We start from the raw sequence: 113,613 nt of genomic DNA on the forward strand, positions 1-113,613 counted from the left end.
CTCTAAACACCAGAAAATATTCGCCCAACTAATTCAGCCTTTCCTCACAGAACAACCCACTTATCCGAGAGACCAACATAATGAACTTTCCTTGTACCACTTCCAAGTACAGTAAATCCTTCCTTAAATATAAAGCTAAAAGTTGCACACAGAGAGAAAGAAAATTAGTACAGACCAACTGACGTTCAGCAAAGCCATCCTGTAGCTATAATGCAGACCAGGCAACATTGAGGATTGGATATCCACCCCTCAGTGAGAGAAAAACCTGCCCTTCAGAGTTATCAGCCATTCTGATTGGGCAGCAACACTACCCTAATGCCAGCAATAGGGGTAGTGCAACAAAGGTTCACCAGACTGGTTTGGGATGGTGGGACTATCCTAATGAAGAGAGATTGCACAAACATGGTCTGTATTCTCTAGACTTTCCAAGAATGAGAGAGGATCCCATTGAAACCCTTCAGATACTTAAAGGGATGGATAGATAGATGCAAGAACAAAGGGGTACAATTTCAAAATAAGGGGGATGCCATTTAGGGCTGAAGTGAGGTGATATTTTTTACTCGGTGGGTGGTGAGTCCCTTGGAATCCTCAATCTCAGAAGGATGTGGAAGTGTAGTATTTAAAGTAGAAGTTAATAAATATTTGATTATCAATGGCATAAGGATTATAGGAATAGTAGTTAAAAGGCATTGAAGTGTTCAATCAACCCTGATCATGTAAAATGACAGAACAGGCTTAATGTGCTGTATGGCTATTCCTGTTCCTATGAATTCTTCACAGCTTACCTTTCTATCCAGTTTTAATAGTTTGCTCATTTTAAGCTAAAATATCTGCATGCTAACTTTTTGTAGTTCATGTACAAAGAAGCGCAGATTTGTTTGCACAGCTGGATCCTGCAGTTGCTCTCCATCTAAATAATGTTTTTTTTTATTCTTCCTTCCAAAGTGCATAACCTTGCAGTTTCCCATTTTATGCTGTTATGAAGATGGGGGTGTACTGTATCTTGACGAGAGTTAAAAACTAGCAAAAACTACCTGACAGCACAAAGTGTTCTGAAAAAAGAAACAATGTAACACTGGGATAGCAAGGGTAGCTGGTTGTCTGGAAATGACAAAACAAATTTGAATTAGGCCAATCAGTTTAAATTATATGCCAAAAAATACCAGTTTGAATTAGTATATTGAAAATCTTAAAAGCCAATTACACAATCCGATGCTTTGGGGGTATAATATTGGGGAAGATTGAACAATGGAGAGGAGAATTGCCAAGCTACCAGTGTATAAAGACTGTCTGAAATAGCTCTCTTAAAAATACCTTTATCAATCAGTAACCTGTGAAGCAGAACCCCCAAAAAGAAGAAAAGAAGAAAAAATACAGAGAAAAAATACAGAGAAAAATGAAAGCTGCCTGGTTTTGAGATAAGAAGTTTTGTTTTGTAAATCTTACTTGGGAGTTTTATCAGACTAGTAATGTAGAAGGGAAAGGTAAAAGATAGGTTAGAGGAAGGACTTGTAAATAGGTGTCAGTTAATTATTCTCTATTATATTTTAAGAAAAAAAGTTGTGCTTTTAAATAGTGCTTAAACGCTCGAATTTTCACAGATTACTGTAGGGGATAAATCTTTTCTATGTTGCTAGTTTACAGTAAGCAGGAGAGACCATGATCTCTTATCTTGAACAGTGAATTTTCATGTTGAGTGACTTTTTTGAAAGTCAAATTCTAATTTTTCCCTTTTTTTGACATCCTTTGCTGGTTTCTAAAATCTTTCCAATTTTCTAGACTACCTCTAATCTTTGCAGCAATGGATGTTTTTTTTATTTTGATGCCATCCTTAACTTCCTGCATTAGCTGTGGATGGCGCATCCTTTCAGAATATCATTCTTTCCCAACAGAACGTATATTTGTGGAGACTTATGCAATGTCTCCCTAAATGTGTGCCAAGACGTGTCTCTTTGTTTTTTAACCCATTGTCCTATTTCACTGCAGCCAATTCTTCATACCCTTACAACTGTCTTAAGTTTAAGAAGCCAAATGATTTTACACGTAAGTGTTGGGCTAGAAGTGACCGATTGACACTGACATTTTTTACAAACCCACCGACTCCCACAGCTACCTTCATTACACCTCTTCCCACCCTACCTCTTGCAAAAATGCCATCCCGTATTCCCAATTCCTCCGTATCTCTCCCAGGAGGACCAGTTCCACCACAGAACACACCAGATGGCCTCCTTCTTTAGAGACTGCAATTTCCCTTCCCACGTGGTTAAAGATGCCCTCCAACGCATCTCGTCCACATCCGCCCTCAGACCCCACCCCTACAACCGTAACAAGGACAGAACACCCCTGGTGCTCACCTTCCACCCTACAAACCATCGCATAAACCAAATCATCCGCTGACATTTCCGCCACCTTCAAAAAGACCCCACCACCAGGGATATATTTCCCTCCCCACCCCTTTCCGCCTTCCGCAAAGACCGTTCCCTCCATGACTACCTGGTCAGGTCCACGCCTCCCTACAACCCACCCTCCCATCCTGGCACTTTCCCCTGCCACCGCAGGATCTGTAAAACCTGTGCCCACACCTCCTCCCTCACCTCTATCCAAGGCCCTAAAGGAGCCTTCCACATCCATCAAAGTTTTACCTGCACATCCACTAATATAATTTATTGTATCTGTTGCTTCCAATGCAGTCTCCTCTACATTGGGGAGACTGGGTGCCTCCTAGCAGAGCGCTCTAGGGAATATCTTTGGGACACTCACACCAATCAACCACACCGCCCCGTGGCCCAATATTTCAACTCCCCCTCTCACTCATGGAGCTCCTGGGCCTCCTTGACCGCTGCTCCCTCACCACCAGATGCCTGGAGGAAGAACGCCTCATCTTCCGCCTCGGAACACTTCAACCCCAGGGCATCAATATGGAGTTCAACAGTTTCCTCATTTCCCCTTCCCCCACTTCACCCCAGTTCCAAACTTCCAGCTCAGCACTGTCCCCATGACTTGTCCGGACTTGTCCTACCCGCCTATCTTCTTTTCCACCTATCCACTCCACCCTCTCCTCCCTAACCTATCACCTTCATCTCCTCCCCCACTCACCCACTGTACTCTATGCTACTCTCTCCCCACCCCACCTCCCTCTAGCTTATCTCTCCACGCTTCAGGCTCACTGCCTTTACTCCTGATTAAGGGCTTTTGCCCGAAACGTCGATTTCACTGCACTTTGGATGCTGCCTGAACTGCTGTGCTCTTCCAGCACCACTGATCCAGAATCTAGAAGGTATTATGGCCATTGACACGATACCAGCCAAAGATTCTTATGAATCCCTCTACACCATTTTACTTGTTGCTTCAGTTAAGTTGACAGGATATAAATGATGTGTGACTGTTTGAATGATGATTTCAAAAACAGAGCTTCAGATAAACTGTCAGATAGTCACCAATATATTATGCAAGACCATGACCTTCACAATCCAGGGCCAAGTGGCTTAAAATGGTGATCCAAAAATGAGACCTCAAAAGTAAGGTTGAGGCTAAATGATCCCACCAAACTTGGACCAAGAGGACAAATTACTCTGAGGTGCCAATGCAATGACAAGAATGAAGATTTCATGTTCCAAATCATAGATGGCAAGCGAGCCACTCATCTCTGCCTGAGTCAATCTAAGTCTTGAACTGGAAACCTTCAATATGTCAAAAACAAATTTGCAAAGTGTTACGGCATACCAAATCATTGATCATGGAACAAATCCTAGAGGAGTACGATAATGTTTACAGGTGTCTCCCAGGATGAATCATCTCAACGTAGTTAAGACTGAAGGATCAATTTGCCATCTTTCAAAGAAATTCCCAGCTCCCTGAAGGCCAGCCTGAAAGAAAAGATAGAGGAGCTGTGAAAGAAAAAAATGGGAATAATCAAGAAAGTGACAAATTCCACAAAATGGATGAGCAGAATGACAGCAATGAAACAATTGGGGAAGCTGAAAGTATGCATTGAGCCAAAGGAAATAAACAAAGACATCACCACAACAACGAACAAAGAAAATGACAGCACACAAACAGACCCTTCAGCCCTCCAAGCCTGCATTGATCCAGATCCTCTATCTAAATCTGCTGCCTATTTTCTAAGGATGTGTATCCCTCTGCTCCCTGCCCATTCATGTATCTGTCTAGCTATATCTTAAATGACACTATCGTGCCTACTTCTACCACCTCCGCTGGCAATGCATTCCAGGCACCCACCATCCTCTGTGTAAAGAATTTTCCACATTTATCTCCCTTAAACCTTTCCCCACTCATCTTGAACTTGTGACCCCTAGTAATTGAATCCCCCAACTCTGGGAAAAAGCTTCTTGCTATCCCCCTGTCTAGTAAAAAATGAGGTCTGCAGATGCTGGAGATCACAGCTGCAAATGTGTTGCTGGTCAAAGCACAGCAGGTTAGGCAGCATCTCAGGAACAGAGAATTCAACGTTTCGAGCATAAGCCCTTCATCAGGAATAAGAGAGAGAGAGCCAAGCAGGCTGAGATAAAAGGTAGGGAGGAGGGACTAGGGGGAGGGGCAATGGAGGTGGGATAGGTGGAAGGAGGTCAAGGTGAGGGTGATAGGCCGGAGTGGGGTGGGGGCGGAGAGGTCAGGAAGAGGATTGCAGGTTAGGAGGGCGGTGCTGAGTTGAGGGAACCGACTGAGACAAGGTGGGGGGAGGGGAAATGAGGAAGCTGGAGAAATCTGAATTCATACCTTGTGGTTGGAGGGTTCACAGGCGGAAGATGAGGCGCTCCTCCTCCAGCCGTCGTGTAGTTGTGTTCTGCCGGTGGAGGAGTCCAAGGACCTGCATGTCCTCGGTGGAGTGGGAGGGGGAGTTAAAGTGTTGAGCCACGGGGTGATTGGGTTGGTTGGTTCGGGCGGCCCAGAGGTGTTCTCTGAAGCGTTCCGCAAGTAAGCGGCCTGTGTCACCAATATAGAGGAGGCCACATCGGGTGCAGCGGATGCAATAGATGATGTGTGTGGAGGTACAGGTGAACTTGTGGCGGATATGGAAGGATCCCTTGGGGCCTTGGAGGGAAGTGAGTGTGGAGGTGTGGGCGCAAGTTTTACATTTCCTGCGGTTGCAGGGGAAGGTGCCGGGGGTGGAGGTTGGGTTGGTGGGGGGTGTGGATCTGACAAGGGAGTCACGAAGGGAGTGGTCCTTGCGGAACGCTGATAGGGGAGGGGAGGGAAATATATCCTTGGTGGTGGGGTCCGTTTGGAGGTGGCGGAAATGGCGGCGGATAATACGTTGTATGCGCAGGTTGGTGGGGTGGTAGGTGAGAACCAGTGGGGTTCTGTCTTGGTGGCGGTTGGAGGAGCGGGGCTCAAGGGCGGAGGAGCGGGAAGTGGAGGAGATGCGGTGGAGGGCATCGTCGATCACGTCTGGGGGGAATCTGCGGTCCTTGAAGAAGGAGGCCATCTGGGTTGTGCGGTGTTGGAATTGGTCCTCCTGGGAGCAGATGCGGCGGAGACGAAGGAATTGGGAATATGGGATGGCGTTTTTACAGGGGGCAGGGTGGGAGGAGGTGTAGTCCAGGTAGCTGTGGGAGTCAGTCGGTTTATAATAGATGTCTGTGTTGAGTCGGTCGCCCGAGATAGAAATGGAAAGGTCTAGGAAGGGGAGGGAGGAGTCTGAGACAGTCCAGGTGAATTTCAGGTCGGGATGGAAGGTGTTAGTAAAGTTGATGAACTGTTCAACCTCCTCTGTCTACACCTCTCATGATTTTGTCGACCTCAATCAGGTGCCCCCTTAACATCCGTCTTTCAAATGAAAATAATCCTAATCTACTCAACCTCTCTTCATAGCTAGCACTCTCCATTCCAGGCATTATCTTGGTGAACCTCCTCTGCACCCTCTCCAAAGCATCCACATCCTTTTGGTAACTTGGCGACCACATAAAAGCCATTGAAGGAACCTTGTACAACTTACAAAGGCAAAAATCTTCAATACCTTAATTGCAAAGGATGATTACTAAAAAGTGGAGCAGGATGAAAGCAGTATCCTTTGAACTGCATTGTTGATACTGTTCAGGATTTACAGACGGTTGTGCATGTCATTTGATATTTCCATAGTTACAGAGGGATACCAATGCAGGCAGTATGAGGTAGCCAGTGATCTTCCCAGAAAGGGAAGGGAAAAAGGAAAGTGTATAATCTGCTAAACTTATGGTTGCAAAACCATAACCTCAGAAGCCTTTGCTCATCATGATAAAAATCTAGTGCAACTGCTTGCAACAACTTGTCTGATGAACCTGAAACTGAGCAAGAAAATATAGCAATTAAAAATGTAGAAAGTCATATATCATGGTCATATATGTTAGCAAAAGTTCCTTGTTCGGATCTGTAAAGGGTAAGAACGTTAGCAGCGATGTGGCAACCAGCAGGTATAAAAGCATTACAATGATTTGTCGGTTTGATCAACTATTGAGCAAGCTCTTGCCCAATTTATCATCAGAGTGTGAACCATTACACAATCACTACCAAAGGTGTGCAGTGATATTGGAGTACAGAATAAGAAGCAGCATTTACTAAAATCAAGCAACTAATGACAGAAACAATGAATTACAATGACCTAAGTGATGAGGTCACTCTGAAATGTGACACCATTAAGGTAGGACTTGGAGAAATCCTGAAAGTTGCCACCCAGATTGACAGGGTTGTTAAGAAGGCATACAGTGTTTTGGCCTTTATTAACAGAGGGATTGAGTTCCGGAACCAGGAGGTTATGCTGCAGCTGTACAAAGCTCTGGTATGGCCACACGTGGAGTATTGTGTACAGTTCTGATCACCGCATTATAAGAAGGATGTGGAAGCTTTGGACAGGGTGCAGAGGAGATTTACTAGGATGTTGCCTGGTATGGAAGGAATGTCTTACGAGGAAAGGCTGAGGGCCTTGAGGCTTATCTCGTTAGAGAGAAGAAGGTTGCGAGGTGACTTAATAGAGACATACAAGATAATCAGAGGGTTAGGTAGGGTGGACAGGGAGAGCCTTTTTCCAAGTATTAGGACAGCAAACATGAGGGGACACAACTTTAAAGTGAGGGGAGATATGTATGAGACAGATGTAAGAGGTAGTTTCTTTATTCAGAGAGTAGTAAGGGTATGGAAAACATTGCCTAGATTCGCCAAGTTTAAGTACATTTAAGTCGTCATTGGACAGGCATATGGGCGTACATGGAATAGTGTAGGTGGGATGGGCTTCAGATTAATATGACAGAGCGGCGCAACATCAAGGGCCGAAGGGCTTGTACTGTGCTGTAATGTTCTATGTTCTATGTTCTAATACACCAAGGACAACAGGTTGTATTTGCATTCAGGGTGTTAACACAAATGGAAGATCACTACAGTCATATCAAAGAAGAGTACTTAGCCATTTTCTTTGCTTGTGGAGATTTTCATTAATACCTATTTAGAAGAGACACTTGAGTCTGAAACAAGTCATTTCAAAGAATTTTCCTAAAGCTGCTACATAAAGTGCCCACAAAGAATAATACTCCAGTTACAGAGATATCGAATCAATATAACACACAAATGAGGGAAAGACATGTTGTTTGGAACAGCATTCCCTATGAAGAAAATAAAGGAAGCTACAATGTGAATGTGAAACCATCCGGATCCAATGTGACACAGCAACACAGGTTCTGGGTGTCATTAGCCCAGCAGACACATTGAATCTAACAGCTTTGCTCGAATCATGCAAACTACCCAAAAAGATGTGACTCTGCAAATGTTGCAAAAGATAGTTATGAAAGGATAACTTCAAAACATCAAGGACAGTCCTCTGATCACAAGACTGTATTGGGCATACCAAGATAAATCAACAGGTCAAGATAGAACATTGTTTAAAGGAATTAGTCATTATCTCTGAGAAGTTAAATGAAAGCAACAAAGGAATTTAGCCAAACCTAAAAAAGGAGAAGAGAGCTCAATTGGCCAAATGTAGCACTTAAACCTAGGACCACATCAGCTAATGCAGTACTTGTAATGAATGCTAAGGCAAGCAAGCTGGAGAGCTGCAGATGACACATGGTATCCCAGACAAACTATAGGTAATACTGGCAGCAGACACCTTCACACTTGTTACTGTAGACTACCAATCTGACTAGAGGGAGGTAGACCAGCTGACTTCAATAACAACTGGTGAGATTGTAGTAAGTCTGGAAGAGCACTTTGGTCATTACAGCATTCCAGATATTGGGATGATCGACATGGCCCTCAGTTCATGCAGTGAAGAATACTGCTGCTTCTTAAAGGTTTGGGGAATTTAACACCATATATAATCTCCAGTCCAACTGAAAGGGTGAGATGGCAGTGAAAATTACCAAAGGACAGTAGCAGACAGAGGGGTTGGTGGAGGATTGTTTTTTTGGACTGGAGACCTGTGACCATTGGTGTTCCACAGGGATTGGTACTGGATCCCCTTTTGTTTATCATTTATATAAATGTTGAAAAATGTGGTGCTGGAAAAACACAGCAGGCCAGGCAGCATCCGAGGAGCAGGAGAATCGACATTTTGGGCATAAGCCCTTCTTCAGGAATGAGGCCGGTGTGCCAAGCGGACTGAGATAAAAGGTAGGGGGGAGGGAATTTGGGGTAGGGGCACTGGGAATACGATAGGTGGAAGGAGGTGAGGGTGAAGGTGATAGGCCGGAGAGGGGGTGGGCGTGGAGCGGTCTGGAAGAGGATTGCAGGTCAAGAGGGCAGTGCTGAATCCGAGGGTTGGGACTGGGATAAGGTGGGGGGGAGGGGAAATGAGGAAGCTGGAGAAATCTACATTCATCCCATGTGGTTGGAGGGTTCCTAGGCAGAAGGAATCATTTATATAAATGATTTGGATTAGAATTTAGGAGACATTGTTCATAAGTTTGCAGATGTCACCAAAATTGGTGGTATAGTGGGCCATGAAGAAGGTTATTTAAAATTACAAAGAGATCTTGATCAATTTGGTCAGTTGGCTGAGGAGTGGCAGATGGAGTTTAATTTGGATAAATGTGAAGTACTGCATTTTAATAAAACAATCAAGGATTTCTTTTAACAAATAATGGTTGCGCCCTGGATAGTGCTGTGGAACAGAGAGACCTCAGGGCTCAGGTACATAATTTTTTGAAATTTGCATCATGTTTAGACCGGATGGTTAAGAAGGCATTTTGCCTTCATTATTCTGACCTTTGAGTATAGGAGTTGGGATGTCATGTTGAGGTTGTACAGGATATTGATGAGACATTTTCTGAAGTGTAATATAAAGTTCTGTTCACCGTGCAATAGGAAGAATACTATTAAATTGGAGAGGGTTCAGAATAGACTTACCAGGATGTTGCCAGGAATGGAAAATTTGAGTTATGAGGCTAGGCTAGACAAGGACATTTTCATTGAAGTGGCAGATGTTGAGGGGAGACCTTATAGAGGTTTGCAAAATCATGAGAAGCACAGATAAGGTGAATAGCAAGGGTGTTTTCCATGGGGGGAGGGGTGCTCAAAATTGTATGTATATTTTTAAGGCGAGCTGAAAATGTGTTGCTGGTTAAAGCACAGCAGGTCAGGCAGCATCCAAGGAACAGGAAATTCGACGTTTCGGGCCAGAGCCCTGAGAAAGATTTAAAAATGTCTTCAGGGACAGCTTTTTTACACAGAGAGCGCTTTTTATGTGGAATGAACTGTCAGAGGAAGTGATGGATGTAGGTAGTTTCAATGTTTACTAGGCATTTGGGTTCGTAAATAGGAAAAGCTTGGAGGGATATAGGTCAAATGCAGTCAAGTGGGACTAATTTGGATTGGGAACATGGTCAGCATGGACTAATTGGACCAAAGGGTCTGTTTCCATGCTGTGTTACTTTGTGACTGTATGAATCATAACAAATGACCAAATCCAGAACATATGTATACATGGCAATCCACAAGTGGAGAAACAATTACTGAAGACATATATGAAATCATACCAAATCTATTCTTTCATTAGCAAAAGAAGCGCTTGAAGCCATAAGTAGCAACAGTTGTTTGACAAAGTTAAGGTGAAATCCAAATTTAAATGAACAAAACTGTCAAGCCATTGCCAGAGGTGAATATTGGAGAGCCAGTCAGAATACAAACCTTCAATGCTCTCAACAGGTGTCAGTCCAAGTGACAATCTGGGACTTATATCGAATTGTCAACTAGGTATGGTGGAAGTGAGTTACCAGATATCCTGTTGCAACCACAGGCATATTCACAGAACAGAAGCTGTTCCTTCGCTGCAAATGGCCAAGTAGGAAGATGTGAACTTATCAACTGTACAGATCACAGATCAACAGCACTACTACTACAGATATGAAACAATAACAGGTCACAATAACTTATCAAGGAATGATCCTCCCTGCAGAAGGAATAGAACTCAAATTAAAAGCCAATGAGACTCACAATAAGTACACATACCAGTCAGAGACTGGCATGAGTTAAACACTCATGTACAGTGTATGTGCAGACACTGAAAAATTGCTAATGCATGAAAATAGTTGCCTGCATTGTACATAACATTGGTAACGCATGGTGTAAATCATAATGAGCGCAAATCTTTTTTTAATGAAAAGGACAATGCTTGACATAGGTTGTGAGGAAGTTGCAGGGAAGCTACAAAAAGATAAACCTTGATACATATTTTGTAATAAAAGAAAGTGCATTAGCTAAATGGTGAGATATTGCAGAGTTCTGAGATGTAGGGGGAACTGTGTACCTAAGTAGATGAATCACAAAAGGCTAGTATGCAGATACAGCAAGTAATCAACAAAGCTTGGAATATTACCTTTTTTTGAGAGTAATTGAATAAACAAGTTATGTTTCTGAGAAAGTCGATAGCCTTAAAATTTGTCCTTAAATGCTTAGACTAAATGTAATACTGAGTTATAGAACACAGTTGCTACACACGAGAAAATAAACAGGATAGGCAGGGAGGTGTCAGGCCACAAAAAGTGGGATCCCAGGATATTCTTATGTAGCTGTTCTTGATGTCAAGATGTTCTAGGAAGGAGTGAAGGGCAAGAGATATGGCATCTGATGTGGATCTGTTGGTCCGATAGGCAAATTGGAGTGAGTCGAGAGAGTGTGGGTGTGTGCATGTGAGTTTGTACTTATGTGGCTGTGCATGAGAGAATGTGTTTGCATGGCTGCATGCTTGATAAACTGTCTGTGTGTGTGAGTGAGATGGAATATAAGCCTGTGACAGCGTGTGTGCGTAGGTGTGAGTGTGGAGGGGTATATGTGTGTGCGTATGAGAGAGACTGTGTGTATGAGAGAGGATCTGTGTGCGTGAGTGTGTATATGTGAGAGAGAGGGTGTATAGTGCGGTCACCCATAATGTGACATGAATACAAGTCCCTGGTTGAGGCCAGCCTCATGTGTTCTGAACTTAGCTATCAGCCTCTGCTCGGCCACTCTGCATTGTAGCATATCCCAAAGTCCACCTTGGAGGTTGGTCACCTGAAGATCCGAGGCCAAATGTCCCTGACCGCTGAAATGTTCTCTGACTGGGAGGGAACACCCCTGTCTGGCGATTGTTGCAGTGTCCATTCATCCGTTGTTGTAGCGTCTGCTTGGTCTCACCAATGTACCATGCCTTGGGACATCCTTTCCTGCAATGTATGAGACAGACAACGTTGGCCGAGTAACATGAGTGCCTGCCGCGTACATGGTAGGTGGTCCCTCTGTGTACTGGTGGTATCCATGTCGACACTCTGACACGTCTTGCAGTTGTTGCCATGACAGTGTTGTACAGTATTGACCATGTTGTCGCGAAGGCTAGGCAGTTTGCTGCGAACAATGGTCTGTTTAATGTTTAGTGATTGTTTAAAGGAGAGAAGTGGAGGCATGGGGAAGGTCTTGTCAAGATGCTCATCTTCATTGATAACGCAAGACGTGTCAGATGCTGACATGGATACCACCAGTACACATGTGGACACTACCCACCATGAACGTGGCAGGTACTCATGTTACTCGGCCAATGCTGACTATATCATACTTTGTAGGAAAGGATGCTCTGAGACATGGTACATGGGTGAGACCAAGCAGACGCTATGACAACGGATGAATGGACATCACAACAATCGCCACACAGGGGTGTTCCCTCCCAGTCGGGGAACACTTCAGCAGTCAGGGACATTTGGCCTCAGATCTTCAGGTGACCAACCTCCAAGGCGGGCTTCAGGATACGCAACAATGTAGAGTGGCCGAGCAGAGGCTGATAGCTAAGTTCAGAACACATGAGGCTGGCCTCAACCAGGGACTTGTATTCATGTCACACTATGGGTGACCCCCACTACACTACACTCTCTCTCACACAACACACAAGCATACACACACTATTATATACTCACACACTCATGCAGACCCTCTCTCATACACATGCTCTCTGTCACATACACACACATACACCCCCACACTCACACCCACGCACACACCCTTCACAGGCTTATTCTCTATCTCACTTGCACACACTTTACCAAGCATGCAGACACACAAACATAAACTCTCTCACGCGCACTTACACACTCACTCTCACATGCACACACTCACACACTCTCTCATACACACACACACACACACACGCTTACAAGTCTATGGGGTGTGTTTACATTTGCAGAACTATATTTGCAGATACATTCTATTTTGCTCAAAAAGCATACAATCTGCAGGCAGTCAATCCATGTAACATTTTATAAATTCCTACTTTGGAAACAGAACCAGTCTGATTCAAGATTGGGATACAGACAACTCTAACCTCACACCTTTAATGCATTGTCTGAGCTGAGATAAAACCTTAAGATATCCTGAGGATGTGATTTAAAAGAAGTTTTGGGCTTTACATATTAATAAAACAAATCCTGCAATCTATTCTAAAAGACAAAAAACTTAACAGCAATCTAGGTTTGTTCAATACATCATTTCAGTTGCATGACACTGTAATCTTTTCCTATAAATGCTGTGTCTTATGATCCTGCTCCACAGTTAGCAGATTAAGAAGCAGCACTCCGAAAGCTAGTTCTTCCAAATAAACCTGGTGTTGTGTGATTTTTAACTTTATTCACCTCAGTTCAACACTGGCTCTTCCACATCATCACTTTATTTATGGAAGGAAACAGTTAGAAAATATTTACCAGACTAACACTGGAAATGGGCTGGTGTCCGATGAGAAATGGTTAAACAGGTTAGGCTTATATCTGCTGGAGTTTAAAAACGTAAAAAGGTGACTTGAAGAAATATATAGATCTTGACAAAGTAGATGCGGAGATGTTTCTTTCAGAAGGAAATTTATAACCAGGGGTTACCGTTTTTAAAAAATCACTCAGTTTAAGCTGATGAAAATGTTTTTGGTTCTCACAGAGAGCAGTGAGTCTTTGGACCTTTCTTACAGTCATAAAGCACAGAAACAGATTCTTTGGTCCAACTCATCTGCATTGATCAGTCCAATCTGACCTAGTCAGATTTGCCAGCAATTTGCCCATAACCTTCTAAACCCTTCCTATTCATATATCCATTTAGATGCCTTTTAAACGCTGTACTTGTACCTTTCCACCACTTCCTCTGATGCATTGTTTCATACACACATCACCCTCTGTGTGAAAAAGTTGCCTCTCAGATCTTTTTTGAATCTTTTCCCTCTCACTTTAAATCTATACCCTCTAGTTTTGGACTCCACCATCCTAGGAAAATGACTTTGATTATTTATGCTATGCCCCTCATGATTTTATTAACCGCGATTAAATCATCCCTCAGCCTCCCACACTCCAGGGAAAATAGTCCCACCTATTCAGGCCCTCCCTATAACTGAAATTGTTCAGTCCTAGTAATATCTTTGTAAATGTTTGTTGTGCCCTTTCAAGTTTGATAACATCCTTCCAATAGAAGAGCAACCAGAATTGTTCTTGAAATGGAGGTGGAAGCAGTTTATTTGAATACTTTTAACCCAAAGATTTATAGATTCTTGATAAGCAAAAGGGTAATAGGTTATCAGGGGAAGGTGGATTTAATGTTACAATCATGTCAGCCATGATCTTCTTAAACAGCAGGGCAGGCTAGAGGGGCTGAATGGTCTACTCCTGCTTCTTGTTTGTATGTTCACTGCTGCAGCCTGCCATTTACTTGGCTCTTATGATATCACAACAGCTGCTCATTCCAACCTGTTGCAGCACTCCACAATCACTCAGCATCTCAGCCCTTTTCCTTAATAATCCCATTGGCTTTGGGTATTACCTCACCAATTGATCGCTATACAGATTAGAATGATCCCATCTCATTACTGTTGGTCTCTAAAGAGTGTGTTTACAGCAGAGAACTCAATGGCACAATCAGTTTTACATTAAACTTTAGAATGACTTGGTTACTTAACAAAATTCAGCTGGATATGTTCTGGGAGGTATCATCACACGATCACCTACGATCAATGGGCAGCACAGTGGCTCAGCAGTTAGCACCACTGCCTCACGGTGCCAAGGACCGGGCTTCAATTCCAGCCTCAGACAACTGTCAGTATGGAGTTTGCACATGGTCCTGTGTCTGTGTGGGTTTCCCCTGGGTGCTCCGGATTCCTTCCAACGATATGCAGGTTAGGTGAATTAGGTGTGTTAAACTGCCCATAGTGTTCAGGGTTCTGTAGGTTAGGTGCATTAGTCAGGGATGAATGTAGAATAATGGGAAATGGGTTTGGGTGGGATAACTCTTCAGGGGGGTCGGTGTGGACTTGGGCCTGTTTCCACACTGTAGTGATTCTAATCTATGATTCTACTATCAATGGCCCATCCACCATGTTTCTGCCATTGCTCACCTAACATTTCAAACCATTTGGACGTTTGAAAATATTCTTGTCTTAGCTGCAGCATTAGAAAGCAGTTTAGCACCATTTTCAAGAGCAGTTAGAGATGGACAGGAACTACTGATATTGCCAGTTGCTCTTACTTTCCATGAAAGAATTTTAAAAATCTGTCCCAGTGCCTTCCATGGTCATTTAAACAAAGGACGTTCAGCAGCTTACTAACTGTACTTAACTCAATGAATAAGTTAACGCTAAGCATGATTTCAGTGGAAAACAACTGTTAAACCAGCTGCGAGTACGAGGGGCCTTGAGGCCCAGAAGGAAACACCAGGGAAACACATCAATGATGCTTACTGATTCAACTTGTCTTTTATACCTCAGAACAGTGCCACAGTATGATCAGTACATTCATTTCCAAGGATTATTGGTTCCTTTTACAGGTTGTCCCTCAACACCAAAAGTGTCACTTTCTTTTGTTCACTCATAGAACATGGGCAACGCGGACTGGCCAGCATTTTATTGCCTTTTCCTAGTTGGCCTTGAGGTGGTGGTGGTGAGTTGCCTTCCTGCGCTGCTGCAGTCCATGTGCTTTGGTTGACCCACAATGCGCTTCAGAAGGGAATTACAGAATTTCGATGCAGCAACAGTGAAAGAATAGTGATATATTTCCAAGTCAGGATGGTGAGTGGCTTGGAGAGAAACTTGCAGATGGTGGTGTTCCCATATATGTGATGCCCTTGTCTCTCTAGATGCAAGTGGTCGTGGGGTACAAAGGAACTGCATTCCTGATGAAGGGTGTTTGCCCGAAACGTCGATTTCCTGCTCCTTGGATGCTGGCTGACCTGCTGTGCTTTTCCAGGACCACACTCTCAGCTATGAAGGAACTGTCTAAGGCTCTTTTTGTGAATTTCTGCAGTACATCTTGTAGACAATATACACTGCTGTTACTGGGCATCTGTGGCAGAGGAAATGGATACTTGTCAACCAGCCAATCAAGTTGGCTGCTTTGTTCAGGTTGGTGTCAAGCTGGCAAGTGGGGAATATTGTCCAGATCTTCTCGCATTTGAACAGTATCTGAAGAGTCACGAATGGTGCTGAACACTGTGCGATCATTGGTGAACATCCCAACCTCTGACTTTATGGTGTAGGACGTTAATGAGGCAGCTGAAGATGGTTGCACCTAGGACACCACCCTGAGGAATCATATTAAAAATCACACAACACCACGTGATAGTCCAACAGGTTTAATTAGAAGCACTAGCTTTTGGAGAGCTGCTCATTCATCAGGTGGTTGTGGAGTATAAGATTGTAAGACACATAATTTATAGCAAATGTTTGCAGTGTGACGTGTATAAAATCATATACACATTCTCAAGTGAGAATGTAACTTTTAAAAGAGTTTTGCGATTTATATATGAAAGAACTGAAACCAACATGGTCATTCTAACAGATGAGAGACTAACAAATAACCTAGGTCTTTGCCAATATATAATTTCAGTTACATCACACTGTAACCTTTTGCTATAATTGCTGCGACTTACAATCTTATACTCCACAACCACTTGATGAAGGTGCGGTGCTTCGAAAGCTAGTGCTTCCAATTAACCTGTTGGACTATAACCTGGTGTTGTGTGATTTTTAACTTTGTACACCCCAGTCCAACACCAGCATCTCCAAATCACGAGGAACCATGTACAACAGAAGAAGCCACTCATTGTGTCCATTAAATAAGCACCTTATATATTTCTCCACCAGAGAAAATAATTTCTCCCTATTTGCTTTGTGGAATTGCTTCGACATTTTGAACATCTCAACTATATGACCAGCTCCAGTGAAAAGCTGCCATTCCCCTCCTCCTCCCTGGAACAGGGCAGCAACCGCTTGGCCACACTCGGGCGCCCCACGAAATGCCTGTAATTAATTCTTGACAGTCCTGATTTTTCAATGCATTGCCTAATTTATATATTTTAAAAAGTTGATTATGTAAACTTGTAACGTTATTTCTGAATGCGGAACTGGTGCCTATTTAGTCCGGCGTGGGGGCAGCCAGCTGTAACGAGGAGGGTCTGGGGTCTTCTCTTGTTGTCCATGTGCGGAGGGACGTGTTGGTGATGGGTGGCACGGAGAAAAAGAAGGTGCGGGGCCTGGGGAGAGGGGAGAATGCGGGGAGGGAGAAGACGGTATTAGGCTGGGAACCGCTGTGTAAAATCTCTTTCAGCCCCGCTGTTCGATTTTCCTTCAGCGATGTAGCTGCGGCAAGGACGCGACTTTTTTTCCCCGTGGCAGCCTCGGGCCTGGACCTGGCAGCTGGTCTAGTAACTAGTAACCCCCCTCCCTCGCTGATTGGTAACTAATATCCCTCCCCCGCTGCCTGGTTACTACTAACCTCTCACCATATACTGCCTAGTTATTAGTAACCCTCCCTCTCCCACTGCCTAGTTATTAGTAACTCTCCTCCCTGACTGCCTGGTTACTAGTAAGTCCCACTACCTGGTAACCAGTTAACTCATCCTCCCCTTCTCTCCCCCCCCCCCCCCCAACCCCTATTGCCTGGTAACCAGTAAAAAGCACCCCTCTGCAGCCGAATGAGCAGTAATCCCTCTGCCTGGTAACCAGTAACCTCCCTGCCCCTGCACTGTCTGGAAACTGTAAGTGGTCACTAATGCCACCACTGTCTGGTAACTAGTAAAGCACCCTCAAATGTCTAGTAATCAATAATGACACCATTCACTATCGAGTACTCAGTAAGCAACCCTCTTCCCCCTTCACCCAGCTGTCTAGTACTGAGTAAATCTCCTCACTGTGCCCATGGCCCTGGCAAACAGTTACTGTGCCCCCGCCCCCGCCCCCCCCCCCGTCTTGCAATCAGTAACCTTCACCCCAGCTATCTTGTACCATCCCCTGCCCCACCAATCTAATGACTGATAATACACCCCCCTCCCCCCCCAGCCTTCAGCTCCCAAATCTCTCCATGTGGCTGTATAATCACATTCTCTCCTTCCCTCCCTCCCACTGCCACAAATAGTTTAGTAACAAACTCTCTCTCTCTCTCTCTGTCTTCTCCCCACCCCCCACCCCCAATCTGTAATATCTTTCTCCCACTCCACAAAACATCCATTAGCCAGTAGAGAGTAACTGCTTTTCCATTTCACTTTTTACACTAAATCCTCTTCCCCAATCGGGTGGTATTATCACTCTCCCTTCAGTGGTGTTGCCGTACTGTTTTTTGCCATTCTTACAGCTCCTGCCATTCTCCAGTTATACTATCTGTGCTGTTGCAACTGAAGCTCAAAGCTGAGATTTTTCTTCTGCTGAAAACTAAAATGCTTTCTTTTTTCATCAGTATGAGCGAGGAGCTGCCACAAACTACATTACTAGAAATAAAGCCAGGAAGAAGCTGCAACTTAGTCTTGCAGATTTCAGGTAAAATCATAAAAACTGAAAGAACTGCAGATGTTGTAAATCAGAAACAAAAACAGAAATTGTTGGAAAAATTCAGCAGGTCTGGCAGCATCTGCGAAGAGAAATCAAAGTTAACATTTTGGGTCCGGTTCTGAGGAAAGGACCCCTAGACTGATCCTTTCCAGCAATTTCTGTTTTTGTTTTAGGTAAAATCATGTTTATTAAATGTGTCGAGCAACTTGTGTGTTTGGAGGGTGAATGTTATTAAGAAGATTGCAATAAATATTTCCTGTTGAGTTCAATTTTAGGATGTTTAAACAAGATGGCTACTGGAGTAGTAGTAGATCATTGGCGTTCATTTTTCAAAATTTGCTAGATTCAGGAAAGGTTCTGTCAAAACTGGAAAGTTGGAAGCATAACCCCACTTCAAAAAGGAAGGGAGGCAGATGGGAATTATCAGCATGATTTTGTGAAGGGGCAATTGGGTTTAACTTATTTACTGTTCTTTTGAAGAAATACGCATAGATAAAGGGGAACCTTTAGAGATACTGCACTTTGATTTCCAGAAGGCATCTGACAAGGTGCGACATGCAAGGTTGTTGCACAAAGTATGAGCTCATGTAGGGAAGACCATTAGCAGGAATAGAAGGTTGATTGGTTGGCAAGCAGAAAATCGATTATACATCAGTGTGTGAAGGAGGGATCTGTGCTTGGATCTCAGCTTTTTACAATTTACATCAATGATTTTACAGTCAAAAAGTGTGGTACTGGAAAAGCACAGCAGGTCAGGCAGCATCTGACGAGCTGGAAAGTCGACATTTTGGGCATAAGTCCTTCATCAGGAATGTGGGGGTGGGGGGAAAGTAGCTGCAGGTGGGGATGATAGGTCGGAGGGCAGGGTGGAGTGGATAGATGGAAACGAAGGTGGACAGGTATGACAAATCAAGAGGGTGGTGCCGTGTTGCAGGGTTGGATCTGGGATGGGGTGGTGGGTGGGGGTGGGGGCAAGGAAAATGGTGAAGTCGACATTGATGTTGTGTCCTTGGAGGTTCCAAGGCAGAAGACGAAACATTCTTCATCCAGGCATCAGGTGCCTTGGATTTGGTGGTGGAGGTGGCCCAGGAGGTGTGTGTTCTTGGCGGAGTTGTGAAGGTTGGGTGGCCAGGGGCTTTGAAGTGCTTGGCCACAGGGCGGTGGTGTTAATTGGTCCATGTATCCCAGAGATGTTCCCAGGGAGGCATCCTGTCTCCCCAATGTAGAGGATACACATCAAGAGCAACGGCCACAATAGATGAGGTGTTTGGATGTACAGGAAAGTCTCTGCTGGATGTGAAAGGGTCCTTTGGGAGCCTTGGATGGAGTTGAGGGGAGAGGTGTGGATGCAGGTTTTACACCTCTTGCGGCAGCAAGGGAAGGTGCTGAGAGTGGAGGGCGTGTTGTTGGGGTTGTAGACCTAACAAGTTAGTCAATGACTTTAGATGCAGGGAATGAAAGCACAGTTAAATTTGTGAGCTTCACAAGGATAGGTAGTAAAGTGTTATGAAGAGGTCTTGAGGCTACACACAGACATTTGATAGTAAGACTTTTTTTAAAAAGCTGAGTATTACATAAACAACGAAGAATTCCAATGTGCAGTGAGATCTAGGTATTCTAGTGAACGTGAAACAAAAAGTTAGTGTGCAAGTACTGCAAGTAAATAAAGAAAATTGAATGCTATATTTTATGAAAGTGTGAAATTTTATAAAACATAAAAATAAAGATAAAAACAGAAAGAACTGCAAATGCAATAATTCAGAAACAAAAACAGAAATTGCTGGCAAAGCTCAGCAGGTCTGGCAGCATCTGTGGAGAGAAATCAGAGTTAACATTTCTACTCCATTGACCCTTCCTCGCTCAACCTGAAACATGAACTCTGTTCTCTCTCCACAGATGCTGCCAGACCTACTGAGCTTTTCCAGCAATTTCTCTTTTTGTTTATGAAAATAAGGATGTTATGTCTCAATCATGCAGATCATTAGTGAGACCACATCTTGAATAACGTGCAGTTTTTAGATTAGATTAGATTCCCCACAGTGTGGAAACAGGCCCTTCGGCCCAACAAGTCCACACCGACACCCCGAAGAGTAAACTCCACCCCCCCCCCGGCCAATGCACCCAACACTATGGATAATTTAGCACGGCCAATTCACCTGACCTGCTCATCTTTGGACTATGGGAGGAAACCGGAGCACCTGGAGGAAACCCATGCATACACTGGGGGAATGTGCAAACTCCACACAGACAGTCACCCAAGGCTGGAATTGGCCTCCTCATTTTAAGGAAGAATGTAAATGCATTGGGTGCTGTTCAGACAGGGATATTAGAGTCATAGAGATGTACAGCATGGATACCGAGAATGTATTATTTATCCTTTTGAGGGAAGGTTGGACAGATTGGACTCTGTTTTGAAGAGAGTGACATAATTTGTTTGTGTAAGATTCTGCATATTTATGACAAGGTGAATGTGGAAAGGATATTTCTAGTTGGAGAGTCGAGGACTAGTAGGCACTGTTTAAAAAAATTTAGGGGTCATTCTTTTAAAGTGGCTAGCAAACTTGAGGCCTGTGAATTTTAAATTCTTTGCTTCTGAAGCAGGGTCACTGGATTTTGTAATGATGAGTAGGCAGATTCTTGTTTTGTAAGGGAATCAAGGATTATTGGAGGTAGATAAAACATGGAATTCAAAACATTTGAAAGACCAGCCATACTTTTTTTTTGATTGAATGGCAGAAAGACGCAAGCAGCTAAATGGCCTCCCTCTGCTCCTGATTCATGTGTGTGTTTGTATGTAATTATTAGATGGTTCAGCTAATGTTTTACCTTTCATTAATCAGGATAAGTGACATTACAAAATAGCATTGAAACTGCTTCTGGAATACTAGTCAACATGCTGTTGGTAGGGCGTAACACTTTGAAAAATACCCTCACAGGAAGTAACACAGCTCCTGGAGGAGAAGCAATTGGATAGAGGTACAAAGTTTTTTGCATTGTCCTTCTTTTGACTTTTAGAGGAGCTGTATGGCACAGTGGCTCTGTAGTTAGCACCAATACCTTGTAGCGCCAGAGACCTGGGTTCAATTCCAGACTTGAGTGATTGTCTGTGTGAAGTTTGCACATTCTCCCTGTATTGACATGGGTTTCCACCAGGTGCAATGGTTTCCTACCACTGACCACAGATGTGCAGGTTAGGTAGATTGGACATGCTAAATTGCCCCATAGTGTCCAAGGATGTATAAGCTAGGTGGCTTAGCCAGGGTCATTGTGGGGTTATGGGGATAGAGTGGGATCTGGTCCTGGGTGGGATGTTGTTTGGAGGCTTGGTGCAGACTGGATGGGCTGAATGGCATTTTTCCACTTTTTTATATACTATTTGTGTTTCTGAAGGTTATGTGGAGATCTGACTACAGTTCAGAATTCATCAGAATGTGTTGTTTCAATTGGGTTTCTTAATTTTAACATTGGAGAGTAAAAGGAGGTCACAGCAATAGGGAACAACAGTGGAGGAATTTGAAAAAGAGGATGGGAATTTTAAAGCAGGCATGTTCCTGGAGCAGGAGTCAGTGAAAGTCATCTGGTATGATGGATGGAAAGTTGTGAATTCGGATATTGGTTTGAGCTTAAGATTTTTAAAATTAGAATCCCACAGTGTGGAAACAGGCCCTTCGGCTCAACAAGTCCACATCGACCCTCTGGAGAGTAAACCACCCAGACCCATTTCCCTACCATATGTTTACTCCTGATTAACGCATCTAATGTACACGTTGCTGGACACTATGGGCAATTTAGCATAGCCAATTCACCAAACCTGCACATCTTTGGACTGGGAGGAAACCGAAGCACCTGGAGAAAACCCATGCAGACACTGAGAGAATGTGCAAATTCCACACAGACAGTTGCCTGAGGCAGGAATCGAACCTGGGTGCTTGGCGCTATGAGGCAGCAGTGCTAACCTCTGAGCCGCCGTGCTGTGCAGGGCAAAAATGCGAGGATGGCAAGGCAAATCCTACATTACTGTAGACAGACATGATCTAGTGTTTCAACAGCAACTATTGATGAAAGACCATCGATGAAAAGTTGGGTGATTTGAGCCAAGTAGTTTCCTGCTTATTCATTATATTTCTGCAGAATAGTTTCAATATGTTTGCTTCATTTCTTTCAATAGGCGACTATGCATTCTGAAGGGTATTTATCCTCATGAACCGAAACACAAGAAGAAAGTTAACAAAGGTTCAACAGCTCCACGCACTTTCTACCTCTTCAAAGATATCAAATTCTTACTGCATGAGCCTATAGTGAATAAATTTCGTGATTATAAAGTAAGTTTACATTCTCTCTTCAGTTCATTTCTTATCGAATAACAAGTGGAATATGCTTATTTTATAAACATTTGGCATAAGATTGGTAGTTTGTTAAGCTGAATGAATCTTAATTCTGTGGCAAGTCTCCAAAGGTTTATTTGTGACCATACTTTTTTTATGGCTGCTGTATTGGTTTCTCACTGAATCACTTTGTTTTTTTCCTCAGCATTTGGCTGAAAATTGTAATTGAAGAGAAATGAAGCTCAAAATCATAAGACTTGTTCTTAAGCTTTCTTTTCAAATTTGTAAATTGGGAAATGGTTTCTGTGCATCCCTAAGACATATTTGTTTTGGCGGCGGGGGGGTGTTGCTTGGTATGAAAACTGTAGTTGAACATGTTCAAAGCACAACTGTAATTTGTGTTTTTATTGGACTTTTTTTTCTTGTAGTTCAGATGTATCTTTAAGACATCTGTAGTTTTTAATTATAAATGCAAGTTAAAATATTTTGCTCTCCAAAAAACTTGAGATATTTATTTTTCTTAAGTCTTCATTTTTAAGACTTTTATTTGAAATGTTATTTTTCCCAAAAAAAACTGTTATTTTGCATCATCATCTCCCAAAACTGCTCATATTCCAGTAAATTCCTGGAAATCAGGGGTAACTGGTAGCATAATTTCTCAAGCAACTGTCTACTTAAACCCTTCTTCTTCACCCCCTTTTTGCAATAGTAAGATCATCGATACCTCTCATTAAAATTGAGGATATAATTGAAATACAGTTCCCTCTAACTCACCAAAACAAACCTGCCCCAGCTCTGAACTCGTTTTCTATTTCTCTACAATGTCCCCATGTAGTCTCTTCCTGTCCAGGAAATCCTGTTCCCATTCCTTTCACCCCACTTGCAGTAAACTGCTGATGAGCCTGATTACTCTAGAGGCATTCCTGGATTGAGGTGTGAATGATCCCCTTTTCAAAGATACATTGTCACCCCTTTCAAAGTAGCCATCATTAACTTGTTAAAATATACCTTTTTGACAACGCTAATCTTGCAAATATTGCTCACTTTCAAACATTTATTCTTCTGAAATTTATAGAGGGCACTCTATTTCAGTGATCATTGTGCATTTACCCCTTCTCTGCTTCTGCAATCTCACAAGTAGTTAACTACATCACCCCTTTCCAATCTCCTTTTTTTTCCCTCATCAAACTCTGAGATTCCACTCATTTAATTACACTTGTCTAGTGTTATGATCTTGCCAAGGATTTTTAGGGAAGAAATCTGAACACCAAGTCAAGCAGCAGAATTGCCACTGTGTAATTCCACATTTTTAAGCAAAAATAAACTTCATTGTGTGTAAACCTAAACTTAAAAGCAAATAGTACTAACTTAACACGGCAGGCTATTAAGAACCTATAAAGTGGGTCCACTTTTTTTAAACACCCCCCCCCCCCCCCCCCCCAAAATAACTTCCCTAAATCTTCCAAAACCTCTTTTGAAGGTTCATTCATTCATTTTTTGCTGGGACCAACCAAAAAGGTATGTTACAGCAATTCGCAATTTCCTTTAATTCTTCTTTGTATTCCAATAATGTTTTATCTGGATTTTTTTTAGCTTTTGGCTTTGCTACCATCCATCTTTTCTTTTACTGACCTTTCAGCTGTAGATACCTTAGTGGTATTGGGAGATTAGGTAATAGTAATAACATTGTGAAGGGAACATGGTCATTACCTGGCACCTGTGTTGTGCACATTATTTCCCACTTAGCAGCCCAAGCCTGAATGTTATCTGGATTTTTTTGCTGCATATGGGCTTGGATTGTTTAAAGAAGAGTCACGAATGGTGCTAAACATTGTGCATCATCAACAAACATCTCCAGTTCTGACCGTGTGACAGAAGGAAGGTCATTGATCAAATAGCTGAAGATAGTTGAACATAAGACATTGGGCTTTTGTGGTGCAGTGCTCCTACCTGTGAGCAAGGAGATCTGGTTCAAATCCCAACTGTTCCCAAGGTGTATAATGACAAATCTGAACAAATTAATTCATAAAATCTACCCTGGAACTGGGGTGTGTGCCTTCTTCCAGGACGTCTGCATTAAAAGTCCTAATTACCCCACAGCCATATCATAACATGTCTGAACCGGTTGCTTTAAAAATAACAACCCTGAAGACCTCCTGCAGTGAGGTCCTGGCACAGAAGTAATTGACCTCCCACAATGTACTTTTGTCTAATATCCAGTGTTTGGGGTGCAAAACCTTCTAATTAAACATTAAGAAGATTGAAGGTACTATCTGCGATTTCCCACGGCAAGCTATTGCCACTGATTGCATGTTTTCCGTCTGCATAACCCCAGATTGCACTGGAGTTTTCACAGCACCATTCTTTTTGACCCAAATTGAACTTCTGATCTTGTAATCTTCTTACTGAAGACACTGTCTATTCGATGCATCTGCTGAAACATTCAGCAGTGACTTTGGACTAGTTGAGCCTTGAAGTAACAATGTTTTCCTAGTCAACTTTCTGCACATCACTTTGTGTAAACTTCAGAGTTTGTAACACACTGTCCTATATTTAATCCTACATCTCTATCATTCCTGGAATTGTAGAATCCCTACAAGTGCTGAAAGAGGTCATTCGGCCCATTGAGTCTGCACCGACCCTCTGGAGAACGTCCCACAAGACCAATCCACACTCTGCAAACTCCCATGGGGTTTTACCTTTGTTTCCAACCTAACTTGCACTTCCCTGGACACTACAGGGCAATTTTTTAGCATGGTCAATCCACCTAACATGCACATCTTTGAACTGTGGGAGGATACCCATGCAGACACAAGGAGAATATGCAAACTCCACATAGTCACCCAAGGCTGGATACTAACCTGAATCTCTGGCATTCTGAGGTAGCAGTGCTAACCACTGTGCCACCCTAATTAGTTATCCCTCATTAGCTCCTGGTCTCTGTCTGTTTCCAGTTTAAGATTCTCAGATTTTTTTTATACAATCGTCTCTGGCAACTCCGCTCCCTATCATCATCATCCCTTTATACACAACCTTCCGAAAAGTCCTTCCACCTCTCCATTTTTTCCAGTATTAAGTGCCATGGCATTTTTTCATTCACCGTATGATATTCATTCATTAGAAAAGTACAGCACAGAATAGGCTCTTCGGCCTATGATGTTGGGCTGAAGTTTATTCTTAATCTAAAATAAAATAACCTAACCTGCGATCCCCTCAATTCACCGCTGTCCATGTGCATGTCCAGCAGTCGCTTAAATGTCCCTAATGACTGTGCTTCCACCATCACTGCTGGCAACACATTCCATGCATTTGTGTAAAGAACCTACCTCTGACATCTCCTCTATACCTTCCTCCTAATCTTAAAACTATGATCCCTCGTGCCAGCCAAACCTGCCCTGGGGAAAAGTCTCTGGCTATTGACTCTATCCATGCATCTCAATATCTTGCTATACCTCAATCAGGTCACCTCTCTTCCTCCTTTTCTCCAGAAAGAAAAGTCCAAGCTTAGTCAACCTCTCCTCGTAAGACAAGTCCTCCAGTCCAGGCAGCATCCTGGTAAACCTTCTTTGCACCCTCTCCAAAGCCTTCATATCTTTCCTATAATAAAGCGACTAGAACTGGACATAATATTCCAAGTGTGGTCTCATCAGGGCTTGTAGAGCTGCAGCAAAATCTCGTGGCTCTTAAACTCGATCCACCTGTTAATGAAAGCCAAAACACCACGTGCTTTCTTAACAACCTGAGTTATATCTACTATTGTATCTACCATTTTGGAGTTTAACTAGACATCGAGAATTTTTTCCAGTAGTTTGTCTAAGATGAGTTATTAATTCTGTTGCAGCCCTAGAAAGACCTTTTTTACAATATCGTTACAATTACTTTAATAGCAAAGTACTGAATCCTCTCTGTAGGCAAACTTCAATATAAATAAAGGAAGATCTGATCCAAGAATTTTTTTTTGACATTTACTTCAATTTCTGTTTCATTTATAAAACTCTATGGTGGTTAAAGCACATTCTGTGGCTGTTTCATAGGAAACATTTTGTTTTGTAATTTGGTCTATTAAACTGATATGAGAATGTAAAGCTGTTATATATCCGGTGGCCCAGTCGTTAGTACTGCGTCTCACAGCGTCAGGAACCTGGGATCGTTTCCAGCTTCTGGTGACTGTCTATCTGGAGTTTGCACATTCTCCCCGTGTCTGCGTGGGCTTCCTCCCACAGTCCAAAGATGTGCAAGTGCTAAATTGTCCCATAGTGTTCAGGGATGTGTAGGTTAGGTGAATTAGTGAGGGGTAAATGTAGGGTGGGTGGGTGGGTTACTGCTCGGAGGGTCAGTTGGGCCAAAGAGCCTGTTTCCACACTGTCGGGGTTCTGTGATATGGTTATGTTTCTTTCAGGTATTTGTCCGGAAATTACGGAAGGCCTATGGAAAGGCTGAATGGGAAACCGCTCAAAAGCTTCAGGAGAATAAACCTGTGTACAAGCTAGATCATATTGTCAAAGAAAGGTAATTTCTAGATCGACTCATGTTCATAAAAGTGAACTCTGTCATTTTCATTATTCCTATTTACATATTATGCATTTCAAATGATGAAAGGTGTGCTGTTTTTAGGTTTTGGATGCATTAACTGTGGTAAAATTCAAAATGTTGATTGACAGCTTCTCAACAGTTCAGTGGATGTTATATTCCATTTTTATTCTGCTTCCGTAGGCTAAAAGATTAGTATGATGGTAATTAGGAACTTCACAAATTTTCAAAAACATATTTTCAGATTGTTAGACTCTAATCTGTGCACATATATTAGATTGCCCTTAGAAGATCTCAGATTAAATTTAGGAATCACTATCTACATTTTCCTCCAGATATCATAAACCTGCATTAATTTATATTTTGCTGAAAAATAGAGAAAATGCTCTCATCGGTTTAGAATTGCAAGAGTGCCAAATCTCAAAGGGAACAACAATTTATTCTGCATGAGACACCAAGTACTGATTGGCTGGTTTGTCCTGGATTTCTCCAAATGTAAGGATATATGAAAGAACCAAAAATAAAGTGAAAGATTGGATTTTGCTATTATTTTTTGTATTCAGTCTGAGTACAAGAGATGTGCTCTATGTGCCTCATACCTGAGATCAATTTGGAAGGCTAGCTTGAAGGAATTAGGCAAGAACTTTCAAAAGCTGATTGGTGGCAGATATTCACAAGTAAAGGGATGGCTGGAAAAGAGAAGCCTTCAGAAATGAGATAACAAGAATCCAGAGAAATTATATACCTGTTAGAGTGAAAGGAAAGGCTGGTAGGAGTAGGGAATGCTGGATGACTAGAGAAATGGAGGGTATGGTTAAGAAAAAGAAGGAAGCATCTGTCAGGTACAGACAGGATTGAATGAGTGAATCCTTAGAGTATAAAGGCAGTAGGAGTAGACTTAAGAGGGAAATCAGGAGGGTAAAAAGGGGACATGAGATAGCTTTGGCAAATAGAGTTACGGAGAATCCAAAGGGATTCTACAAATAAACTAAGGTCAAAGAAGAGCCAAGGGAGAGAATGAGCCCTTTAAAGATCAGCAAGGCAGCTTTTGTCTGGAGCCGCAGGAGGCGGGGAGATACTAAACAAGTGTTTTGCATCAGTATTTACTATTGAAAAGGACATGGAAGATATAGAATGTATGGAAATAGATGGTGACATCTTGAAAAATGCTCATATTACAGAGGAGGAAGCGCGTGATGTCTTGAAACACATGAAGGTGGATAAACCCCTGATCAGATATACCCTAGAGCTCCGTGGGAAGCTAGGGAAGTGATTGCTGGGCCCCTTGCTGAGATATTTGTATCATCGATAGTTACAGGTGAGGTGACAGAAAACAAGAGGTTGGATAACGTGGTACCAGTGTTTAAGAAGGTTGGTATGGACAAATCAAGGAACAATGGACCAGTGAGCCTGATGTCGGTGGAAAGACTAGGATTGATTAGGGATAGTCAACATGGCTTTGTGCGTGGGAAATCATGTCTCACAAACTTGATTGAGTTTTTTGAAAAAGTAACAAAGAGAATTGATGAGGGCAGAACAATGGACGTGATGTATATGGACTTCAGTAAGGCGTTCGACAAAGTACCCCAGCAAGGTTCGGTCTTATGAAATACAGGGAGAACTCTCTATTTGGATACAGAACTGGCACAAAGGTAGAAGATGGAGAGTTGTTTTTCAGACTGGAGGCCTGTGACCAGTAGAGTGTGATAAGGATCAGTGCTGGGTCGACTACTTTTCGTCACTTATATAAATGATTTGGATGTGAGCTTAAGAGGTGTGGTTAGTAAGTTTGCAGATGACACCAAAATTGGAGATGTAGTGGACAGCAAAGAAGGTTACCTCGGATTACAACAGGATCTTGATCACATGGACCAGTAGGCTGAGGGGTGGAGTTTAATTCCGATAAATGCAAGGTGCTGCATTTTGGGAAAGCAAATCTTACAGGACTAAAACACTTAATGGTGAGGTCCTAGGGAGTGTTGCTGAGCAAAGAGACCTTGGAGTGCAGGTTCATAGCTCCTTGAAAGTGGAGTTGCAGGTAGATAGGATAGTGAAGGCAGCATTTGGTATGCTTTCCTTTATTGGGCAAAGTATTGAGTACAGGAGTTGGGAGGTCATGTTACGGCTGTACAGGATATTGGTTAGAGCTGAAAATGTGTTGCTGGTTAAAGCACAGCAGGTCAGGCAGCATCCAAGGAACAGGAAATTTGATGTTTCGGGCCAGAGCCCTTCATCAGGAATTTTTCCTGATGAAGGGCTCTGGTCCGAAACGTCGAATTTCCTGTTCCTTGGATGCTGCCTGACCTGCTGAGCTTTAACCAACAACACATTTTCAGCTCTGATCTCCAGCATCTGCAGACCTCACTTTTTACTCCAGGATATTGGTTAGGCCACTTTTGGAATATTGTGTGCAATTCTGGTTTCCTTTCTATCAAAAGGATGTTGTGAAACTTAAAAGGGTTCAGAAAAGATTTACAAGGATGTTGCCAGGGTAGGAGGATTTAAGCTATAGGGAGACGTTGAATGGGCTGGGCTGTTTTCCCTGGAGCGTCGGAGATAGATGCGTGACCTTATAGAGGTTTATAAAATCACAAGGGGTATGGCTAGAATAAATCAACAGAGTCTCTTCCTTGGGGTGGGGAGTCCAGAACTAGAGGGCATAGGTTTAGGGTGAGAGGGGAAAGAGATAAAAGGGACCCGAGGGGCAACTTTTTCACTCCGAGGGTGGTACATCTATGGAATGAGCTGCCAGAGGATGTGGTGGAGGCTGGTACAGTTGCACCATTTAAAAGGCATCTGAATGGATACATGAATAAGAAGGGTTTGGAGGGAAATGGGCCAGGTGTTGGCAGGTGGGACTAGATTGGGTTGAGATATTAGTCGGCATGGCTGAGACTGAAGGATCTGTTTCTGTGCTGTACATCTCTGACTGTAATAGCACATTTAATCATAGTACACAGTTGCAATACAGCATATCTGCTATCCAATTTAAACTGAGTGCATGACAAGGACAGCAGTCCAATCAAATCTCTTAAATGGTCTGTTTCTTCCCTGGATGCGAAATCATCTTTCTGTCAAGACCAGATCCATTTCATTGAGATGCAGCAACACTTTCCACAAAAAAATTGTTAATTCAAAGTCACTCCTAAATTGTTCTGCTTACTGTCTAACTATATACACTTAAAGACCCCAAAAGCCTGACTACCAATCTTAAACTGCTTTTTAGTTTCATCTATCTCACATTATTCTAATTTTGAAGAATGTCCATCTCTAGCATTGACCTGTATCATGGAGAAACTGGCAGGCATCTTTGTGATATCAATAAAGTATTGTGGGTATGCTTTAAGCTGAAAGCAACCTATATTCAGCAAGATGCAACTAACTGAGAAATGCCATACCCTAGCTATATCAGCCAGTCCCTAAACATTTGTTCAAATTCCCATAGCTTCCCTTTCTCCATTAAAGTTTCCACTAATGTTGTTTTTCACATCTTATTGTAGACCAAGTAAATCTAGTTGCCATGGCTATTAAGTGCAAGGTGGAATGTTTTTACTTCATTGTAGTTTGTTGCTACAATTTTGTCCAAGCTCCCTTCAGGCTGAGGTGGCCTCATTTTTCACATACATTTTATAGCCAATCTCTTCTATAAGTTTAGCATACTCAAACTTCTGTAGGTTTTAGGATTTTTTGTGTGAGTAGCTGTATGTGCAAATTGCCAATGTAGTTTTAAGAGAATTCACTTAAACTCTTATCACTGATTGCTAATCTCATCTACTAAATATATTCATTGGCGATGTTAGGTCTTGTGAAATGACTACAATAACGTCGTATCATGTTCTGAGGAAGTCCTATCTGACTCAAAATGTTAACTATTTCTCTCTCCATAGATGCTGCTAAGATGTTAGAGCTGCTAAGTTTCTCCAGCACTTTGGTTTTTTTTTGTTCCAATAATGTTCAGGTTATACAAACTACATCCACTGGCTTCCCAGAAACAACTGGCTCGCTCTGTTCCATTTCCAGTTTTAATTTGAGTTCTTTTCATAGATGGTCTGCTCAACAGTAAGGGGATTTCACTTTACATCTGTGTTGATTAAGACCATTTATCCATATTTTCAGGGAATTGTAACACCTTTTATCGACTTCAGCATGTTGACAATCCCAAATCTGTAACAAGTAGCATTCTCAAATTTCTTAATCTTACTTCTGCTGCTATTGAGGTACAGAAGATAAGGGAACAACTGAAAAAGGGAGGGAGGCCAATCAATGCAGGACTGAGGGCGTTGTACTTAAATGCATGCAATAGATTAAACCAGGTAAGTGAACTTGTAGTACAGATTGAAATTCGATGATATTGTGGGTATTACAGAGATGTGACTGCAAGGGGATTAGAGCTGGGAACTGAATATCCAAGGATATGTTCCATGGAAAAGATAGACAGAGGGGGCACGGTTGTCTTGTTAGTAAGGAATGAAATTAAAACAATAACAAGAAATGATATAGGGTCAGAAGGTATTGAATCTATTGGGTAGAGTTGAGGAACAACAAAGAAAAAAGACCCTGATGGGAGTTGTGTACAGGCCTTCTGACAGTAGCAGGAGGTGAGGAAGAAAATAAATCCAGAGATAGAAAAGGCATGTAAGAAATGCACTATTACATTAATCATGGTGACTTCAATATGCAGGTACACTGGGAAAACCAGGTTGGTAGCGGGTCTCATGAAAAGGAATTTGTGGAATGTCTACGAGATTTTTTTTGGAACAACTTGTGGTAGAGCCTACTAAGGAACAGGCACTTCTGGATTTAGTAATGTATAATGAGACAGACTTGATTCGAGAGCTGAAGGTGAAGGAAACCTTAGGGGGTAATGACTATAATATGATAGAATGCACCCTGCAGATTGAATCGGATATAATGATGTTACAGTTGAGTAAAGTTAACTACAGTGGTATGGGTGAGGAGATGGCCAGAGTTATTGGAAGGACAGCCTAGTAGAGAAGACAATGGAACAGCAATGACAGGAGTTTCTGGGGCTAATTCAAGATTCATTGCAGAAATTCATCCCAAGGAAGAAGTTGTCTATTATGGGAAGAATGAGGCATCAGTGGCTGACGAGGGAAGTTAGGGATTGCAGAAAAGCAAAAGAAAAAGCATACAACACAGTGAAGATTAGTGGGAAGTCAGAGGATTGGGAAACCTTTAAAAACCAGCAGAGGAAAACTAAAAACCTAATAAAGGTGTGGGGAGAAGATGAAATGAGATTAAGCTAGCTAGTAATATAAGTTGAAAGAGTTTTATTTTATGATATCTGAAAATTGAGAGGCAAGAATGAACATTGAACCAGTGGAAATTGAGGCTGGAGAAGTAGTGATGGGTAACAAAGAAATGCCAAAGGAACTGAATAGGTACTTTTGCGTCAGTTTTCACAGTGGAAGAAACCAGCAACAGAACTTCGAGAGTCAGGAGGCAGAAGTGAGTGCAGTAGCCGTTGCTAAGGAGGAGGTACTTGGAAAGCTGAAAAGTCTAAAGGCAGATAATTTCACACGGACTGAATAGACTACACCCTAGAATTCTGGAGGAGATACCGAGGAGATTGTAGAGACATTGGTGGTGACCTTTCAGGAATCACTGGAATCGGAGAGTCTCCGAGTCATAGAGATGTAAAGCATGGAAACAGACCCTTCGGTCCAATCCGTCCATGCCGACCAGATATCCCAACGTGATCTAGTCCCATCTGCCAGCACCTAGCCCATAATCCTCCAAACCCTTCCTGTTCATATACCCATCCAAATGCCTCTTAAATGTTGCAATTGTACCAGCCTCCACCACTTCCGCTGGCAGCTCATTCCATACTCATTCTGTGTGAAAAAGTTGCCCCTTAGGTTTCTTTTATATCTTTCCCCTCTCACCCTAAACCTATGCCCTCTAGTTCTGGACTCTCACACCCCAGGGCAAAGACTTTGTCCATTTACCTTATCCATGCCCCTCATAATTTATAAACCTCTATAAGGTCACCCGTCAGCCTCCGATGCTCCAGTGAAAGCAGCCCCAGCCTGTTCAGCCTCTCCATATAGCTCAAATCCTCCAACCCTGGCAACATCCTTGTAAATCTTTTCTGAACCCTGTCAAGTTTCACAACATCACCATGTTTAAGAAGAGAGGGAGGCAGAAGGCAGGAAATTATAGGCCTTTGGCCTGACTTCAGTCATTGATAAGATTTTAAAGTTGGATTATTTAAGATGAGATTGTGGGATACTTTGAAATGAGAACTACAGAAACTCCACGGTGCAGTTAGGCTCCATTCAGCCCATCAAGTCTGCACCAATCCTCTGAAGGGATCCCATCTTCCACACTATCCCCATAACCCCACATTTACCTTGGCTAGTCCACCTAGCCTGTACCTCTTTGGACTGTGGAAGGAAACCATAGCACCCAATGGAGACCCATGCAGATTTGGGAGAATGTGCAGACGCCACAGACAGTCACTGAGGCTGAAATCAAACCTTTTCTTGGTGCTGAGAGGAAGTAGTGCTGACCACTGTGCTGTCTCTGTGGTAAAAAAGGGCTGAATTGGCAGGGCTTCATTAAGAGTAGGTCATGCCTGACAAGTATATTAGAACTCTTTGAGGAGGGAACAAGCAAGTTGGACAAAAAAGAGCCAGTGAATGTAATCTATTTGGATTTCCAGAAGGTCTTTGACAAGGTGCCACATAGGTGGATGCTAAATAAGAGCCCATGGTATTAGGGGCAATGTACCAGTATGGATAGAGTCTTGGGTGACTGGCAGAAGGCAGAGATTAGGGATAAACATGTTTTTTTTCAGGATGGTGGCCAGTGAGTAGTGGAATTCTGCAGGTAGCAGTATTGGGACCTCAACTATCCACATTATACATTTAATGGTCTGGAATTTAGAAGGATGAGAGGTTATCTGATTGAAACTTGCAGAATACTGAATGACATGGATAGAGTGGATGTGGGGAAGATGTTTCCAGTAGTAGGAGAGACTAGCACCCAAGAGCACAGCATCAGGGTGATGGGACGACCCTATGGAAATGAGATGAGGAGGAATTTCTTCAGATGCAAGGTGGTTAATCTGTGGAACTCATTGTCGCAGAAGGCTGTGGAAGCCAAGTCATTAAGTATATTTAAGATAAAGATTCTTGATTAGTGAGGGAATCAAGTGTTATGGGGAGAAGGGTTGAGAAACATATCAGCCCTGAATTGGCTGAATGGCCTAATTCTTCTCCCATATCTTATGGTTTATTATTTAATGATTTTTCGGGGATATTTTATCAAATCCATTCCATACATTGTCCGTTTTGGACAATGGATGCACGTCCTCCATTGCAACTGAAACATTCATTACTGAGTTGAAGCTTCTTGTACAGTTTCCCTCTGCCTGACCTGTATCAGCCTCCCCTTCTGAAACTTCCACAGTTTTGAAATCAGTGTTATTCCATTTAGGACAATCCTTTACACAATACTATTTTCAGTTACATCCAAAGCGTCTGTGAACATACAGAAAGCCAATCCTGGTTTTCATTCATCTGTTTCATTTTCCTCTTCCTCTAATCTTGCCCAAGGTACCTCTACACTCACATCTCCTTTACCTATTATTCACTTACCATTCTGACACTTTTGGGCTGTGTCTGGACAGCCTTGCATTTCTGTTGCTGTTAAATCCTCCATCCCATGTGTTGCTGCCGAATGTCCCAGTTGAGCTACTCGGCCCACTGGGAATGAATGTTTTCTTTGCAGTTTTTTTTAAGGTTTCTGACATCTGTTCCAAAGGAATGTTTCTTTTGCAAAATTAAACACTCCAAGTTTATCCTCCTTGTGAGGCCCTAGATCAGTCTTATAGTTTAATGGTAAATGCTGAATTGGGAATATTTTCAAGTAAAATTTTTCCAAACTCTAATGTAGTCTGTTTAAATTCAATTATATATTCACTGAATAATTATCAAGTTGATCATATCTGATATGTGTTAACAGATTTGTTGTTTTTATAAATTTTGTCCTTAAATGTTCGTAGATTATCCAAACTTCCTCAGTATCGAATTCTGAGCCTCTCCTTTCTGAGAATACTTTACAACTGATCCTTCTTCAAATAGGAAGTGACAAAGTATGGCTTTGGCACATTTTTCTTATGTTTTGGGTAAGGTTCATCTTCTCAAATCATTGGTGGGATATCATATCCTGATGCTTTACAGTTTGGGTTTAGCCATTCTTCTCAAACGTAACTCAAATTTATAACTATAGTCTGAAAATAACACTTAGTTTCCAGTCTTCAGCTTTACGCAAGTCTCTGCTACAAATATAAAATCAGAGCCAAGCCAGTCAGTGAGACAGAAATCAAGATACCTCTGTTTGTGGATAAAGTTTATTAACAACTCCGTCTTTCAACTCCTTCAACATATCAGTCTCACCAGTTCTCCTTTGTGCCTAATCTGCCAATTAATCCATCAATTAACCACAATTATCTGCTGAACTACTTGTTGCATTTGAAGTCAGAATCTGATGAGATATCAAAGCGTGAGTAAGTGATTCACCAAAGCTTTCAATAGCAAAGCTCTGGAGATAATGAAATCCTTGTATCAGGGCGGGATGAATTTGATAATATGGTTTGTATAAATTTAATGCTTTTTAAAAAATGTTTTTAAACTTTTTTTTGTTAGTGATTTATTTTATTGTGGTAGTACTTCAATTTGAGCATGGAGTGGCACTGTTCCAGGTGGAATAACATCATTTCTGCTACCTTGACCATATGTACCCCTGATTCTTAAATTGACAGAGCATACAGTTTAAAGCATTTATAATTACCCCACATGATCTCCAGAACACAAGCTGCTACTGTTTAGCAGACAGAACCACGGAAGACCAGCTTTCATCAATTGTCAGCTTCCTCTTTGCACCGAAAAATAATCCCGCTGTCCATTTTTTTTTTCCCCTGGCTTCACATATTTGCTTCAAATAATTGCTAAGACTTTTGAAAGATGTATTTATGGGTAAGTTTGCTTCCACTGCCACCACAATTTTATAAATGCTATAACTCTATAAAGGATTTAATAAAGAAAATAATTCAAATTAATTTTTTTTAAATAAAAAGTGTTGAGGGAATTTGGTTTGTTTTGTTTATAGACCATAGAAAAGTACAGCACAGAACCGGCCTTTCGGCAAATGTGCATGTCCAGCAGTCGCTTAAATATCCCTAATGATTCTGCTTCTACGACCATTGCTGGCAACACATTCCATGCATTCACAACCCTCTGCGTAAACAACCTACCTCTGACATCTCCTGTATACCTTCCTCTTCATATCTTAAAACTATGACCCTTCGCGCCAGTGAATCCTGCCCTAGGGAAAAGTCTCTGGCTATTGACTCTATCCATGCCATTTATTATCTTTTATACCTCGATCAGGTCACCTCTCTTCCTCCTCCTCTCCAGAGAGAAAAGTCCAAGCTTAGTCAACCTGTCTTCGTAAGACAAGCCCTCCAGTCTAGGCAGCATCCTGGTAAACCTTCTTTGCACCCTCCCCAAACCTCTGTACCTTTCCTATAGTAGGGTGACCAGAACTGGACACCATATTCCAAGTGTGGTCTCAGCAAAGTCTTGGAGAGCTGCAGCAAAACCTCGTGGCTCTTAAACTCAATCCCCCTGTTAATAAAAACCAAAACATCATATGCTTTCTTAACCACCCTCTCCACTTAGGTAGCAACTTTGAGGGATCTATGCACTTGAACACAAGATCCCTCTGTTCCTCCACACTGCCAAGAATACTGTCTTTAATCCTATATTCAGCATTCAAGTTCGACCTTCCAAAATGCATCACTTCGCATTTATCCAGGTTGAACTCCTGCCATTTCTCGGCCCAGCGCTGCATCCTGTCTGTGTCGTACTGCAGCCTGCAATAGCCCTTGACACTATCAATGGCACTTCCAAACTTTGTGTCATCGGCAAATGTACTAACCCATGTCTCAAACTCTTCATCAAAGTCATTTATTAAAAACTACAAAGATCAGAGGCCCAAGAACAGAGCCCTTTGGGACACCACCGACCTCCAGGCAGAATACTTTCCATCTATAACCACTCTGTGCCTTCAGTCAGCCAACCAATCCTGAATCTAGACAGCCAAATCTCCCTGTATCCCATACCTCCTGACTTTATGAATCAGCCTACCAAGGGGAACCTTATCAAATGCCTTGCTGAAGTCCAGATACACCCCATCCACTGCTTGACTTTTGTCAACCTGTCTCGTCACCTCCTCAAAGAACTTAATAAGATTTGTGAGTTATGTTGTGCCCCTCACAAAGCCATGTTGACTGCTTTTAATCATGCTATGCTTTTCCAAATAGTCATAAATCCTATCCCTCAGATTTCTTTCCAAAACTTTGCTGACCACAGACGTAAGACTGACTGACTGGTTTGTAATTGCCAGGGATTTCTCATTCCCCTACTTGAAAAGAGGAACAACATTCGCCTCCCTCCAATCCTCCGGTACAACCCCTGTGGAGAGTGAGGAAGTAAAGGTCTTCGCCAGTGGCTTAGCAATCTCCTTTCTCGTTTCCAGGAGCAACCTAGGATAGATCTGGTCTGGCTTATTGATCCTGGGGACTTATCGATCTTAATGTTTGCCAGAATTTCCAGCAGATCAACTTCATCAATCTTGATCTGTTCAAGCCTTTTTCCCAGCTCCTCAACGTTCGCATTCACAACAAGGTCCCTTTCCTTTGTGAAAACTGAAGCAAAAATCTCATTTAGGGCTTCCCCTATCTGCTCAGACTCCATGCACAAGTTACCTACACTATCCCTGATTGACCCTAACTTCTCCCTGATCATTCCCTTATTCCTCACGTATGAGTAAAATGCCTTTGGGTTCTCCCTAATCCTTCCTGCCAAGCCTTTTTCGTGCCCCCTCCTGGCTGTCCTCAATCCATTTCTGAGCTCCTTTCTAGTAAGCCCGGAATCCTCTAAAGCTGTGCTAGGTCCTTGCTACCTCTACCTTATTGAATCTGCCTTCTTCCTTTTGATGAGAAGCTCCTCTGTTCTAGTTATCCAAGGCTCCATAATCTTACCCCTTCTTGCCTGTCTCAGAGGAACAAATTTGAGCATCACTTGCAACAACTGCTCCTTAAGTAGTTTTCACATGTCTGTTGTGCCCTTTCTGTGGATCAATTACTCCCAATTTGTGCTTTCCCAACTCTTGTCTGATAGCATCATTATTTCCTTTTCCCCAATTAAATATCTTCCCTTAGTAACTACTCCATTCCCTCTCCAAGGCTATGGTAAATATGAGGCAGTTGTGGTCACTGTCACCAAAGTGTTCTCCCATCGCGAGATCTGACACCTGCTCTGGCTCATTGCCGAGCACCAAATCCAAAATGGTGTCTCCCCTCATCGACCTGTCTACATACTGAGTAAGGAAACCTACTGAACATAGCTGACAAAAATGGCTCCACCAAAATCATCTGCACTGAGAAGTTTCCAGTCACTATTGGGTAAGTTAAGTCCCCCATAATAATAACCCTGCTACATCTGCATTTTTCCAAGATCTGCCGGCCTATGAGTTCTTCAATCTCTGTACTGCTTTCGGGGGTCTGTAGAAAACCACCGATGAGGTGGGCTCCCTTGCTGTTCCTAACTTGCACCCGTACTGACTCAGTAGACAAACCTTCCTCGATCCTTCATTTCTGTAGTTGTGATGCATTGTCTGATTAGAAATGCTACACCCCCTCCTTTTTCCACCTCCCCTGTTCTTTTTAAACATTCTAAACCCTGGAACATCTAGCAGTCATTTCTGCCTTTGTGAAACCCACGTCTCCCTTATAACCACAACGTCATCGTCCCAAGTACTGATTGATCCATGTTGTAAGTTCATCACTTATTTCTGACCCTCCTTGTGTTAAAGCAGACTTTAACCATTCCCTTTGTTGTATCACATGAAAAACCTTCCCAATAGATTCACTACGTCCTGTCACTGCCCCTTCTACAACTAACCCCCTTCTCAGATATGTAGCTCTGGTTCCCAGTCCTTTGCCAAACTAGTTTAAACCCTCCTGAACATAGTTGGTAGCTTTAGCTGGGTTTGACTGGGGAGGAGAAAAGGATGGTTTGGTTACTATGTTCAGCTTTTCCTACTTAGCTGCGGCTTTGTGATCGGCTGTGATCGATTTTCCTATCTATGCGTAATTGAACAAATATACTGTTTGTGTTTGACAAGTCAGTGAGTATAACATTCATTTCCTCATGCAATGCAGGCGTAGGCAAGAGTTTTAATAATTTAAATACTTCAGGAACATTTAAATAATCATGGTTTACTTGGTACATCTTTTAAAGCAAAGCTTCATCGTAGAAGAAGAGTTAGCAAATTGTCTTACTGTGTTCCTTTTGATGATCAGTATCCCCATATGTCACTCTGCCAATCCATCATCTGAAAGCACAGTGGTTTAGTATCAACACAATGAAAGTGGATTCAAGTTAGATTTAAAATCACATTGTCTGCTTCATATTATGTCTGCCTGATCGCTTGATGTATCTACTCGTTTAATTGGGAATATTAAAAAAATAATGTCCTTATTGACCCTCAAAGCTCTTTTGGAATGTTTTTTATTCACACCACTACCCCTACCCCTGCTCTGACCCCCAAACTACCGCCTCTCCATTTTATTTAACAGTGCCATGTGACATACCACTATCTAGTAGACAAACTAGCTGTGAGAAGCATAGTACTTAAGAGAGGAAACACAGTGACTTGAACCTTTGGCTCTCATTGGTAATGAAAACAGGAAATTGTAAACATCAATCAGTCAATGCTTAAGCAACAATTTAGGATAATCCTTTGATTTTATTTTAAATTCCAGATTTCAATCATTTTTGGTTTTCTGTTTGAGTCCTGTGCTCTTGAGTTCTGTTTTAGTTCAGTTGTGAAACATTGTGCATGTAACAAATTAATAATGTTCTGACCTTTTAAAAAAACAACAGTGAAGGTGGTTAGGGACATTACAAAGCTATAAGCATCTCGGAAGGGGTTTGGATAACTGTAAAAGAGCATAGCTCGAATTACGTCGATCAGGTGTCCTCAAAGATGTTTGAGTTTTGGAAAATCTAATTATCTCCTTTGTGATTTTCCCTTTCTCAGTCTGATCCAACTACCCTTGTTCAACATGATACTTCCCCAACTATTTACACTACTTGGTGCGTTTTCAGTGGTAACTACCAATGATGCATTTTAATTCTGCTGTTGGACTGCTACAGGTTGCACCATACTGCCTGTTCCAGTCTCTCTCTGCCTCCTTACCTATATGCATTTTGCTCTTTTACCCCAGCCCACCTCTGTGTACTCCTACCCCACAAACAGCAAACTTTCTCTTTTTAAATTTTACTGGAAGTTTGTATCTTCTGTTATTTTCCCATGTGGTATTAAATTACTTGATGCAGAAGGTGTTTTTGTTTTTCTAAAAAGTGATTTTGATGCTAGAACAAGCTTCTCATGGTGTTTGCTGATGTGGAATCATTGTATTCTTAAAAACAACTTTTTATGAACACTTAATTCCTCACATATATTTTGTTTTTAAAGGACCTGTTCAAAATTGCTCCTTTGCTTTTAGGGGAGTAATGTTTTAATTCAAGGTGCTCTTCTAACTGTTAATGATTGACGAGCAATCTGTTAATACATCCTCCATTTGCACTGTTAACTTTAGGTTTCTGTTTACATTTAAAACAATAGGATTTGTAAGTATTCAAAACCTTTTAGAAACACTGACATCTCCTGTTTCCCGGTTAAATTAATGCAAAATACCCACCTGTAATTTCATCCATGACCTTGTCCTACCCTTTTTTATTCACTCTTCTCAAATTGCACATTCCCTCTTATCCTGACCTTTTGTATCGTTTTCCCCACTCTTAGCAACTAATTTTGCTGCTAAAACCTTCAGCCAGACAAGTCTTTTTAGAAGCATTCTAAAACTATTTGGCTTAACTTTAACTCCTTCAATTCCACATTGCTGCCTTTCAAATTTGGCACCAAATCTGTCTGTCTGTGAAGCATTTTGAGATGTCAACAATTGTACGGATACTGCCAAGAGTTATGTCTAGCTTTATCGTTACATCCACAAATCTTACTGGCTTTGAAACTACTTGTCTCATCTTGTCACTAAAATATTGAGTTCTCCTTCTTTCTCATCTATCTGCTATATGGCATTCACCTGTCCTGTACTTCCCTCTGTTCTCGGATTCAATTTTAATATAAATTAAGTCATCTAAATCTTTTGCCCTATGAAATTGAAAAACTTACAAAAGAGACAAACTGGTTACATTTCTTCCAGTATTGACAGCAGCTTTAACACCTCATCTTAGCAGCATATCAACCCCCCCCCTCCCTAGTCTGCATTTGCCCAATCTTGTGGGTGTGCAGGTAGGCTGGATTTGGCTCCCTGTTGTCTGTGCAAAAATTACATGTGCTATCCATTCTGCTGTCTTCTGCACCATATCTTGGATTCCTGCTTTCCCTGTAGTAGTCTGACCTCTTCCCTCCCCACTGTAACTTCAGACTAAGGCTCACGTTCTCTCCAGAACAAAAAAAAATCGTGCCTAATCTATGGTCCTGATGCCTGTGCCCTAAACTCAACTTGTCTCCCTCAACCTCAGATTTTCCATAGATCTTGCTAGATGAAGACATCACTGATAAAGCCAGCGTTTTGTGATGTGGTGAACATGTTCTTCTGCCATTTAGTCTTAAGCTTTTCAAAATACTTCATGTATTACTCTGCTGAGTTAGGATATCCGACTTAAAGAAATCTGTGGTATTCAGTTATATTAGTAATTCGTGCCTACTGGCTTCAGTTGGCAGTTTAAACCTGCTCTGAAAGGCAATCCTACACAGTTACCTGACAGTTGTTGGATCAGAGACTGCAGTTTTCCAAAACACACACTCAGGACAATTCCTCACTCTACTCTGAGACTTCAGTTGTTCTCCACTATGTTGATTTATATTTTAACGTAATGGTGACTGTTATCGCCCCTCATCCCCAAATAAGACTGTTCAAGACTTTAACCTCATTCTTCATCCTCATCCTAATCCTCTCTTACTCTCCTCCTTCAATGCATTGTTTGTGTGAGCTTAGAAATATACCAGAATATTCTTGTGTACTTCAGGACGTTAGATATGCTATGTTTTTGAGAAGAGAATTGCCATTCTCTGATCCAGGTTATAATGAAACGATTTATAAATTTTACAGATATCTCCTTTGGTGATCTCTATATTTGTTCACAGAATCTTAGAATTGTTACAGTCCAGGAGGACATCGTTCACCCCCATCCAGTCTGCACTGGCTCTCTTGAGCATTTTGACTTATTGTCAGTCTGCTGTCTTTTCCTGGTAACCTTACACATTTAGGTGATCATTTTAATTAAATGCCTTGATTGAACCTCCACCACAGTAGATAAGCTGTGCTTTCCACAACGTAACCATTTGACTTTGAAATAGCCCTTTCTAATCTTGCCTTTGTTCATTTTGCATAACACCGGTAAAACTGCCCTATAGTTCTTGATCAACTTTGATTGAGAACCATTTCTTCCTGTATACTCTGACCAGATTTCTCATGATTTTGAAAACTTTCAAATTCATCTCGGTCTTCTCTTCAAAGAGAAGGTCTCAACTCCACTAATCTGAAGTTTCTTCTCCCTGGAGCCATTCCGTTACTTTGTTTTCAACACCTCAGCCATCGACATTGCTACTGTTCGTTTTAATCCATGACCCATAGCTTTCCTCATAAGTCTGTTGTGTGGTAATGCATCACATGCCTTTTTGAAATCTATATGTATGCCTCATCAACTCTCTGTTATGTTTTCAAAAAAAACTCCCAAGTTAATTGGATGAAATTTTCCCTTCAGCGAATCCATTTGACTATTCTGAATTAGCCCATGTTTTTCCATGTGACTATTAAACCTATCCAAAATAATTGTTTCTAGAAGTTTTTGCACGGCTGAAGTTAAACCATCTGATAGGTAATTGTTGTGGCTATGTTTGCAGCCTTTTTGAACAAGAGCATATTGTTTGCAAATCTCCAATCCTCTGAAAACACTCCTGAATCCAGGGAAGATAGACTATCAATATTCTTTCAGTCTGCTTTCCATGAGCATTGTAATGTTCTCATTAAACAAAAATATCGCCCTTGTTTTTTCTTTCCTTCCCTGTCTTTCTGAACATCTAGTCCTTCCCTCATTTCAACAAGATTTGGTGTCATAAAAGAATCACAATCTCACATGGTAGTCTGTGATAGTAACTCCCCAATCTTTGTTAAATTTATACTCTATGATTTCACATGCATACATTGTAACCCTGATTTACTTATTTACTTTCTCCCATGCCCTAACTTATTCCATAAACTTTTAAACTCATTTTGAATGTTATGGCTCCTGTTTTTCCTGTTGGCAAAACTTTGAAAAGATTTTATCATTTTGAATTTTTTTCACCTTTTTAAGGTATCCTACCTTCATAGATGCACTCCGTGATCTTGATGATGCCTTGTCTATGTGCTTCCTATTTGCCACATTCCCTCGCACGGGTAAATGTCACGTACATACAATTCAGTTATGTCGGCGCCTGTCTGTGGAGTTTATGAATTTTGTTATTGCCTCCAGGTCACTTCGAAAGGTAAGTCTCAGCTAATCTGGTATTATGAAATAATTTCCAGAAATGTAGGCATGGAGAAAGAGGGGTTGTTATGTTTAGCATGATGGTGGGGTTATTGATTTTTATTTTTGGAACTTTTGCTGCCAGTATAAACTACAAGAACTGGCAGTGTGCATGTTTCCCAGATCTACAACATTTAAAATGCAGTGAGAGTTTGCAACCATGCGAGTTGTATGTAATATGGGTGGTTTGGTTCTAGAGAAGTATTTGGGTCACGATTATTAGCAATCATACCAACAAATGGAAGTATTCCTGCGGAGAGCTAGAGTGTTGATAGAAAGCCACCCAAAATACTCCTGGAAAGTTTTTGCTAAATCAGTCTTGGCTACTATGATTCTGAATGTCAGTTTCAAACAATATTGCTGGAAAAGCTGAAAGCCTTTATTTGTTCATATTTTATCATATTTACATTAAGGTTATTTTGGTAAACTACAAATTTATCAGCTAACAATTCAGTCATTGATTATTGAATTGAATTGAATTGAATTGCATTGATGATTAGAGTACTATTCATATGGTTATGAATAGCAACACGATCCTCAGAAAAATCTGAGATGCTTGTTGGACTTGCTAGCAATACAAAAATTAACAAAGGAAGTGTCGCCAGTTTTCGATCTATTTTGGGCAGATAAATGGCAAAAAGAAATTTCTTATTGTGTAAAGACAGAAGCGTTAAGTCCTGAATTAGGTCAGATTCCATTGTCCATTGTGGTGAAGAAACCTTAAGTACTACCACCAGAATTTTAGGCCAAATAGAAAAAGGAATATTGCATTTTTATCTGTTGCTTTTCATGCAATCTCAGGATGACCCAAAAAAGGGCATTGATTAATGAATGCCAGTTAAAACCATAGACTATAAGAATACAGGAGTTAGGTAGCTCAGTACTTAGTCTTTAGATTGTTGTGTTATTATTCTCTTTGCCTTGCGCAAAAACAAACCTTGCACTAGAAAAGGGCAATAGGACTGATACCAAGAATATGAGAGTAAGGGTTTGATTAAAGACCTGAAAAGGTTTGAAGCAGAGGAAAGGCGTGGACAGTATACTCTTTGAATGTGTCTTTTCCCCTCCTGTCTGTGTAAACGAATTAAAACACCTGATATTTCTTTGCAATTTTTCTCAGAACAGGTATCACTGGGCGGCATGGTGGTTCAGTGGTTAACACTGCTGCCTGATTCCAGTTTCGGGTGTCTGTCTGTGTGGGGTTTTCACATTCTCTCTGGGTGCTGAGGTTTCCACCAACGGTCCAAAGATGTGCAGGTTAAATGAATTGGCAAGCTAAGTTGCCCTGTAGTGTCCAAGGAGTAGAGACTAGGTGGATTAGCAGGGTTAAAGGAATAGAGTCAGGCATCTAGGTCTGGGTGGAATGCCTTCAGAGGGTCGGTGGCAATTCAATGGGCCGAATGGGGATTGTAGGGATTCTGTGACCTGTACTAGGATTAGATTAGATTCCTTAGAGTATGGAAACGGGCCCTTTGGCCCAACAAGTCCACACCAACCCTCCGAAGAGTACCCACCTAGACCTATGCCCCCACCTTCTATTTACCCCTGACTAATGCACCTAACACTATGGGCAATTTAGCATGGCCATTTCACCTGACCTGAACATCTTTGGACTGTGGGAGGAAACCGGAGCGCCCGGAGGAAACCCATGCATTGTATGCATCCAGATATCATAGAATAGTTTCTGCCTTCTTCATAATAGTCCCCATGGCACTGTTATGAGAAACTGAGAACCTCCATTAGAAATGCTGTGGAAATTTGGTCATTAGACTAGCCTGAGGATCACTTTCAAAAAAGATTTACAAGGATGTTGCCAGGGTTAGAGGATTTGAGCTACAGGGAGAGGTTGAATAAGCTAGGGCTGTTTTCCCTGGAGCATCGGAGGCTGACAGGTGACCTTATAGAGATTTATAAAATCATGAGGGGCATGGATAAGATAAGTAGACAAAGTCTTTGCCCGGGGTGGGAGAATCCAGAACCAGAGGGCATAGGTTTAGGGTGAGAGGGGAAAGATATAAAAGGGACCTTGGGGCAACATTTTCACGTGTGTATGGAATGAGCAGCCAGAGGAAGTGGTGGAGGCTGGTACAATTGCACCATTTAAAAGGCTTCTGATTGGGTATATGAATAGGAACGCTTTGGATGGATATGGGACAGGTGCTGGCAAATGGGACTGGATTGGGATGGGATATCTCGTCAACATGGACGAGTTGGAACGAAGGGTCTGTTTCCGTGCTGTACATCTCTATGACTCTTGCAGAAGTAATTTAGCTAACATTGTGTGAATGTGTTCATCATTCAGACCCACTTGGTATAGGTGAATAGCAGGTGCTCACTGTCTAGATTCTAATTTACCTGGGTCTTTGTTCATAAGGCTGTTGCATTTGGAACTGTAACTGTATCTGAATTCAAGTATAGCATGGTGAAATAAGCCACTGTGCTCTCTTGTTTATAACAGCTATGAAACCATAAGCAGCAAATCGTCAATGCCTTCAGAAGATAAGGACATAAAATTGGCGGGAGAATTTAAATAAAGTGGGGTTGTGGGCACTCCCATTGCTTCAAATTAGGAAGCTCTTAATCTATAACAACAAAATTTAGCACCAATAGACTGGCAGCCAATTAGTTAGCTAGCAGTCTCCTGAAATTGGAAGATTAAAGAAACGTAATAGAATCTGAGGATTGTTATATGCAAGTTATAGAAAATAAAGTTTTATAGGCTAGGTCTATTTTTACTGGAGCATAGGAAGTTGAAGGGGTGACCTTGTAGAAGTTTATAAAATCATGAGGGACGTAGATAAGGGTCATTTCCTTAAGGTGAGGGAATTCAAAACTAGGGGTATGTTTTTAAGGTATTTTTAAAAGTACATGAGGGGCAACTTTTTTAAGAGTGTGGTTTGTCTGTAGAATGACCTGCCAGAGGAAGTGGTGGATGCTGGTACGGTTACAATGTTTCGAAGACATTTGATAACTCCATGAATAGAAAGTGTTTAGAGGGATATGGCCCAAACTAGGTGGGACTAGTTTAGTTTGGGAATACAGTTAGCGTGGACTAGTTGGGCCAAAAGGTCTGTTTCTATGCTGTTTGACTCTATAAGCACTGAAATGTTATGTGCACTGAAACACCATGGAAATGATTTACTAATAGAAGTTGTGCTGTGTTTTTCCGAGTCCAATGAATCGATACTTCATATGTTTTTTGCAAATTAAAATTATATGTTGGTGGTATAGTTTATTATACTTTTAAGAAATAATTGTCCAAATTTAATTGCATAACAAACATTTATTGCATAATACATTTTAAAAAGCTGTTATAAATCATTTACACTGCTCTTTTTTTGTTTACTAAGACAACCTTTTTTTATCCTTTTGGTTTAAATTAATGGATTATAATTTTTTTACTAGGTATTCTTATCTATCAAAGGAATTTATTATCAGGCTGAAATTCTTGGTCAACTGATAACTTGGATTGTGCCCTATACGTTTGCACATGATGTAAGTATTTAGACTGCGGTCTGGCAGATTGCGTTTTTGCTGTTCAGTAGTGTGTAATGACCCTTTAAAACAATAGTGAGTGAATATGCTAAAATATAGTGTGTATTGTTTCAGGTAGCTTGTGTTATTGTTGGCTGGCTGTCTTGAGAATGATTATTTGCAAATATTTGTCAGCATTTCACTATTAGCCATTGAATTGACCTTTTGTAAATTTCATAATATTGCAATAACTTTCCAATAGCCCCAGAAAACTGTTTTGAGGGAAAAGAATTGGGGTAGTTACATAGTGGCAAAGAGCTGGAGAAATATCTTTGTTAGCATTCGTACCACCTCGAAATGTGACGTTTCATCCCAGCTCAATTTTTTTTTAAGGGAGCATGTTTGCCTGCACCAACAGTGCATCTCATGATTAAGTCCTGTTTATTTTAAACAAGAATTAAGCCAGTGCTCTTGTTTTGTAGAAAATTAAGCTTTGCATGTTTAGATGTGGAATTTGGAAGGAAGTGCTCCTTCAGGTCAGTTTTGTCATCATGGCAGGTTCAGGTTTCAAAACATAATTGTGGATTACTTCACATGCTATACTAAAGCACAAGTCAGTCCAACTTCAGAAACACAGGCTGACTAGATAACAATTGTTTGGCATTCTAATGCTAAAGTTACAAGATTGCCAGGAATAAAAGCTTGCTCACAATTAATGTTGAAGTGAAGTTCAGATTTGGTTGCAATCATAGAATTTTACTGGAGACTGGTTTGCTTATCAATCATCCACGAGCTATCTGAAATGTCTAATCAGTCTCCTTCCCTTTCCTCCAAATATGTGTGACTGACAATGCTGGGCATTGTGGCCATTCGCTGCACCTCTTCCAACCAAAGCTATTTTCTTTTGAATTTTAATACAAAAAAACCCAGCTACTTAGTGATTTGACGCCTCAGATATAGTTTTAAATTAGTGAATGTCCTGACTGACTGTTTGAGATTGAGAAACACTATAGCAGCTCCTCATATTTAAGTGATTGCTCCTGATCAACAGTAATCTCCAAGTTTGCTTTGAAAATGAGGACAAACAGACCGATCCATGTAAAGTTGAATGAATGGAAAAGGTCTGGTTATTTTATTTAACGCCAACTTATTACAAGCATAAATGTTTTGACGTTTTTGTTCTCCAAATGTGCAGAAACATTGAGTGTATCTTTGCTTGTATGTGAAGGCTGAAGCATTCAAACTGCAATGTATTAATATTGCTGCTGCTGCTGCTAGGCTATTCTTATGGCAGCCAACAAGGGCAGGAAAGGTGCTGACTAATGGATTTCTTTTGATTCGAGGAAAACTGGTCTCCCCACAAATTTGCAGATATGCTGACAGTGGGCCGAGTTGGAGTACATCCAAGCCTTCGTCATCTAGATACAAATGCTACACAATATCTTGAACATTTTCTTTGTATTAAGACTGACATTTGTATGTAGTAGAAATATCCTTCAGTTGTTTTGTCAGGAGTTTGGGATACCAGGTTGCCCTTCGAAGTATGAGCACTTTTGTGAAGTTGACTAAAGGTGGTCTTGACCAAGAAATATTGTAATAATAAAATTGTTCAGAATGTTTTCTTTCCTTCGTAAAATGGATTATATTAGTTTTTATATATTTGAAATCTGTTTGTTGTAATATAGGATTTTTGTAGTTTAACAGCATGGACATCAATGGGTTTTAATTTAAATGAAATATTTCTCTAAAACCATTGTCAAATGTAATTCTTGTGTTGCATTCCTCGGTGTGTTGGACAGCTACTAGGCTCAGGCCACCTCTTGTCTGTCATTTGTTCAGCCAACTGCAATGCTGTAGGCGTTTTTTAATATTTTAAAAGCTTTCATTTACTGAAAAGAGTCCCTTGTAACATTGGTATGGGCACTGCAGCTGGCTTCTAGCAATAAAGCCTCTATTATGCCTGGTGGTAGATGAACAAAGAACTTAGCAATTCCTTTTATTCATTGTTTGAATGGTCCCATATGAAAATCATGTGATATTTCTTAACTTTGGCACTGCTGTGTGAATCTGGCAGCTTAGCTTGCAGTGATGGGGTCTTGAGTTCAGTTTGGTAGATGGGAACTACAGTAGAAATAGTAGTACATGTTGGAAGAAATACATAAAGCATAGTATCCTTTTTTAGGAGATTGGACTGCACTGCTCTTTTAAAACTATTACAACTAACTGAATCGGTAGTTCATGAGAATGTAATACTTCCTTGTTAAATGCTTAACCACAATTCCCACGTTTTGATAGAGGTTTGTCTGCCATCAGGCTGACTCTATCTCCAGGTCACAGAATGATGGACTGAACTACTCATGATCTCATTCTTTCAGTGGACCAAAGAAATGTTCCTTATACGTGCCAACAGTTTTGAATTATGAGGGAGCACTATTGATAATGTGCTGTCTACACCACAGCTCTATACTGATTTTACTGTGATTGAAGAAAAAGACACACAGAAAATTGAAAAGTGTGCCATCATAAATTGCAGCAACTGTTTGCAGCAGCCAAGTTTGAAAATGAACAGTTCTGAAATCGTTAAAACCGTGCCAGATAGGTTGGTGTCATTTGGCAAGATTGAAAAATAATGTTAGTTAGGAATAAAGATGTTCCAAGTTATTAATGCCCTGTAGAACTAAATGCTTACTATAATTACAAATCTGTAAAATAGTAACCAACCAATTTTCTGCTTTTTTTTAATAACAGTACCTGCTCATCTTGTGTTGTTCACTGGTAGACTGGAATCTGGAGTACTGTTGTGATATTTAGCTATTAATCTACCACAGTTCATTGCTGACCAAGCAAATTATTCAGGTAGATCCTGACGCTCCTGCTTTGGATGTCTTGCTGATTTCATGTATTGTACAAACTACATACAGCTTAACTTCATAATGAAACCCCCTTTTGATTTAGATTTTGTAGTTCCCAAGTGGAGCAAAGCATGATTTTCTTTAAACAGATACTTTCATTTAAAAGGCTTCTGTGTGTCCAGATTTAAGTCATACAATTCAATTAAATCTTCTTTAATCATAATTTTAAAATTGTGTTTTTCCAGCATCCCACAGATGTGGACTATAGAGTGATGGCAACATTCACAGAGTTTTTCACAACCCTTCTTGGATTTGTCAACTTTAGACTGTACCAGAGCGTCAATCTTCTTTATCCCCCAAAGGTAGATTAAATTTGTTTGGCAAAAGTCTAATCTTTGAAAGTGACCCAGAGGTGATTTGCACCTTCATATTTGTAATATATATCTGAACGATCTGATTTCAATTCTATATGTTCATATTTTCCCTCTTCAATTTTTGTGCAACTGTATCTTTTCTGTTCTGTTTGGTTTGTAGGCCAAGTCTGATGGGAAGGCATATTTAGGACAGTGAAAGTATTAATGACTAAACAGCCTGTTTTGTTAAATCATTGTGCATCATCAAAAGTACAGAGTAATTTTATTGTTTCAATAACTTGAATTCCACAATGGTAATGTTTCTGCTGAATTAATGTTTCAACAGGTGTTAAGTAATCAAACAGAAGTTGTTTACTTAGAAATGATAAGAATTTTTCTAAATCAACAAAGGCCAAAGTTCTACCTTTTTGCACATGCAGTGATTATCCACTTACAGTCTTGTTCATAATGACAGTACTGTGGTATTCAATGCTGGAATAGTTCCTTAAGAGTGACAAGAGAATGCAGTGTGATTGTTTTTCTAACATTGTACATTTTTTTCAAGCATAAACACTTTTTTGGAATGTTCATTATGGTTAAAATGTTTGCTAGGTACATTCCACACCCTGAGAAAGCTGGTGGGCAATCATCTAGCAAAACTTTTCCAGCACTGCCCTTCAGTTGGTTACTGGTAGACAAATGAGTAGTGTTGCCTGAAAAGTAAGGGACACTCCCTGTGGAAAATGCTTGTTTTTTTGTCACAAACCTATGCACTGATTTGATAACCAACTACATGAGCATGAAACAAAGTTGGTGCTTTGTAAAACCAGCTCTTGAAGCACACTGCTTGACCTGGTATGGCAAAAGTGCTTTGCTTTGTTTTTGCATTGAGCAGTTGGATAGCACATACAAACACTGTTGAAACATGTTGCATTTCTTTCAGCCCCCTTGGTGGATATATGCACATATCATCCCTTGTGTGGAATATTCTTCTTTCACTTCCATTTGTGACTTTTTGAATTATGAGCCGTTTAAATGCATAAATTCATAAAATGCCATTGTTGATATTTGATTAGGTCATGAGTGAGAACTGTGAGTCTTTAACAATTGAGATTTGTTTCTTTTAAAAATACATTTTTGGGGGAAGAATGCTGTCTAATTTGTGCACCATTCAAAATACTGGACAGGATTTAATACGTAGCTTCCATATTTGCAAAATCATTCATCTATAATTTATGGACTACATATTTTCACTGTGTAAAAATGTGAATTCAGAAATAAATTTATCAAAATGTGTTTAGTTATTGCTAAGCTCCAGACAAGTTAAATAAGTTAAAGATGGGAAGTAAAATAAATCTGATCTGGCTCATCAGAATGTCAAGTTGCTATTACAGTTGGGGAAACTAGCCCTTTTTGGACTTAACAGTGATTAAAAACATTAATTTTGTTCTAAAGTTTAAATTTAACAAATGTCCAAAACATTGTAAGGTGTGTAATATAATGAAATATTTGTATGATTAGCAAACCTTTTCTCTTTGCTATAAAATGGATATGTTCTACATACATGCTTATTGGGTACTTATTTTTTATTCATTGTCCTGTAAGTGTAGCCATTTTAATGTGCGATTGTATTCACTCTGTTTTAGAGTCATCCCATAAAGTAGGAAGTTCATTTTGTGGTTATTGGTTGTTTTGCTGTACCTGTATTTCTTGCGTACTGCAGCCCATATTGTAGCTACTGTTGTGATTCACAACAGATTTATGGATTGAGAGGTTTGGAGGATTTTTTTCCATTTTATTTCACAAAACTAACTAAACTGAAAATTTATTTTCAGCTTGAAAACAATGCTGAAGAAAGTGACCTGAAGCAAGACAATGAAGAGAAATATGCAATGGATTCTGAAAGTTATATGGAGGTAAGTAGTGCACCTGGTTGAAGTCTGACCTTCAGAAAAAAATTGCTTTTTTATTTAAAGCATTGATGTTGATTTTGTGATTTATTTAGAAATTGGCTGCGCTGGGTGCAAGTTTAGCTCGTGTGATATCCTCAAGTGAAGACGATGACGTGGTACCTGATGAGTTCCCTGCAGAAGATGTAAGTATAAACCAGTATAGTTCGCCATTATTGAACAATGTGTTTTTCAGTGAGAAAGAAAATTCCTTTGCTCAGTTAAATTTTAAATATTTTGGTGTTTGATTTGCTCTCTGCCTCATTTAAATTATCATGATAGAAGATTGGGCAGCTGAGTACAAGCAGAACTGTTTCCTGGACAACCATAAGAACTATCTATCAGTTCTACAGTTGTAGCACAGATTCCTTTTGTTTTATACCATTGCAGTCAGACAATTATTTACATCCATGGAGCTAATTATCACTATTATCAAGAGGACATTGAAAATAGTAAATATAGGGTCTTGGTTGTTGAAGTTGGAGGCCTTCACCCAGTAATGATTCTCTAAATTGCCAAAATGCATCAATTACATGCTGAAAGTAAAAACCTGATACTAGCTATAAAATATGAATGCACCATAGAGCAATGAACACAGAATTTAATCAGCTTAGAGTTACTCTATTTGAATTTTTCCCCTTCTAGCTTTTCAACGATATGTTACACAGGACCTAAATTTACTTGGAGTGGACTGCTGATTGTGATACTATTGGATCAAGACAGAACTAACTTAAACTTGTCTTCCTTGAAAGTTTACAAGTGTAAATTAAAAGAAAACTTTTAGTACTTCAGACTTTCAAAGTCTATGGGCTTGTATCTACAAAAGTTCATTCTTGAGACTTGCATACAAGTCATTACCACTTGGGTAAGGAATCATCAAAAAGTCAAACCTTTTCTAGAAGTGGGGGTCCATTTTAGTAAAAATAAATTCTTTAATTTCCCCAGGCACAGAAGCATAACTGAATATTGCACAAACAAACATTGTTACTCCCAAAATAGCACTTGAAAAAATAATTTTTTATTGTGCCATATCCTTTGCGACCTTGTGACATTTTTGAATGATTTACAAAACCACCGAGATTGGCCTCTCTTTGAAGACTTATGAGCGTTCAGGTTTTAGTTTGTTTTTGTGCACTCAACCAGATTGTCTATTTAAAAATTTGCTTTCAGCATGTGTTTAATCTTCCCTTAGTATTCTGTTAGCTCGTGTTGAGGCATTTATATGTTGTTACTAAAGAAAGGAATGTTAAGCCAATGTCAAATTAAGTTGGCAGGTTGATTTGTTAGTAACACAGTAAAATATAGATTTTGAACTTAGTTTGGAAGTTAGTGTTTATGGAACAAATATGTTAACAGTGAAATACAAAGCAGTACTTTCTACCTACAGAAACTTAATAGATTTGTGTACCTCTTTTGGTTTTTATAAGTGCATGTGTCTGATTAAAACTGAATGTTTGCCAGGTTATTGAGGCAGTTTGTCATTTGTCAGTATGAGGTTATTCTCAGTGGCAAAATAATATGGTACACTGGAGTAACTCCTATAATTTATTCAGGAAAACGCTGTACTGCTTGAAGAGAGGCAAAAAGAACAACAAATGCTAGAAAAACAGAAGAAGTTGTTTGAGGGGTTAAAGTTTTTCTTAAACCGAGAAGTTCCACGTGAATCACTGGCATTTGTCATAAGGTATGTTACTAGTTCTACAGTATGTGAACAATTTTTAATCCTTCAACCCATTTAGTTATTTCTGATGGTGTCAACTTGTTGCTTCTGGGATACAGTTTGTACCTCATGACCATTATTCATTTGTCAATTCCATTGGTTATCTGACTAATTGACTGAGGTTGACTGACCATGAGGCCAAACCAATTCTGTTCTCACTGATGTATGCACATTTTCACCTCCTCTTTATCCCCTAAATGTAGCTACTTGGTGCTTCAACTGATACATTGAACCTCGTATCTTCAAGTCTAAGAGGTTGTGCTAATTGTCTGATAAAGTTGATCAACATAATAATTGATGACTGATGAAATAGTAAAAAAAAAGCAATCAAATGCTTTTCTATCCTTTTTCACAATCTGACCAATTTCACTTGATTCCAGAGACACTGTGAATGTCAATAAACTATTTGATTATATACAGGAGAACATATGGAGCCCACCTTGGTTCTTGCTCAGTATTCACATGCATAATTTGCAGGGGAATTACTCAATAGCAACAGGTTGGAGTGGGTACTGTGACTGACATTTCATTCTAAACGTATTTATTCATGACTTAGAAGAACTCAGTTTTGGGAAGAAAATAACTTTTGAACCACTTTAAAACTTTTTTTTAGGTGTTTTGGAGGCAAGGTATCATGGGATAAATCACTTTGTATAGGTGCGACCTATCCTGTAACAGATGATACCATTACTCATCAGATTGTGGACAGGCCAAATCTGGATAAGCAGTTTATTAACAGGTATGACTTCATGTAAACTGAAATACTAGGTCCCTAAGTATGAGTTAGCTTTTCTTATCGGTGTTGACTTCTATTTTCATTATATCTGGAAACAAACAATTAATTCAGTGTCCTCCATGTGGTCTGGGGTAATTTTTTTTCTATTTCTTGCTTTAAGAACCCTAGCACAAAATACTGTAGCTGTTAGAAATCTAAAATAAAATAGTTCATGATCATGGCACAGACTTGCATTCTTGAACAGCAAGACCATGTTAATCTATTCCATTTCTGCTTTCCACTTGTCAGTCACATATTTTAGACATTGGCTGCATGCCCAAGACACACATTCCAGTTAAGAGCAAGTTACTCCTTTTCCCACCTAACCTTGCTCTGGATGAAATGCAATAAATGATCTTGGTTTAGGTTCTTTTTTCACGTTGAAGTCAGGGTAAAAGGGAAGGCTGGTAGGTATAGGGAATGCTGGATGTCTGAAGAAATTCATGGTTTGGTTAAGAAAAAGAAGGAAGCTTATGTCAGGTATAGACAGGATAGATAGAGTGATTCCTTAGAAGAGTATAAAGGCAGGAGGAGTATACTTAAGAGAGAAATCAGGAGGGCAAAACGGGGACATGTGATAGCTTTTGCAAATACAATTAAGGAGAATCCAAAGGGTTTTTACAAATATGTTAAGGACAAAAGGGTAACTAGGGAGAGAATAGGGCCCCTCAAAGATCAGCAAAGTGGCCTTTATGTGGAGCCACAGAAAATGGAGGAGATACTAAATGAATATTTTGCATCAGTATTTACTGTGGAAAAGGATATGGATGATATAGACGGTAGGGAAGCAGATGGTGACATCTTGAAAAATGTCCAGATTACAGAGGAGGAACTGCTGGATGTCTTGAAACAGTTAAAGGTGGATAAATCCCCAGGACCTGATCAGGTGTCCCCGAGAATTCTCTGGGAAGCTAGAGAAGTGATTGCTGGACTTCTTGCTGAGATATTTGTATCATTGATAGTCACAGGTGAGGTGCCAGAAGACTGGAGATTGGCAAACGTTGTGCCACTGTTTAAGAAGGGTGGTAAAGACAAGCCAGGGAACTATAGACCGGTGAGCCTGACCTCGGTGATGGGCAAGTTGTTGGAGGGAATCCTGAGGGATAGGATCTACATGTATTTGGAAAGGCAAGGACTGATCAGGGATAGTCAACATGGCTTTGTGTGTGGGAAATCATGTCTCACAAGCTTGATTGAGTTTTTTAAAGAAGTAACAAAGAAGATTGATGAGGGCAGAGCAGTAGATGTGATTTATATGGACTTCACTAAGGCATTCAACAAGGTTCCCCATGGGAGACTGATTAGCAAGGTTAGATCTCATGAAATACAGGGAGAACTAGCCATTTGGAGGTAGAACTGGCTCAAAGGTAGAAGACAGAGGGTGGTGATGGAGGGTTGTTTTTCAGACTAGAGGCCTGTGACCAGTGGAGTGCCACAAGGATCGGTGCTGGGCCCGCTACTTCTTGTCATTTACACAAATGATTTGGATGGGAGCTTAAGAGGTACAGTTAGTAAGTTTGCAGATGACACCAAAATTGGAGATGTAGTGGACAGCGAAGAGGGTTACCTCAGATTACAATAGGATCTGGACCAGATGGGCCAATGGGCTGAGAAGTGGAAGATGGAGTGTAATTCTGATAAATGCGGGTTGCTGCATTTTGGGAAATCAAATCTTAGCAGGACTTATACACTTTATGGTGAGGTGCTAGGGAGTGTTCCTGAACAAAGAGACCTTGGAGTGCAGGTTCATAGCTCCTTGAAAGTGGAGTCGCAGGTAGATAGGGTAGTGAAGAAGACATTTGGTATGCTTTCTTTTTTGGTCAGAGTATTGAGTATAGGGGTTGGGGGTCATGTTGCGGCAGTACAGGACATTGGTCAGGCCACTGTTGGAATATTGTGTGCAATTCTGGTCTCCTTCCTATCGGAAAGATGTTGTGAAACATGAAAAGATTTACAAGGATGTTGCCAGGGTTGGAGGATCTGAGCTACAGGGAGCGGCTGAACAGACTGGGGCTGTTTTCCCTGGAATGTCGGTGGCTGAGGGGTGACCTTATAGGGGTTTACAAAATTGAGGGGCATGGATAAGATAAATCGGCAAAGTCTTTTCCCTGGGGTCGGGAAGTCCAGAACTACAGGGCATAGATTTAGGGTGAGAGGGGAAAGATATAGAAGAGACCTCAGGGGCAACCTTTTCACGCAGAGGGTGGTACATGTATGGAATGAGCTGCCAGAGGATGTGGTGAAGGCTGGTACAATTGCAACATTCAAGTGGGATTTGGATGGGTGTATGAATAGGAAGGGTTTGGAGGGATATGGCTGGGTGCTGGCAATGCGACTGGATTGGGTTGGGATATCTGTTCGGCATGGACGGGTTGGACTGAAGGGTCTGTTTCCATGCTGTACATCTCTATGACTCTGACTGATGGAGAGTTTGTTTCAAAAATAGTTATTGCATGTCTTTGAATTCTGTCTATTTTTTAAACTGATATTTAAATCTTCTGGATATATTTAAATTAAAAGCATTTATTTTGCTTTTCTGAGCATTCTGCATGTTATTTTCCTTGGGCTTCCAGGTCAATTAAATCTATAATCCAATGAATGCCAATTTTTTTTTACATTTTGTAAAAAGCCTAAATTCTTCCTTATGATATGAGAGAGTGATCCCCTTGCCTAACAAAGCCATGGGAGAGGTAATAGCCTCTGGTATTATCACTGGACTGTTAATCCACTAATTCAAGTAACATTCTAGGAATTTGGGTTCCAATCCCACCACAACAGATGGTGGAATTTTAATTCAGTAAAAATCTGGAACTAAGTCTAATGATAATTGTGAATCCACTGTTGATTATTGGAAAAACCCATCTATATCATTAATGTCCTTTAGGGAAGGAAACTGCCATCCTTACCCGGTCTGGCCTACAAGGCAGAGATTTGGGATAAAAGGTTCTTTTTCGGAATGGCAGCTGGTGACAGTTGGTGTCCTGCAAGGTTCAGTGTTGGGACCGCAGTAGTTCACTTTATATATTAATAATAAAGGGACTGGGGACATTCTGGCAAAGTTTGCCGATGATACGAAGTTAGGCGGACAGGCAGGTAGTGCTGAGGAGGTGGGGAGGCTGCAGAAAGATTTAGACATTTTAGGAGAGTGGTCCAAGAAATGGCTGATGAAATTCAATGTGAGCAAACGCGAGGTTTTGCACGTCGGAAAAAAAATCCAGAAACGGACTATTTTCTAAGCGGTGAGAAAATTCCTAAAGCCAAAGTACAAAGGGATCTGGGAGTGCTAGTCCAGGATTCTCTAAAGGTTGATTTGCAGGTTGAGTCCGTGGTTAAGAAAACAAATGTAATGTTGTCACTTATCTGAAGACAGTTGGAATGTAAAAGCAGCAACGTGCTTCTGAGAGTTAGGCCCCATTTAGAATACTGTATCCAGTTTTGGGCCCCACACCTCAAGAAGGACAAACTGGCACTGGAGCCTGTCCAGTAGAGATTCACACAGATGATCCCTGGAATGGTAGGCCTAACATTCAGTGAACGGCAGAGGATCCTGGGATTGTATTCATTAGAGTTTAGAAGAAGATCTAATAGAAACTTACAAGATAATGAGTTGCTTAGAAAGGGTGGACGCTAGGAATTTGTTTCCGTCAGGCAGGGATACTTGGACCCATGGGCACAGCCTTAGAATTAGAGGGGATCAATTTAAAAAGGAACTGAGAAGGCATTTCTTCAGCCAGAGAGTGGTGAGCCTGTGGAATTCATTGCTGCAGAGTGCAGTGGAGGCCAGGACGTTAAATGTCTTTCAGGCAGAGATTGATAAATTCTTAATCTCACAAAGAATTAAGGGATACTGGGAGAGTGCGGGTAGGTGGCATTGAAATGCTCATCAGCCATGATTCAATGGCAGAGTGGGATCGAATAGCCTTATTTCCACTCCTTTGTCTTATGGTCTTACATGTGACTCCAGGCCAACAGCAATGTGGTTGACTCTTAACTGTTCTCTGGGATGAGCAATAAAGGCTGGGCTAACCAACAACATTCTCCTCCATGAAGGAGTAGAAGGCAAAAAAGCATATTGTGAAAGGTTAATCACCAACTTTTTAAGATGAGTCACGCAATTTATTAAATCTCCATATCTGCTCTGCATCTCCTTCCTTGAAATGGATAGTCATGGTATAGCAGCCAGCAGTGGAGCTAGAACAATGGAATGCTATGGTTTTGTAAGAAATCTACTTTTTTTTTTCTCCTTCCTTTTTTTCCACTGGCTTGGAATTTGAATCTGATGTTGTACCATTGAAAGGGATGAGATACTCTTCTTTTTTTCTCCATTCAAAGTGAATTCTCTGTTTAATGTACCTACTTTCATTTTTACTATAACTGGCTAAATTGCTCCAATTATTTTCTTCTCTGTTTTTAACTTGCAGGTATTATATCCAGCCTCAGTGGGTCTATGATAGTGTTAATGCTAAAACACTTCTTCCTGTAGAAGCTTATTTTCTGGGAGTAATCTTACCACCTCACCTGTCCCCATTTGTGGAGGAGAAAGAAGGAGACTATATTCCACCAGAGAAACTCAAACTCTTGGCCATTCAGAGAGGCGAGAGCACATGTAAGCTGGCTGATTTGTTAATTTGTATTTAGTTTATTTCCAAATGCGCACATTCTCCCTGAGCACTACTCTAATGTATCCTGATTTGCATGCTTCAGGGGATCAGGAGTTGAGGTACAAAATTTTTAGACATCAATTTCTGTTTAATAGATTTATGATTTACAAAAATATAAAACTTCATAAGTTGGGAAAAAATGGTCTAAATTGATTGACTTGCAAAACTGAAAGTAGTCTTGTCAATAATGCTTGCTCATTTTAAATGACTTTATGCAACTCTTTCATAATGGGCATGAATTGATGTAAATACCTTCAAAAAGTTTTACCAGTTGTTTTGCATACTTGACCTGTACCTCAGTCTTCGTGATATATTGGTTCATGCTTCTCAATACAGTGCCATTCTCTCTCTTTCGAAAGTACTATTAACATCATTCCAACACTACCTCAACAAAAAAAAAGTTGGTTCTTCTGTCCTTGCAAAGATTCCTGACCTATTCACATCCATTGGTTTGTCATTTGCTTTTATTAATTCTGGGAATATGGCCATCATAGGCTGGGCTGGTCCCACCATAATTCCCTAAAGTGGGGAGCTGACTGTTTGAACCGCTGCAGTGTTTGAGGTATGGGGCTGAGCACAGTACTGTTAGGAAGGCAGTTCTAGGATTTTAACCCAACAACAGTGAACAAACAGCAATATAGTTCTAAATCAGGATGGTGATTGGTTTAGAGAGGAACATGCAGGTAATGATGGTCCCATGCATCTGCTGTGTGTTGGTGTTGGAAGTTGTGTGTTTGGAAGGTGCTATTGGAGGAGCCTGATCTATTGCTGCGTTGCATCCATTAGATGATATGCTATCTGCCATTGTGCATTGGTGGGTGAAGGAAGTGAATGATGAAGGCATTGGAGTGTCAGTCATATTACAATCCACGATAAAGAAAACCATATGTTTTGAGTGTTGTAACAAGCAGTATAAATAAAGGGGACGCAGTAGATGTAATATACTTTAATTTTCAAAGAATTTGATAAGGTACTGCATATAGGGCTACTTAAGCTATTGTTGACTGTGGTGCATTACCATGGGTAGAGGATTGGCCAACTAATAGATTTGGAATAAGACAAACATTTTCACAATGGCAACCAGTTAATCAGTGCTGGGGCCACAGTTATTTACAATTGATTAATGTCTTGGTTGAGCAAAGTGAATGTATTACCGCCAAGTTTGCAAATTACACAAAAATAGGTGAAAGGACAAGTGATTAGGATGACAGTATGCATTATGAAAAAAGAAGTTCATGCAGTAGGGAGGGCAAATGACATTTGCCTTGATTTCAAAGGAAACACAGTACCTGTGTCCTGCTAAAACTATGCTTGTTGAGACAACATCTAGAATACTGTGAAGTCCTAACTAAGGAAAGATATGCTGGCATTGATTAGATTAATTGCCTACAGTATGGAAACATGCCCTTCAGCCCAACAAGTCCTCACCGACCCTCCAAAGAGTAACCCACCTAGACCCATTCCCCAACCTTTATATTTACCAATATACCTAAACACTATTGACAAGTTAGCATGGCCAATTCACCTGACCTGCATATCTTTGGATTTGGTGGGAGGAAAACAGAGCAACCAGAGAAAACCCAAGCAGACATTGAAGAATGTGCAAACTCCACACAGTCTCACCCGAGGCGGGAATCAAACCAGGTCGCTAGCACTATGAGGCTGCAGTGCTAACCACTGAGCCACCGTGCCACCAAATTGGAGGTAGTCCAGAGAACATTCACCAGATTGATCCTGTGCATGACGGAGGTGTGGAATTTCTTGTGAGGAGAAGTTGAATAGGTTGGGCCTGTATTAGAATTTAGGAAAATGAGATGTGACCTTATTGAAACACATTTGATTCTTACAGGCTAGACAGGGTAGTTGTAGAGAGGTTGTTTCCCCTTGCGGCAGAATTTAGGACCAGAGAGTATAATTGTAGTATAAGAGGGTGCACCCATTTAAGTCATATCTAACAAATTATTTGAGTTGTCAGTCTGTGGAATTTTTTACTATAGGCTGTAGGGGCTAGGACATGATTACTTTCACTGCTTTGATTAGATTTTTTAAAAATTAGGCAATCAAGGAGAAAAGGCAGAAAAATATACTTGAGGATTATCAGATCAGCCATGATCTCACTGAATTTAGAGCACATTCAGTGGGCCAAATAGCCAACTTCTGGTGTTTTGTCTTATGGACAAAACATTCAATCACACTGCTGACTTGTGTTTGTGGATGGTAGATAGGTACTAGTTAACTGTGTAACTCCAAGCCTCTCACCTGCATTAGCTGTAGTATTGTATATCTGGCCTAGTTAAGTTCTGATCGTGATGTTTATAGTTGGGAAACCTAATTCCTTTCATCCCCATAATGCCCCAGGGTATCTGTATTCTTTTTATTCTGGGCACTTCAGTATTTCAGACTTCACTTGCTGCACCATTGCTCGTCACTCTTTCAAAGGCTTCAAGCTATGGAATTCCCTACGTCCCTGCTCCCCTCTGCCTCTCTATCTCACTTTCTTCCTGTAAAATGCTCCATAAAACTAAGCTTTTGCCCATCTGATCTAATATCTCCTTATGTTGTTTGGTGTCATATTTTCTTTTAGAACAGTCCTATAGAGCACTTTGCGATATTCTATTACATACAAATGCAAGTTGTTAATGCCTACCTTGCACTTTCTGACCTCAATGTTAAATTCCACCTGATTAAAAACATCTGACCATAAGAACAGGAATGGGCCTTCAGTTCTTCAATGTTCCACCATTCAATGAGATAATGGTTGATGTGGGCCTAACTCCATATATCTGCCTTTGGTCCATGTTCCCTTGATACATTTTGCTTTACAAAAAAATTATCCATCTTGGATTGAAAATTAACAGCATCTGTCAATATCATGCTTTGTCTAATTAAGAATGGAGTAATTGAAGTTAATGAAAGTAAAATATAAAGGGTGGTAATTCAGTAATTGAAATTTTGAGGGAAAATTTGCAGCTGGAGGAGAAAAGTGAGACATTATTTAAAAATACAATTAAAATTACTCCAAGTGCAAATAACAACATTTGAAATCAAAAAGGCACAGAACTATTTTTAACAATGTTTAACTTTACCCAAGATGATTATGAAACTTGTTAGTGCTACTGATACCTATGACCCCCTTAAAAGACAAATGTCAGCCATGTTTTTTGAAAAGCTGACTTAAGCTTCCTCCCCTTTGTGAGCATTGATAGGGGAATCCGGTTTCACCAAGTCACTTTTTATGCAATTTGTTTTGAGTGGTCACTGTTATCATACAACTTGTACGTATCATGGTTTTTATCATAGATGAAAGCCAAAATGAATCCGAAGAGGATGAACAGGATGATGAGTCTGAGGATGAAGAAGATGAGGATATGGATGAAACTGAAAAGCAAGATGAAGAAATGCTGAAGAAAATGGAGGCTGAGAAGGTGAAAAACAAAGTGAGTTCCAATAGGAGGAGCTTTTTGCTTTAAATACGTGTAAGATTCAGTCTTTTGTTATGGCATAATACTTACATTTTGATAATTAAACTCCAGCCTGTGGAACTCATGATTTCAACCATGGCAAATTAGGGACATCGATTTGCCATGTAATACATGGTGGGGGGGGGGGAGCCTGTTTAGTTCACATAGTCCTATCTTCAGGTGTCAACTGTTACAGTGCATAAGTATTCCAAGGTTCATATCACCCTACAGTCCATGCACACATTGACCAATGGTGCTCCTGCAAAATCAGGAAAGGCGTACCACTCCCAAGTGGTGCTAGATGAGTTAAGCTTTCTTCCTCCAAACCTACATCCGCTTATGAGCGGTTTCAGTTACTTGATTGTCACAAATGTTTTTGCCATATCTGTCTGGACCAGATGAGAGGTATACACATTACTTGAACCTTCAGTGAATATTCTTTAGAGTCATAGAGATATACAGCATGGAAACAGACCCTTTGATCCAACCCGTCCATACTGACCAGAAATCCCAACCCAATCTAGTCCAACCTGCCAGCACTCAGCCCATATCCCTCCAAACCCTTCCTATTCATATACCCATCCAAATGCCTCTTAACTGTTGCAATTGTACCAGCCTGCACCACTTCCTCTGGCAGCTCATTCCATACATGTACCACCCTCTGTGTGGAAATGTTGCCCCATAGGTCTCTTTTATATCTTTCCCCTCTCAACCTAAATCTATGCCCTCTCGTTCTGCACTCCCTGACCCCAGGGAAAAGACTTTGCCTATTTACCCTATCCATGCTCCTCATAAATTTGTAAACCTCTATAAGGTCACCCGTCAGCCTCTGACGCTCCAGTGAAAACAGCCCCAGCCTGTTCAGCCTGTTCCCCATAGCTCAAATCCTCCAACCCTGACAACATCCTTATAGATCTTTTCTGAACCCTTTCAAGTTTCACAACATTTTTCCGATAGTAAGGAGACCAAAATTGCACACAATATTCCAACAGTGGCCTAACCAATGTCCTGTACAGCTGCAACATGACCTCCTGTACTCAATACTCTGACCAATAAAGGAAAGCATGCCAAGCACCTTCTTCACTATCCTATCTACCTGTGACTCCACTTTCAAGGAGCTATGAACCTGCACTCCAAGGTCTCTTTGTTCAGCAACACTCCCTAGGACCTTACCATTAAGTGTATAAGTCCTGCTAAGATTTGCTTTCCCAAAATGCAGCACCTCACATGTATCTGAATTAATCTGCCATTGGCCTATCTGGTCCAGATCCTGTTCTAATCTGAGGTAACCCTTTTCACTGTCCTCTACACCTCCAATTTTGGTGTCATCTGCAAACTTACTAACTGGACCTCTTAGGCTCTCATCCAAATCATTTATGTAAATGACAAAAAGTAGAGGACCCAGCACTGATCCTTGTGGCACTTCACTGGTCACAGGCCTCCAGTCTGAGAAACAATCCTCCACCACCACCCTCTGTCTTCTACCTTTGAGCCAGTTCTACATCCAAATGGCTAGTTCTCCCTGTATTCCATGAGATCTAACCTTGCTAACCAGTCTCCTGTGGGGAACCTTGTCGAACGCCTTACTGAAGTCCATATAGATCACATCCACTGCTCTGCCCTCATCAATCTTCTTTGTTACTTCCTCAAAAAACTCCATCAAGTTTGTGTGAGATATGATTTCCCATGCACAAAGTCATGTTGACTATCCCTAATCAGTCCTTGCCTTTCCAAATACATGTACATCCTGAACCTCAGTATTCCCTCCAACAACTTGCCCACCACGACCTCAGGCTCACTAATCTATAGTTCCCTGTCTTGTCCTTACTACCCTTCTTAAACAGTGGCTTAACTGGACCACAACATAGAATATAGAACAGCAGTCATACAGCAGAACCTAAATAATGTTAGGAAGGAATTTCTTACTGTTTTGAAACAGTCGTGTTCTTTAAGATTTTGCAGAGAATTTTCAACTATATAATTAGACATTTTGGTATCTCCTGCAAGTTGAGTTTTTTTTCCCAAAAGTATAAAATGCCTAGGAGTAGCAAGTTGAGCATTGACTTCTAACATGCATCTTTGTCATAAACAGGCAGTCAAATACACCCAAGTGCTTTGAGAAAATATACTGCTACAACTCAAGTGGAAGATTGTTTTGCTGTAGCTGCACAATTGGTGTACTTGCATGTTTCAGCATCTTCATAAGAATACTCAGGAAGTGATTAGCTGTTCGTTGACTACTTGTGAACCCACAAGTTAATCCATTTGGTTGTATTTCTTGAGTCACTGATTTTACGGATGTTTTCCACAGCAACTGAATGTGAAAGTCACTGCAGGAGCAGTCAAGCTGGAAAACAAAACAGAAGCATCTCAACGAGAACAAGCTGAAGAGAAGCGCCTAGCTATCATGATGATGAAGAAAAAAGAGAAGTATTTGTACAACAAAATTATGTTTGGCAAGAAGAGAAAAGTTCGTGAGGTTTGTATTTTCATCAGTTCTTATTTCTACAATGTGAAATGTTGTATGGTCTTAAGTACTTGAGTACTAACTAAGATATGGCAATATACAAGTCTTTAAGATTTTCTTAAAGGGTCTAATTAAGACTGGAAACACCATTCCCATTTCTTCACAGATCTTGCGGAGAGCAAAATTGTTACCCAAAAATTAGTAATTGAATTTATTGAAAGTGTTGAGGGCTAACGAGGGGTGGCCTTAAATGATAAGATCTTTTTTTGTTGGCTCAGTCCTTAAGTATATCTATTGTCTAGTTGTTATTACCCAGTGAAAGGGGCACCAGGAATAAGGTGAGGCAAAGAAAAACCTCAGTACTATGGAAGGGAGGTTCATAAAGCTGTACAACATTTTGTAAGTAAGGAGCTGAATCTTTGAAAGTGTAAGATGAAGATGTTACAATAGAGCGAGTGAGTGCAAGCCAAAATTAAAGGATCGGTTTAACTGACTGGCTCCGTACCAAGACTGAACTAAAATGGGAATGCACTGCAAGTCTCTTTTTCTTTCGAGGCTGAATAGCTTGTTTTCCTCATTTGCATTGCTTGCAGGCTTGAATGTCTTCCTTGTTTACATTGACTGGAGCACACTATGGTTTTAGCATACAAAATAATTGGGACCAAAAATCTGACCTTATTGAGTAAGCCAATCAAAACCACAAATCTTCTCAACAATGACGATGAGTTGCAACTTTTAACTCATTTCCTATTTTAAGTTCAGTTGAGTATTTAATCCTGCATGTGTACTAGATGCTGTTTGGACCTCATGTAACCATTTGTGACACACTACCTGAAGTTTACTTTTGCTTAAAAGAAAGGCTTTATGTCTTTTTATGAGGGAAAAAAGCATATGCCCACATTTTTATTGGAAATAATTGAAATTCTTATAATTCTTAAACTATAAGGGGACCAACTAGTGGGAATAAAACAGTCTTTCATGTTCACGATGTTCAGTTCGCATTCCTTTTCTTCCCTGTCCCTCCGCTTCAAAACGTGACTTTTATAAGGTTGACTGATAGCTGGGGAGAAACAGACTGACATTTGCTTTCTGTAGGATAATACCCAGTCTCCTACCGGCATAAATGTGGGAATATTTGGTAGGTACAACACAGAAAGAAGCCATTCAGCACCAGGCAATGCAACAATGTTTATTCTGTACTCAGTCCCTCCAATCTTGTCTCTCATCCTCTAAATTTAGCATTTTAAGCATTTATTCCACTTTCGTTGTATGTTTGTCAAGCTTTCCCTTAAACATTTATATACTGGTCATTTCAACCACTTCCTGTGATAACAATTTCCATATTCTTCTACTCTTAATGTCCTGTTGGATTTCTTGGTGACTGTCTTATGAAATAAGAAAAGCCTGGAAAAACTGAGCAGGTCAGGCAGCATCTGTATAGAACAAGCTCAATGTTTTTGTATTTAAAAAAGCAATTTGTAGTGTTCTGGTCAGGAAGTTTAATGGCAACCCAGGAAATCAGCTTAATTTCTAGATTGTGAAGTGAAATTCCTGTTTTCTTTTTGCTAGCTACCATTGTTTAAAATTTGAAGACTTGTATTTTAACACAATTGCTACTCTATCCAACCTTTTTTTTTAACCTCCCTCTACAGAGAAACAAGTTGGCAGCTAAGAGGAAGGCTCATGACGATGTACTTAAAGCTGAGAGAAAGAAGCACAAAAAAGTTAAATTACAGTAAAATACAGAGGAGCATTGCATATTTGAGATTTTAAACTAAATTCGGATAAGTTTGTCGATACAGATTCTGTGAATAGTCATCGGCTATGAGATACCCTTCTTTCACTGAGGCAGTTTCATTGTCTCCTGGATTTTGAAGGTTGCTATTTAGAAAGAACTCTGTAAAAAATAATTTAAGACTTTTCTACAAGAGTACTTGTAAAGTGTAAGATTAAAATGTTGTCCTCACAGGACATGTCTTATGTTTGTCAATTTCTCATCCTATTAAATCAACTTCTATTTTTAAAATCCAGGAATGCCCCTTTGGCATTATAAAGTGTTGTAAGCAGAAAATGTTGATCTGAAATATCTAATGCCTCTGTGCAGTTTAAACTTGAATTGATGAATGGGGAAAGCCAAAATTGGAATCCGATGTAGTTTGACAACTGCAGATGGAATCTTGTGGAAATGGTGGGTCTTCCCATCCACAATGTTATGTTCCATACACCACCTTGTGGGGCGCAGAAGCAGGTCTTTTTCCAGGGTGAAGACCCCTGGGAATGGAAGTCCTGACTGTTCTTGTGTAATCAGCAGTGTCACTGAGGTGCCATTGACTGCTGCTGGTATGACACCCGCGATGATCTTTAATAGAATAGAGATCTGGATGATCAATTGCATGTGGAGGAGACACATGAATTTGGTATTGGCTTTCACCTCCCCTTCCCAACAACCAATATATCCCTCAGACATTGAATTCTTTGAACTAGGCATTTCCCTTCCCCTTCCCCCCCCCCCCCCCCAGCCTCCCGAGTTTCCTTGTTGTCTCCCTGGATGGCAAATGCCCCGTGCATTCCTCAACCCGCCCCAACCTTTACAAGATAAGCAGCTGTTATCCCAATTGGTACTGAATTAATATCTGCTTTGGCAGGATGAGGCTCTAACTGGGAATTAATTGCCTGTTCAGCCTAAATTGGCAGCGTGGCAGGAAGACTGTCCAGCATAGAATTAATCCGGCTGTAGGTGGCCCGACGCCCACCCATCAATCCCTCCACCTGATTAAATTCTATCCACTGCCACAGGTCAGATTACAAAATTCCTCCCAGTGTGTGGTCTGACAGTTGGTGTACACTTTTTATATTGTAAATTTGTTTTTTCTATCATCATCACTTTAAGATTTCTGGTTGTCTCATTTTAATTTGAACACTTTGTCATTTAGTGACACTTAATTGAGAACTAGCTAGCCAAATGAATGAACTTGTCACCATTTAAGATTAAACAAAGTATATAAAGCAACCTGCCTACTTTGTTTTATTTCACTGTGTAACTAAGGTTGGCTGGTCAGTTTTAAGGAGTCCTTTCCAGAATGTTGACCAGTATGCAGTATTTTTTTCAAACATGAGGTTTTTTTTTGTTCTCATTGAAATAGGTAATAGCACCAGAGAATGGAACGTATATTATATTTTAAGTACTTCGTGTCAGCAGTAACACTTTCAATTGTATCATCATCACTCTACCCTTAATGTTTTTTTCTGAATGTTTTTCATTCCTTCCACTATTTTTCCAGTTGATCGAAGATTAGCATTTTGGATTGGTTTGTGTTGTGACTATCTCTGGTTATTTCTCATCGTGGCCTTGTGTCCAACTGGAAGTTAAGCCTTTACCCATTCTAGACATAACTGAATGATTCCAAGAGAATACTTATACCTAATGTAGAGCATGAGCTTTCAGAATTAAACATTGACTTGAGATTTGTATTTGAATTGCACTGTCAATTGATATGTGGTTGTGTTTCTCATTAGTCTAATTGTACAAGTAGCCATCTGATGCCAGAGGTTTTAAACTGGCTTCGGATATAAATATTTTAATTTTATGATATTTGGTTTCTCTACTGCTTAAAGGAGCACCCTTTCATGCCATTGTCAGAAAACCCTGGTTTTCACTGAAGTTTAGAGGATTGGAAAATACTCTTATATAAAAAATATCAAATTCTGACCAGGCTAAACACTCTGAATGCAGTGGTGATGAATACCTTGACTGGAGACTGCTACAGTTAAAAGACATCTGGATTAGGAAAGGTTTAGAGAGAGATGGGTCAAGTGCTGGCAAATGGGACTAGATTAGGTTTGGGTTTCTGGTTGGTATGGACAAGTCAGACCAAAGGGTATGTTTCTGTGCTGTACATCTATGACACAATGGTGTGGCCAAAGCAAGGAACTGTGATCTCGGGATATGGAGTAAGCCATTTCAGACTGAGAAGAAATTTACTGCAAGTGGTGAACTCGCACCTGGAGTGGCCTATTCCTGTTCGGAGTTTTAATATTTCTAGCTGCTTAGATTACATTTATTTACACATTGAGATCATGGCTTTGATTTGTTTCTTCTTTCCCCCCCCCCATTTAGAAATGGAAAATCCCAGTTGATGCCTCCTAATACTACTTAAGTCTTGCAAATTACAATGAGTAAGATCTGTCTACATTTTTAGACATTGTTGAAGAGGGGAAAGAATTCTGATTACACGAAGACTGGTTTCTTCCAAATACACCCATCTAGTTAATTTTTGCAGTCACCACTTCCTCCTCACTTTCTGTTCTGTCAACCAAAAGAGGCTGCTCATGAACAATTTAGCGTCAAGGTCCTCTTTCTGTTCAACCCTTACTGTATGTATTTGGCTGTGTGTGTGAAGGAAGTAATGCTTTAGTGTACTGTCACCTTCTGTAGTGTGCAAAATAGAGAGGAAAGCATTTGATGAACAATCTGTTCCATTAAGCAATTGCTTTGAAATATCTTCCAAGACAGCTTGCTTGTATTCAGCCAAAATTAATGACTGTTGCCCCAATAGTCTTTTGACCTTAGAGTCATAATCATCTTGCCAATACTGACTAAGAATGCAGTGTAATCTCTGTAACTGATGAAGCAGTTGTCATTGCTTCTGTATGTACAGATTGGTGCCATTTAATTTCTGTATAAATAACAAAAAAGCAAGAGTCATTTTTCCAAGCACACACACTTGTTATAAATATCTATAAGGATGGAGGTTTTAAGAGTTATTTTTAGTGTTGCTATTTCATGCTGTTAGGTAGGATTTAAATCAATCAACAATAAGTGGCATTAACTGATGTTCTGAATTATTTAGTGACGTTTCAAATATACTAACCTTGAATAATTAAAATATTTCAATTGAGTGTTTTTGTTTACTTTTAGCTCAATAACTTAACAGAATATACAAATACTTACTACAGTTTTCAATTCCCAGATAATTTGGACTCTTTTACAACATTAAATGCAGAGCATCTTTTGAATTTATGCTTGGTCAGGTATTTTCAGGTTGTTTTATTTTTTATGACTTGTTTATGCACTAAACTACTGTAGTACCATGGGAACCAAAACATGTTACCAAGAATACCATTTCCAAGCCTGAAATGGATGTCTCAGGTGGAGGAATCTATTCTAGATGAGTAAGAGCTGCAAAGTCATTGTTGTTGATGCAAAAATAAGTAGTCCAGTCTGATATAGTCAAATGGCTTCTACAAGTTTAGATGGTCATACATCTAACCTTGTCCTAAACCTTGACCTATCCCATTACGTTAGCTTCTGTCTATTGTTTGGCATCTGGTTTTCTGCAATGTTGCATCTCTCATGAATTTTGATTTCTGTATGATGAATATGTGTTAAGAACCTTAAAAGGCTTTCAAGTCTTAAACAACCTGAAGGGATTTTTTTTAAAGTTCCTTTCACCCTTTTTTATGCTTTAGTTTTAGAAGAATAAGTAATGAGCAAAAACCAACATCAGGCACACAATGATCAAAGACACACACAAATTGTCATTTTGCTACTTAACATTAGTGAAGATTAACCACTTTCTCATGTTAGTATTAAACATGTATACACTTGTGTAGCTTAGTATTGAGATCACATGCCCAATGATGGCCTATTATTTCATTTTATTTGCTAATTAAAAAGCCAATTAGCCACATTTGGCTTCTCAATCAGCCAGATGAGGCTAGTGGTTAATTAATTGTATTTACTGATTGAAACAGTGGTCTTTTCTATTAAATACATTAATTAATTGGATTTACTGATTTAAGCAGTGGTCTTTTCTATTAAATACATCCTTGTTAAGTAACATTTGACGTGTCAATCTAATTATTGAAAGAAACCTAATAATCACAATGAAAATGTCTGTTTGAAATTAACAATCTGTTGCTATTCTGTAATTTTGGTATTTTACTTAATAAAATGAAGGGATTATTGTCAGATTTCAGCAAGAAATTTGTTTCTTTGATATCTTTAATTTGCATAAATTTAGTTTTGTTCATTAGCTTTAAGACACTCCTGGCAATTTAGTAATACATGTAAGAAATACAACTGCATTCTGTTTATGTACGTTAAATTTGTGGTGATGCAATAACTAATGATTTTGTAAATAAGTTGCTTTTTTTTCTTTATGAAAGAATGAATATATAATGTTGCATCTGTGGAACTCTTAATCACTTATTTTATCCAATATAGTTGTGCAGCAGCCTTAATCTATTTATACCCAATCCTCATTACAACTAAAATGCTATATCCCCAAGATAATTATAGCACCCATCATCCAGACTAATGCAATTCCCAGTTGTGTATAAGTAAGGAGAAGCCTGCCTGCCAATGTTTTTAATTATGGTTGCTAAAACTTAACATATCCCAGACTCCATAATTGCATCACAAATAGCCTTGAAATGTGATACCTGCTGATATAAGACTATTACTTGTGTTTGTTTAGCATCTTTAATGAATTAACATAGCCCATGCCGATTCAGAGGATGGTACTTGGGTTTAAAAAAGATTACAGGCTGCAAATTTTGTCATTTGAAAAGTAATGTAAATTAATTTTGACAATGTTTTCTTTAAATATGGTTATGACTACTTGTGTTTGTTTTATTGTTTAGCAATTTGCATTAAAAAAAACACTTCGCTCTCAACAGTCCATTTATCTCTGGAAAGCACAGAAAATGTTAACAAGTTTTTTTTCATATTTTGTGTTTACAAATTTACACACATCACACTTGGGGCATGTTGAATAACTTGTTGCTGTTCACCCCACTGAAAAATCTTCAATTCAGTCCTCTTGACACTTCCACAGCTGAGAGAAAATCAAGTATTATGAGTGTGTGCATATTCCATTAGTGGTTTTACACGGCGAAAACAAGAACCATATGATGCCTCTTTATTGCAGCTTCACCTGAAACTCTAAACAATTTGGCTATCTATACCTGTTAAGAACTGGAGGAAAATTGTGCCTGTACATATGCCAAAACTGCATAAGTGATTGTAAATTTAGCTAGATTGAATTGAGTACAAATGTAGATTTTGCATTCTTAATCATTTAGAATGGTTACAACACAGAAGGCCTTTCAGCCCATTGAGTCTATACTGGACCTTTGCTAGAGCAATCCTACTATGTTTCCCTTTGCCCAGAACTGTGAATATTTTTATCTTGAGGTTCTTAATCCAATTTCTTTTTGAAAACCACAATTGAATCTGCTTCATGCAATATGTTTCAGACTCATACTGTCCTTCAAAAAACACGGGCAACAGAGTTGTTGTCTTTGTTTCGGTGCCCGTGCCACATGCTAGCGAGGTGAGGAGTAGGGAGAGAGAGGAGTTGAAGATGTAGTTACAGGGATGGTACAGGAGGGAGGGCTTTGGATTCCTGGATAATTGGGGATCTTTCTGGGATAAGTGGGCTGGACAAACAGGATTGTCTTCACCTGAACCAGAAATTACCAACATGTTGGGGGTGGGAGGGACTTGCTAATGCTGATTGGGTGGGGGTGGGGGTTAAACTAATTCAGCATGTGGATGGAACTGAAATTGTAGTTTGAGTTTACAGGAGGTTGAAAGTAATGAAGTTAGGACTAAGATTTCATGATAACAAAAAGGCACCAGCAAGCAACAAGTTGGTTTAAAGTGTGTCTACTTCAAAGCCAGGAGCAACTGGAATAAGGTTGGATGAATTCGCAGCATGGGTTGATACTTGAGATTTTGATGTTGTGGCCATTTCAGAGACCTGGGTAGAAAAGGGACAGGAATGGTTATTGCAGGTTCTGAGATTTAGATGTTTCGGAAAGAAGAGAGAAAATGGCAAGAGGGGGTCTGTTAGTCAAGGACAGTATTACAGTTGCAGAAAGGATGTTTGAGGACTCGTCTACTGAGATCGTATGGAGGAGAGGTTACCCTGTTAGAAGTTTTCTATAAGCCTCCAAATTCCTCCAGAGATGTAGAGGATAGGTTAGTAAAGATGATCTTTGATCAAAGCAAGAGTGACAGGGTAGTTGTTATGGGGGACTTTAACTTTCTAAATCTAGATTGAGAATGCTTTAGTTCAAGTACTTTAGATGGGTCAGTTTTTGACCAATGTGTGCAGTTTGTAGACAGGTCAACAAGGAGTAATGGCACTAGGTAATGAATCTGATGAGGTGTTACATTTGGAGGTAGGTGAGTACTTTCATGTTAGTGACTACAATTTGGTTATGTTTACTTTTAGTGATGGATATACCGCAGGGCAAAGTTATAGCTGGGATTATGATGCGATTAGGCAAGATCTCCGATGCATAGGATGGGGATCGAAACTGCAGGGGATGGACACAGTTGAAATATGTGGCTTATTAAAGGACCAGCTGCTGTGGTCCTTGAAAGGTATGTGCCGGTCAGGCAAGGCAGAAGTTGTCAGGTGCAGGAACCATGGTTTACTTAGCAAGTTGAATCTCTTGTCAAGAGGAAGAAGAAGGCTTTGTTAGGATGAGGTGTGATGGCTCCATTAGGGTGCTTGAGAGTTGCAAGTTAGACCAGGAAAGACCTAAAGAGAGAGTTAAAAGGAGCCAGGAGGGGGACATGAGAAGTCATTGGTGGATAGGATCAAGGAAAACCCTAAGGCTTTCTATAGCTATATCATGAATAAAAGCATGATGAGAGTAAGCCTAGGACCAATCAAGCGTAGTAGTGGGAAGTTGTGCATTGGATCTGAGGAGATTGGGGAAGTACTAAATCAATACTTTTTGTCAGCATTCACACTTGACAAAGACAATGTGATCGAGGAGAATACTGAGATACAGGCCATTAGATGGGATTGAGGTGCACAAGGAAGTGGTGTTAGCAATTCTGGACCGTGTAAACATAGAAAAGTCCCCAGGGCCAAATGGGGTTTATGTTAGGATTCTCTGGGAAGCCAGGCAGATTGCCAAGCCTTTGGCTTTGATCTTTGTCATCACTGTCTAAAGGAATAGTATCAGAAGACTGGAGGATAGCAAATGTTCCCTTACTCAAAGGGAATAGAGACAACCCTGGAAACTATAGAGCAGTGAGCCTTACTTCAGTTGTGGGTAAAGTGTTGCAAAGAGTTATGAGAGATAGGATTCATAATCATCTGGAAAGGAATAAGTTGATTAGGGATAGTCAACACTGTTTTGGGAAGAATAGGTTGTAACCAAACAAGTGGATGAGGGTAAAGCAGTTGATGTGGTGGATATAAGATTACTTAGTGTGGAAACGGGCCCTTCGGCCCAACAAGTCCACACTGACCCATTCCCCTACATTTACCTCTTCATCTAACACTACAGGCAATTTAGCATAGCCAATTCACCTAACTTGCACATTTTTGGACTGTGGGAGGAAACTGGAGCACCCGGAGGAAACCCACGCAGACATGGAGAGAATATGCAAACTCCACACACACACAGTTGCCTGAGGCGGGAATTGAACCCGGGTCTCTGGCACTGTGAGGCAGCAGTGCTAACCACTATGCCACTGTGCTGCCCTAATTTGGATTTCAGTAAGATGTTTGATAAGGTTCTCCATGGTAGGCTATTGCACAAAATAGTGAGGCACAGGTTTGAGGGTGATTTAGCAGTTTGGATCGGAAATTGGCTAGCTGAAAGAAGACTGAGTGGTGGTTGATGGGAAATATTCATCCTGGAGTCCAGTTGCTAGTGGGGTACCACAAGGATCTGTTTTGGGTCCACTGTTGTTTGTCATTTTTATAAATGACCTGGATGAGGGCATAGAAGGATGGATTAGTAAATTTGCTGATGACACTAAGGGCGGTAGAGTTGTGGATAGTGACGAAGGATGTTATAGGTTACAGAGAGACATAGATAAGCTGCAGAGCTGGGCTGACAGGTGGCAAATTGAGTTTAATGCAGATAAGTGTGAGGTGATTCACTTTGAAAGGAGTAACAGGAATGCAGAGTACTGGGCTAATGGTAAGATTCTTGGCAGAATAGATGAGCAAAGAGATCTGTGTCCAGGTACATAGATCCTTGAAAGTTGTCACCCAGGTTGATAGGGTTGTTAAAAAGGTATACAGTGTGTTAGTTTTTATTGGTACAGGGATTGAATTTCAAAACCATGACATCATGCTGCAGCTGTATAAAACTGTAGTGCGGCCACATTTGGAGTATTGTGTACAGTTCTGGTCACTGCATTATGGGAAGGAATTGGAAACTTTGGAAAAGACTCAGGAGATTTACTATGATGTTACCTGGTACAATGGGAAAGTCTTAGGAGGAAAGGCTGAGGGGCTTAAGGTTGTTTTGGTTAAAGAGAAGAAAGTTGAGAGGTGACTTAATTGATCATAAAAGATAATCAGAAGGTTAGGTTGGGCAGTGAGAGCCTTTTTCCTCAGATGGCGATGGCTAGCACAAGGGGGCATAGCTTTAAATTGACAGGTGATAGATATAGGCGTATCGAATACACTGAGATGTAACAATTCCACTATTATTTCTGAGCTCTACGCTAATTAATTCTCTTGATTGATTCAAGATGTTTTTTTCCCCTGTTCTACACTGCAATATTCTCCTTAATTAGTTTTCCCTAGTCCCTCACTTTTTGTGTCCAGGATTTTTTTGATTCTCTGTTCCTGCTCCTTTTTGAGTCAGGTCTTCATTATTGACACAACAACATATTCTGATGTGACTATTTGCACCTGCAGTTCACCAAATACCCAATTTGTATATGTGCATTGCAAATCTAATTCAATATTATATTTCCTCATTGTCTGACTAAATCTTTTGCTATTTCTTGCTCTCGTGCTAACTGTCTTTCCATTCTGCACTTGGCCAATTCTTTGTCATGGTTACCATTTCCCTGCCAAGTTAGGTTAAACTCTCCACAAGCAAACTACCTGTCATTAGTATGACTTTCATTGAGGTGGAATCCATTCAGTTCTTCCTTCCATTCAAGAGTAATGTGGTACGTCCACTCATATTGAATGTGACCCTTCGGTTGCAGGAATGCTTAATTCTGGCCATTGTATATTGCGTGTGCTTCTTGGCATATTGGTGGTCCTGTGTTTATAGCTTTGCCAGGTTGACATCTCATTTTTAAGTGTGTCTGGCACTACTTTGTGCATACCCTCCTGCGTAAGAGCATGTGAATCTGAAGTAAGCCGTTCGACCCCTCAAGCCTGCTTCATAGCAATGTGTCTGGCCAACTTGTAACCTCAAATCCACAATCTCACACTCCCTGATAACTTTTCAACCTATTGTTTAATGAGAATTGTTACATTTCTCAGTGTAGAGGATTAAGACAGTGCTACTTTCTGGGTCTGTAGATTGCAAGAAGCAAAAAATGGCCTTTAGAGTGATATGCTCTTCTTGTCAGATGTGAGACTTCAGTGAAGTCTGTGTTACTGAGAATTATATCTGCAACAAATGCCATTGGTTGCGAATCCTATCGGATTAAATGGATCAGTTGGAGCAATAGAGGCAGTGAGGAATTTACAAGAGCAAAGGGGTATGAAGGAAGGGGGAAAGGTTGCAGATACAGTCACATCGATAGGTTAACTCCAGGAAAGGTAAAAGAGGTAGGCAGGTAGTGCAGGAGTCTTCTGTGATTATCCCCATTTCAAACAAGTATGCTGTTTTGGAAAATGTAGGGGGTGATGGAATGTAGCACAAAACGTTCTGGTATCGAGAATGGCTCTAATGTAATGAGGGGTACGTCAAGTTCCAAGCGATAGATTGTGTTTAGAGTTTCACAGACCGACGTTTCTGTGGCCAGCAGCAAAACATCAGAATGGAATGTTGCCTCCCTGGTGCCAGGATCAAGGATATCTCAGAGGGTGCAGAATGTTCTCAAAGGGGAGAGAGACCAGCAGGAGATCATTGTACATATTTGAACCCAACAACATAGGAAGGGGAAAGGATGAGATTCTGAAGGGAGAATATAGAAAGTTAGGCAGGAATTTAGAAAGGAGGTCCTTGAGGGTAGTAATAACTAGATTACTCCCAGTGCTACAAGCTAGTGAGGTTAGGAATAGGAGGATAGAGCAGATGAATGTGTGGCTGTAGAGTTGATGTATGGGAGAAGAATTCACATTTTTGGATCATTGGAATTGCTTCTGGGTAGAAATGACCTGTACACAGAGGTCAGATTGCATAAGAATTGCAAGGGGAATAATATACTGGTAGGGAGATTTGCTAGAGCTGGGGGGAGAGGTGTGGAACCCAGGGGAGTAGAGAGGAAAAAGATCAATCTGAGACTGGTACAGTTGAAAAAAAGAAGCGAGTCAAACAGTCAGGGCAGTCAGGTACAAAGCAGACATAAATGTAGGACTGATAAATTAAATTGCATTTACTTCAATGCAAGGGGCCTAACAGGGAAGGCAGATGAAGTCAGGGCATGATTAGGAACATGGGACTGGGATATCATAACAATTACAGAAATATTGACTGAGGAATGGACAGGACTAACAGCTTAATGTTCCAGGATACAAATGGAAGGACAGAAAGGGAGGCAAGATAGATGGGGGTGTGGCGTTTTTGATACAGGATTGTGTTACAGTTGTACTGAAGGAGGATATTCCCAGAAATGCATCCAGGGAAGTTATTTGGGTGGAACTGAGAAATAAGAAAGGGATGATCACCTTATTGGGATTGTATTATAGACCCCCTAATAGTCAGCGGGAGATTTCAGTTATCTGTAAGAATAATAGTGTAGTTATGGTAGAGGATTTTAACTTTCCAAACATCAACTGGGAGTGCCATCATGTTAAGGGTTTAGATGGAGAGGGATTCAAGTGTGTTCAAGGAAATTTTATGATTCAGTATGTGGACGTACCTACTAAAGAAACTTGACCTACTCTTGGGAAATAAGGCAGGGCCTGTGACTGAGGTGTCAGTGAGGGAGCACTTTGGGGCCAGCGACCATAATTCTATTTGTTTTAAAATAGTGATGGAAAGGATAGACCAGATCTAAAAGTTGAAGTTCTAAATTTGAGGAAGGCTAATTTTGATATATTAGGCAAGAACATTCAAAAGCTGATTGGGGACAGATGTTTGCAGGTTTTGGGAAGCCTTCAGAAATGAGATAACGAGAGTCCAGAGACAGTATATTCCTGTCAGGGTAAAAAGAAAGGCTGGTAGGTATAGAAATGCTGGATGACTAGAGAAATTGAGGGTTTGGTTAAGAAAAAGAAAGAACCATGTATCAGGTATAGACAGGATAGATCAAGTAAATCCTTAGAGTATGAAGGCATTAGAAGTATACCTAAGAGGGGAATCAAGAGGGTAAAAAGGGGATGGGAGATAGCTTTGGCAAATAGGGTTAAGGAGAATCCAAAGGGATTTTACAAATACATTAAGGACAAAAGAGTAACGAGGGAGAGAATAGGACCCCTCAAAGATCAGCAAGGCGACCTTTGTGTGCAGCTGCAGGAGATGGGGCAGATAATAAACGAATATTTTGCATCAGTATTTACCGTGGAGCAGGACATGGAAGATATAGAATCTAGGGGAATAGATGGTGACATCTTGAAAAATGTCCATGTTACAGAGGAGGAAGTGCTGGATGTCTTGAAATGCATAAAGGAACATAGAACCCCAGGACCTGATCAGGTGTATCCTAGAACTGTGGGAAGCTAGGGAAGTGATTGCTGGGCCCCTTGCTGAGATTTTGTATCATTGATTACTCACAGGTGCTAGAAGATCAGAAGTTGGCTAATGTGGTGCCACTGTTTAAGGATAAGCCAGGGAACTATAGACCAGTGAGCCTGACATCAGTGGTGGGCAAGTTGTTGGAGGGAATTCTGAAGGTCATGATTTACAAGTATTTGGAAAAGCAAGGACTGATTAGGGTTAGTCAGCATGGCTTTATGCATGGGAAATCATGTCTCACAAATTTGATTGAGTTTTTTGAAGAAGTAACAAAGAGAATTGATGAGGGCAGAGTGGTGAACATGATCTATCTGGACTTCACTAAGACATTCTACAAGGTTCCCCATGGAAGATTGGTTAGCGAGGTTAGATCTCACAGAATACAAGGAGAATACATTTGGATACAGAACTGCCTCAAAGGTAGAAGACAGAGGGTGGTGATGGAGACCTTGTTTTTCAAATTGGAGACCTGTGACCAGTGGAGTACCACAAGGATCCGTGCTGGGTCCACTACTTTTTGTCATTTATATAAATGATTTGGATGTGACATAGGAGGTATACAAAGTAAGTTTGCAGATAACACCAAAATTGGAGGTGTAGTGGACAGCGAAGAAGGTTACCTCAGATTAAACAGGATCTTGACCAGCTGGGCCAATGGGTTAAGGAGTGGCAGATGGAGTTTAATTTAGATAAATGTGAGGTGTTGCATTTTGGGAAAGCAAATCTTAGCAGGACTTAGACACATAATGATAAGGTCCTACGGAGTGTTGCTGAATAAAGAGACCTTGGAATGCAGGTTCATAGTTTCTTGAAAGTAGAGTCACAGGTAGGTAGAATATTGGAAAAGGCATTTGGTATGCTTTCCTTCATTGCTCGCAGTACTGAGTATCGGAGTTGGGAGGTCATGTTGCGGCTCTACAGGACATTGGTTAGGTCACTTTTGGAATATTGCATGCAATTCTGGTCTCCTTCCTATCGGAAAGATGTTGTGAAACTTGAAAGGATGTTGCCAAGGTTGGAGGATTTGAGCTGTAGGGAGAGGCTGAATAGGCTGGGGTTGTTTTCCCTGGGGCATAGGAGGCTGAGAGGTGACCTATTAGAGGTTTACAAAATTACAAAGGGTATGGATAGGATAAATAGACAAAGTCTTTTCCCTGGGTTGGGGAGTTCAGAACTAGAGGGCATAGGTTTAGGGTGAGAGGGGAAAGATAGGAAAGAGACCTAAGGGGCAACTCTTTCACACAGAGGGTACGGAATGAGCTGTCAGAGGAAGTGGTGGAGGCTATTATAACTGCAACATTTAAAAGGCATTTGGATGGGTATATGAATAAGAAAGATTTGGAGGGATATGGGCTGGGTGCTAGCAGGTGGGACTAGATTGAGTTGGGATATCTGGTCGGCATGGACGGATTGGAGCGAAGGGGCTGCTTACGTGCTTTACATCTCTATAACTCTGAGTCTAAAATAATTCTTACTCTTAACTTCAGTGAATACAGGCCTAGCCTGGCCAACATTTTCTCATAAAACAACAGATCCATTCTAGGTGTTAGTTAAATAAACCTTCTCTGTATTTCTGATGAATATACAGCCTTCTTTAAATAAGGTTACCCATACTCTATGTAATAATCCAGATGCAGTGTCGCCTGTGCCTTGTGATAATTGAAGGATAACATCTCTACTTTTGTATTCACCCACATCTTGAAATTGCATGTTACCTTCTCTCATCTATTTGTGCCAGAGGTGAAGCTAAAGGTTGACAGATTTTAGTGCTTTATGACAGATATTAGTGCTTTAGTTAGAGAAAGTAACATGCATTTTCAGTAAACCAGGATCTCTCTCCTTGGAACACATTAGATTTTTTTTAGTTCGAAAATCTGGAAGGCTGTGTAGTTAAATGAGATCAAATGAAAGTTTATTAACATCAGAGAAAGTAAGTTTAATCATTAGGTTTGTTTATCACGTGCTGTTGATAATGATGTGTACCATGTTCGCAAACTCATTTATGTATAACAGGTTGACAAAAATAGCAATGAATGGTTCATGGGTCATTAGCTCTGACTGGAAGAAAGTTGTTTACACGTGCTATCTCTGAGTGCTGATTTTGCCAGCTTTGTCTTTACATAATATGACATGAAGAGTACAAATGTCACATTTATCATAAGCAAGATTTTTTTTCTAAATGAGATCCATTTGGATAATGATCCTTCCTGCAAATATTTTCTGTATTGGATGTTCTTTCTACATGGACTACTTAGAAGGTTAGGCAGCATCAAAGAGAAAGTCAATCAGCTCTTTCAAATCCAAGCCCCTTTCCCAGGACTGGGCAATGTTACGGAGATCCAACATTTATTGGGAGAAGAACATAAGTGAAATAGCAATTAAGAAAATGACTAGGGGAAATGATTTTATTTGTTTTTCAACTATCTGTCAGATTCAACACAAATATTTAAAGATATTCATGGACAGAATTAATAAGCAAATGAGAGAAAGGAAAGACATTGGGTCTCCTTTGTGCATGTAAAGTTAAAGAGCTGAAAGAGGAGAATTAATACTGTAGGCGCAGGATAGTTCTCTTCAACAGGGAGTCTGGTGTGAGCTATCAAAAACAGATCAAATTTAGTTCAACATAGTAAAATATTCCCAGTTCAGAAGCAGATAATTAAATCCACTGAAGCAGACAAGGTGTTGGATTAAAGACCATTCAAAAGAGGATACAATCTCAGAAGAAAAGGTGACAACAATAAATGTTGGAAGTAAATCCTACAGCTGCTAGTGAAATGAATGCATCATCACCTCCCAATTTTTTGCAATTCGGAGTCCCAAAACTACCAATTTGAAGCTCTCAAACAAAACTTCAAATAACTCCATGCTTCAAACCTAATCAAATTAAGATCACAAGTGTTATTCGATGTTACTCAGGTGCGTCATCTCTTCTGGACCCCTCTACATTCTGGATTACACTTGATCCAATTCTCTGTCTAATAGCATTCCTCTATTGTTTAGCTCTGTGGGACCATGCTTGTTTGTTTCAGCTTTGACTTTATCATACAACATCTTAAGCAATGGCTGCTCTCCAGTCCTATGGAGAATATCTGAAAGATCCCTTGTTGGGCCCCTCACAACTTCATCTCCACGCTCCCTTTGGTGACATCACCTATATAGGTGGAATCAATTTCTACGCAAAATGTAGCTTCGCATTTCTACCACCTTTCTTGTGCCTGCATTGTCTTATGCATGTCTAACATCAAATTTTGCTTCAATTTCAGCCAACCTTCAATCAAACATTAGGGAGCTCATAACAATTGTCATCAGCCCTCACTACAAACTATTCCTGGGCTTGACTTTGTCTTCATTTAGTGCTGCTCAAGGATTGTTGAGGTCTATAAATTTAATAGGCAGCAAGGTGGAGGGTACTATCTTGAAGGATACTCCCTGGCTGCTGCTTAACTCTTCTTTCAACATGAAATGGCTGTAAAATGGGAAGGAAAGAAATATCAATTAGCAGTTCCAAATCTGCGAGCTATGAAAAGCTCAGTTGGTGCTGGTAAAAATAGCCACATTATTCAGAATCCCACAGATAATTATGGGCAAGTGTAGTACTGCTTGGGATGAGGGAGCAAAAGAAGAAAGGAAGCATCTTTGAAGTTATTTCCCAGGTCCAGGAATTGCATAGTGAGCTTCCTGCATTCTTTAAACTCAGAAGATCCTACCTTCCACCAGCTACAACTGATGCTGAGCAAACAGTGAGGGGAGCAAGGGCATAGACCAGTAATCTGAAGACCCAGGCAATGTTCCGGGGACCTGCGTTTGAATCCTGCCATGGTAGATAGTGAAGTTGGAATTAAATAAAAATCTGGAATGAAAAGTCTAATGGTGACCTTGAAACCATTTTTAATTGTCAGGAAAAAATACCCATCTGCTTCATTAATGTCCTTTAGGGAAGAAAACTGCCATCCTTACCTGGTCTGGTCTACAAGTGACTCCAGACCCACAGCAATGTGGTTGACTTTCAACTGCTCTCTGGGAAGTTAGGAGTGGGCAATGAACGTTGGCCTAGCCATAGACTCTCACATTCTTGTGAATAAATTAAAAGAAAGAGCACGCTTGATATGTCCTAGTCTAAACGACTGATGGAATTGGATGGCACAATGAAGCAAAAGGACACAGAGCTCTGGGAGGGTTGGATAACTGAAGGTGATTAGAGATTGATGGAGTCTGGCTGTGAAAGGATTTGTACATGGAAATGGCAGTTTTCAAACCAAAGCATCACTGGACTAAGTGCAAAATCGTAAGCACTGGAGTCGTTAATAAATGGAACTTGATGCAAGTTAAGAAATGGGGAGCAGAGATTTGGATGAGCTCCTACAAATAAGAAAATTATAATTATCAGATAATCTGTTTTTGCAGGGTCATTTGAGGGATAAGCATTGACCAGTTCACAAGGAATAATTCCTCAGCTCTTCTTCAAAACTAGTTTAAAGAGAGAAACACTAATGTTTCAGATCGAATGTTTCTCCAACTTGACAATTTATCCACAGACATTGCCTGCCCTACCATGTGCTCCCAGAATCCCTGGTTTCAGATCACTGATTAGAGGTTTGGGGAAAAACCAACAATTACACATTCTATGAATGACCACTGGGAAGTGTAGGACAACAACCTGAGTGATTTGGTTTACTAATTTTTCCTTAGAGCTATCTTGCTGAGACACTTGTTTAATGGGAAATGGCTCTTTCAATTGGTGTTTCATCCTGCATCGGGATATTGCTTTTCTGATGTTAATTGTAATTGCAATGAGGTGAACACAAGAGGTGTGCTGGAATGCAAATTCAATAATTACATTAGAAATTTGACAGCATGACCTTGTACTTAGTGCCACCAATGAAAGTGTGACATAGTTCTATGTTTTTTTGTTGGCCTTTGTTGTGAGTTAAAATTTGTTTAAAGTGCAGACTTGCACAAATGGAGAGGACTGAATTTGATTTTATGCAAACTGCTTCAATGGCAGCAGCTCTTACTGGCTCATTTTAAATATTAAAGTAAATAGCTGAAGGACAGAAAATATCCTCCCTCCAAGTTCCTGATACTGAAGACATATTAATGCACAAATGTTAATTTTGTTTGAAAAAGAAATTTGGAGTTTTTTAAATTAAAAGTCGCGTTTTATGCCTATCACTGGTAGAAAATAGAAGTTCTTCGTTGGCAGTTTGTGGGGTGAATTTGAATGAACGATGCAGTCCTGACATCCCACGTCTGAGGTTGAAAGGAAATTTTTAATGCCTACATAAACCTGTGTTAATGATTGAACCATTCATGCTTATACTGACAAACAACTGTGCACTGCTCACAAAATATGCTTCAAACTGCAGGAGATTTCTCAATGTTTTCAGTAGTCTTGAGTCACCTTTTCAAAGCGATCACAGAATAGAAACATAGAAAATAGGATTAGTGTAGGCCTTCAAGAGTGCTCCAGCATTCTATCGGATAATGACGGATTATCTAACTTGGTATCCCATTCCCACGTTTGCACCATAACCTTTGATCACTTAAACCCAAAGAACTACATCTAACTCCTTCTTGAAAATAGTCAATGTTTTGCCCTCGACCATTTTCTGCAGCAGAGAATTCCATAGAGTCAGCACTCTGTGTGTTGTAATTGCTGCTCATATCAGTTCGAAATGATTTACCCTGTGTCCTGAGACAACAAGCCCTGGTTTTGGACTCCCTAGTCATTTGGAACATTCTTCTTACATTTACTCTGTCTAGTCCTGTTACAGTTGTTACTAACAGATGTGAAAGTCATCCCGTTTTGTTTTTGAAGATTTTTTGTTTCCTAAGAAACTTAGGCATTTCATAAAGAAGCAGTGCAAAGTATTAGAACAAATTCTGACTTGTGCACATGCTATTCAAATGTTGCCCATGCCTCCTATTTATGTGTTAGGAAAGAGTCCAACTGAATGGTCAACTTAATAGTTTATCCAAAAACAGTTTCAAAGGCACTCTTCCCCTTCCCTTTCTCATTCACAAATGTTCTCAACTCTTCCAGAAACTAAAATTCTCACTGTCTTATTAGTTTTCAGAAACACTCTTCCTCTCTCTTTCTCATCTTCCTACCACTACCACATCATGTTCTTCATAAGAGAGTTTGCTGTGACATTGTTAAAGCTTTGTGTTAAAATGATGTCTAGACAATTTCCTAATAGTGCCGGAAATGCAGACCAAACAGATGCACATTTGTCACTGAGGTCATGCAACATAGAGTCATAGAGATGTACAACATGGAACAGACCCTTCGGTCCAACTTGTCCATACAAACCAGATAAGTGGAACTGAATTACCAAGCCACACACCAGAGTCATCCCTAATCTAAGTATCTAGATTGGCTCAACCGTTAAAAAATTGGATTTACTTCTAGATATTTTCTCAAATTCAATGGTGTAATTCACTCCCTGAGGTATTAATTGTGCTGAAATTTGATTCAGGCTGATCTTTATCTATTTGTTGCTAGTGAAACCCAAGACTATGGCAGTGAAATGTGTCCTAAACTATATTTCCTATCCCTTCAAACCTTTAAAAAACAGTCCATATTAATATTGAATTGACACTGGCTGCCTCTGCTTGTCCCAGACCCCTCACCATCTCTGCAACTTTTTCTAGCTCCATAGATGCTGCCAGACGTGCTAAGTTTCTCCAACATTCTCTGTATTTATCTCTGTAACATTTTCCAGCTCAATAGCCCTCCAGGAATTTGATCTTTCTCAAATTCTGGCCTCATGTGCATTCTCCATTCCCTTCACTCTACCATTGGCCATCAGGCCTTCAGCTTTCTGGGCTCTAGACTCTGGAATTCTCTCTCTCACTCACTCACTCATTTAAAACCTTCCTGAAATTCTGCTTTTCTGACCAGCCTCATGATGAATTGTCCAAGTATATGCTCTTTGGCTGGGAGTCAATTTCTAATAATTCTGCTGTGAATGCCACACAAAAGGTGCTACTTAAACATAACCTACTATAGATCTTTTTGTTACATTGCAAGGATCTAGTGCCTGTGTGGGCACTGCACAATATTGCTGCGCTTTCACAAATGGTGGGAAGTGCACAAGCATGCTTTTTACCTGTTTGGTTGAGTCTTAGCCTGGACCACAATTATTTGAACTGCAGAATTTCTGGACAGTGAACTTTTGATCGAGACTTGACTTACTATAAAAGAGGGTACGGCACCATTCAAAGAACACTAATGCATTTGACTGGTGCCTAGCTAACATCTCAAGCTACCCACTCAATCAATACACCAAATTATCCATTCATTTTGTTCTTTATGATAGCTTGCTGTTGTCAAATCAACTGCTGCATTTTCTCTATAAGAACAACACACTCAATAGCAATAAGCGTATTGCCCCTTTGTTGAGCTGAAAGCTCTGGGTTCAAGTCCTCCTCAGTGTTCATGATATAACCGAACAGGTTGTTAGGTTAAACAGGCAGCACATACGAACCAGAGAGATTCCTGGTCAGCTAACCATGCTTGATGTGGAGCGGAGCACCTCAAATTATAACAACTCGTCTCTCTTTTAAACAGACAGAGCTGTTGTCAGTCCTATGACAACTATGGCTAATTATAAGCAGATCAAAGGGCAAATAATCTACCAAAAAAAGGGAGAAAGCATGGTCCAAAAATACATTTTGCCTTGTGATACTACATTGCCAATATTTCCAGCAGTTAGCGTGTCCAAAAAGAGCATGGAATGATGCAGCACATGATGTCTCCATTTATAATGCTTCTTCATTGTTTGCTTTACTAGTCTGATTTTGAACTTTTTAAAGAGAATTCATCACAAGCTGTTAGCCAACTGCTGTTTTATGATTTAAAGGTGTGTCTGTTGTCAAAGTTTAACAAATGTACCTATTAAAATATAATCTTCCTTAAAAATAACCTTGAAGAAAAGGTGGGGATTATTCCATGTTCAGTCCTAAAAGTGAACAGCTGAGCAAGCTGTGTGATTCCGTACAGCTTGCAGGGGAATAAAAGAAACACAGGTGGCGAGGTAAACCTCCAGACAGTCAGTTAGAGAGCAGCCTGGGAGCAGTAGCTGATCAGTCAGAAGCGATGTGTAATTAACCGACAAGGGAGGCAGTTGTGGCTGGAACTCGTCATGTGAAAGACCTCCGTCATGGTGCCGCCTCACTTGTTAGAACACAGTTGAGTGAGTAGTTACTGCACTTCCAATATTCTGAAATTTGATCTTTCAGTGTTAAAATTTCCAAAAATAAGGGTACAAGTAATCATTGAGTGTTTTTTCACTCCACATAACAAAGAAAGGTGCTGTATTTTATCTTTTATCTCAATTAATATATTCAGGGCAGTATGGTGGTGCAGTGGTTAGCACTGCTGCCTCACAGCACCAGGGACCTGGGTTCGATGCTAACCTCAGGCGACTGTCTGTGTGGAGTTTGCACATTCTCCCCGTGTATGCATGGGTTTCCTCTGCGTGCACTGGTTTCCTCCCACAGTCCAAAGATGTGCAGGTTAGGTGAATTGGCCATGCTAAATTGCTCAGGGATGTGTAGGTTAGGTGCATTAGTTCGGGGTAAAAAATATGGGGAACAGTTCTAGGTGGGTTACTGTTTGGAGGGTTGGTGTGGACTTGTTGGGCCGAAGTGCCTGGCTCCACACTATAGGGATTCTAATTCTAAAGTGAAAACAAACAACTTAGTATAATGTTCCCAATTATAAAGGAATTTGATCCTGTACCTATACACTTGTACATTAATTTGTAGTAATCACCCTGATTTGAATAAAATACAATCCTCCATAGATTGTCAAAAGGCACGAAGAGGTTTTATATGTCTGGGCAACACTTTAATGACTTTAGATTTTTGGTTCCTGGCATTTACACCAAGCACCAGTCTATATGCTCATATGCTGCTCTTTTCCAACAACACATTTCCAGCATATGCTCATCCACACCAACTTCTCCCATTGTCATTTCCGTGTTCTTAATTACTTTACAATGCTCAAAACAGAGCTACTGGACAGTGTTTTTTTTCAATTTCAGTAATTTCTTGCGAGGTATGAAATGATTGCTACGATTGTGCTGTTTATTTTCAGATTCAGAGTAACAGGATCGTAGATGTGAAATTTTTATATTGAAAATAATAACTACTAATGCTTACTTTCATGGAAGTGAACATCTGGTCTCCTTTCTATTGGAGAGATGTTGTGAAACATGAAAAAGTTCAGAAAAGATTTACAAGGATGTTGCCAGGGTCAGAAGATTTGAGCTATAGGAAGAGGCTGAACAGGCTGGGGCTGTTTTCCCAGGAGCGTCGGAGGCTGAGGGGTGACCTTATAGAGGTTTACAAAATTGAGGGGTATGGTTAGGATAAATAGACAGTCTTTTTCCTGGGTGGGGGAGTCCAGAAGTAGAGGGTATAGGTTTAGGGTGAGAGGGGAAAGATATAAAAGAAACCTAAGGGGCAACGTTTTCACGCAGTGGGTGGTACGTGTATGGAATGAGCTGCCAGAGGATGTGGTGGAGACTGGTACAATTGCAACATTTAAAAGGCATTTGGATGAGTATATGAATAGGAAGGGTTTGGAGGGATATGGGCCAGGTACTGGCAGGTGGGACTAGATTGGGTTGGGATATTTGGTTGGCATGGACAAGTTGGATGGAAGAGTCTCTTTCCATGCTGTACATCTCTATGACTCTATGACTCTAATTGACTGATAAAGGAAGATTGAGGGGCCATATGGGGTCTACTCCTGTTCCTTTTTCCTAACTATCTCAATTTACAAACTGTGATTATATAGCAAAATTTTCATTTATTTAGCACCCATCAGAACTGAAACTATCCAAAACCACTTTACAGTTAATTAATTGCTTCAGAATTGTACTCATTGTTGTTTCATAATGATTCTGAAATAGTTCATTTTAAACTTACATTAACTCCGCCCAACATGATGACATCATTGAGTCTTGGAATGGAGAGATTTGCGCGAGGTCCTATTGGGGACAAATGTGAATTTGTTGGCTCACTGATAATTGTATTTATGCTGAACTAGTTAATGCTAATTGTGCCTATATTGCTACAATCAATGAATGATACCTTTGTTACGTAAGACAAGTTGTGAGTTCATGGAATGCCCTGCCAGTAGCAATGGTGGGCTCTCCCTCTTTATGGGCATTTAAACGGGCATTGGATAGGCATATGGAGGATAGTGGGCTAGTGTAGGTTAGGTGGGCTTGGGCCGGCACAACATCGAGGACCAAAGGGCCTGTACTGCGCTGTATTTTTCTATGTTCTATGTTCTAAGTGTCTGTTCTTGCTAAGGTCTATCCATTACCTCTGATAGAGGAATACCCTTCGACTCGTGCATTATGGATGGGAGTGAATTACCTTCTCCGCAAGTAGTGTTAACAAAAACATGCGACAAGCTGGCAGCATCAGTATCTGATAATACAAGGGTGACTGTTGTAATGCAGGAAACACAGACCAAATTGAGCACAGCAAGGTTCCACAAACAACAATGAGTACAATTAACAGATTAAATGTTTTAGTTATGTTAGTCTGCGATGTTTGGTAAAATTTATTTTGTTCAAGAGGCCAAGTAACAATGAGATGTTGTTGGTTAAGAAATAAGTATTATCCAGAAGACTTTGCAGGTGCTGGCCTTGTTTTATTCATCTTGTACCCATTTCATTTAGCATCATTACTCTAGTGAGAAAATTACCTGGGGCTAATTTTGACTTTGGACAACAGTGTAAAATGGTGTTATTGGTTCCAGCACCTATTACAAACTTACAATTTTATTTTATCTAGTTGTAATGAATATTGGGAGAGCTAGTTTACATCATCCTCCAAAGCCAATTGTCAAACAAATAAAACAAAGAACTGCACTTAGAGTCATAGAGATGTACAACATAGAAACAGACCCTTCGGTCCAACTCATCCATGCCAACAACATATCCGAACCCAATATAGTCCCACCTACCAGCACCCGGCCCATATCCCTCCAAACCCTTCCTATTCATATACTCATCCAGATGCCTTTTAAATGTTGTAATTGTACCAGCGTCCACAACTTCCTCTGGCAGCTCATTCCATACAGATGGCATGCTCTGAGTGAAAATGTTGCCCCTTAGGTCTGTTTTATATCTTTCCCCTCTCACCCTAAACTATGCCCTCTAGTTCTGGACTCCCCCCCCCGCCAAACCCCAGGGAAAAGATATATTTTCTTAAATAAGAGGTCCAAACTTGCCTCCAGTCATCCAAATATGGTCTCAGCATCTCCTTATGCAGTTACAGTAAGACTTCCCTATTCTTAGACTCCAATCCCTTTGAAATAAGAACCAACATTCCACTTTCTTTCCTGATTACCTGCTGCACCTTTTACATCTACCTCAGAAAACATGCTAGCCTTGGGTTAATGTCTTAACCAGAAGATAGCACCATGGATGTAAAAGACACAATATATCATGACATGTATTCTTTCCTATTAGCAATTAGCTGAAAGGTACATCGTAATGCTATTGCACAAATTCTGTGTACCAACATGATAGGGTATCTTCTATATCAAAGCACAACAGAACAAAAAGCACTGAAGAACAAATAGCAGACTCATCCAAGAGAGAAGATAAAAATTAACTGTTAACATTTAATCACACCTGTGAATTGAACACTGTAAACCCTGCAAGAAAACAAAATTGCAGCAGGGGGTTTTAAAAACGTAAGAAACTTTAGAGCTGCCGAGTTTCCAGGGATAGATGGCTAACTAATGTATGAGCTGGGAAAAAGGACAGAAAGAACAGGGCCTGAAGTGTTAAACTCAAGAAGAAAAGTATTCCATTTGGCACTTTCCGTGACTCAGTGTGTAGGGAGGGATACAGCTGGTGAGAAATGCTGACAGTCACACAAACATGGGAACAATGGTAATGAGGAAAATAGAGTTTCCACCTAGAAGGTGTTCTGAGGGCAACTCCATGGAAAGTTCTCAGCTGGCAAATTTCCCTGAACAGAATGTGGAGCTTTATGATTCTGTGCTGTATTAGGAAAGATTGCCTCATTGCACAAACTAGTGAGATAATCGTTTACTGCTACCAAATGTGCTGCTTTAAGAAGTCTGCTACAAGTATAGTTTTCAATTTTAATATGTGTAAATTTTTGTGATTGTACCTATTTCAATAGGCTTGAGCCCAAATTATTCAAAAAGAACAAATTGAAGCAAAAACAGAAATTGCTGGAGAAACATAATATCTGTGGAGAGAAAGCAGAGTGAACATTTTGAATCTAGTGATCCTTCTTCAGTGATCTGAGTTCTAATCTTTCAGTCCTGAAGAAGGGACTGGAAATGTTAATTCCAGAGATGTTGTCAGATCTGTTGAGTATCTTCAGTAACTTCTGTTTTTGTTTCAGATTTCTAGCATCCATCTATAATCCTCTGGCTTGTCCTTACCTCCCTTCTTAAACAGTGGCACCAGGTTAGCCAACCTCCAGTCTTCCAGCAGCTCACCTGGTGACTATCGATGATACAAATTCCTCAGCAAGGGGCCCAGCAATCACTTCTCTAGCTTCCCACAGCCTTCTAGGGTACACCTGATCAGGTCCTGAGAAATTATCCACTGTTATGCGTTTCAAGACATCCAGCAGTTCCTCCTCTGTAATATAGACATTTTTCAAGATGTCACCATCTATATCCCTACATTCTATATCTTCTATGTCCTTTTCCACAATAAACACTGATGCAAAATACTGGTTTAGTATCTTCCCCCATCTCCCACCCTATTATAACTAAGAATAATAACTAAACTCCCCTTACAAATATGCTTCTCAACCTCCTGCTGACTATTAGGGGGTCTATAATACAATCCCAATAAGTTGATCATTCTTTTCTTATTTCTCAATTCAACCCAAATAACTTCCCTGGATGTATTTCTGAGAATATCGTCCCTCAGTACAGCTGTGATGCTATCCCTTATCAAAACCGCCATACCCCCATCTCTCTTGCCTCCCTTTCTGTCCTTCCTGTAGCATGTGTATCCTGGAATATTAGCTGCCAGTCCTGTCCATCCCTGAGCCACATTTCTGTAATTGCTATGATATCCTAGTCCTATGTTCCCAACCATGCCCTGAGTTCATCTGCCTTCCTTGTTAGGCCTCTTGCATTGAAATAAATGCAGTTTAATTTATTAGTCATACCTTGTTCTCTGCTTTGTCCCTGTCTGCCCTGACTGTTTGACTCACTTCTTTTTTCAATTGTACTAGTCTCAGATTGATCTCTTTCCCCACAATTTCCCTGGGTCTCAACCCCCCCCCCACCCTTCCTAGTTTAAATCCTCCTGAGCAGCTCAAGCAAATCATCCTGCCAGTATATTAGTCCCCTTCCAATTCAGGTGCAATCTGTCCTTCTTGTACAGGTCACTTCTCCTCCATAACAGATTCAAATGATCTAAAAATGTGAGTCCTTCTCCCATACACCAGCTCCTCAGCCAGGCATTCACTCTATTCGCCTACTCCTACCTTCACTAGCTCGCATCACTGAAGAGTAATCCAGATATTACTACTGTCAAGGATCTCCTTTTTCAATTCCTGCCTAACTCTCCATCGTCTCCCTTCAGAATCTCATCCTTTTCCCTTCCTATGTCATTGCTTCCAATCTGTACAATGACCTCCTGCTGGTTCCTCCCCTTGAAAGACCAGTCAGCCTGATGTTAGTGATGGGCAAGTTATTGGAGAGAATCCCGAGGGATAGGATTTACATGTATTTGGAAAGGAAATGACTGAATAGGAATAGCCAACATGGTTTTGTGCATGGGAAGTCATTTCTCACAAACTTGATTGAGTTTTTGGAAGAAATAACAAAGAAGGTTGATGAGGGCAGGGCGGTGGACCTGATCGATATGGACTTCAGTAAGGCACTCAACAAGGTTCCCCGTGGGAGACTGGTTAGCAAGGTCAGATCTCATGGAATACAGGGAGCACTAGCTATTTGGATACAGAACTGGCTCAAAGGTAGAAGACAGAGGGTGGTGCTGGAGGGTTGTTTTTCAGACTGGAGGCCTGTGATCAGTGGAGTGCCACAAGGACTGTTGCTGTGTCCACAACTTTTCGTCATTTATATAAATGATTTGGATGTGAGCGTAAGAGGTATAGTTAGTAAGTTTACAGATGACACCAAAATTGGAGGTGTAGTGGACAGCAAAGAAGGTTACCTCAGATTATAATGGAATCTTGATTAGATGAGACAATGGGCTGATGGAGTTTAATTCGGATAAATGCTAGGTGCTGTATTTTGGGAAAACAAATCATAGCAAGACTTATACACTTAATGGTGAGGTCGTAGGGAGTGTTGCTGAACAAAGAGGCCTTGGAGTGCAGGTTCATAGCTCCTTGAAAGTGGAATCACAGGTAGATAGGACTTTCCTTTATTGGTCAGAGCATTGAGTACAGGAGTTGGGAGGTCGTGTTGCAGCTGTACAGGACATTGGTTATGCCACTTTTGGAATATTGTGTGCAATTCTGGTCTCCTTCCTATCAGAAGTATATTGTAAAACTTGAAAAGTTTTACAAGGATGTTGACAGGGTTGGAGGACTTGAGCTATAGGGTGAGGTGGAATAGGCTAGGACTGTTTTCCCTGGAAGGTTGGAGGCTGAGGGGTGACCATATAGAAGTTTATAAGATCATGAGGAGCATGATAGGATAAATAGACAAAGTCTTTTCCCTGGGGTGGGGGAGTCCAGAACTAGAGGGCATAGTTTAGGGTGAGAGGGGAAAGATATAAAACAGACCTAAGGGGCAACATTTTCACTCAGAGCATGCCATCTATATGGAATGAGCTGCCAGAGGAAGTTGTGGACGCTGGTACAATTACAACATTTAAAAGGCATCTGGATGAGTATATGAATAGGAAGGGTTTGGAGGGATATGGGCCGGGTGCTGGTAGGTGGGGCTAGATTGTGTTCGGATATGTTGTTGGCATGGATGAGTTGGACCGAAGGGTCTGTTTCCATGTTGTACATCTCTATGACTCTAAGTGCAGTTCTTTGTTTTATTTGTTTGACAATTGGCTTTGGAGGATGATGTAAACTAGCTCTCCCAATGTTCATTACAACTAGATAAAATAAAATTGTAAATTTGTAATGGGTGCTGGAACCAAGAACACCATTTTACACTGTTGTCCAAAGTCAAAATTAGCCCCAGGTCATTTTTTCAGAAGAGTAATGATGCTAAATGAAATGGGTACAAGGTGAATAAAACAAGGTCAGCACTTGCTTATCTGAAGGCACTGAACAAAATTGCAGTATCATATGATTCCTAATGAACATTTTTAATAGCTCACTGAGAATTTGTAAATATCAGGTGATCAGAGAAAATCACACAGCCTCATTTAAAGAATGATTTAATTCAAATCCTGAAAGCTACAATCTGATAAATCTAACCTCTACGGTAGGAGGGGTAATGGAAAATAGAATTAGCAATGATCTGATCGTCATGTAGGAGTTTAAAGAGGATACTACATGTGACTTCAGAAAACTATGATCAGGTTTGATCAATCTACTCTATGTTTTGAACATTAAATCAAGGTGACACATTGAATAACTCCTACTTGGTTTTCAAAAAGGGGTTTTAATAGACTGTCTCATGAGGCATTATATATGATCGTTAGTGTTGGCAATATAAGGAGACAAATAGCAAATTCAATCACAAAATAGGTTAAAGCACTGTAAGAAGAGGATAGATTTAAATAATCAGTGAAGTAGCAAATACCTGGATGGGACTAGTTTTTCTTTGCTCACTTGTGGGACATGGGGCATTGCTGGCTGGGCCAGCAGTTATTGTCCATCCCTAGTACCCTCGAGAAGGTAATAGTAGGTTCCCTTCTTGAAGTGCTGCAGTCTATTTGTTCTACCTAGATCCATAATGTCGTGAGGTAGCGAGTTCTAGGATATTTACCCAACAACAGTGAAGGAGCAGCGATATATTTCTAGGTCAGGATCATAGAATCGCCTACAGCGTGGAAGCAGGCCATTCAGTACATCAGGTCTGGACCGAACCTCCGAAGAGGAGACTTCCCAGAATCCACCCTATCCCTGTAACCCTGCTAATCTACATAACCTGCACATCCATGGACAATTTAGCATGGCCAATCCAGCCAACCCTCACATCCATGGACTGTGGGAGGAAACCCACACAGTTATCAAGAGAACGTGCAATCTCCACATAGACAGTCACACAAAACTGGAATCAAACCTGGCACCCTGGCGCTGTGAGGCAACAGTGCTAACCACTGAGCCATTATGTCTCGGAGGGGAGCTTGCAGGTGGTGGTGTTTCCATGTATCTATTTTCCTTGCCCTTCTAGGTAGCAATGGTCTTGTTTGGAAGGTGCTGTTTAAGGATCCTTGATCAATTTCTGAAGCGTAACTTGTTCCATATATACACATAATTTTTCCATTGATTGCCAGCTTCAACTTCATCGAGCATTGGTGGGAAATTGGATCCACACAGTTCATGCTACATTTCAACCATTCTTCTCTCTGTCCAAAAGAAATCTTAGTTTCTAATTTCCATCTTCTGTGACCATGTTCCAGAATTCTTACTAGGTGTTCAAATAGAAACTAAGATAGACAAAGACTTTCTCTGTGCAGAGCTAGGAGTGCAGGTTCATAGTTCCTTGAAAGTGGAGTCACATCTTGATAGGATAGTGAAGGAGACATTTGATATGCGTGCCTTTATTGGTCATTGCATTGCATATAGGAGTTGGGATATCACGTGCGACTGCACAGGACATTGGTGAAATCACTTTTGGAGTATTGTGCGCAATTTTGGTCTCCCTCCTATAAGAAGGATTTTGTGAAACGTGAAAAGGTTCAGAAAAGATTTGAGGATGATGCCACGGTTGGATGGTTTGAGCTATAGAGAAAGGCTGAATAGGCTGGGGTTATTTTCCCTGGAGCATCCAAGGCTGAGAGGTGACCTTAGAAAGGTTTTTAAAATCATTAGGGGAAAGGTCTTTTCCCCAAGGTGGGGCAACATAAAACTAGAGGGCATAAGTTTAAGATGAGAGGGGAGAGATTTAAAAGGGACCTAAGGGATAACTTTTTTACGCAGAGAGTGGTACATGTATGGAGTGAGCTGTCAGAGGACGTGGTGGAGGCTGTTACAATTCCAACATTTAAAAAGCATCTAGATGGGTATACAAATAGGAAGGGTTTAGAGGGATATGGGCCAAATGCTGGCAAATGGGACTAGATTTATTTAGGATATCTGATCAACATGGATGCATTTGACCAGAGGGTCTGTTTCTGTGCTGGACATCTCAGTTAACAGGCATCATCTGTTTCTCTTCTAAATTCAAAATCTCATTATGTTAAGCATTAAACACCTTTGAAGACAAAGACCAAATCCACATGATCTATCCAAGATCCAAGACACATATAACTAGTGTTAAAATATATCTAAATCACACATCAATCTACGTCACACCTTCCTACAGAGAAGGACGGAAATGTATTTTTAAGAGGCATTTTCATTGCTCAACAAAATTATCCAAACACTGCTTTAATGTTACATTAACAACAGTAACATGGTAATATTAAACATACAACCAGTTACGCAGCAACCACATTTTAATTAGGATCCATTACATAACTCAGTATCCTACATATATCATCTTGATAAAGCATGGATTAGAACTTCCTTTCCGGGGTCATGAATGATATTCAATTTATATGTTTGGGGATTAATAATCAAGCACAATAATTATTAGTACTTGTCCTGGAATTTTTCTGAGAAAATCAAAGGATTGTGGTTTGCACAAATAATAGTGTCTTTCACATTGTAGGGGATTTAAATCTCAAAATAATGTATCCCCATCACAAGACTTAATACCTTGTTTGCTACTGTAGAATATTATTACTGCAATTAGTTTTTCGCAAAGAAACTGACCAACAGGTCATTCCACCCCCATCTCACAATTTCCAGTAAAATATCCATCAAAAGCCAGTTTGAATGGCTTCTCATAATTAGGCACAGTTAGGCACAATGACTCAGGGGTTGGCATAGCTGCCTCACAGCACTAGGGAACTGGGCTTGATTCCATCCTTGGGTGATTGTGTGGTGTTTGCACATTCTCCCAGTGTCTGTATGGGCTTCCTCCCACAGTCAAAAGATGTGGAGATTGGGTGGATCGGCCATGGGAAATGCAGGCTCTGAGTGGCATGCTGTTTGGATAGTTGGTATGGGCTGAATGGCCTGTTTCCACACTGTAGGGATTCTATGATCTTCCATAATCTACAACCAATGTGTTGTCAGTCCAGTTTTCAAAAGCACTCTGGAATCCATTCAAATGTTAAATCTTAAATTTTTGTCCTAGACATAGAAGCATCCAACATTGCCCTTAATTTCACTTTTCAAGTTATTTGGCTAAGAACAAATAAATGATCAAAGTAGGCAACACGTTATATAGTCTTCAATGATTTTATTGGTTAATCTTTGAAATGGTGCTGAGACATCTTCCACTCCATTGGCATTACTTTACATTGATAAGGTTCATTCAGTATTACAAAATCTTTGGTCCTATGAATCAATAGAACTTGCCAGTATCCTTCCAGCATGGTGATTTTTATGACAAAAAATGTGTATCCAATTCATCTGATGCAGTCCTCCATTAACATCATGAACAGCCAAAACATGTTTTTCTTCCTGGCCTCTTTTCACATATCAATTCATCATTCTGTAATAATTTTTGTTGGTCATTTTATTGCTTCCTGGAAGATAAAACATGACATTTTCTCACTTTTTAAGTGCCTCCATTTTTTTTTCCAACCTGATTCTTGGCGTGTCATTGCTTTACATTTGAAGAAGGCAGCAGTGTCTGGGCTCGGAGCCTGGAGATTGTCCACTCTGTCCATCTTTCTTTTTTTAATCTTTTTTTCCTTCTTTTCTCATTATTTTTCCTTGTTTATGTTTTTTTAACTTACCTTCTGGAGAGAGCTCAGTCATAGAGGTGATGGCTAGGGTCCAAGTGGGACTTTGGCACTCAGCGACAAGGTGTCTGGTGAGCCAGGTGGAACTCTTAGTGTCGACAGCATTGCTGCATCATTGAGGCCAAGGGCGAGGAGGGTGGTGAGCCTGAGTGGGATGTTGGTGGTTGGCAGTGAGATGACAGCACAGAAGTCAAGCCCAGTGTGGAGGAGAGATCAAGCCTAGCATAGAGCATCTGCAGGCCCGCAGCTAAAGAAGGACTGTTACATTGAACTCTTAATTTATTTCTTTATTTTTCTACTTTGTACCTAAGATTTTGTACCTAGGAACCTTTAAAACTTCGTACCTCAGATGGCACTGGGAATGGTGACTCCTGTATACTTGAGTATACTTGACAATATAACCTAATTCTAATTCTAATTTTTGATCCAATTTGTAATTTTTCTGATATTTCTTTCTCAGTCCCTACTTATTTCACTACCATAAGTACACTTTTCCCTTGACTATCATCCCTGTCATAACATTTTTTCAATATGTTAACCTGACACCCTCAGTGATTCTTTCTCCTGTGTGGAGTATTAACTTTGTAATGTATATCATTGGGTTTCTTTATGGTTTGTATGTTCCAGTGAACTCTGTTTTTAATGATTTGGAGACAACCACCTGAGGAAGGAGGAGCGCTCCGAAAGCTAGTGCTTCCAATTAAACCTGTTGGACCATAACTTGGTGTTGTGTGATTTTTAACTCTGCTTTTAGTGGTTCTCAAGAGACAGGTAATAACACTAACAGCCTTGCCTCTCGCATCAAAATTTGGAATGTTGGCCTTTTACCCACTCACTCATTTTCATTGTTTGTTGAGAGCCTTTCAAATGTTTTTGAGCAAACTCTCAAGTTTTGGTCAGTTTCTCTCTGAAATTCTAAAACATGGGCTGGAAGCATAAGCTCTGAGTTTTGATTAATCAATTTCTGTTTAATCAATTTAAGTTTTCATCTCATCACATGTCTGTTGTTGTGAAGTTGGGTAGAACAATCATAGATTGGGAAGCAGGAATTTGGTGTTTGTAAAATTGTGAAATGGGAAGAGCATTGTGTGGTCCCTTGAAAAGATGGTGCGGTTTTTGTGCTTAGAGATAAAATGGATGTCTGTGAGTAGCAGCTTGAATTTGCAAGTACACAGAGAGCCCACACTGAAACTATTGTATCGAAAGGCCGTACAGTTAGCAAATCAAGCAACGGTTTTTATCAAGACACCAGGTTTTTGAATTTAGCCAATCAATTTGATTGCATTACTTAAATTCCAAAAATCTATTAAATTTAAAACTGATGATTTTGACAACATTGGACCAATCCTATTGTAAGAAATACTGATATGCCATCAAGGGTATGAAAGAAGGGGACAGTTGGACAAAGACCCTAGAGCTAGCTGCCATCCACCAGTGCTAATGGCCCTCAGCTCTCAAGAAACAATTGCTGGCTCTCACAGCTTCATCTATGTCTTAGAGAAAATACCATCTAAATACCAGCAGTGCCAGTGCTGCAGAAGGCATTCCTGGCAGAAGAATCGACGGAGAAGACACAGAACTTTCTAGAAGACACGTAACTTGGCTGTAATTTTGAGAGAATAAATTCTATTTTTGTTATATGAGTGGGACTTGGATTTATTAGAATAGCATACCATTAGAATCTTGTTTTGTTCAGGATTAGTTAATAGTTAGGCGGGTTTTTTAAATTTGTTAATAGTTTAGTTAATTTGTTCCCTGTTAGAATGAGATAAGTATATTGTTACTTGTTGATTTTAAAGTAAGTTTCAGGGATTTATTTTACTTAACCCACTTGAAGTTGCTGAAAAACAGGTTACACCATTTTTGACAGGCCTTTTATAGATTATAGGTGAGGTGCTCCTCTTTTGGTATTCTGGTTTTTAGTTCTCAGAGGAGGTCAACTTCCATTTTATAACACCATATAATAGTGCCCCTAGTTGCAAAAGGTAACAATGAAATTCCTTTATCGCAATGATTAGTCTATTCAATGCAATAAGGTCTTCCAGTTTTCTTTGCTGTAAATTGGTTTATGTTTATTTCATGACCTCTAATTACCCTATCTTTCTGGAGTTCAAGTTCTTTTAATTTCATCTTCTTCTATTTGTCTTTTTCCTCACTTTCCCTCTTCCTCTGTTTGTCCTCCCGATCCATTTCATGCATTCAAGTTTTCTTAACCCTGTTAGAGTCATAGAGATGTACAGCACGAAAACAGACCCTTCAGTCCAACCCATCCATGACAGCAAGATATCCCAACCCAATCTAGTTCCACCGGCCAGCACCTGGCCCATATCCCTCTAAACCCTTCCTATTCGTATATCCATCCAGATGCCTTTGAAATGTTGCAATTGTACCAGCCTCTACCACTTCCTCTGGCAGCTAATTTCATACATGTACCACCCTCTGCATGAAAACGTTGCCCCTTAGGTTTCTTTTATATCTTTTCCCCTCTCACCTTAAATCTATGCCCTCTAGGTTTGGACTCCCCTAATTTGCCTATTTATCCTATCCATACCCCTCATGATTTTATCAACCTCTTTAAGGTCACTCCTCAGTCTTTGATGCTCCACAGAAAACAGCCCCAGCCTGTTCAGCCTCTCCATAAAGCTCAAATCCTCCAACCCTGGCAACATCCTTGTAAAACTTTTCTGAACCCTTTCAAATTTCACAACATCCCTCCAATAGGAAGGAGACCTGAACTGCATGCAATATTCCAGAAGTAGCCTAACCAACGTCATGTACATCTGCAACATGACCTCCCAACTCCTATACTCAATACTCTGACCAATAAAGAAAGCTAACCAAACACCTTCTTCACTATCCTATCTACCTGCGACTCTATTTTCAAGGACCTATGAACCTGCACTCCAAGGTCTCGTGGTTCAGCAATACTCCCTAGGACCTTGCCATTAAATGTATAAGTTTGGCTAAGATTTGCTTTCCCAAAATGCAGCACGTCACATTTATCTAAATTAAACTCCATCTGCCACTTCTTGGCCCATTGGCCCATCTGATCAAGATCCTGTTGTAATCTGAGGTAACCCTCTTCGCTGTCCACTATACCTCCAATTTTGGTGTTATCTGCAAACTTACTAACTACACCTCCTATGTTCATATCCAAATCATTTATATAAATGAAGAAAAGTAAAGGACCCAGCACTGATCCTTGTGGCACTCCACTAGTCACAGGCCTCCATTCTGAAAAACAACCCTCCACCACCACCCTCTGTCTTCTACCTTTGAGCCAGTTCTGTATCCAAATGGCTAGTTCTCCCTATATTCCATGAGATCTAAACTTGCTAACCAGTGTCCCGTGGGAAACCTTGTCGAATGCCTTACTGAAGTCCGTATGGATCATGTCCACCAACTGCCCTCATCAAAAATCTTTGTTACTTCCTCAAAACACGCAGTCAAGTTCGTGAGACATGAGTTTTCACGCACAGTCATATTGATGATCCCTAATCAGTCCTTGCCTTTCCAAATACATGTACATCCTGTCCTTCAGGATTCCCTCCAACAACTTGTTAATCACCAATGCCAGGCTCACCAGTTTACAGTTCCCTGGCTTGTACTTACCACCTTAAATAATGGTACCATATTATCCAACCTCCAGTCTTCCGGCACCTCACCTGTGATTATCAACGATACAAATATCTCATCAAGGGGCCCAGCAATCACTTCCCTAGCTTCCCACAGAGTTCCAGGGTATATCTAGGGGATTTATCCACCTGCAAGCATTTCAAGACACCCAGCACTTCCTCCTCTGTAATATAGACATTTTTCAAGATATCACCATCTATTCCCCTACAATCTATATCTTCTATATCTTCTCCACAGTAAACACTGATGTAAAATACTCATTTAATATCTCCCCATCTCCTGCAGCTCCACACAAAGGCTGCCTTGCTGATCTTTGAGGGACCCTATTGTCTCCCTAGTTACACTTTTGTCCTTAATGTATCTATAAAATCCCTTTGGATTCTCCTTACATCCTATTTGCCAAAGCTATCTCATGTCCTCTTTTTGCCCCCCGATTTCCCTCTTAAGTATACTCCTACTGCCTTTATACTCTTCTAAGGATTCACTCGATCTATCCTGTCTATACCTGACATATGCTTCCTTCTTTTTCTTAACCAAACCCTCAATTTCTTTAGTCATCCAGCATTCCCTACACCTACCAGCCTTTCCTTTCACCCTAACAGGAATATATTTTCTTTGGACTCTCGTTATCTTGTTTCTGAAGGCCTCCCATTTTCCAGCTGTCCCTTTACCTGCAAACATCTGCCCCAAATGAGCTTTTGAAAGTTCTTGCCTAATACCGTCAAAACTGGCCTTTCTCCAATTTAGGACTTCAACTTTTAGATCTGGTCTATCCTTTTCCATCACTATATTAAATCTAATAGAATTATGACCGCTGGCCCCAAAGTGTTCCCCTACTGACATCTCAGTCACCTGCCCAGCCTTATTTCCCAAGAGTAGGTCAAGTTTTGCAACTTATAGATACATCCACATACTGACTCAGAAAGTTTTGTTGTACAATCTTAACATATTCCTCTCCATCTAGACCCTTAACATTATGACAATCCCAGTCTATGTTTGGAAAGTTAAAATCCCCTACCATAACAACTAATTGAGGTCTCCTTACAAATTTGTTTCTCAATTTCCCGCTGACTATTAGGTGGTCTATAATACAATCCCTATAAGGTGATCGTCCCTTTTTTATTTCTCAGTTACACTCAAATAACTTCTTTGGATGTATTTCTGGGAATATCCTCCCTCAGTACAGCTGTAATGCTATCACTTATCAAAAACACCACTCCCCCTCCTTTCTTGCCTCCCTTTCTATCCTTCTTCTTGCATTTGTATCTTGAAACATTAAGCTGCCAGTCCTGTCCATCCCTGAGCCATGTTTCCATAATTGCTATGATATCCCAGTCCCATGTTCCTAACCATGCCCTGAGTTCATCTGCCTTCCCTGTTAGGCCTGTTGCACTGAAATAAATCCAGTTTTATTTATCAGTCCTATCTTGTTCTCTGTTTTGTTCATGCCTGCCCTGACTGTTTGACTTGTTTCTTTTCTCTGACAGCCCAATTTCAGGTTTCCTCTTTTCCAATTCTAAATATTAAATGATCACTTGAAGAATCTCATCCTAATGAGATCTGACTTATTATTCTGCCTTCAGTTGTCTGTTAACTCTCAGTTTCGCTTTCATCAAAGATTGTAAACTGTCCATTGTTATGGAGAAACTCGTAGCATCATCAAAGCTATCCTCAAATTTTGTCCAATAGACATCAGCACAATGCAGCTGCTCTGTGTCTACAATTATCATAGAATAGAATCACTACAATGTAGAAAGAGGCCATTCAGCCCATCAAATCCACACCAACCCTCTGAAGAGCATCCTGCACAGATCCCCATCCTATCTCTGTAACCCCAATTTTACCATGGCCAACCTGCCTAGCCTGCTCATCCCTCAACATTACAAACAATTTACCATGGCCATTCCATTTAACATGCGCATCCTTTGGACTGCAGGAGGAGACTGGAGCACCTAGAGGAAACCCAAATACAGGGAGAACATGCAAACTCCACGTAGACAGTCACCCAAATTTGGAATCAAACCTGAATCCCTGGCACTGTGAGGTAGTAATGTTAACTACAGAGCCATTGTGCCATGCCATGTCATGTATCTATGAATTCAAGATGCCTCCAAGAGAATCCAGCTGTTATGATCCCAGCTAGTATTACTACTAGATAGATCAGATTTTACTTTTTTTCTGGTTTTAATGAAAGATGGCTTCTCACTGAATCATGAGCATTGAATGCTGCAGGTTTGTTTTAGCAGAACTGAGGTGTGTAACACAAAAGAATGAAGATAAAATAGAATACACCAAATTATTTACATCTGGTACACATTTAAAGATTTTGAAACATACAGTAAACTACAATCCCATTATTCCCAATAGCACCCTTTAACAGGACTCAAGATTTAGAGAGATTTCCCTTCGCTATGTACAGAGGGTTTGACTCAGTTGTAGCTTCAACTTCCAGTTTGGAGAATCTGATTCCTTCTTCCTTGAGCATATGCTTTCTCAGCTTCAAATAAGCCCTTTAGAGTCTTAACCAAACTCTTCTGAAAATTTAAAAGGTAACTTCCAACACCGAGGTGACCTGTTTCTCAACTATTTCAGTTCTTTAGGAGCAAATGGTTTCTACATCCAGATGCAGTTAAGTCTGCCAAAACTGCAAACTGAGATGCCAAGTCTTTTTTCCCAACTTATGGAGTCTTCCCCTAATTAAAATAAAAATAATAAATCCCTGGCCATTGAAAATTGAAAGCCTAATACACAATTGTTTACTTTCTTCACTTGTAAACATTTTCCCAATGAAAACAAAACCCCATTACCCACTAAGAACTGTCTCTCTCTTACTGTTTTTTAAAAAATCACCACGGCTATAGGAAAACTTACAAGGTAATTACATCCTTCACAGAACAAACCCTCATGCCACTCATTCAAGATGCAAACTCTAAAATAAATTTTATTAAAATATATAAATCACACACCTTGTATCACACAATATTGATTGTAGCTTTGAAGTATGTTCTCTCACTGTTTTCTATTCAGCTAGGTTCACAGCTATACAATAGGAATGAAGGAGTTAAAGTCACATCAAATAGATCATTCCTTGAATGCTTTAAAACTAAGTCAAGTAATATTCAAGATACTTCCTTTATCAGATAGATCAATAAAGGCAGTATACTAAGGTGTTGTGGCAGAGGAATTGCATTTACTTCATTCTATGTCAAACATTGATAGAATAGGATTTTTACAAACTAGCTAAGGAACTATTAAACATTGTTGCTCGGAGAGATTTTAGTGTCCTTGTTTCAGAAACATTGAAATTTAATACAAATGTAGAGCAAACAATTGGGAAGGCAAATGACAAAAATTATGAAGTCTTGCAACAACTGTAGAGGGCTTTAGTGAGATCGAATCCAGAGTACTGTGTACAGTTTTGATCTCTGTACCTAAGGAAAGATATACTTAGAAGGAGTGCAACTGAGATTGATTCTTGTGATAAGAGGATTTTCCTATGAGGAAAAGTTGCCTGGAGTTTAGAAGAATGAGAGATGGTGTCATTGAAATTGAAAAGATTCTGCCAGGGCTTGGCTGGGTGAATGGTGTGAGGCTGTTCTGTCTTGGAGAGTCTAGATCTATAATTTATAGTCTGAGAATAGGGGGCTGACCATTTTGCATTGAATGGGGAGAAATTCATAGTGTTGTAGTCTCACTCTTGTTCTTAATTGTAATATTTTTATATTAAATAATTGGCACAAAGAACTTAAAAATTATTAAAAGAAGACGTGATGTGGACATTTGTTTTTGGCATTGCACTTACCATAACTGTAAGGCATGAAAGCCATCCTTTGAAGGGAAACAATCATTGATACAGCCTACAAAGAGGTTTCTTATTGCTTGGATTATGATTGGCTTGGAGATGCAGTACTGTTTATAGACTTGGTTTACTGATTAATTCAAAACTAGACAAGTCAACTATGATTGGTCAGAGTATTGTCATGAGGATGCAGCAGGATTAGTTGTCTCCAGAGCTCTTTCTCATTGAAAAAGTCATAAACTATGATTGTCATATTCCTGTTGTTTACAAAGAACAGGGCTTGTGCATGAATAATGTAGCTTTAGCAACCACAAATTCTTCACACAGTGAGCCGGACCAATACTTTTAAATTGGTTTCCAAACTAACTATTAGCATGGTTAGGATTACAGTATTTAGTAAATGTTGTCCATTAGCAGCATCACGTCATTGTTGGGCATAATGTCTATGTTCTGAGGTTTATGAGCATGTTTTGAGCAGAGTTGCTGCCTGTTGTAAACAGTACAAGGAACATGTTCGATATATGTACATATGGCTTACACACCTGACATCACGCTGGCACTGAAACTCAGATAGCATATTAGAAACTCAGATCGCTTGCCTGGTAGGTAGCATGTATTTTTGACTTGCCCGTAACATTCTGTTAATGGATAAAAACACGTATGTTTACTGCAAAATAGCATATGTGACTGGCTTCACCTGTTGCTCATATTCTTTGAGACACCTTCCCCTTCCAGTGTAAAATGGGGTCGACTAGCCACCTTTCAGGGCTAAATGAGAGTTTCAAGTTGCTCTCCACCCAGTTCCCACAGCTGAACAGTCTCGCTGCAGGGCTAATTACAGAATTGTGTGCTGGACATATTTAGTGACCATCAAGTGACTAGTTTGGAGTTATTGATCGAGTTTGCCCTCATGGTTGTCTGTAATCATACATGGATTGCCCTAGGCACAAAGAAATGGCATCCCTTTATATCTATCATCCCTTTATATCTATCATGTATGATTGATTAAATCTTGATGTCTAGATTCATTGATTAAATACAGATTCCTTTTGAAATGTGACTGTTCCGTGGCCAGGTGGTGACAAGCTGAATCGATGCGTTAAGACAATAGGAAACATTCACACAGGGCAGACAATGCCCGCATCAGCTGGGCCTTGGGGATTTGTGATTTAAATTTGCTTCACTGTATTTCTAAAACTACCCTGGATAGATGCCGGATGTGGAAAAAAAACGTTTAGCATGTTCCAGGAATGGCAAACAAGCGCCAAATGTTAACGCGCGGCAGAACTGCATTTTAACCTGGGGAATTCTCTGCTGGTGGTCTGTGTGATTGGAGTTTTAGGAATTCATGAGAGTGAATGGCGCCTTCCCACTGGTGAAGGAAGAAAGCTCCATTGATTGACGTTAGTTGTGCCTGTCAGTGAGGAGGGAGGGAAGGGGGGGGGGCTCCGGGGGGAGGTCTCAGCTCAAGGGCCAACAAACAGATCTGGTGACACGTTGTACCAGTTTACATTGATCTCCGGATCGAATTCTTCAAGGGCATTGTATCGGATTTGCCCGAGTTGGAGGAGCGATTGAAAGTCACAATGTGCAGGAGGAGGGCAGCTCGCTGCTAAAGGGACAGGTGGGGTCAGGAGAGAATTCCGCCTGGGATAGCAGGCAGGACTGGGAGAGCACAGAGGCACTGCCAGCCTTACCAGGGGGCACACTGCGGCAGCCCCACTGATAAAACAAGGTAAACCTTAAGTTTGTTTTAACATCAGGCAGTCGCTGTGTGCGGGTCGCCTTCACCGCTGTCTCAGCACACAGCACCTTCATCATTTATTTCGGGCATTTCAGTACAAATGTCTACGCTGAAGTTACGCCTCGATGCCCTTGCAATCTCGGCGTATTTCTTATGTCACTCTATAACATGTGTTCACCGCTCGATACAAAGCACGGGGCTTTGTCACTTCAAATGGTCACATTGAAAGGAACTCAAAATGGAATGTATTTCCAGCGTAGAAGGTCTCGATATCGTTTCGGAGCAGCTTTCCAAATGTAATGTTGGAACATTATAACCTGGACACTGCTCTATTTCCGAGACCCAGCCCTGACCAGAGTCAGTCAGCTGCTCAGTTCTGGTCACTGCGCCTTAATGGGAGGTCAAAGCGCTGACAAGGAACAGGGTTCACCCTCCACACAAACACGGAGAGAGCTGTCTCGAACCCGCAGTTAAACTGTAACGGGCATCTTTTGAAGAGAATACCAATGAGATGGGTCTTCATAGAGCCACAAGGATAATAAGTTGAATAATCTGAACCCAATATTGCCAGCCATTGGGACAACTAAAAGGAGAACAGGGGAATCATATTTAAATTGGCCCAATTACCTTTTGTGACGGAGATGACTAAAGAACCTTCAGCCCGAGTCAGCAGGTAGGGGCTGTCAGGGAAGAGCACGGTGAGGTCCTTAATTTGCAAATTGAGGCACACACAGTGAGAGGGGGAAGAGAGAGGGAGGTAGGAAGAAACGCTTCCCTTTCCTTGAGGTGTCGGTTATGGGAGAGGGGGTGGACATAAGGCAGAGGGTTTCTGGGATTTAATAAAAAAACGGTTGTTGTTGTTTTCTCCCCGAGAGGGTGGTGGGTATCTCACTGTCTGAAAGCGCCTCCCCCCCCCCCCCCCCCCCCCACTCCCCACTCTTCCCCCCACTGCTTTGGAGCATTTAGACGAAAGCGTCATAGCGAACAAGGCTCCAGAGCTGGGAAATGGGACTGGAGCAGATAGACACTTAATGAGGGGCCGAATGGACTCTGACAGAACTGATGGGGAGGATCAGCTGAAGAGAAAAAGGGGGGAATGTTTGAATCGCGGTTGGGATTCCGCCCAGCTTTGGGGGGCTGATTGTTTTGCCCTGAGGGTTTTTCTCTGTGAAAAGGCCGTGTGTGACATTGGAAAGTTCCGAACCATGTCTCCCGCCTGTCACTGGGATGGACCCTCACTCTGAATACTGACACACTGCTGCCGGCTGTTCTGGTGCTGTCTCCGGCCTAACCGCTCCAACTCTGCAGAAAGTGGAGAGACTTGTGCTCGCTCTCTCTCTCATTATCTTTCTGTCTCTGTCTCTCTATTTGTTTCTCGCTCTCTCTGTCTCTCTCTCCCTCTCTCTGTCCCAATCTCTCTCTCTCTGTCCCCATCTCTCTCTCTCTGTGTGTCCCTATCTCTCTCTCTATCTATCTATCTCTCTCTCTCTCTGACCCCATCTCTCTCTGTCTGTCTCTCTCTCTCTGTGTCCCTATCTCTCTATATCTATCTATCTCTCTCTGTCCCCATCTCTCTCTGTCTGTCTCTCTCTCTCTCTGTGTCCCTATCTCTCTATCTATCTCTCTCTCTCTCTCTGTCCCCATCTCTCTGTCTGTCTCTCCCTCTCTCTGTGTATGTGCCGGAGCTTTATTCTCGCTGGCGAGGGGGGGGGGGGCTGGTTTGGGAAGGGGTGCTAATGGTGAGGGTGGGGCCGCCTCATTTTAGTCGGACCACTCATTACTGACATTGAAGGCAGCCCGCAGCCCTCCTCAGTCCCAGACAAACACAGGGACAGAGAGATGTTCAGTCCCTGGGATCCGCTGCTTTAGATACAGTATGGCCGTATAGTGTGAATCGGTGTGATCACAAGTTGCCAGTGAATACTGCAAGTTGGAATCGGGCTGAACAGGCCAGTCAGCCGGTGAGGAGGGAACGGGGAAACGGTCTTCCGGCCCATTGTATCCGTGCTGCCCATCCAGCACCCGTGTATTCTAACCCCAGCGTCCAGCCTTAATGTGCTATGTCCTTTCAAGTGCTCATCTCAATAAAGGTCATGAAGTTCCTGTCTCTTACCATCATTTTTTCCCCCTCAGTCCCCCAAATCTCCAGTTCCAAATTATATTTCCTGGTAACTGACCCCTCTACTCTCCACATCTACAGCACTCACCCCCCCCCTCCCCGCCCCCATGCCTTTGATGGTGTACATCTCATTCCGGTCTCCCCTCCTCCCTCTGTGCTCCAAGAAAGACAGCCCCAACCTCTCCCGTCTCTCTTCAACATCCTGGTCAATCTCTGCATCCTTTAGGGAGTCCACCCTCAGTCCATCCCCATCTCAAGACCCAGGGTGAGATCCCAGCACTCTGCTCATTTTATTTATTCGAGTAAAAAATGAGGTCTGCAGATGCTGGAGATCACAGCTGCAAATGTGTTGCTGGTCAAAGCACAGCAGGCCAGGCAGCATCTCAGGAATAGAGAATTCGACGTTTCGAGCTTATGCTCGAAACGTCGAATTCTCTATTCCTGAGATGCTGCCTGGCCTGCTGTGCTTTGACCAGCAACACATTTGCAGCTCATTTTATTTATTGTCAACACACATCCGGCTGTCTCCCCGGTTCTCGGAGTTTGGGGTAAGGCTCCTTCCCTGTCTCCTTCAGAAGATTTGGTTTGGGAAGTGATATTCACACAGGGTGTGTGTGGGGTGTGTGTGTGAGGGATGTGTGTGTGTGTGGGGGGGGGGTATATGGAGGGGGTGGGTGAAGGTCCTTTGGTGAGTTTTCAGCCAGACTGCGGGACTCCCTCTGCTCACGGTCCACACCCTCAATCTCAGCCGGTATAGATCAGAGCGTGTCCTTACCGGAGAACCGGGGGCAGGAATAACACCAACTGGGCAGCAACCGGTACTGCTCCCACCAAGATTCAGGAACTGGCCTGTCTAGTCCCACTTCAACACCAAGCACCCATTCTCCCTCCGCTCTGACTTTCAAAAGACAATTCCTACTAGAGCCAGGAAAGATAGAATGAGGAATTAATGATCTGGCATATATGGTTTGGTTTCCTAACATTGAACATGGACCTTCTGTAATGTGGGTGCGCTACTCCAGTTCGTGTGGTTTGTCCAGCAGCACCTGTCTGTGTCAGGGACAATGGGAGGAGGGTGGGTCAGGGGTTTTGGAGAGGGGTGTGCAGTCACTCAGTTCAGGCTCTGGGCCTTTCTGACGTGCTGCTGCCTTGTTTACGTCTCCTGGTGACTCCAGTCTGGGTGTCCCACTCTACTGCGGGCGCCCCGGAATGGGGAACTTGTCGATAGCACGGCCCTTCACTTCACCCCCGTGTTCTTCTCTCTGTTCTCCATGGCCAGGGCACGTTTGGACAGCACAGGCCGGGCGCCGGCGGAAGGACATGCCTCCCAGTCCTCGCTTCTTCAAGCTGTGATCGCCCCATTCATGGTAAGACAGAGTCTTCAGGCACCTCACACCCTCTCCCCACCCCCATCCCCCCCACCCTCCCCCGCTTCAGATGGCCACCTTTCAGTAATTGTTTACCCCACCTCAACTTCCATTCGGAAAAAAAAACACCGGTCCTTTAAAAAAAATCACACAAAATATTCTGGGAAACGAATATAACGAGTGGGGTTGATTTCAATACGAAATGGTAAGGGGGTGAGGCGGGGGAAGTCTGAAACCCCCACACAGCAACAATTTGTCACCGATTAAGGGAAATAGGGAATGCTTAAAACATGCCTCTCAGTGAACGGATTGAATTTCATTTAAGTGAACTATTTTGGAGATGCTTGACATCAAGCATAGAGCAGTGGACCCGCGGACAGTAGACAGGGTAACTGCTGGTTGAACACATGCCGTGGTTTAACCAGGATGGTCTATATCACTGTGTCCTCCTCCTGATCTACAGCTTTAGAATCCCAACAATGTGGGAACAGGCCCTTCGGCTCAACAGGTCCACACCGACCCTCCGAAGAGTAACCCACCCAGACCCATTCCCCCTACCCTATTACTCTACATTTACCCCGAACTGATTCACCTCTCCCTCACATCCCTGATTGCACAGTCACCCACGAATGGAATCGAACCCAGGTCCCTGGCGTTGCCAAGTAGCAGTGCTGAGCACCGAGCCACCCCTTTCTTATCCGGATCTGTGAATTAAAAGACCACAATATATAAAAGTCTAGGAGCAGAATTAGCCCAGAGTTTGCTATGCCATTTGATCATGGCTGACATGTTTCCTAACCCCATTGAGCTGCCTTCTCCTAACCCTCGATCCCCTTACTAATCGAGAACTTATCCATCCCCCTCTCAAATGACTTGGCCTCCACAGCCTTCTGCAGCAATGAGTTCCACACATTCACTACCCACTGGCTGAAGAAATTCCTCATGGTACCTCGCCCCCAACAATGTTTTGTCATTATCATTGTCTTGTCCTACTAAGTATTTGATCCTGTAACGCGTTTCACAATGTTACCGCCTACACACCCCAACGGAAGGGGTCGATTCGATCCAATGAGCATCATCAGCACCGACCCTTCCCTCTGACACTCCCACAAGGGCTTGTTGAAATAGTCGTGAGCACCCCCACCCCCAGTTCCTCACGGAGAAAGGCGGGGACACCCTGTGCTGTCATCAGGCACCAACCGGGGAGGGGAGTGGTTTTCTGTAGGGGTCGGTCTTTGGGTACAGTACTGACGTTCAGAACACTCCCCAGGCAAAAGCACAGTCCTCCCAGTTTGTTGGGAACTAACCTCAAATCCTACAGTTTAAAGAAGTGAGGGGAGAAAAAAAATTTTCACAGAGAGCAAAGTGACTCTGTAAAACAGAGTGTAGGGATGTGGCGGCACGGTGGTTAGCACTGCTGCCTCACAGCACCAGGGACCCGGGTTCAATTCCAGCCTTGGGTGACTGTGTGCAGTTTGCACATTCTCCCCGTGTCTGTGTGGGTTTCCTCCCACAGTCACAAAGATGTGCAGGTCAGGGTGAATTGGCCGTGCTAAATTGTCCATAGTGTTAGTCAGAGGGCAATGGCTCTGGGTGGGTTATTCTTCGGAAGGGTCGGGGTGGACTGGTTGGGCCGAAGAATTGAGGGAATCTAATCTTTAAAAAAGTGTATTATTGCTGCGTTTAATTTTGCGATTATTATTAAAATATATCAAAAAACACCAGTTTAAATACTTCCTTTCCATCCAGTGTTTAGTCTGTATAGCTGCCACAGGAGTTGGCGGTTTTTTTGGGGGGGCTGGTGTTGTGAGGTTGATTTTCCCAGAGGTTCTGCTTTCCCAGATGTGGTAGTTTGAGACTCCGTGTCACCAACGCCAAAAAAAAAGTGACATCGGCGGAAGAAACAAGAGCAAGATTTGGGGTTCTCTTCTGTCAGACTGTCAGGAAACGCAGACACTGCGGGGCGGGGAGTTAACCCTTGGATTAACATTTTAAAGCCATTGTTGGAACATATTCCTCCGGGGTCGTGCAGAGCGAGAGCAACAAGTGTGTCCACGCTGCAGGACCTGACCCCATCTGAGTTTGATCAGATTTCGAGAGATCCCACATCATTTTGTTGCTGGGTGAGAAAGGGAAGCCCAAGTTTGGGGGCGAGGGGGGTAACGGGGTTTTATTTGTCATGAACCTTGAGTCAGACAGGGAAGTCTCCTTCAGTGAGTGTCCCGAGGGACAGAGGGCGCAGCTCCTGGGATGACCGGCTCTCGGGAACTCACGGCGTCGACTCGGGATCGAGCGGAGAGCCAGCTGCCTCGTCTGACACCCGGAGCGGGTAGCACAGACAGGGCAGGCTGCTGCTGCTGCTGCTGGGGGGGAGGCCCCGGTGCTGTGTGCTCACCTCCTGGCGCCGGCTTTGGGGAGAATCTCTCCCCCCCACCTCCTCTCCCTCCAGGATCGATTCTGCAGGGAGATGGGACACAGGCGACTGAAGGTGCGAGGCGCGGACGCCTCCATCTCGCTGCGCGGGTTCAGCTGCATGGCTTCCAAGACCCTAACCTCCGGGCTGTCCTCCTTCCAGCAAACAGGCCAGGGTCTACTGCAGGTCATGCTGCAGCAGGGGAAGCAATGGAAGTCGATGTGCAAGGGGCTCGTCCTGGGGACTCTGCTCACCACCTGCATGATCCTGCTGTACTCATACGCGGCACCTCCTCACCAGCTCAGCCTGCAGGAGTAAGTCTCTTTCACTTCACTTTAAAATGCTGTGAACAGTGCGTCAGCTTTGTTTTGAATTAATTGGTGAGACTGAAAGTTTCTGGGAGGCAGTCCATTCCCTCTGAAAA

At 41.1% G+C, this 113,613-nt stretch overlaps 2 protein-coding genes across 2 annotated transcripts in view; both read left to right on the forward strand.

The window, feature by feature from the left end:
- Nucleotides 1–16,872: 16,872 nt before the first annotated feature.
- On the forward strand, nucleotides 16,873–68,506 carry pes (pescadillo). The gene is made up of 15 exons (XM_060843599.1): nucleotides 16,873–16,938; nucleotides 18,147–18,226; nucleotides 22,407–22,560; nucleotides 26,963–27,072; nucleotides 43,572–43,743; nucleotides 47,190–47,279; nucleotides 50,356–50,472; nucleotides 52,299–52,379; nucleotides 52,469–52,558; nucleotides 53,966–54,096; nucleotides 54,746–54,871; nucleotides 59,329–59,513; nucleotides 62,869–63,005; nucleotides 65,341–65,508; nucleotides 67,149–68,506. Exons 1-15 carry the CDS (start codon nucleotides 16,915–16,917, stop codon nucleotides 67,233–67,235), a joined length of 1,752 nt encoding a protein of 583 aa, XP_060699582.1. The 5' UTR covers nucleotides 16,873–16,914; the 3' UTR covers nucleotides 67,236–68,506.
- Nucleotides 68,507–113,265: 44,759 nt separating this feature from the next.
- The window catches only part of gal3st1a (galactose-3-O-sulfotransferase 1a), an 11,780-nt gene continuing 11,432 nt past the window's right edge, over nucleotides 113,266–113,613 (forward strand). The window contains exon 1 of the mRNA XM_060843966.1: nucleotides 113,266–113,503. Coding sequence (XP_060699949.1) covers nucleotides 113,310–113,503 — 194 coding nt within the window. The 5' untranslated portion in view covers nucleotides 113,266–113,309. The remainder of the gene's footprint in view (nucleotides 113,504–113,613) is intronic.

Source organism: Hemiscyllium ocellatum, chromosome 24 (assembly GCF_020745735.1).
Source record: "Hemiscyllium ocellatum isolate sHemOce1 chromosome 24, sHemOce1.pat.X.cur, whole genome shotgun sequence".
Taxonomy (NCBI): domain Eukaryota; kingdom Metazoa; phylum Chordata; class Chondrichthyes; order Orectolobiformes; family Hemiscylliidae; genus Hemiscyllium; species Hemiscyllium ocellatum.

What these genes read in the sequence shown, in the direction of transcription:
- pes (XM_060843599.1), top strand. Translation starts at nt 16,915, where the DNA reads ATGGGTGGCACGGAGAAAAAGAAG. An exon ending in ATGAGTTCCCTGCAGAAGAT is followed by an intron (nt 52,559 to 53,965) that starts GTAAGTATAAAC and finishes TAATTTATTCAG; the next exon opens with GAAAACGCTGTACTGCTTGA. An exon ending in TCAGAGAGGCGAGAGCACAT is followed by an intron (nt 59,514 to 62,868) that starts GTAAGCTGGCTG and finishes TTTTTATCATAG; the next exon opens with ATGAAAGCCAAAATGAATCC.